At 39.5% G+C, this 123,334-nt stretch overlaps 1 protein-coding gene across 13 annotated transcripts; it reads right to left on the reverse strand.

Moving 5' to 3' along the window:
- Positions 1 to 33,506: 33,506 nt before the first annotated feature.
- KLHL13 (kelch like family member 13) lies at positions 33,507 to 121,541 on the reverse strand. Of its 13 annotated transcripts, XM_026848256.1 has the most exons (10): positions 121,430 to 121,541; positions 112,969 to 113,033; positions 104,403 to 104,461; positions 94,600 to 94,671; positions 60,333 to 60,474; positions 58,303 to 58,435; positions 57,958 to 58,154; positions 49,787 to 50,582; positions 42,170 to 42,283; positions 33,507 to 40,268 (listed from the first exon to the last, which is right to left on the reverse strand). In XM_026848256.1, the coding sequence occupies exons 3-10, from the start codon at positions 104,420 to 104,422 to the stop codon at positions 39,781 to 39,783; spliced, it is 1,962 nt and encodes a 653-aa protein (XP_026704057.1). In that variant the 5' UTR covers positions 104,423 to 104,461; positions 112,969 to 113,033; positions 121,430 to 121,541; the 3' UTR covers positions 33,507 to 39,780. The 13 variants fall into 13 exon arrangements, with proteins under 13 accessions (XP_026704057.1, XP_026704059.1, XP_026704054.1 ...); XM_026848258.1 differs by lacking the exon at positions 94,600 to 94,671 and having other exon boundaries at positions 112,946 to 113,033; XM_026848253.1 differs by lacking the exons at positions 112,969 to 113,033; positions 121,430 to 121,541 and adding an exon at positions 112,946 to 112,963.
- Between the last annotated feature and the right edge of the window lie 1,793 nt (positions 121,542 to 123,334).

Here is a 123,334-nt window from a genome sequence, read left to right on the forward strand (position 1 = left end):
TTCCCCTGTACAGCCCCCACGTGTAGCACAGCTTTTTACAGATTCCTGCCTGATCTATATTGCAACAGAGGAGCCCCAGCCATGTCCAAGCAGTTTTCCCAGCTCACCCTCTGCAGGAGATACGAAGAGGGATGGCAGGAAGGCAGCATCCCCCATAGGGCATGAGAAAAGGAATACATTTGCCAGATGAACTTTCTTCAGAGAGGGTCAGACGATGCTGCTGGTAGCTCAGAGGAGGGCTACACAACAGTCTGTGCAGATACAGAGACAGAAGTACTCAGACGAATGTTAATTTACCATCAGGCAGAGGCAAAACCCACTACAGAGGAGACAATGATTATCTCTGCATGAAAAGGCGAGTTTGGAGACTGTACATGTCTAGAACACACTTTAGCAAACTCTCAGGACATGCCACCCGTGGCAAATTATTTGCCACGAGCTCTGGTGCATGTTGTAGCCCAGCACTGGGTGCTGAGCCCACCCAGACCCCTTGGGTCCACATCCCAGTTCCGTGCTGCTGCTTTTGTGCTGAGATGTATGTGAAAGCAAACCCACCTGGAGCAGATGCCTTTCCCAGGCCACAACGCTCAAAACCCAGACCTATTCACTATCTCTCCAAGGGGTTACTGCAAAACAAAATCAAGCAGCAATTCGGTTTGGTGGAAAGCGAACTGTATTTTACTGCAACATCAGAAAGCATTGACTTCTGCATAGATGAAAAAGCACCAGCCTAACAGAAACCGATGCTGAAACTTCCTGAGCTTCTCTAATGTTTGTGATTGCTCTTGTAGAACCTGGTGAGGCAGCAAAGATTTGACATTATGCAGGCCATATTCTTTAATGAATACATCTCATTCAAAGGGAAATTGATGTACTTCTAAATATTTTGAAGATATTTCTATATCCACACTTGCATTATTGTGCATCCTTCTCCTCCTTACAAACATAATAGTGCCAACTAAGTTTAAAAAGCTGTGCAAGCTGGATCGGTGAGGCTTAAAAATATTTTGGTTGATTAGGTTTGTAAAGACACTTGTTTTAAAAACATTTTCCTTGTCCCTGTGCTTAGAGCCAAAGGTGACTCTGCTTGGCAGCATATGCCAGCTGAGCTCCAGATAAGTGGGCTGCTGGTACAATAGGAGCTCCTAGAGAAGATGTGCATTCACATACGGCATCGCTTCCTTTCCTCCCAGACCCCATTTCATGATCCTCACACATGCCAAGTCATGTTTGTGCATGCACAAAGTCCCACAGAGGGACTTTTCGGCACAAGGTTTGCAGAATTTGCCCTTTACCATCTGCTCCATATGTTTAAAAGGATACATGCAAGCCAGGATTCCAAGGAAAGTGGGTAAAGAAACAAGACTCTCAGCATGCCAACTGGCAAAGCAACAAGGAAGGGTCATAGATCTTGGCAAATTTCTGTGAAACATTTCATTTTCAATGAATCAGCATTTTCAGAGGAGAAAGTGCTTCATCAGGACATTCCCCTTTAGCTCTGATGTGAAGATACACCACAATAGTTTGATTTGCAACAAATCCCTCAATAAAAAGTGCTGAGCTAGCAGAGCTGTTTGACTGAAAGGTTATAAGAAAGATTTGTACAAACACCATCAAGGATGAAATGACATGTTAACTTCTGGATTATAACTAATCCCTCTGGATATAATCATTTATTCAGTCAACAAAATACGATCAGTTACATTAACCTTGAAAGATCTAACAACTGCTCTCCAAGCTTCACATACACAGACGATGAGGTTTAGCACTGACAGTTCCCAAAAATCTGTTTCCTCACTCTATTTTCAATTTAAAACAGTGAAAAATATCCTCAGGCCTTTTTACTGTTTTGGTTACATGGAATGAAATAATATGGAAGCTAATTTTTTTCTCGCATGCCCATGTTTATCTCAGGCTCGATTTAGCAAAGTTGCTGTACTTCATGTAAATGTAAGTAGGAAAGCACACAGGGATGCAGTTTTTCCATACAGCACTATGGATTATTGGAAAACCTAATTCAAAGTGTGTACTGGAATTGGGTCCTGGTCTGAGACACATGTACACTTTTTACAGGTATTCAGATCCTCCCAAACTCACGCACCACCAGGTATCTCTGGTCAGACAAGCGACACAGGTTTTGAACTCCTTATGCCCCAAAAACCACGATGGGTGAGGGACTCACACTGTTTCCAGCATGTGTTGCTGAGCTGTAGGGCAGGTGAACAGAAGGCTGGGAGAGGGGCTTTTTAAATTTTCCTTTATTCTCCCTATCATCCATAATTTCATTGCACCACCCAGTGCGGTGTGTTTTTGTCTCAAGAATAATTCTAGCCAGAGATAGCTTCCTATGGAAGGTGTCACGCTGTGGTGTCCTTTGATTCATGTTGTGCTGCTGCTCCCATGCAGGCAATGCTGTACCTTCCCACACTGCACCACACGCCTGCAAAGTGAGAGGCTTTGCAGCAATCCGCAGCTCAGCATGACTGTTTCTGGAGTGTGGCCATTCCTGCTGCTGGAGCACTCCATGAGCACTGAATGGAAGAGCACTGAGATCCTGGATATAACCCATCTTCATGTGAGCCCCATACACAGCTCAGTGAGGTGACCAGTGGGAGAGGCAAGGATGTTCCCTCAGCCATCTCCTATTTCCGAGTCCTTGATTTTTTTTCTCAGAAGGCAAATTCAGAACAAATGAAACAGGAAAGGTGATTCAGAGTCCCTGGCAGGTAAAACCTACAGGAACACCAGAGCTTTTTTGCAAAGCCATGTCTGTGCCCTGCCAGACCTCCACAAGCTCTCAGAACCAACAACAGGAATTGCCAAGAAAGGATGGTTCAAGAAGAGCCAATGACCAACTGGAAGGCAGCACAAAGCTGTGGTGTACTGCAGCCAACCTTCAGCTACACTCACAAAAATTGCAAGAAGTCAACTTTTGTTCAGTATTCCTGTAAAGCAATGACATTCAGCTAGCAGCTATGAATAGGCACCAGGATGGCAAGATTTCCTGGAGAACTGGAATTACCTGGGAAATGGTCCCCAAAGTCCAGATGTGCAGAAGGGTTTGAGTGCTGGACTCCATTTTAAGCACGGTACCTGGGGAGAGCAGGTTGCCCCAGGATGGTTTCCGCAGGTGCTGCGTGGTTACATACAGGAGCTGCCTGCAACGGTGTGGAAGAAAAGCAGCTATCTCCTGTTGGCCAAGACTTGGCCGCAGCATTCACGTGTCCGAGTGCAAACTGTAAATATTGAAAAAATGCTGTATCTACAGACTGGCAGTACCCTTGGAGACAGGCAGCAGCTGAGCAGAGAGCTGAGCTTCAGCACTTAAATCCAAGCCCAAAAGCTCAGCTCTTGGGTCCTCATTCCAGTTCTGACTGAAGCTAAAAGGAAAGTTCATTCCAAGGCACTAAGGAGCAAACTTTACTGGTGTTTATATTTATAAATATATAAATATTTATAAAAGATACATTCTAGGAGCTCTGGAGAACAGCAACATCAGAAGAAAGCAGACTTAAAAAGAGAAAGGAGAGACTGAGTCAATAACAGAGTGTCTTTATCATCCATATATTTAACAACTGCACCTCTCTGTGCTGTTTTTAGAAGAAATCACCCTCATTTGCAAAACACTTTTACCCTGCAACCCTCTAGGAAAATAATTAAATTTGATAGAATCCACCCACGTTCTAAAGCTGAGGTGGAAAGTACTTATATTTAATAGAAACTAGAGCATCTAAATGATTATGGTATTTAATTGGCATTCTCTTTGCTATTTTAACTGCAGCTTTATTAGAACAGCATTGTTGGCTGCAGTGTTTATCTTTTACCACCATTGTCATGATAAGAAAAACATGGAAAGCAGATGAAAAACAGGGAAAATATAAAAAGACAGAGCACAAGCAGAGTAGGCTGAATATTTGTGTTTGGGGAAAAAAATATCTCAGATCTCTGCAAAGCTCAAATTCCCATTCACCCTCCCTGCGAGCTTCCAGGGAGAGGAAAGATGTAGGTTGTTGCTGGCTCATTTCCATACCAATTAAACATCCTTTGCCTCAGCAGAGAGGGGCAGATAGTCAGCAGGTGAAAACTCAACCCTCCAGCAAGCTGTGCCCATTGCCACTGGCAGAGGAGGCTGCTCACAGCCTGTTCATTTCCTCCATCCTTAGATAGTGGGACCAGCAATTCCCTTTTCTTTCTCCGCTCTCTCCCTCTCAGGAACAGTTAAGCTTTGTGGGTTGGACCCGGTGCCAGATGTCTGTGTTTCTCCAGTTCAAATCCCCAGCCAGTAGATTACGCACGTCTGCACCAACAAGATCATCTTGAATTTCTGTCAATGGAATCATCACAAACATCAAGAGACAAGGTTGCAAGGCTGGGTCCAGCGCACCCAGAGCATTTGGCAGAGGTGGGTGAACGGGTGAGAAGGGAGGTGAGATGGGGTGGGTGACCCAGGACCAGGTGGGCACCCAGAGGCCTCCCCACCCTCCTGAACCCACAGTCCTGCTCCAGCCCCACCAGGTTCAGCCCCAGGGGTACGAGGAGTCAGAGGATAAATTGCAGAGGGGAAAAGGTGAGCAGGAAAGACAACTTGATCACAAACCCCAGTAATCACTTTCTGAACTGGAACCGAAAGGGTATCCACCACTGAAGTGAATGCAGGGTGATAATGATGCTCTCCAAACCGAGCTGCAGTCTCCGCAGCCACATTCCCCCTCACTACTCGTTCTGTACCACTCCCCAAATATTTTTTAGAGCGGCTCTGCCAGATCCCCAGAACGTTCTTCCTCCCTGCTCCATTGCAGATGCGCCTCTGCCTGCTTCTGGCAGCTAGGAGCACCAGCCCTGTGCAATGCTTGTGGAGCTGCGAAGTGAGGAATACGGATCAGGCCAATTGTCTAGAAATCAGCACAGCTCAGTGCTAGGGGAAGGCCCATCGTTGGTTGGCACCCCCAAGCCTTCCCCAGGCAGAGAGCAAGGAAGGGCTTTAAAGAGGGAAGTTGGGAAGACTCCAGCACTCACAGCAGCATGAGACCGGTGAAACACAGTAATTTTAAGAACCTGGAGCACCCCAATAGCATTCACAACTCAGTTGTGCAGGATGACCCTCGCACATGCAGCAAAAAGGTGGTCCCTGCCTTGAATCCCAGTAGAGAAGTCTGGTTAAAAAAGGAGAGACAGGAAGAAGAACTTGAGTTACTCAGCTCCTTGAATTTGAAGGAAATGTGATAGTGGACAAGTGAAATATCATACAGGAGGCTTATCTCTGCTGATTCTGCAAAATTACTCCTTAAATTCTCCTTCAACTTTGTCCATAAGGGTGGGGATTTGCTCAGTTTCATTTAGTCATCTTTGTCACTTGCTGGATGGAGCAGGGAACTCCAGCTCACCTTTCTATAGTGGTCACTGAGTTTATGCCCCCATTAAACCATGCTAAGCAGGCAAGGCAAATGGAGCAAATATTGTCTCCATTTGCTAAGAAATCAGATTCACACTAAAAATGAATAAATCTATCATGAATTTTTTACTGGTTCTCTTTTTAATAGAAAGAGTTGCTGCAGTAAACTTTGCTTCTGACGAATGACAGACTTATTAGGAGAATAACATGTCCACTGATAAGATTTTAAGAAAAGGGACATGTTGGGGGTTTTATTTGTTAACTGATGCTTTTGAAAGTGTCAAGCTTTTGCTCTCTTGGCTCATGACTTTAGGCAGATTCCCAACAAAATGCAAACTTTGATCCAGCATTAATACTCACCAAACCTGGAGCAGGGCCAGGGATGCCTGCAGTTACAGGACAGCAGTAAGCCTCTGTCCTGGGGTTCCTGCACTGCAATACATACAAAACGTTTCAGATACCATAATTCAGGTATTTCGCATAGCATAATTAATAACAATTGTTTTAACGAGCCCTTGTCAAACAACACAGAGCAAAGTCCCATAACACCAACACACCAGGGCTGGTGCAGATTTTTAAAGATTTGTTCAAGAAGGTTGTCATCAACAGCTCTGTCCTGGCAGAAAATTCAAAAAGAGGGTAACTGGAACATTTATGCAGAGACACGAGCTTACAGCTATAAAATACAAACCTAGCAAAGAGCTTACTAGAAGGGGCAGCAGAACTTCAAACCAGAATTAGCCCTTATTGCCAACTGAGAACAGTTCTTTAATGGTTTCTCTGTGCCTATTGAACGTCTGTCTTCAGCCCTTCTCTAAATATATTCCATGTCATCTTGGCAGAAATATTAGAAAGGAAAACACACCTTCAGTACTTTTACTCTTTCTTGTGAAAGGGCTGCTACCACCTTTCCCCCCTTCTTAGATCTGCTACACAAATTGGGTCTGCTGAGGGGTTTTACATAGCAAAACTTCTTAAGGTGATGATGCCAGAGCACAGCAGGCACACCCCTGGCCTCACTTGGTAGCAAGAGAAAACGAGGTGCCTTCAGCTTTTGAAGTCAGCCAGTTACTTTTTTTAAGCAGGTTGGTTCATCTGATCAGAGGCAGGCTGGCTACTCAGACGTAGATTTTGTAGATAATAACGGCAGAGAAATAAAATTTAAACACCTTGTTCCGATTTAATTAATTGCCTTGCAGCTATCCAGCGTAATTCATCTGCAGTTTGCCAGGATGGGACAGAGCATACATAGGCACAGAGACAGACACGTGTCACCTCAGGAGTGCCCACACTGGCCCCAGTCAACCCCAGCAACCGAACTGGGACCCTGTCCTGTCAGAACACAAACCTTGGGGAAATGCAGAAGGGTTCAAATCCTCATTGTGGCTCCTTTCCAGCATGTGGTTTGAACACCGCGAGCCATTCACAAGGGGCGTGTGTGGCGAGGTCAGGTCCTACAGCCATCTCCGACCTCTGGCAATACACCAAATCACTCCATTGGCACAGATGAATGAGCCAAGCCATATGTGAAGATGATGTCTGGAAGGTACCTTTGATCCAGAAAAGGTGTTAGAATGAAAAAAGACCACGTCCCGTTGCACACCATTGCCCCAGTCCCCTGTCGAGTCCTCGAATCACGGCTGTATCTATCAGGCTCCAGCTGTACTTTGTTCTTTTCTCGCAGCGGCTCAACAGTTTGTGTTGCGTTCAAGGTGAGCTCTTCCTTCAGTTTTAATTTGACTGTGTCGGCATGTTTTTGTGCTCACATTCAAGTGAAGCTAATTTTACATGGCAATATGCCAGTTCAGGAAACCAATACGCAAATTCATAATTATTCATGCATAATTCAGGAATTATTTGCATACAGTAAACAGGCCATCATCCTGATGAAGTGTCAAATGATATAAAGTGCTAATGAAAGAAAAGGAGAATAGACAAGAAGAGATCATGAGACCGAGAGAGGGAGAAAGTGGGAGAGGAAATATATCCTCTAATGAACATTTGAAAGTCTCTCCAGGCTCTTGTGCATGACAAGAGATACCAAAACACCTTTAAGCACAGCCCCAGGAGCCATCTCCTCTCCCACATCTGTGTCCAGGACAGTACAAATGTTCCCAGCAAGCAAAGATACATTTTCAGTCTGGCCCGGGGTTATCTGGGTATAAATTAGATCTTTCCAATCAAACCAGAAATTATTTCTTCCAAGACCTAGTCATTCAAAAGACCCATTGTTGTCAAAGGTGAAGTGTTTCATTATTAAAGGGTTCCTCAGCTGTTTCAGGAGGGCACCTACACTGCTATTACGTATGGTGAGACTATTTTAGTCATTTCACTGCAAGAGCAAATATTTCTCAGCCTCATTCAAGTCTCTTGCTCTTATCATGGGGTCTATGAGTGAGAGAGTCCCCACCTCCAGCAACTGCAAAAATACTCTGTATTACTAAGAGTGCTTGTTAGGGACATGTTATCCACTGAGGGGAAAAGGGAGAAATGGATTCACACTCTGATACTCCAGCCTTGGATTCATTCACATTGTTTTACAGTGAGTGTTACATCCAGCAGAGAGATCCAACTCGTATGGTTGTTCTCAAGGAAAAACAATCAAAGGGTTTTGCTGACAGTAAATTCTTCCTTTTTAAATATGCAGACTTCACTAGTATTACCTTGAGTTTTAAAATGTAAATATTTCAGAAAAAGGCTTTTAGCTTTCAAGATTCAGAATAAATGTGCCTCCTTTTTTTTTAATGTGTTTTTATGTAGATTAATATTTCTCCCAAGCCATAGGGATAAGTAGTTTCAGTATTCATCTTCAGAAAAATCTCAGAGAAAAATGTTGGAAGCTATTATGAGAAGTATGCTTTTTAAGGTAATTTTTCAGTGTTTAATTTAAAAAACCCATTTTTTTAATCACGACTGATAATGAACAATTTGACAGAGCAACGCACAGTGCGAAAGCAAATTAGAAAGCACAGTCGCCGTCCTGGTTTACAGTGTATGACCCTGTTGCTTTGTGCATATTATAATTGGCATAAAATTAAATAGAAGTGATAGTGTATTACACCTAGTAGTAACTCCTGCTAGACTGAACCAAGTCCAACCAGACAGTTTTAGGCTCACAGGGGCTATTGCGGTTTTTAGCCCTTTTTGGTGCGTATGCGTTATTGGGTGCTTTGCCATTGATTAGGTGTCATAAAAGACCTGACTTTGCTATCTGCTTCCATTGAAGTGGAAATCGGTGGCATCTACCCAGACTTACTATAGATTTATTATACTTCCACTGCACTGAAAACATACCTATTATTAACAGAGGGGCAGTTGACATTGTCACTAAATACAGGTACCAAAACATTCATTATCTCTAAGCATTTTGATTATATTACAGTTTGCCCATTTCTTCTCTCACATCAAGAGCATCCAGGCTGCATTCAGAGGACAAAAGGAGAGACAGGCTTTCTTCGTGTGCATTTTTGCTTGTTTACTTGCTTTTTTAAGCAGATAATATTGCCTCTCTGCAAAACCTATTTACAATCAAGGCTTCAGTCTTGCTTTCTTCTTGTTTTTTTTTCCCACATGAATGGACTGCCAGGGGAAGCTGAGATTGGGAGATAAATACATTGGCTGCAGTAACTCTTGAGAAGAGCTGACAATCGGTGCAGGTCTTTCTTTCACGCTGCTGTATGCATGATAAAAAGAATCTTTTCTGGTGAAGATGATCTAGGAGAATATGTTCTAAGCATGGTGCACAGCAGAAAGAGAAAGGAGGGAGACAAAGTCTGGAAAAGAAGGCAGGAGCACTTTGTGCTGCAAGAAAAGATTTAAGCTTGTCAGAATGAAAGACAGGCATTTTCAAAGAGCATAATTTCCAGAGAATTACATGGGATGTGGGTGGCTTCAAGGCTACAGCTTCGGCTCCACCACAGATAGGTTTCAAGGTCAGAGTCTAATTTTATCCTGTGATATAACAGTTCGTATTACGAAGCTGCTGAGGCATGCCTGAACGCCTGTTACCCAAAGTGATTAGTGCCTCGGTTTTCTTGTTTCTCTGAAGCTGCAGCCAGCACCAGAATGGGGCAATTTGGGATCGCTCCATGACTTTTTGCATGTCGGCCTCATGGCATGTGTGAGTGACGTACGTGGCTGTAGCCACAAACACCGCTCCAAGCAGCAGCACAACCACCATTGCTGGCTTTTATCATGAGCTAAAGGTGATGAAGGGGAAGGAATGAAAGCAGAAATTCCTGCAGTGGGCACAAGCTATGGAAGATGTCAATTTTTTTTCCAGTTATCCCACAGAAGCCTCAGCTGGAAACTTAACCACTTCAGTGCAGGAACTAGAAGTGCAAGGCGAGGAGGTAACATTAGCAGTGATTTTGTGCTCATGAATTCAAGAGGTAGTATCAAATGAACTTGCCATTGCCCTGGGAGAAGCACTGGGATGAAATTTAATTTCAAGCAAACTTAACCAAAAAAAAAAGCAAAGAAAAAGCAAATTAAATGCCAACGAGACAGACCTTGGGGAAGCTGACAAGGATGAACAATTTTTAATGTCTGTTCCTCATAGAGGAAAGGAGGGTTTGACAGGACCACAGGGCTGGATGATGTGACCTGTGGAAACTGGTCCATCAGGATTCCTGGGATGGGGTTCCTGAGATCAGGGCAGGCAGAGATCTTCACTTCAGTGGTTCCTGCCTTGGAGCAAGCACGAGACAAAATTACTTTCTCATTTCCTGCCAGCCCTACTATTCAATCGTTCCTTAATACCCACGAATTCCCTCTAATTTTTATGTTGGCATCTGCAATGCACACCAATGAGACACAAGGAGCCTTGTGAAAGAAACTCTGGTAGTGTTTTTTGGTGCTTGGAATGTTTTGTCTGATTCTCTGGAGTATCTTATGAGATAAATCATGTTATTGTTAGTATGGTTTCTAACAGCGCATCGACAATTCCTTGTGAGAAACTAGTCCTGTCAGTCCTCAGAATTTTAAAAACAACAAACACAAAAATATCTTGATTCTGGGAGACTTCCTGAACACCAACAGAGGTATCAGCAAGGGGCTTGTGTTCACACACATTATGGATAGACCTAAATGAAAAGAAACAATCAATAATCCCCTTTACTCACATAAAAATGAGTGCTGTCAACACATGAGCCAGGAGAGCTGTGTGGAGCAATTAGAAAAAAAAAAAAAAAGAAAAGAAAAAACTTCTCCCTTTGTTACTGTTCCTATAAATAACAGACACACATGCCAAAAAAGAACACGATTCTTTTTTCTTTTCTTTTTTTTCCCACAAAAATAAACCTACAGACTGCAGGGCTGTGCAGAAAACACTGGAGATCTGAACGCATCCCAGCAGCCCAGGGCTGCTGCTCTGCAATTACCAGACAGAAAACATCAGATTTTGCTGTCACCACCACATTCCAGGACCAGCTCAAAATATGGTTAAACAGAGAGACAAATTCTGGAAGGGTGGTCCCTTCCCAGTGAAACGCAGCCCATCAGGTGTGTGGGCACTCTCGGAGGGGTCGGATCTGAGCGCAGCCCTGCACTCGCACCCTTCAGACACGTGCAGGTTTTTTCATACCTTTCAAGCCCTTTGTCTCCTGTGAACTTACCCGTAACAATATTAAGGCAGTCTCCTAATGACAGGCTCAGAGCCAGATTTTTTCCTTGCCTATGTAAGATTGCTGCCGATTCCACCCACCAAAAGTATTGACCGCCACTGGGATGGGGTCATGCCTGGATCAGTGAGACAACACAGAGCTGCAAAGTGTAAAAGACAAATTAAGTCTCCATTGACAGTTCGGAGCACTAACACAAAGAGAGCTTTTCCCCCCAGCATAAGGCTTTGTAAGACTTTGCTAGATTGAAAAGAAAAACAACACGTGGTGACAACAACTTCTGGGCAAAGGAAGAGCTGAGGATGAATCTGTTGCATCCATAAGGGTGCAGGATGATGCTGTGGGAGCACCAACGGTGCTGTGAGCTGTGCAGCCACCTCTCACTTCTGCAACACGGACGTCGTAGATCAGCTCAGGGTTTTTTGGCTTTAACCAAGCTGACACCAGCCACCAGCCCCCCAGGTTAGAGACCCAGGACCATTTCAAACACCAAAGCATCTGGCCATTGTAAACCATAAAATCTCCTCTGAAACACTCAAAGTGAAAACTTCACTCTATAATACAGCCTACACATTTTGCCTTGTACCTCACATTGTATTTAGATGTATAAAAATTATCTTATTCTACACCAGTCTAGTGCTGACTATAAATTATGCTGCTGAGGATTATGAATTCTTCATGTTATTTTCAAAGTAGGAAAGATTCACAAGGTGGGATAGTCTCTCCTATAATCCTTTTACCTTAATCAACCAAGCTTGTAAACTTATTATAAAAAAACAATCAGAAAACCAGTATCAAATTTGTCTGACAAGGTTATCTTGCCCTCCTTTAATATTTTACTAGTTATGAAGTAGAATTTAAAATAAAGATGCCTTCAAGGTACCTTCACCCCTAGCAGATGGCAGAAGTCGCATGGCAAAAGCTGTAATTGAAAAAATCAATAGGAGTCTCATCATTTACTGCCTCCTACATCAGTGCTGAAAAGAAAAAGAGAAGTGTCCCCTTGCTGATGTTGAGGGTACTTGTTTTCCAGTTTGATGCTCCTTGCCCATGGCCTCTGTGGAGGATGCCCACATCCCACTAAGTTGTTTTGGAAAGCTCCGAGATGCTCAGTTGTTTCCAGGACTGAAGCCAGAGGAAGATATGTCACTTGCCCTGCTAATAAGTCCACAATCTCTTTTCTTTGATGCCTTTGGAGCTGATTCATGAGGAAGGGCACTTATGCTGGGACTGTGCCTTTTGCATCCCCCTGACAAGTGACCAGGCTCAGCCCAGAATTTCCCTAACACTAAGGTGAGTGCATGTAGAAAACATGAGTTCCAAGAAATGTTCCACATGCATATGGGTTAAACCAATTTTATTTACATGCTGTCACACTATTTTTCTCCCCCAGATTCATGCAGGACATGCCACAGGGCTGGTTCATGAACTGCACATTTAGGAGCTGTATATGTAAACCATAAGGATAAGGTCAGACCTGCATCTTCCAGGACTCCTTCCTAAAGTATTAGCAGCAATGTGGGAAGCTAAATAATGGGTAGCATCTTGCCAAGCTTTTCAGCAAGGCCTGAGACCAGCTGGCCTGGCTCAAAAAAGATGCAAAATTACCCAAAGCACTGGCTGCCCTTTGGCTGCAGCGTGACCCCCAGCCACGGGTTCCTGCTTTTTGCAAGCAAGTCCCACCCGCTGGCAGGCCTCTGGCACATTGCACAGCAAGCTGGAGGGGTGAGGAACCAGCCACAGAAAGGGGGTACCAGCAGCAAACAGAGGATCATGTGGAAGGTAACAGGGCAAATGGTGCCAGGGTGCAGGCTGCGTTCACTCAGGAGCAATTCTGGAAACATCCTACAGAGTAGATAAATGCCAGGGAAGAGCATTTGCCTTTAATGGCTCCTTCATTTCTCTTTTGTTGCATCTGAAGTATAAAATATGCAATAAAAGGAAAAACATTTGAAGCCATAAACAGCCACAAAGACACAGCCTGGCATTTGCTGAAATACTGTGCAGGCTTGGGCCCATGCAATTTCAGGAGGGAGCAAGGTGTTGGTACAAAAGAAGAGTATCGATGGGCCCATGCTGTAGGAAACCCCATCCCCACTCCGCCCCGCCCCCCCAAGATGTCCATCTGAATGAAAATTCCCACACAGTCTACTCCACATCACTTGTTCTGCTCCAGAACACTTGCTCACAGGCTTCATGGTCATCACTGGGGACCAAGATGCTACCTGGGGAAGTGGAGCATAGACACAGGGGTGCCTGCAGTGGGACAGCCCCGCAGCAGCACCGTGTGCTGCAGGTACCAGACGTGCGCCAAGAGGAGATGGTCCAGGACAAGGTCTGTGCCACGGCACCACAGGATAAGGAATCAAAACAGCAAAATTCCACCCCCATGAACAGTAACAATACAGTAATGTCAGAGCATCCCTAACTGAACTGCACCTCAGTGAAAAAATCTTGGCCCTGTATCTGAAATACCAAGGAAAATGTTGTTGTTTGGGTTTTTTTTTTGTTTGTTTTTGTTTGTTTGTTTGTTTTGTTTTTTGTTTTTGTTTTGGTTTGTTTGGGTTTTTTTTTTAGAAACTAATAAGGTATCAAAAGCCCAGACTGTGTGGGATGCTACGGAGCCCATCCAGAGGGTTAGGATACCTGTTCCAAGCAGAACGCGGAGCAGAGCTGCAGGATGGGAGCACTCTGTGCTGCAGATACTACAGCACAGCATCACTAAGGCTCAGTGGGACCAGAAATCTCCAAAGAGACAGGGGCACTGGGGCAGCAGGAGAGGTGTGAGAGCAGATGGGGGGGAGCTGACAACATAATTAGCAAGCATATTACACATTGCAACATGATGGAGAGTGAATAGGGGAGAGGTAACTCGTTGAGATCTGTCTGCAAAGAAGTCTCCCATTGGAGCAGCCTACATAAACAATTTCTCAGAAACTTATTACATCTGCATGAGTCAGAATGGGCTTGAAAGCAGGAAAAAAGGTGAAAGTTCACCAAATCCTAATTAGCAACAACCTTTTGATCAGTCTCAAAACTAGGATCATAACTACAGTGATATAGACAATGCTGGCTTTCCTATAAAGTGTGTAGAAAGATGTTAAGTAACATCTACTGCTGTTTTTAATTTAGCTGGATGCTGTAAAAGAATGCCGAAGTAGAAAAAAACAAAACAAAACAAAACCAAAACACAACACAAAACCCAAACAACCCAGAAGACCAATTTCCAGTACCCAAGTGCTAGTAACGAAGGACATGAAAGAGTTTAAAAATAAGGTAGACAGGAATTATGCTATTGGTTGTCCAGCCACCAACACCTAATTGAACTAAAATTATTCACTCGGCATATCTAATCAGGAGGCACAATCTCAAGGCTGTGATACGATCAGTCACTCAGTGTCAGGCCTTTCTATGAGACACAGCTGATGACATCGACTTGTGCATGGCACGGAGGAAACGCCAGTGCTGGAATCACAGCTTTCATTTCCAGGAGATATTACTGTTTATGATAGCCTTGATCTTTTTGTCATAAATTTAGAGATCCTACCGCTGTGCACAGATAGCACACACTAAATCTATCAGAAAACATTACCCAGTATAACTCTTGGCAACACCAACTCTGCTATGTCGACCAGCCAAAACAGGGCTCTAAATGAGAACAACTTGGATCATATGTTTTGCTAATTATGCACAAGAAGACGACGTAAACAAGCTCCATTAAGATTATTATGCATGAGTTCATGTTTTTGCACAATTCACAAATTACCTATAACTGCTCTTCTCAGATAAATAATGTTGGAACAATAAAGCTGACATTTTGTGCCAAAGACTATGACTTCATTGTGGCTTTCAGAGAAATTACCCTTAGATTTACGGTCTTATTAACCCATGACCCTGAAAAATGTCTGATGAGACATGTTTATCAACCTAGTCTGGTGGCTAAAAACAGTCCTTTTCTTGATCCAGATGACTCAGTGCAGAAGCAATATGGCTCTGAGCTGAATCCTTAACAAAGTAGTCTGAAAAAAACAGCCCCAACTGCGTACAAGCACGGATGTTCCTGTTTTGCCTAGGAGAAAAGCTGTCTCGGGAGGATGAACGCGTAGGATATCTTTCCTTCTCTGATTAAAATCAATCTTACACAAAATGGGAATGCTGAAAAAGAAAAGGACAAAACTTCCAGAAAGCATTTGTCTAGCAGTATTTCTGGATCACACCAAGCTGGCGATGCTCCTGCAGAGCAATGTGTGGAGTGTCTGCGGGTCAGGACGAAGACAGAGGGCTCCTGCAAACAGCATCTTCATGTCCTGGGCAAACACAGCTCCAGATGCATAAAGCCATGGCCTTTCCTTGGAGCTTAGATCACAAGCAGCATGTTGCTTTGCAAAATCATCTCCTTTTAAAGCCCTTCATCCTCGGCATTTCTGGCTTCACACGTAACGGCACGCTTCTTTGGGGGTTTCTGTTGGAAAATGTTGGGAAGCAACTGCACTCAATTTTTCAGTGACTTTGTATTTTTTAACAGTGCATAATCAGATCAGGGCAGACTTGTGACTTTTTAAATTAAACATATTATTATTATTTTGATACTGTTTTCTTTTGGATTGTTAGAGAACAGGAATGCCTTTCTAAACACATTACTCTGAAAATTGCTTTAATTTGTACCTACTAAGCACTGTCCCACTATTGGACACTAGAAAGAATAAATTTGATCTGAAGAGATTGCCTGTTTTTCTCCAGTATCTCCTGGCAGAGATAGGAGAAAAGTATCTCCCTGAGATGAGAGTAACACGGGACAAGTGTGCCATTACAGCCGGCACGGCAGACAGCTTTGTTGGAGGAGAGCAGTTGTCAGCAGGCTTCTTCCCGTGACTGGGCTTGTACACGTGTAAGGAAGCCTTAGCTAACATTTGTTAGATTTGTAAATCCCTAAATGACTTTCATGTGTCTCTAAAATGGTTTTGAAGCACTGCCAGGTTCACCAACCTTGCATCATTTCCAAAATGATACTGAGAACCTTTGTTTAAGCTGGTGGTGGGGTAAGAACACCTTGTCCCAGCTGCTCTCATCACACCTGAAGGACTTTAAAAACATAATGTGAGGATTTCCACAGAAATCTCATCCATCTTCCAGAACTGCCCATCACAAGGCACACAACTGCTGTAATACTGAGTGCCCAGTGGACTGGAAAGCAGAGCAAAAGTCCAGATGGACCCAAGAATACCTGGGTGTTAACCAGGAGCTGTCGCTATCATCAAGTCAGAATGAGCACGTGCTCTACGGATGTGTTCCAGCATTCAACTTTCAGCTTGCTCAGGGGCTCCTGCTCTACGTAAAACTGCGCCCAGACCCTGAACATAATGTTTGCTAGTGGCATCTGTGCTCTCCTTGACTATGACATTCATAGCATTTAACTACAGGTATTTTAGAAATATATTAATGTCTCCTATATTATGTAAGGCAGATTAGAGTTCTGTTCCATTTAATCTTGCTCATCCATCTTTTATTTAACTTTGCACATTGTCATTCAAAGCAAGTATTTTAAAATCAAGGCCCCATTAAACCTATTCAATTATCTGTTGTTCTGGGTAACTGTTATCACGGGGTGCAATAGCTTTTAATAACTGAAATAGAACACTATGAAAATAAAAATATGATTGTTAACCTTGGAGCATCCCCAGGTCCTCATTTTAAAGCAGCTCAGGCATTAATCCTACAGCTTATAAATAAATGATTATTATAAAAAAGACTAGAAAAAGTTGTAGAAACAGACAACTAAGTGATGTCTTCCATCATTGATTTTGCTTTTTTAAGCAGGTAGTCCTTTTTTCCATGCAGCACACAGGATGGTTTTGATGTTTTATGTAATGCTGTCGCTCACTGAAAGGCAACTTGGAGTTCAGCATAAAATTCAGACCGCACGGAGAGTGCAGCTCCTGCACTCCTATTTATGAAATGTTTTATATTTAAAAGTATTAATATTGCTTGAAAACTATGTTCAGAAGAGACCCAATTGTGGTGACTCAGTCTTAATCACTTTGTAATTAGATGTGGGTTTGGCACCTTCAAAGTAAGGAGAAATACTGGTCTATTTCTGTACTATTCTTACAATAAGTCATGCTTGTAAAAACTTCAAAGTGTTTAAAAAACCAGTCTGATTTCATACATAATTAGTTATGGAACCAATACTTCCAAACAGAAGCCTAAAACAATAGCAACCCACTTTTTAGCATTTGGCAAGGAACAAAAGGCAGAGACAACAGCAAGAATTAACTGATACCAGCAGTCACATCCCTGTTTTCCAGAGTGGGAAAGCTTGGGATCAGACAAACCACATGGGTCTTTAGATTTTTCATCGTTCCAGGAAGTTAACAAGGAAATTTTATGGACTGAAACATGTGAAATGGTCAGAGGTAGGTGGCTAGATCTAGAAACATGTTTGAAACATGGCAGCAAAGTAACATGCTCTAAGGGAAGATGCTCTCAGTCCAGCTCTCCGGAGGCCAGGGGTACCCGGTACAGCATCACACAAACTAGCTAATAACAAGGCAGAATTGCAAGACTGACTGTGAAATTTCACGATGCTTAGAAACAGTCATCAGCTTTATCTGGACAGAATTGTTAGCCCAGGCCTTCTTGTTATCCTTCCTTTTCTTAACACTGGCCAATCACCCAAATAGCCCAGACCACGCTTCCATGGACAGCAGTGCTTGCACAGCACTGCCTACCATCACTCCAGCAGTTCTCTGGTGCAAGAGCCAATGCAAACTGCTATTAAGGCTTTTTTTTTTTTTTTTCTGTGGTTCCTCCATCATAGTGCCGAGAATCAAAATATTTGGAACAATGTACGTATGAGATTAGATGAATTACAGGCAATATGAACAAGAGACATACAGAGTATTGACTAACCTTCTTGCCCAAAGTAATTATTGCAGGCTACAGCAAGGAAGCTGCAGTCTCCCAAATACATGCAATGATATCTCACTGGCCTCCTGCCAGATCAGCCTGCAAGAATCTTTTCAATCACACGACCCTATAAAAAACAATTTTGTTTCATGATGGTGATAAATCTGCCCTCTGACTAACCTTATTATCCACTTGCATCTTTTGAGAAGGCCCAGATCAGACAGCTTCAGATTTATCCACACATTTCTGGTATTTTGTTAATCAGTCTATTGCTTTATCGATGTTTCCATATTGGGCAATTACCTCCATTTGAAGAACACTTGTTAATTGTCAATACTTGGGAGGCTGGGCATTTGTGATAAATCTAATTAGGGGGACAGCATTTCTGTTGTTCTATCAGAATAGAATAATCAGCTGTAATATAACAGGCTAAAGACAAGTAGAAAACAGAATAAAACACCATGTGTTTTCATCCATGGGAAATCATGCTAGACCAATAGCACATCATTCTTTATAAGAAACCCACCTTGCTGGACTGGAGAAACAAACTTGTCCTCATCTATTCAGAGCATGGCAGTCAGCGAAATCTCCCTGTGTGAGTTACTGGTGGGTGGTGGAAACATTGGAATTAGCAGGAACCAGCCCCGTGGGGATTGCCAGCAAGCTGTGCTAAAATGGGACTTCTCAGAGCAAGGACATTATCAGTTGGACAGTCATGTTCATGGTGGCTGTTAAGGAACCTGGTCCCTGAAGCAGCTGTAACATTCAAGGGATGTGCCAGGCTCACGTTCAAGGCAATAGCAGTCTAACAGTGGAAGAGGTAACACCAAACCCGTGTAAAACTACACTGTACTACCAGGCTTCTCTTCTTTTTTTTTAAGCCTTGAAACGGTCAGTCTGAGAGTCAGAGAAAAGGTCGTGATATCAGAGGGACTCACACAGCTAAAGAGCAGAATGAGCTGCAGAGAGACACGGCTCGCCTCTGCTCTGCATCGGGCTGGTAATTACTGCCCCAGGCCCCTGGGAAAGGAAGCAATAAGAAACGTGTTTCATCTCCTGGAGAATCAAGATCTGGAAAAAAAAAAAAAAACCAAACCCAAAACCAGCCCATGTAATCAACGGTGCAATTTGCTTCTAATCCAGAAACTTTCGAGGTCTGCTGCTGAGAAATAGTTTATAATGAAGCAATTTCTACCACCACGCTGAAGAGGAGAGACATACGGGCCAGGAACAAATCGAAAGCCACTCCACCAGCATCATCCCTCTTGAAGAGCCATCAGTATTGCTACTGAAGTGTCTTCAGTGCATGTGACTGAGCATTTATTACCCACGCTGATGCTGTGCTAACCAGCCCTGTACAGGTCGGGATATCGCTGGCTCACCTCTCCTGTCCGTGCTGCGCTGAGCCGGGGGGTCCAGGCAGCATTGGAGCTCCTCTGTGCAAGGAGACATGCAGGACATGGAGTATGAGATGCTCCCATTTGTCTCCCAGTTAGCGGGATTTCCTCAGCTCAGCAGGGACCATCAGGGCACAGGGACACGCAGGAGCAGCAGCACATCCAGCTGCCAGGGCGGGTACCCGGGACTGAGGCTGCCAGTCCTGCCCCAGCACTGGGGAGGCTCAGCCGGGGCAGCTCCCTGACCACAGCATGGTGCTGAGGCAAGCTTAGCACTCACACTAATGAGCTCCTAACTACATCAACAAACTGCATTAATTTCAGTGCTCTCCCATTTATGCCAGAGTCATTATGCTTTCACACTCCATTTACCTGACAGCGTCTGCTTATTATTAAAGCAGTAGCATCTCCGTACCCCCATGAGCCTCAGGTTGGAGGACCAAAGCTCAGCCAGGAGCTCACTGAGAGTTGCAACACGGGATACAGTGGAGGCTGGACAGACACCCTGCTCACTGCCAGATTTCCCCAGGCCAGGATCAGTGTTTGGCTGAGGGGAGGCAACATTTTTGCATCCAACACCATCCCAATCCCTCCCCAACGGCAAGGCTGCGGATGGACCTGAGCAGGATCCCAAGTGGCAGTGTGCTGGGGCAGGGCACAGAGGCAGCCCTGGGCTCTGCCATGGGCAGACACAGTCGCCCAGCCCCTCTCATCAAAGCACATGTCTGGTAGAGGTCATCTGCTCATCAAAAACTGCAGGTTTCACAGGAAAAAAAACAAAACAGGTGGCATTTTTCACTGTTTCCCACTGAATTTTTAAACTGAAAATACCACAATTTTCAAAGAAGACCAAAAAGAAAAAAAAATATTACAAGACAGTGCATAAACAGAAATTAGTAGAAGTGTTTCCACAGGATTTTTAAGCATAAAAAAGCTTTTATAAATATCTATGGAAAAAATTACTGCTATTTTGGATCAGCTGTAGAGTCAGCATCAAGCAACAGATTTTGCTGAGCATCCGCTCCTCTAGAAACACTTCCCAGGATAGAAAGCAAAACTCCCGGACTTCTCAGCACACTCGTTTTTCTAATTTTGTTCAAGGAAATCTACCCACCAAACTAGTCCCTTCGTGTTTTAGAGGGAGCAGCCCCAAGGAAGGCCAGCAGGATGGCAGACACTTTGGTCACCAGTCAGCCCCTCCAGAGTCTGCACCACAGTGAACATGACCTGATCAGGGTCTGCCAGAGCCTTTCCTTTGCCAAATACACATTTTTAACCATTTTAATGCTGATTGTCCCTGCAGCCCCTGAGCAGTAATAAGGGGCTGCAACACCAGCAGAGCATAGAGGCAGCGATGAAGCTGTTCACAAGGTGTTGGGGAGCACTGAACCCTCCCCAAGAGCCCTGGTGGGAACCGAGCTCCTCCTTGGAACAAGAAACAAGAGTCAAACAGAGCGGGAGAAGCTTGGGGAACTTCTTCCAACTGCCCAGGGGTGTTCAGCATCGCAGGCAGCTACGCTGAACTGCAGCTATCCTTAAAGAAAATCCAGCAGAGAGCAGGGAGAACAAGACAGTTGGGAGAGGGTGGAACAAACTGTACGGCCACGGCTGCTGACTGATGAACAGTGGCTTATTATCTAACTAATGATAAATCAGTGTTAAAGGACAAGGCCTGTCCATTCCATGAGCGGCAGCAGCATCTTCCTTCAGAACCTGCAGCACCTGGGTGCACATGGAAGGGCCTTTCTTCATGGGATTTCCTAGCAAAACCAGCAACCTCTCCTATGCAGACAGAATAATAATTTTAAATAGTGGAACTAATGTGATTCGACCACATGTTTGGGTTTTTCCCCTCCCCTGGATAGAGCCGTTATATTATCTTCTATTTATTAACATAAGCCCTTAATGTAACTGGGACTAAATTCCTGCTTTGCGCTGCTGAGAACTGAACAGAGACAGGGGACATGAGTGCAGCACAGGGGACCCATCCAAAGGTACCCAGGGTTTTGTGCAAGCTTCGGGGACTGGAAGCATTACCAAAATGGCACTGCCAGTCACTGAGAGAAAAACAGCATCAGCAGCATCCATGGATGGTGCTGGAGAGGTGCTGCCAGCTGCAGTTTGATCCCCAGGCTGTTGTTGCACCTTCTAGCAGAAGACCTGTGATGCTCTTCCGAGCAGGGCATGATGCACCGGGATCAGCTGGTATTTGTCCCAGGCACCTACTCCAGGCTCGTCGTCGCCAACACATTCACCCATGTTTTCTGTCTGTACCACAGGTGAAAACAACTGCACTGCTAAGAACCATCACCGCATTGTCCACGTTCAGATGTGAACATGGGGGAGAGAGCAGCTTCCAAAACCCCTGCAGATTTTGGGCATAAAAACATTTTTGGGGATAGACTACATCAGCATACAGAGACAAATCTCCCCAGCTACTGATAAAGTTTCTTTCCTGACAACATGTAGTACAGCAGAGCAGCATTCACTCTGGGAAATTCCAGTTAAATCAGTGGGAAAACCCAGAAGATAATTTAGTCCCAACAGTTAGTTCATATTTAGCCAGACGGGATGAATGACAGTGTGGTTCCTCACTTGTTTGGTTGGTTTTACAACAAATCTGGGCTTGAGTAATAGTCTACCACCTGGATTCTTACTAGAGTATTGATGCATTTTTGGTCCAACCGTAAATCTGCTCAAGACAGAAGGACCATTTTTCTGACTTTGGAAGGTGCTGGTCAGGGCTCACCTCCTGGAGGCTGTGCTGCCCCAGGGACAAGGTGCAGGGTAGGGGCTTCGGTGCTCATCCACACACCTGCCTGGACCAAACCCAGCACCCACCAGTCCCAGCTATTGCTCTGCAGAGCAGGAGCTCCATTAAAAATAATCATTAGTTAAGGATTACACAAGCATATTTTTTGTGTGTGTGTGTGTGTTTGCCAAAATTAACTCTGTAAACTGTCCATATCGCAGCTGAGGTCTGCAGGCAGGATATCTGTAAAGCTATTTTAAAGATTTTAAAAATTCTGAAAGTGAGTTAAAAGAAAATTTCCAGATGAAAACTTTAAATTCAGTTCACCAGCTAAATAATGCAAGGAAAACAAACAAATAATTAAAAATAAAGTTAGCAGGCCTTTAATACTACATTTACCAGACAAGCTAAATATAGCAGTTAAATATAGCAACATTTGACTAAACCACTGTTTTTAGCAGGCTTAAGTTTCAACAATTTGCTATTTAACATCTACACAAACTCACTCAGTGCCTTGATTTTTTTGAAACAGACAAACAGTAAATTTTTATCCATTTAAAGAAGCCCAAATCATGGTGGGCTAAACATAGAAAAGGAGAGCGATACTGGAGAATGATGTAAAACCTAATTAAAGACCTTTGGCTGCCGCAGAATTAAAAACCAATTAAAAATGTCTTTTTGCCTAGAAAAGTCCCAGAAGACATTCCTAAATCTTAATTTGCTTCTGTCCTTATCTCCGTTGTGACAGGTCTCTAAAGCCTCCTCTGCCAAGTCAGGAAGATGAGAAAAGTGAACAGTGGTGCACAGGGTCTGCCTCCCCCTCCACGGGCAGAGCCGGCTGGACCACGATCTTTAATTATGGAGCACAATTGGATGCTCCATTAGAGAAAAGGCTTTTAAAAGCCTATTTAAAATTTGATATGTAAGCCTCAATACCTTGCTGCTAAGTATAGCCCTCACAGACAATGAATGATGATGCTCAGCCCAGGCCATGCCTCGAACCTCCCTGCTCCTGCCAGGAGTTTCAACTGCTCTCAGCTCAAGCCATTCTGGGTACATCAAGGAGGCAAACTGAAATTTTCAAGTTTATTCCAAAAAAAATGACAGAAGGATCAGCACACTTCTGTCCTGCTGCCTGGGAGTAGTGCCTCTGCATTTTGTCAGACACATGATATCTTTTTGTTTTATTACTGCAGAGGATTATCAAGGTGACAGGCTGGGAACACTCAGAAAGCCTTTTTACAGGTTTATATTTAATTTAAGAATTTAATTTAATTCCTTAGTAGCCTTTCCTTTTTGTTAAATTAGCACTTAATTCCTTTCTTGCTATTTGAATGAATTCATATCTGTGGTCAGCCAGAGGATGAAATTGGAAATTACAATTCTAGGGGTATCATGCTGCATATGAGTAATGAGAACTATGGGGTTTTTACATGGATTTTGACATTTATTAATTTTCTTTAATACCACTTTTTGTTCTGTATGACAATCTCATTACAACCTGAAGTTTGAGATTCACAGCCATGGCAAGTGCAGAGACCAGAGGGCTCAGCTCTGCTCCCAGTTCCACCACTGGGAAGACGCAGCCTGCCCACTCAGTGCCCACTGTGCACAGCAGTTGCCCTCCTCAGCATCACCAACACAAGAATTAGAGATCCCAGCCCTCGAGGTCCTCCAAAACATGATCTGGGAGCTGGTGCCATGCCAGAGCGGGAGCAGCCAAGGGCACAGAGGGCACGGTGCTGGAGGTGCCAGGGACCTGATGCGCCCTTGGAGTGATACAACAGCACCTTTTCTCCTGTGCATCTTCCCCTTTTGTTGAATGCTCCCTTACTCCTGTTATTGCACTCCTTTTTTCTTCTCTTTTTTTGACTTTTAACATATTCTGTGTTTTTCCTCCCACCAAACAGCCTCAGTCTTCCCTACATCTGCTGAGCCAGGCAGCTGTGTCAGCTCTCCCCACCGCCGGCAGCCGGTGCCCCCGCTCACACCATCCCTCTCATGAGCTCTAGTCTCACCTGGAGAAGGGAAATAAAAATTTGCTTAGCAAAACCCTACAAGATGACAGATGACTGACCACCAGACTTTCCCCCTGGAGATCCCACAGGCATTGCTTGAGCTGGCAGCTTGCTGGGATTTTCTTGTTTTAGTGTGTATCCACGAGCTTCCCAAAGAGCAGACTGGGCAGTGCAGGTCCTTACATTATTTTTCCTGCTGAAGCCCCAGGCTCCATCCAAGTCACCATCTGCAGAGAAGCAACCTGCACCTGTTCAGACACAAGGAAATGTCACAGTGTTGGTATTTACCAGCAATTACATAAGGCAAGCTTTCACCTTGGGAACACATTGACATTTAAAACTTGTGCCCCCAGCGACTTTGCTCCCTTTGACCCCTTTGCTTGTGCAGATCACGATGGCAGCTGCAGCGGGTTGCCATGCCCATGGGGCTCCATTTTCTTCTCATTCCCAACTCCGGAGCTCTTGCTCCCCATGGATAGGGCTGGGAGCTCTCCCCTCCACCCTTTAGGACTGCAGCTTCCAAAATGACTTACGGATTTGGTCACTCAGCTTGAAACCCTCAAAAAGAGCTGCTTTCTCCCATATGGGTACAATCTGCCAGGCCACACCGCAGGAAAAACAGCCCTTTTGCCCAGGTGCCTTCCTCACACCCAGGCTTCGCAGTGCAGGGAGTCATCAGGGACTGCAACACCTGCACAGCCTCAGTGTGGAGTAAATGGCCCCCAGGTTTCCTGCAAACTGCCACCCAGAGAAGCGAAACCTCCTCCAGCAGAAGGGGGCAGCTGCTGTAACATAGCAGGGTGTGGGGAAAACGAGCAGCAGTGCCCAAAGTCCAGAGAGACATGTATCCCATCTTGAGCAGCTAAAAGTCTCTGCAGAGAACTGAGTACCAGCCTGGGCTCTTCACTTGCACAAAAGGAAGAGGTTTTTCTGCTCACACAGAAGTTCATAGTCCCTGCCATCATCAGGGACATGCAGAGAGGGCTCACTGTGCATACGTGAGCTCAGGGACATGGAGCCACTGCTGCAGATGTTCACGTGCAAGCGGGTGCAGGCTGAGGCCCCTCCCCACACAGGCCAGGCAGCTGCAAATATTTACTGGGCAGGTGCTGCTGTCTCAGAGCCCAGTTACTGAGCCAGAGGCAGTGATGTGTTGGCCATCAGCAACTCTCTTGCTCACTTATAGGTGATATACACCAAGATGAGTGATGAGAGCTGGAAAAATTGCACCATCTTACCCCAAGGACACAGGGCTCAGAGAGCAAAGATATTCCTTCACCTGAGACCAGCTGTGATCCTGAGCTCTCACCCTCTAGCCTGCTGGGCAACATGTTCCAGGGCTCCGGTGGTCCTTTTGCTTCAGGTGGGTGTGCTTGGCATCACTTAGCATTTGCAAACAGCCCTCGAGAATCATTTCCATGAACCAGGGCAATGAGTCATCTGATCAGTTTGCTTACCATGCCAGTGAGTTTTGCTGCTGCACTCCTTACATGAAAAAGGCATCTTTAATTTGAGGAAGGCAGTTTTAATTCTGCTGGAGGAGAAAAGCCATCAGGAGTTCATTTAGTGCAGTTCAGCGGGAGCTCTGCATGTTGGCTCTCACGCCATCAGATGCTTAGCAAGAGGAAACTCCAGTTGGGAATTGACCCATTTTGCAGTTACTGCTAAACCTCTGGGTTTAATTATTTTAAATAAGGTATTTTAATCCCCACTGCTGGTCTTTCCCAGAGATCTCAGCCTCAAAGCAGCTTCCTTTCTACAACAGCAACTTCAGGACCTTCTCTACGGTAGGTTAGATCGAGAGCTCAAGGGACCCCAGGACATCAGACCCATCCAGGTATCCCAAGACCATCAGCCTCAAGGTCTCTTCTACACATAAAAATAAGCTTTGTTTTTTCCTCCCTCCATTGGTACAGCTAAACTTTATTTTCCTTTATGCCAAGCCTTTATGCCTTCCTGAACAGACTGCCCTGAGAGAAGGATGGAAAGGGACTGTCTAGAGGTTTGTGTATTGTAAGGTCACAGCAGGCCCCCCCTGACGTAATTCACTAATAGCATGGCTAGACACACTAAATGACATAAAAGTCTAGAGTGGACAATTAAATATAATTTCAAAGTGATACTTATCCTACTTGGAAAAAGCACTGGATTTACAATGTCTAATCCTTTGCAAAATGTCTGTATATTAAATAGCAATATTTAATATGACCACGCATCCTCTTGGTGATCTCGTTAGTCTATCCCCTTGCTAAAAATACTCTTGGGAGTACTGGGAATACAGTAATTCTCATTAGCAAATCATGGTTAGTCTTATCTAATACAACAGCACAGACTAATATACATGGAGAATACATCAAAGAAACTAAGTGATGGCTTTACGCCTTTCTGAGTGGTAAAAATAGTCAAAGCAATCAGTTATTTTCTTGTGAGGATATAACAGAAAAAACCCTCAAACCACTAAATGCAGAAGCAAGCAATAATTTCGTGCATGTATAAATCAGATAATACCCCTCATTATGCTCAGACCATGCATCGTACCTACAGCAATGTTCTTCCCTTTATGGCACTTTTTGGAGGTCCTTGACACAAACCGTACCAACCTCGCAGGGTTATGTGCCAGCTGGAAACACCACCTCACCAAAGAGCTCTACATCTATGCCAGGCTCATTTTGCTTTCTTAAGTCATAGCTTTCCATCATCATTACAAGAACTTGGCCCCTGAATTACAGGCAGTTGCTTGCTGAATTTCTCCCAAGTGGGTGTTGCTTTCACATCATCCCTGCAGAAGTACTCCAGCCTGTGGGACGCAGCATGAGACCTGCGTTGCCCTTTCACACAAAGAACCAATTTAGAAAAAAAAGAAAAAAAGAAAAAAAATTATCGAAGTGTTAAAGCAAGAAAGTGGGAATTCTTAAGACTATACAAAGCACCTCCCACAAGTGTGCTTGGTCATGAGACTGGTTTGGGCTCAGCCATGGCACAAATCTAGATGTCCCTTTCTCCCTCCCTGCTCCTCAAAGTCAGTTCCCTTATTTATCAGCAGCTAAGCCATTTGTTTAGATGGCTTATAGGTGAGAGAAAGCTCCTAGTTACCTTGCAAAGTAGCATCAGAAAGACAAAAACAATCACACTAACATGTTTTATTTTTATTATTGTAACAAATAGTATCCATCAGTGAAGAAACGTAATGAAGCTTTTTGAAATACAGGACAACTCTCTGGGGGGTTAAAACAACACAAGTAATAATCCCCAAACCCCAGACTTACAGATTTTGTCTGGCAGTAGGACCCTCGTGGGATCTGGTTGGGCAGCAAATACCACTGTGCATGCAAGAGCTTGTTTGCCTTCTCTGCTTCATTTAGCTTCTATATTGAGGATGTGAAGTGACCAAAGTAATTCTCATATTCTCCAGAAGGCATCCAGTTTGGAGATCACCCACTCAAACAGCACTGCTGAGTGAGGAGCAGCCAGTAACAACAGAGGCAGCCCCAAACACGCTGGCAAGATGAGTGCTGGATCCAGCCCCCCTCACAAATGGAAACAGGCTGCCAGAGATGAGGCTGTGCACCCCTGCAGCGAGCCTGGCTGCAGGAGAGATGCCACCCTGCCTGGAGGGAGCGGTGCCCCGGGAGGGTGTGGAAGCTCTTGGGTACCAGGCAGCCTGGCCAAAGGGCATACACGAGGCCTGAATGCTTCCCTGGCCTCCACCACCTTTAGGCTGCAAAACCCTAAGAACCTATCAAACAGGCCGAAAGGTAAGCAGTATTTTTACTAAAATTGCTTTAAAAATCACTGTAGCTTTCATAAAACTCATTTTATCGGTAATTTTATCACATGTTGGTAAAAAAAAAAAAAAAAAAAAGCTCCCTGACTGCTTGGTGACAGCTGTGAACAAAACTCATACCGCCCTGTGCCTGCAGTAATGAAAGGAATATGCTCCAGGGTTTTTTCTGAGCCTAAAATTACTTGAAATAGCTTTCATCAAGACATGTAAATCTGATCTGTGACCCACAGACAAACATCTCACCGTCTTTCACACTGGAGCTGGAAGGAAAATGGACCTTAAATGAACATAAAAACATTGCATCTGATTTAACACTGCATCTTTTTCAATTGAGGGAAACCAGTTCCTCTGTTACATCCTTCCTGTTTAACTTTATTCAGCTATGAACACACAATTATTGGTGACAGATATTCTAATAAGTAACCAAAATTACTATTAACTAGTAACTAAAGTTACTTTTACTGAGGAAGTAAACTGTAAAGCTTCCTTGTGTGCCTAAAGAGTGTATTTTCTCTTATATTCTCTGCAATCATAATGTCTTAGTCCTCCTATTATGCAAACCTGCTAAATGAAGCACAAAAATATCAGGCAACTTAAAAGGTCTGAATAGGACAAATGTTGCTGGCAAAATTGCTGGTAGGGCTGCACTGTTTCTAAGAACAAGTTGCCACTGCACTACTGCACCTCTTTCCTGTGTCTTAATGATGGAAAGCAAAGGTGGGAGCTTGTTGAGAAGTGGTGAAGCATTTCCTACAGGCAACGAGAAGGGACGAAACTGTCATATTTGCCACTGTCGTGCACATTTTTACAACCAAATGTTGATATATAAACCATCATCTATGATGGAGCAAACACTAAAAATGGAAGAAAGAACATTTAGCTGCTATTTAGCTACTCAAGTTTTTTATTTAGTCATTCACAGTGGTTTGATTTTTTGCCTTTTTTTTTAGAAAATTCATCCCACTCCACCTTGACAGCTTGTTTACAATTTGTTTCTAGCCACAGACAGCTGACAGATGTGATGTGATTAGCAAGACAAGACAGCCTAAATACAGAGCAGACAGCACAGCAGAAGACAGCAAGGGGACTGCAAGATACTTTGCATGAATCCACATACCTGCCAGTCTCGAAGCTTTCACCTGAAAGTAGAGATGGGCATTAACCCCTGCAACTCCAGGCAAGGTTAGGTTTCAAACCTGACTGCATTTAGGAGCAGGCTCAGTTTCCATTGAATTATAGAGAAAAAGTAGGTGGCTTTCTGCAGCTCGACTCTTTCAGATGGGAACATTTTCAGCTCAGTTCCACTATTGTTAGCAGAGTTACTAAAATAATTGTGGTACCTTCAGCTCATGCACTGGTGACCTTCTCCTTGATGCCACCTCTGCAGTACTATGGTAACAAGAGCCCATGCAACTGGCACTATGGAGTGCCACAACTGCTCTGATCTGCAGGAGCAGAGATGTCTATGAGGAAATACTCCCCTCCGATATTCTGAACTGTCAGACATGAAATCGTCTGTGTATTTTCCAAGCAAAAGGTTAGGGACCAGGAGGAAGAGGTATAACAAAGAAATTACCTAACAAACTCAAACAAGTATCTCTACTGTCAGCAAATTCCATACCTGGGGTCTCCCTTACTAGGGTCTTGAAATCACTTTCAAGCTCAAGAAGCTTTGGCTTCTCAAAAAGAAAAAAAATAAAATAAAAAATCAACAAGTAACACATCCAGAGAAAAAGCCACTTTGCTCTCTTTTGACCGGGCGCTTCCAAAACATTACTCTCCAGTTCTGAAAGGCACATGAGACTATGTGATATTCATACCTCAGCGAAATGCATCTGAGAACACGCTGGCCAGGATCTGCAGAGAATGAGGTCACAGGCCTGGTCAGCCTGCTTTACTTACTAGTCTGGTTGAGTATTTTTACTGAAGGCTGTCAAGACAGATGAATAAAGCCCACAGTTAGTGACTAGACACCAACGACTGAGCGAGGGGCATACCGCCTTCTGCAAGAGCAGCACAGGTAGTTCAGGGGCTGGTGGTTCTCAGCAGCGATGTGCAGCATCTTGGCAGAGGCACTAACCAACAGGGACGAGCATCGCTTGGCTCAGAACGCAGCTAGCAGAGATGCCACCACACTTCGAGTGGTTACTCATCTGGAAGGTGGGGAAGCCCTCTCACCCCACAAGTGGCAGTGCTATTTCAGCGTGGCAGAAACTCAGCCCCAGCCAAACGGGACACCTAGTCATGCTGCAGCTCAGGAGGGGCAGCCCGTACTGTGTTAGACATTTAATCTGTCCCACACCAGACTTCCAATCACTTACTCCTGCAACGAGCCCAGTTACTTGCAGCAATTCAAGAACTGTTTCATAAAGCAAACAGTGCTTCCTCAGAACATTCTCCTATGCCTTCCACATGTGGTCAAAACAGCTGCTTAACAGCATAGTCTTTGCTGCTGACAATCAGAAAAGTCTGAACCTGATTCATCATCTACCTTCAGGCAGATCACAAGCCATTAGGGCTTTTAAGAAAAAACAAATAAAAAAATCAATAAACAGTCAGAGAAAACAAGTTCAAACCTTAAGATGATAACCAGCATCAGAAGAGTGTCATAGATTATTTGCTCCCATTTCATGCATAATGGAACAGAGACTTTTCAGGTGGCTTTGAATAGAAATAGGAAAGGTCTTCCTTTAGCAAACAGAAGAATTGGGAAAATAAATATGTATCGCACCCTTCTACCACAACCCAGTCCCTGAAGTCAGCTCATGGGCAGCCAGGGCCAAGGGTGCCCCTCCAAGGCTCTGGCCCTGCTCTCCCCCGATCTCCATCCAGAACCTGCCTGCAGAACTCAGACAAGCAGCAGCACTCCTTACTGTGAAGCTGGAGATCCTCGCTGTCAGGAGGTCACATACCACTGGAAGTTCATGATGCTCCTGATCTCAGGGCACTGGCTTTGCCCACCAGTTGCAACATTTGGGGTTTCCTCCGGCAGGTCCCTCTCTCCACTCAGTGACCATTGTGCCAGTAAGGTTTAGCAATATAGAGGTTTTGCTTGCTGATTAGCTTTTGTATTTGCATCTTACACACTGAGCACTCCTCCGCTTAATTCTAACCCACTTCCAATGGCCAAGTAGCAAGATGAACACAGGGTTTAACAGCTTGAAACTGCAAAGTCAGCTCTGTGTGGGGCATGGGGAGAAGACTCAGAGCAGGGGCTTCTGTAAAAAGAAACTCCTGTAATCTTTAACTTGTTTGCCAATCAATAGGCTGATTTTGTACTGCTCAAAATAGTAACTGCTATTTCCCTTTAGTCGGTGGACTCGTAATGAAGCTGGAATTTGTCCCAGCAACCATATGGCACATGTCATCTCTATCAACTTATCTAAATTCCAGAAAGTCCACATTTATAAGTTTATAAATATGGAAGAGGAAAATGAAATGTGATTCCTTAAGTAGTACATTTTTTGGAGTAACCCTAAGCTGCAAGATGCAGCTGTTTATTGAATGGCATGGTTTCTCATGCCACATGGTGTTAACGGAAGACTAAAAAAAATTCATCTTAATTTAGAATAGACAGCAAAAATGAGGAGTGAGATGGAAAATATAAGAGATCTTTTTAAAACTCCCAGATCCAATGCCTGCACTAATGAAAAATATGTTTACAAATAGGATGGGTTTTCTTTGGGGAGAAAGGGGTGGGGGGAGAGCAAAAGGACTGCAGCTTTTTTCTCATCAGCATCCTTAAGTACAGGACATAGGCTTGGTGACACGAGGAGGTCTCAGTCATGTTCCCAACTACTTCGCCTCTGCATGCCCCAACCTGCCTGGAATCAGACACACAAAATGTGTGAGAAATATTTAAGGACTTTGCAGAAAATGGGGGAAAACCCCCTGACCCCTTCATCTAGACACGCTCTTACCTCCACACGCAGTGACTGCAGCTCATTTGCCTTAAGATTTGGAGAGACAAGATTCAAACTATGCCTCTGAATAATCAAGGATTAAAAAAACCCAAACCAACCAACCAACCAACCACAAGCTTTCTTCCATGCTGTCAGACGAAGAGATTTTCAGGGCTCCGCTGTGCACAGGAGCCTTCACCAACTCCGAGGGGCACAGCCAGCCCCTGCCTTCCCAAACTCCCTCCGCTGACCTTCAGCTTCCCAGTGCCGCGGGCTCCAGCGCCCGCCGGGGCAGAGGCAGCTGCTCTCGCTGTGGGGAGCGGACCTGTCCCCCAGGCGGGTGCACAGAAATGGGATTTCAGGCTTGGGGCCTCGGTGCAGACGGGCATGCATTGTTATTCCACGGCATATGACAAAAGTCACAGCTCGGGGAATAACGCAAAGATGTTTGATTTTTTCCTTTCCCAGCACTGTGTCACTGCAGGCCAAATGCAAACCTCCTGAGTTATTAAACAAGATAAATTTGTCAGGATTGTAAATCATAAAATTGTCCCAAATTGCAGAGGTGCTGACAGCATCATCTGTCTGGCATCTGATGTTTCCTTTTCTTTGCTGCTTCTTGCCACAGGACGAAACATCCCCTCCTTAAATCTCTACAGTGAAAAGCAGCAGCAGCAACGCCAAGAAACCGGAACGATGAACCAAAACCTGGCATTTCATGTTGCATCTGCCAGGTTCAAGTAAATGCAATAATGCTATAATAGTTAGATACAGAAAAGCGCTTTAAAATGGTTTTAAAATACCCCAAAAGCATATTCTCTAATATTCTATATAATTTTAAAACATCACTCAGAATTGACTATAAAGAACACACATGACTCATGGGAACTAGGGCATCACTCGTGATTACAGCAGGAGAGCGAGGCATTTGTTATACATGAGCACTTGAGACATCCCATATATACACAGTCAAATGTTAATAGTGTTGCATATCAACAGAAGCAATCTGTCTCTGTTTCGGGGACAGACTGGGGGATTTACTTAATTGTCTTTATTTACAGCAACAATCCATTCATTGTTAATACCCTGAACTCCAGACAAAACATGCCTATGGGACAGCAACTCTCCCTCCCCTTTCGAGAAACACAGGCTTTCAAACTGAGATGTTGACTTTTCTTTCTTAACTGCAATTAAGCTGCTGCTTTGATTTTCCATCCAAGTTCAGTTCTCCTGTCCCCGGTGCAGGTTCTTTAGTTACACAAGATTGTTCCTTTGAAGATGGGAGAGCATCACTCCGAAGGAGCCTTTGTGGGCAGAACTGGAGCCTTGCAGGCAGACACTGAGTAAACGTCAAAGCCAGTGCTCTACTACTCACCTATTAGCAAGGAACACACACTCTCTGTAAAAAAGCTACATAGGTACTATTTGCAAAAACGTATCTGAAAGAATAAAATATTCAAAACTAAAGTTAACAAGCACAGGCCAAAATAATCTAAATTTAAATGTCTGATCCAGGTCAGGTCTCCAAAGCAAATGATTTTTTCAGCTGTATTCTACTGTTAAGAAAAGGGGTGATGCCTCTTTCCCATACCTAGTGATGCAGCACAGGAGCCTGTGCCCATTAGCAGGAGTTACACGACTCTGTAATATTTATTGGCAGCTATCAAAGGTTTGGGTAAAAATATGGAAAGATACACTGTCAAGCACTGTGTAAGAAAGATGGGGAGGGGACTCAGGTGATCAGTGGTGTGTTTATTTCGGTGCATAAAACACGTAAGGAAAATTATTTCCACACTTCTAAGGAAAGGTTACAAGCAATGAAAAACAATGGAAAAAAACAAGCAATTTTTTACAGTGATGTTGAACAAGAGAGGTAAAGGCAAAACTGTTAATTCAACAGAGGGCAAGTATTTTGGAACAATCCTGGATATGGGGAACACGTGTTAAAATGGAACAATTTTATTTTTTTGCTTCATTAATTGATACTGTTCTGTGAGTTAATGTTTTAAAATCTGAAGCATTCCTACAGGTCTTTTTTCCCCCCAGTCCTGTGCAGACAGATGAGAGTAAACAAGCTTGCTCTCTACTGGGATCTGGAAAGCATGACCAAACCCTGACCCTCCCTCCTGCAATTTCCACACGGGCACATAAGGGCAGAATCAATGGCCAGGAAAGAAGTATTGCATGCCAAAGAGTTACTGTATTTGCCCCTTTCCAGAAGACTCAGCAGCTCTGGTACACAATCCTCCTTGAAAAGAGGACAAAGGAGATTCTGGTGGTCTTTAAATGCCAGGGTAATTAAAATTTTAGGTCAGACTTAACAGATTTCCCTCCTGCACATGGATTTTAGCTGGGTTTGGGAATATTTGCCTGCAGGGCAGCGAAGGGCTATGGGTAATTAGATGTCAAAGCTACGGTCCTCATTCCCCAGCTCCACATGATCTTTAGCAGGCCAGAGCCACAACGTACTTTAGAAAGAAGAATCAAAAGGTCAGATTTATTTTGGAACTCAATCAACAAGCAATACGGAAGCCAAGAGAGGTGCTTTCACACTTGCCCAGAGAAAACAGACTGCAGCCAATGCAGAATGTTGTGATCTAAAGGGAGATACAGCGACAGGTCAGCCAAGAGTGCAAGCAGGTATGAACAACAGAGCTCAGATTCACCTAAACCAACTACAAGTTATTAAATAAATATATATATATATATATATATATCTCACTCCAGACAGTCTGTGGGAGCTCAATGTCCAAATGAATCTCTGAACCATGCCAACATTCTCCAAAAAGTGATTTTTTTTTTTCTGCCTAGAACTGTAATTTTACTCAGCAAATTTACAAGCTTTGCATGTTTCCAGTCCCAAAGACATTTTCATCTGAGGTCTTTTCACACTGTAAACTGAATTCTTCTAAATGTTAGGAAACAGCCCCAAATAGAAAACTTTTTAATGAATATGTGGATACCCTGACAGCATGTAGCTAGCTTAGAAAGAACTGAACCTTTCACTCCCACTACAGACTCAGAGAGACATTAGTCATTACATGAATAAAAAGTGAAAAACCCAAATAGCAGCAATAAACACTCCCAGAGATGGGGGAAAAAAACCCAGCATTCAAGATCCAAAATAATACATGGAGGAGGCAGTAATTCCCATTTGATATCATCCCTTCTAGAATGTCAACCATGCAGGGCTCCTGCTGTAGCACCACCCCCCGGTTATCTGGGCTGCACCTTCTACAAATCGGATAGTCATTAAATAAACTCCCAGAGGACTCCTGTGTATCACTAATGCTGGAATTCCTGACAAAAAACTAGCCATGTTGTTTTAGGGTCAGATATGTTGTGGAACAAATCCCACCACGTTTTCCCCAGAATAGGTAATCAGAAGATCCAGCAGAGCTGTACATCAAAAGACAGAGCCTACGGACTGAGAAAAGTTCACTTGGCCATCTGCAAAAGACTGTCTGTCAACAAGAACATGTGAACTGGTGCCAGTCAGTAAAGTCATCCTAATCCCCTAGCTTGTTCTCAAAATTGTGATCACCTTTTCATAGTTGAATGGGTCCTGCAATACTCATGGGACCAAACCCTTTATCATTAAGCAAATCATATGTAACTCTGCATTTTAAGACTTTTTTTTTTTAATCACATCTGTATCAAAGAACTATCATTCACATTTTAACTGAAATATAAAAGAAAAAAATACCTGATAAGCTACATACGCTGTGCAAGTAAAGAACACTTTCGCAGAGCATGGAAAGCATAAAGTGCTACACAAGAGAGCTTGGACTCACCCTCCAGACCTCTGGGTAATCTATCACTACGCACAAACTAAAACACCACGTAAGGTGTAAGCCAGGAGGAAATAGGACGCACATTACTCCTTCAACACACACACACACAATTTTTACTAGGTTAAAACTGCTTATATATTTCCAAATATGCGCAAGCTGAATTAAGATTACATTTCTCAAAGTATGTTATATAGGAGAAATGGGCTATTTTCTCCCTTGACATGAGGGCCATGCCACTAGAAAAGCTTCAGCTGTATCAATTCTAATTAGGAGCTGAGCAAGTAACAAATAGGTCAGCTATAAAAGGAAAAATTAAAAAACCTAGCAACTGGCAGAGTCAGACACCAATGCAAAGATGAGGTAATTACCAGCTGGAGGATAATTTAAAACGGAACAACAATTCTAGTAAGCAGAGTGAACTCTGCAAAATAAGTGCCCTGAACCTTCCAGATCAGGTAATCACCAAATCTTTGGCTATAAACTCCTCCAGACACTTTTACTGCACTTATTGCTGCGGCACCAAATTATCTTTGGATGTCCAACCAGCCCATCAGATTAAGACTGTAAACCTTTGGGGACAATTTTATTTGTACACAAACTGCCCTAATCCAAGGTTTCCATTATTCTGCTAAATAATCAGGCTATTGGTTTGAGCTTTCTGACTAAAATACTACTCCTTGAAGACTCCCCCCGCTCAGAAACAGAATGGGCAATTTAAAAATAGCATCGGTATGAGAAAACAACTCATTGTTGTCCTGGGAAAGATTAAGACTCACAGTGATTCTTCAGAACAAGGGAACTCTAGAGCTGCAGGCCAGGCCGTCAGACAGATGCCTTCTGCTGCTCCAGTTCTCACCCCTTCATGACAACTCCATTATCCCAACAATGCCAAGCCTACAAGTGCCCCAAGACAGGTTGGGTCCTGCCATGAATCGCTTTCCCTTGGCCCAGACTCTTAATACTTTATACAACTTTCTAAAGGAAGTGGAACCACAGAAAACTGGACATCTGCAAGTGATCAGCTCTTACGTGAATAGGGCAAAAACCCTTCAAATAATTTGGGTTTTCCAAGGTTTTCTTCCCCATCATTCTTGTCCAGTTTCAAAACACAGCACAAGGAAATGTCACCCCAGATGTACTGAGTCAGAGCGCTGTGTCTCTTTGCAGGGATATCAGCCATGAAAAGTTCCATATAGAAGTGAGCACTTTTGTTGCTAACTGGGCACGGAGAAAAAAAAAAAAAGCAAAGTCCAAATGAATTCTGAGATTGCGGTGTGAGTCTGCCATCATCAGGAGAGGGCAGACAGCTCACGCAGCTCTGCCTGCTAGCACATTAATGTAGTCTTACTCACATTCAGGTCAAATATCTACTAATTGCTTTTTATCCAGATGCTTTTCTAATTTACATACAACTGCAAAAATGAAAGCACTCAAAACTTATGAAAGAAAGAAGCAGCTGCTTATCAGGTGGACACTGTTGGCTCTAGATACTATGACGTGTTTACTTTTCATAAAAGCAGCCTTACTGAAAATGGAGATTGAGTATCTGCTGTATCTATATGTACAGCTGTGGATTCAGAGATGGAAAGGGTTTGTTATGCTATGGTTAAGAAAGATGTAATGAGCATCAAGTCATTTTACACTGCATTACAGAAGAAAACAGCTTGCAGGTTTTGGCAAATCTTTGATGTTTGCTTTTCAATCCTGGTGAGTAGATACTAACTGTCATTATGAACACTTTAATCCAGAGGGAGATACAAGAAAAAACCTCAAAGATTAATTTGATTGAAGCACTACATTTAATCCACTATGCTATGTCCAACACTGATGACAAAATGACATTCAAAAAGAATTCTTCCACTTTAAGCAGAATAGATAATGAGTCACTAAAAAAAAGAAACAAACCACCATTGTGGCCATACACCAACTCCTGAGCTATTCACAAGGCTCAGACAAATCTTTGACATCTTAGCTTATAACCATCTCACAAGGGTTAGAACCCACCCAAAGCTGCTTCTGAATGAGAATACCAGTGAAGATATCCACTTTTAAACAGAGCATCTCCTCATCCCCAGCATACAGACAGCAGCAGGATATATTTACATTACCCAAAAGAAGTTGCAACTACTTTATCTACTTTTTAGTTTAATTAATAAAATGGAAACGTAATACGGATTTCAGGGGATTTCAACTCAAGCAGGCTCTAGAATCTGGTCTTTGAGCTGGAAAAAAAATTAGTAGCATGTGACACAAATGACTGACACATACTTAAATTACAGAGCAACATTCTCCTATTTGGTGCTTTGCACAGCATTAGAAATGTATTTTTAAGGTAATGAGTCAATTCATCTTGACTGGCTACTTTCCAAGAGTATCCACTGGTGCCACTATTAACACCTGTAACAACCTTGCACAGCTACGCAGAATTATTTTTTAAAGAGGAAGAATTGCTTTTGATTTTACCCAAAACAATTATAAAACCTAAAGCTTACACATACATTTTGGTAGTGATCATTACTAGTAAACTGCATAAAGAATAAATACTAGTACTTCCAAAATTGACACCATAGTAATACTGCTGCTTGATGCATCAAGCAGGTACAAAATACAAATAGCATACTCCCCAAAAAAGTCTATTAAGCTTTACAAGGTTATTAGTAATAGGCAGCACAATAAAAGAAGCTGAAGCTAACTGATTTAAAACAGTTTCCCTCAGATGATGCCCCTCTGACTGCTCAGCAGCAAAACCACTTGTAACATACGATGGGAAGTTCAGAACAAGCACGATGGTATCAGCCTTCTAGAAGCACTCAGAGCTGCAATTTGTCAGCAGTGCACTGTACTTTGGAGCAGATAAAGGTTTCTGTAAGTTTGCATGGCTGCACACATAAGCAGTAGTTCTCCAAGGAAAAAAAAAAAAAAATTAAGACAGTTTGTTCTTTCGTCAGTCCTTAACAATAAAATGAACACATCAGGCCAAAACAGTTTCTTAAAAGTAGGTCAAAAATACCCATTCATGATCACTTCTGCATTGGTTTCCTAGCAAATTAATCTACCTACACAGATATACATGTGTATCCTGGAAACAGTGAGGCAGAGGAAGAAAACCAAATACATTAATGAGGTAGCTTAGACTGAATAACTGCAGTTAAAAGTTTTATTGAACAAAAGAAGGTAAAATGTGGTAGTCCAAGTTCACTGAGCAAAAGCAGCTCTCTCGCTGAAGCTGCACTTTGTGCTAAATAACCTTATTAACTGAGACTATACAGAGGACACATTATGCAAGTTATCTCAACAGTAAAGGAGAAAGGTAGATTAAATTTGATCTGATGGAACGATTTTGTCAAATTCAGTGGCTTAAGTTAATGTTTCTAGCCCTTATCTACCTATATTCAGTGCAGGCATATAACAGAATATACAACTGTACTGAATTCCCATGTGTTAGTAGTGTGTGCTCCCATGCAAGCGGAAGCCAACTCCTGAAAAAAACCCAAATTAAAAAACCCAAACGTTTAAATCTTTTGTTTGAAGCATCACTCAACCGACTCAGGAAAAACACTCAAAACACATTATAAAAAAACTCCTGGCCTCTACAAGGTCCGCTTCCCGTATAGTGCTAGTATTTTAAAATTATGTTATTTCTCCCCTCTGCCTAAGAAACTTCATATGCTCTGAAAGCACCCACAAAGTCAGGTGGGTAAACAGATTTTTCAAAAATACTCTGAAAATAGGGAGGTAGCTCAGGCCCCTTGGCAACCTTCTGTCATAGTTCACATTGATATAGTCTACCTCCCCTTGTAATCGACAGTCAAAAATGAAAGGAAAAAGGATTTCAACTATGAAATTTAGTGAAAGAATGTGTTCAATACAAAGTCTTCAAATTTGACTCGTTGGGCTCCCAAATGTAAGCTAAAAGGTACCTCACACCCAATACACAACATTAATAACGTACCTAGTTCATACATTTTATAGACAATATCTTCTCATTTGTTAAACATTTGGCTTGGGCAAGTACATCTTGTTTTGTTAACCACTTGACAAACATTCTAGGCCAAACAAACAGCACAAATAATGTCAAAGTCTTTTTTTTTTTTTTTCCAGTAATCGTATGAAATGCTGTAGGCTAAGCCTAACAGAAACTACTGAAGAAAAATAACAGACTCCATGATGCAGTGCAAAGGTGTTACTACAACATCATAAGTCAAGGGATGTTTCTAAGGTGCTGAAAGAGGAGATTCTCTAGACGGCGACCCTGTATTGTCCTCCGGTGGGAAAACAGTAAGAGTGCAGGCTCGAATGCCACCAAGTGATTCTGGAAGGTCAAATACTTTATGCCACTCATCTTTTTCTGGATCATATTTCTGAACAATTTCCACCATACACCGATTATTCCAAGAATATCCTCCAACAACATAGATTTTATTTTCAAAGACAGCAACCCCAACATCACTTTGCCCACGTAACATGGCAGCAATTGGAGTCCACTGGTCTAGAGTTGGTGAGTAATATTCACAGCTTAGGACATCATCATAATCACTCGTTCCTCTAAAGTGATTTCCACCAATAACATATAGCTTGTCTCCTACAGTACACATGCAATGCAGACCTCTGACTGTCGTCATCGGAGCTTTCTGAGTCCATTTGTCTGTGTCAGGGTCAAAACACATAAGTTCTTTTTGGAAAGTATCATGGGTAATTCCCCCTAGAGAAATAAAACACATGTTAGAGCAGTGCTCACCCTAGTAAGAAATAAACAGCAGAAACACACATTTTCATGAATTAGTTCAACCTTTCCTAAAAACTTTTCACATTAGCATAGATTACTACCACATATGTGCTCCACTTCAAACTACTTTTTTTTATGTACCGTGTTCCTTTAAATGTGAATATGGAAAGAAGCCAAGTCTCATACAGGACTTCATTACTTAAGATGGTGCTGTCAGATTAAAAGAACAAAAAATTGTTACCTATGCTTCATTTTGGCAAAATTATTTCTTTGCTTACATTTGTTCAGTTTGCCAGCTTTGTTTCCCATGATCAAGAAAACAGGAATCCATTTCCCTTTCAAATTTTGATACTACGCTATTGTGTTTTAAGTGGTTCTATCACATAGCATCATTTTCTTCAGAAAACTTTGAGGGACAGAGAGAGAACACAGATTTCAAAGATTCTTCTGTTAATAGATGCCTGTGGTGTTCTCTATGTTTACATTCTCCACAGTGTCCTGCAAAAGCAGTTGGAGAGGCTTCAGGGGAAATCACAGGATGATTTCCCATCAGTGGATGAATGTTCCACCTTTCTGCAAGGTCACTAGACAGGTCAGAAAGCAGTCACACCAATTTCAGACACTGTAGGCTTAGTAGCTATGGTTTAAGATCACAACGCAACTATATTTGAGGTGCTAGAATATATGAGGAGAACACACTGCTACTAAACAATCTCCTGCTGGGCTAATCATTCAACACTGAATTGTCACGCTTGGCTTATTAGCAGACAGAGATGGCATGATGTTGACAGGAGTTATGCAAGAAAGTACTTAATTCTTCAGTTGGACAGTAAGAATTAAATACAGAAAAAACAGGAGGACTGTCCAACCCTGACACTTAATGACAGCCATAGTAGTGACAGTGCTTGGGATTCTGTCAGAGAGAAGAGGCTTTAAATGACAAAGGAACCAATCTTCACATTTTCAACCCCAAACGCATCTAGAGTCATGGGAGGAGGAAAAAAAGCAGCTGTGGGAAATACACAGCATCTGTATGAAAAAACACATTAGGGAGCATATACATGTGCCACCTGCAGTAAAACCAGCAGAGTGGGCAAAAAAGTACAAATAGTAGCACAATGATCAGAAGCTAGCTTAATGAACTCATTCATAGAAAAGTAAACTGTATTTTATGGTAAATTTTAAAATAAATCCCTCTTTACAGCTAAGCAACCTTGTCCCACTTCCCGCCCTGAAAGTCAGATAAGTTCTTAGAAAATATCCCTTAAAAATCGCAGTAGAACATACACAGGTATGTGATCTCTGGAGATCACTCACAGAAACTGAATCTTCTTTCAAAATTGAGCAGACACCAGATTTTCAGAAAACTTATTGCCCCCAGTTTGGAAAAAAATGGAATGCAACTATGACCTTGGTGACATATGGGACTGAGCATATTACAAATGAAAGACCAGTGAAAGTACAGAAATAATTCATATATCGTGTTTAACATGAACACTTATCCCTAATGAAGGCAGATATTCTTCACTAAAATTTCCAGTGCTTTCCAAAATGTATCAGAGAGGATGTGTATTAACAATTATTGCTATATAAATGTTTATATGTGCTGTTGCCACAAAAAAAAAAATCTATTCTGACAGTTAAATGTTTTGGAGTTCAGAACTGTCTTTTATTATGCAAATTATTATGTAAATGATATAAAAATTTTCTCAGCCTCTGCAGTATATATGCTATTTGAATGGCTTCATATGAATTTGTATCACTGCTTATACCTTGGCAAACTCATTGCAACCAGAGACTAATTTTTATTGTCTCCCCATGAAATAGAAAAAATTAGGTAAGAAATTGCTTCATAAAGATATCAATGAATTATTTACCTGAAATATACATCAATCCCCCATACACGGTTCCAGCATGACCATAGTGGGGTTCATTCATCTTTGCGACATAGCTCCATTCATTCATTCTGGGATTGTAACATTCCACAGTGGCTGTTTAAAACAAATAAGAATATAAAGTGTTGAAGCTAGCATGGCAGTTTGGTTTTGAGTACAGTCACAGTGGCAGTAATATATTCATAAACAGAGGAAGTATCAATGAGAAACATTGTTCAGCTGAGAAAGCGACAAGGGAATTATTGAGCATTATGTCTACAGACAATACAGAAAAACCTCAAGTGCCATCCCAAAGGAACAGAAAGGAAGAAAAAAACCTTCCTGCATTCTTGCCTTCCACCTGTCTCATTCCCATTCCTGCCTGGCACACAACCTGCCCCAGCTCATGAACCCTGCCCAAGGTACAGCTACAGAACATCAGAGAAAATAAAAAGCTGGATGAATTCAGCTTTCTACCATTTTCTCTTGTGCAAGTATCTTCAGTGTCTGCCACAGAGAGACAGGGTATAAACTTAAAACCTGTCTCAAAGACAGTCAGTGTTTCTGGATACCAAATCATTTTTCTCAGGTCCATGACCTCAGCTAAGTCCCACCTATGCAGAAAACCAGGCTAGATTTTCTTGGTATTCTGCACTGAAATGGTCCTATGCCCTCCGAAAAGGGGCAGCAATTGTTCACTAATTTTCTCTTGTCTTGCAATCTTTTAAGTACTTGCACAGCAACATACAGCACAGCATATGCAAGTCACTAATTCAAACAGTTTACAAAAGCCAAGCTTTAAAAAAATACAAGATGAATCCCAAATGGAAAGAAGCAGCACCTGTGTCGATACACCACTCCATTTGTGCACTTTTCTTTGTGAATTCTAATGTTAAAATGATCAAAGGACTTATCAAATCAGAAATTGCAGAGGTTAGTACTAAGGTTAAAAAGAAACCCAGAGCACAGATGTCCCTGCAGAAAGCACTTCTGAAGAGGAATCCTCTATTCAAAGTGGGATGGAAGTGACATGGGTTTGCAGGAAAAGGGGTACGCAGTAAGCTCAGAGAATAAAAACAGAAAACAGAATAATAATAATAATGGACCTGAGCAAACTGTAGAGATTGACAGCTTGAATAGTACAATATGACCAGAGGGACAAGAAATCCTGAAAAACCCTGTAATATAGTGACCTTATGACACACAAAGCAATCATCAATAACTGTGTTATCTTAAAGACAAATTAAAACTCATTTTAAGTAATTAAAATTAAGAATCAGATTCTGTTATACAATGCTTTGTCTCTGAAGAGAGATTTTATGAATTACATGTACAAAATTAAATCTGTTTTTGAAAGTGATATTTTACTTGCTCCAGAACAAGCTTTTTATTCAATCAAGGGTAGAAAATCTGAGCCAACTCTATGGGATCAGTGATGGTGACTTACAGTCCAGCATTATATATCAAACAAAAGAATTAAAAAAAAAAAAATTAGAAGTTGAGAAACCTGACATTTTAAAGACAGAAACTAGTTAGTGCTAGTACAAGCCTGTAGAACTAGCAGTACTGGCCAGGCTAGTAAAGTGTATCAATCACTAATATTCATACAGTGATTAAAAGGTACCTCACCCTAAACTCCAAATCTGTCTTTAAAAAAAAAAAAAAAAATCCCTTGGAGCATTTTGGAAGAGTAAGTCTGAGACCACCGATACACCTATCTCCAAAAGATCTCTAGTGTCAAGCCAAAATTTAGCAAAGAGTGCATTACATTGACCTTCTGAATTATCTTTTAGCTGCTGTAAAACACACAACCTCCTTATTGTTGCATAACAGGATGGTATTTCATGATTCCATGCAATTAGTATCTCAAATAGACACACTCAAAATAGAAGCTTCCAGTGTCACAAATACTGTTTTTGACCACCAGTTCAGCATCATGTAAGGTTAAAATAATATTTAAAAAAAAATAAAAATCTATATTGCACATGAGAATCACTAAACTGTTAAGAGCACACTGGATTATCTTCAGCTTTTCCCCAGCCAAGAACTGAAACTTAAATTTATAAAATACAGAAAAGAGCTGGTCCAGAACATACGGTTCAAGATATAAGGCAAAATCTACTAAATTCCTACTTATTTCAAAACAAATTATATACATTGATTCATAAATATAAAATTATTAATTTCACATTCTTGAAGCTGTTTAAAAATAGTAATGAGAGCCTGAAATGCCTCTAGTTTGGTAAGAGTGCCTTGCACACCAACTCCCAGTTATGCCAGCCATCCCAGGGCTTTGATGGACAAAAAATAAAAAACTGATGCAAAGTAACTGAAGTTAAGTGTCTTTACACACTACTGTTAATATGCCAAGTCTGTGATTTAAAAAAACTACCCAATATGGGTAAATTCCAAAGTTTACTCTAGGAGAACAATCCTTTACTAAACACTTCCCTACAATCCAGCTTTCCTGTTACTGCAATCTCCTCCCCCAGCCCTTCGAAATAAGTCTCGAGCTGCCTTTCACATTAAACACATGTACAGGTAGATAAAAGCCCATATAAAAAAAGGTACGAAAAGGCATTCAAGCATCCTTCTACAACAAAAATTTTGGTATTTCTTCAATTTGACATGCTGCAGACTTTGTATATCCACCAAGGACTTATACAATCTTAAAGCCAGTGAATGCTGGAGACATCCTCTTGCCCAAACAAAGGTATAGGCACAAAGAATTGATTCCACAAATTACACCTAAAATTAAATCTGTGAGTTGTATTTCTGTGTACTGTCATCTTGACACCACATGCAGTATTTGTCTAATCCCCAAATAAACCTGTGCTCACTCTTGTATAAATGTATTCATCCATTCCAATATTCTTTTCTAAAAAAGAAAGCCCCTTTCTACTCCGCTCTATTTAGCAATCAGAAGAAAACAAAGATGTGCAGAAATTTCAAGAACAGAGAAAAACAGATTTGACATGCGAGTAATTATAGCTGTCCCAGTTCTACCCTGACAGCAGACCCTTCCGACCTGCTGTTTACTGCTATGCTGCACTGAAATCATCATTCTACTTGCTTACACAAAAACAAAGGCATCCTCTTCACCACAACGCTTCTACTCCTTGCTAAGGAACTTAAATTTCTAATACACTATAAGGACAGGAAGAGCAGAATATGTACAAACCAATTGCAAAGCCAGCAGCAACCAGATTAAGATGACATTCAACACTGGACAACTGTCTACCTCACTCTGCACTACAGACTGAATTTAAGAGAGAAACCATCGCCAAAAGATCGCTTTAGCAAGAAAAGATAAAACATCACTATCACACATTGTGAAGGCATTAGTTATCTGAGAAAGGATGATGTTGAGTCCAAGATCCCTCACCTTCTGACGTGGCTTCAAAATTCTCTCCAACATTACCAATACAGCTGAAGTACTGTTTGACAGTATTTCAGAGGAACCATCCCAACTCAAGTCTCAAATCTATCATCCTCTAAAACAAAGCTAATCACTTCCCAGCTGAAAAAACCTACTCTTTTGTTTGGTTGTTCTGCATAGCTGTTGCCCTGTTACCTTGCAAGATCATTCCATTTCTCTTTCAACAAGATCTCCTCTGCACTGAAAAGGAAAAAATACTGAAAATTCCAGCTACTGAAAGTGTCGGCCAATTTGAGGCAGGCATCAGGATGCCTTATTTGGAGATGATGTATCATCTCCAGACAGAGCACAGTTCACAAAACACTCAAAAGAACTGCTACTGTACTGAGCCTAAGTATATATCCTATATAGCATGAGACTGCTGGATTCATTCTCCCAACAGCATGAACAATTCAAATCAGGCGTTATTTATGTTTAACAGTGGAACTTGTGATCTGTTCATTACCATAATCCAGGGAAGACAGGCCTCATTTTAATAGAATTAAGCAATCTCAAAAAGACACAAAGCTTTGGCAGTCCCAAGGGATGCTCAGTCTGCACTCATTTTATAGTGCCATCTGTGATGCTATTTGAGGAGTATACAGATATTTACCACTTCTCTGTCAGTAGCTTCTAATGTGTCTTGAGGTTTATTACAGCAGCACTTGGCAACTGTGTGTGATGGTTGTCCCAAAACACGGGATCTTAATTTTGTTGTAGTATTTCTATAACACAGCTTGCTTATGCACAACTCAAAACTGACTTGGTTAAATTAAACAAAGCCCTGAGTAATTCTGTCCCTAGCATAGCAAGGAGCCACTTCAAAGTAAGTTCCTATGCAAGAGGTCCTCCAGTTCACACTTCAGTTTGATATTCACAGTATTACACAGACAGCAAACAGCCCAACTGGGTAATGATGCTTAATTTTCTTCTTAACCGTTAAAAATATATATATATATATATATATATATATATGTGTATATATATAACATAGACTAACAAGAGAAGTTTTTACATAAACAAGAAGTTGTTTGAATTGAGGGTTAAACATCATGGAGAGGGCACCTGGAAAATAAATGCCTTCCTGCTTGTTGGGCAGGGGCTCAGAAGAATATCTAACTGTCCTGCCCTGGGCTAGGAGTCTTCTCTTTCTGTCTTTACTGCAGCATGATGATGAAGGTATCAATGGATCTGTGGTTTAGCTGCAATCCAACATCCCCTAAAGTGCTTAGGAAAAGCCCATATATAAAAATCTCGAACTCCACTCAAGCCTATCAACATCAGAGCTTGAAATATCTGGAAAGTACCTAACTGCACAGGCTTTCTAATACCTAAAGGCACAGCTACTGCCATCATCATCAAGAACCACAACTGAACTCCTTTAAAAAGAGCTATAAAAAGCTAGTTGTCTGAGAAAACTCTGCACAACAGCACAGCTGGAGATTGCCAATGAACTCTGCTTCACGAGTATCTCTGTGAACTGCACCTGGTTTTTGCTTTGTCTCCTTTTCCAAAAAGTCTTGGCTTTTGCACACCTGCCTTCTCCAGGCTGGTCTCCTCCTTGTGCCAGAGTGCTGCTGCATCTGCCTTCTGGGAATATCTTTGGCAGGTGCCTGATTTGACATTTAAGAACAACCACCCAAAATTATAAACAATCCCTTCTAGGGGTGGTATATGGTTCTACAAGCCTTAAATTGTCACAGGGTTGAAAAAAATCTGTATTCTAATTCCATAATTCAGTACATTTCAAAGATACATTTACCACATACATGCAAATTCACTCATCCATACCAATGAACCAAACTTTTCTCAGTGGCATGTACTGTTAAAACAGCAGCTGTTTATTACTGCTAAAAGCACATACTACTGAGGTAGAAAGTGGCATTTACAAAGTTCTCAGATGATTAAACATTTCAAAACTGTTTTGGAAAGGCTTGATAGAGCACCTCAGAAGGGTGTATTTTTTATTCCAGTGAATGTCAGTAGAAAAAAATAATAAAGAAAATAATTTCAGTAGCTTTAATCCTTTGGTCCTTTTCTGTAAGAGCTGATCTTCTGGAAAGCTGAATTCAGGTTTGGGGAATTTCTCCTCTCCAACAACTGATTGAAATTAGTTTGAACCCAGAGGCAACTTCTTTAATACTTGTCCAACACACATTTGACCTGCTCTTCTATGAAAAGCTTGAGAGTTTTTCTCATCTGAAGAGAATGGGAAGTTTAAGCAGGATTTCATCTTTCAGCTGTCAAGGTTTATGAAAGAAACATGAAAATGAAAAGTGACTTGCCTTGCAATTAACAAGAAACGAAACTGAAGCCCCAAATCAAAGCATCAGACAGCTACAATATTTAGCATTTATAGAGTACTCTTTCCACAGAATGATCCAATGACATTTTTCAGGTCCATGTGGAAATCGTTTCAGCATTTTAATGATACCTTTACAGAGAATTTTAGACAGGTAATAGATTTTGTATTTTAATTAAAGCTGCAGAATTGTTGAGGTCAGCAGAACGATACTGCCTGCATCTAATTGAAGAAAAACACTGCACTTAAGCCTGCTGTACACACAGGTTGCACTGGCTTAGTGACAGTATTATTTCACATTGATTTTGTTAGACTTGGAACTTTTCACTGGCATTCTTATAACCCTACTCTGTTTCACTGGTAAAGTACATAAGGACAGCAATCTGATAATCTGCTATTAATTCATACCATTAGGAAAGCTCAGTGAAAGTCAGGTTTTCTGATACTCAAAGATCAATTCACATTAGTTTGTACAATCTGTTTTTTGCAGGGTATTAAGCTTGCTTTTAGTGTGTATTTTCAGGTACATAAAGTGTCATGTAAGAAAAACACTGAAAACCTCTGGATCAGGAAGAACTAAGGAAAACAAGCTATTGCCAAACAGTTTCACCATGTTGTTTGGAAACAGGTGGCATTTTTAAATATCTCATGTCATCAAATATTAGAATGAAAAAGCAAAACCAGTCCAGTCTTGTGTAGTAGAAGCAACGTGCTATGTTTCCTATGAAAGTGTGATAATGAAACAAAAGTGTATATGTGAATGATGAAGATGCACTAGTAAAAAAAAAAAGTGTCACAGATGCTGCAGTACAAATTAGATTGTGTAGTGTTTCAATTAAACATGTTTCTCACTGCACCTAAAGATATCAGTGCATTTCTAAAAAGCAAATCTTAGCAGCAAGAGCTACTGCCACAAAGACTTGACAAGACCCGGTTAAGTACTGGGCTGAAAGCAGCAAGCAAAATAATGAAATATTATATCTAAACCAGATGCAACATTATGCTAAAATTCCAAGCATAACAACACTTCAATTTTAAAGCACAGACAAATTTACAATTGAGTGTACAGTTCCAGACTCGACTGCAAATGCCAACCACTGTGTCTTTGGAAAATGCAGTGGATTAATACAGGCCATACTCTACTGCCTTTTGTTAAATGAAAAGTTGCCATGTATTTCTTCTTTGTTTCCAACCATCTTATGTCCCTGAAATTGATTTTTTAATTTCTTTTTGGTGAAGTAAAATGAATCATCATTTGCAATGAAGAAAAAAGGAGGCAGCAGCACAGTTATTCATATAAGTTAACTGTGTAGTCACAAGATCACAGGCAAAAATCTAACATTTTAATAATTTGAAAGACCAGAATATCAGAACATCTGGATCTCACTGATCTGTGAGTGAAACAAATAACTACCCTTTAATAAAAATTACCAGCATTTCAAATTGATTATTCCAGAAAGTTTGCATCTTTTAAAATGCAACCTTCATTGAACAGGGCGTTTCAGTTAGAAAGTCATGTATCCCTTAAGAGTGAAAAGAGTGGGTTTGGTTTCTCAGCTTAAGTAATGATATTTTTTTCTGACAGTTGTGTGATTTCTTTTTCTATACAGTTGTGTTTATATACATACACATGGTTACTTCATGTCTGATGATAAAGGTGAAGACATCAGATATTATGCATCAATACACAAGATCTATGTGTCTGGCAATTTTTTTTGTGGAAGCCTTTTAACTGCTAATACCATCCAGACAAGTTTCTCTATGGATCTGCAGTACTTCCAGAAAGAAGCTGCATACCAACAGCTTTATCTTGTTTCCTCTCCACCCATTCACAGGGCAGCACAATATTTCAAGGGCTCAAAAGCAAGGCAAGAAGCCACGCTTCAGGAGGAACACTCACCTAGCTCACCCGCTGCATTTCGACCACCGACTGCATACAAATGTCCTTTGAGGGCACTTAGGTGGAAGAAGGTGCGCTTCTCATTTAAAGATGCAACTTGCATCCACTTGTTGTAGCGAGGATCAAACCTAAAGACCGTGTCAACTGCTGTCTTTCCCTTCGTGTCGTAATTGCTCTGGCCCCCAACTACGTAAAGAAAGTTTCCAATCACGGCGATGCCGTGCTGGTACCTTGGTGCATCCATGGGAGCTAAGGACTTCCATTCGTGAGCTTTTTCGTCATACATCCGTAACTCCTTGCTGACAACCAGCTGCTGCCTCAGCACTCCCCCCAACGTCACCAAGTGAGTACTGTCCGACCGAATGGCAGTTCTCTCCGACTGCATAACCGGTTGCATGTATGGCATCATTTGGTAATTGCTGGCTTCCAAAAGCAAGTTTACACAGGTATTGTCAGTTCTCATGAAGTCCACTGTTTGAACATAGTTAATAAGATCCTGGGGCGTCATCAGCGGAAACCTGATGTTCTTCATTAGCTTTGCAGCATACTCCATCCGAGGCTCCTCGTACCTTAGCCAGCGACAAGCCGCCTTGAAGAGTTCAAGTTCAGTGCAGTGCTTAAGGCTATTACTTGAAAGCACAAAGGCAAGACGTTCAAAGGGGAGTTTCACAAATTCACCAGTACTTAATAATGCAGGGAAGTTCTTCAGGATGAAATTATTAACGTATTTATCCACTTCTGTGAGATTGTATGTGTTGGCAATTCGCCCAACCTCAACACAGTTTTCCAATGAAACCTATTAAGTAAACAGAAAGAGGAATCAACACACTTTCTTAATTTGGTGTTTACATAATGCAGAATTTAATTAATATTACAGAACCAGCAATATTTCATCGTTTTACAATGCTCAAGGTGATTTACGTGAGCAAATAAATATTCAATATGATGCATATATTCATGAGTGCAGGGGGAGACCCAATGTATTCCTTATTTTGAAAAAATGAGACAAGTAACAAGCAGATGGCATATATTATGTCAAAAACATTATAGAATGATGATACATAGCAATTATACAACACTTCATCTTTGAAAAGTTCTGCAAACATTTTTGTAAGACACATGGAAAGTACAATTAAGGGAGAGGTGATCAGCCCACGGTTACAGAGAATAGTGTCAACATAAGTCTCACCATTAGACATTTTCTAACATTATTAAAATTTTATTGTCATAATGCAGCCGAAGAGAATGGCACAGCTACCTCTCCAATGGCACAAATTAGACAACTTACAGTGTTCACTCCCATGAATACATTTCTCAGAAACAAACAAAATTGAATCTTTAGTAAATCAACGTGTTGCTCTTACAGAATATGTTCAAAATTAAGTACACGTCAAAAATAAGACAAGGACAGTGTATTATGTAGTATATCATTGTGGTTTTGGGTTTTTTTAAATAACAAACCAAGGAGGATTACCCCTAGAAATACCCAGCCCATGAAATGCTTTAGCAGCATGGTTCATAATTTAATTCAATACTTGAATGAGCGTATCTTGGTAACCATCTCTTTTATACTGTTGCTGCATCTACCTTTCTTATATCTTCAGTTCCTAAATTTCTGAATTCACTTGGGATCCAAGGCAGATAGAGGAAGAGAGATGGGAGGGACAGGACGTAACTTAAAGTGGGTGGCCAGTGGACCCAGCCAATTCATTTCAGCAATCTCTATGGTATATGCGCAAAACAAGTCAGTTTTCAAACACTTCTTGCTGAGAATTGCAGCCTTTTTGAGTTCAGTCATTATTCTAACCCAAGCTTCATTTACACATGCTTTCTAGTTTCTATGCATGTCAGTCCTACTCATTGTCAACAAACTCCACAACTTTGTGATTCTCATTACATTTGTAATGTCAAAAGAATTTAAGCTTCCAAATCTCATGGTTATTTTTAAAAAGATTATAAAGATTGAGGACTATGACCTGATTGCAGCCTAAGAATACAAAAACCTTCAAATGACCTTCTGGTCATGACAGAGATTACAAGATTTTAATGCTGTATAATTCAATCTGATCATCGCCCTTTAATCCTAGACAACTCAAAAGTCTAATGAGTATGGGAATGGATGTTTTTAATTCACTATAAACCGATCTAACTTGCCCTAGAGTTAAGATTGGCAGTCATCAAAAGTCTTCATTCACACCTCCTGAAACACCTTGGTACAGTCAAATGTTCCAAATCTTGTTATTCATCTCCAGGAACACTAACCCTGTAATCAGGTTCTATCTAGAAGATGAATGTGTGGCAAACTGTCAGGCATTCTGTCATTAAAAAAATCCATGCAATATACATGAAAATTATTTTTGCATTAGAAGTCAGACCACACAGTTCTATAGGTCTATTGCTACCTGATGTGATTATATTTTGATATAAACCTATGATACTTACGAAACATTTTTTCTTCTTTTGACTGTTGAGTCAGTATCAACCTAATTTCTCCACATTTCCTTTTAGGATTTTAAATTTACACAAGTGAACTCATAATAGAAGTATCAGCATACCTCAAATTAAGTAAATGAAACAGGACATTCTTACTTCTAAAATGTCTTTCAAGCTGTATAATAAAACTAAAACAATGGGAAAAAATCACCCCTTAAACAGCTGGCAGTATACCACAAATCTTAACTCTTGCAATACAGTTATTGTATTTAAAAACTACTTTGGAATACATTTACTGGCATTAAACTACAGAGATGCAGCAATTTCTCCACATCAAGATAAGCAATCAGAAAGATATTGCATACAGAAAAGGCATACTTAAAAGATCAAAGTAAAAAAAAAAATGTATTGATTACATACCATTGGTACATGGTATTCAGGTTGCAATGAAGTATTTAGAGCTACTGCAGAATACATGCCAGTTATCAAGTACCCTGCATGTGTCCAGCTGATACATTATCATAACTATGTTATACCGTAAATCTATGCAATTGAATATATTCCTGGTATACATATATTTGAAAAATATATTGACACTTTACACACTGTTAGTGACTGATGAATATGACATCAGAAGTTTCCAGTCACCCTCTAGTTCTCAGAAAATTTACCCTTTACTTCCTTAATTAATCTCCTGGAATCGTACTGCACTCAGGACTGATTTTTTTTATACTATGATTGTCAGTACTCCCCATTATGCTTATGAAATGGTGCACTTTGGCTCACTAACAAATTCCACCCCTCACCTCAAGTCAGTGTAACATATTAAATGTTTTCTTAAAGGTTACTTTCCTTGGCAAAAGCACTATTACCCATTTTACTGTTCTTTAAGACAACAATCAAAGTACCAGGCTAAATTATATTGCTAAGATTTCACAGTTATAAAAATATATACTCTAGAGATTCTTAAGTCCTGAGACAAAAAGTAATCCTTCAACAGAATGAAATGCAATAGTCAACTCCACTTTTAATATTAAAAATTGGACAGTGTTACAAGTACAATAATGCTATTTAAACACTTAAGCACTTATGTTACTCAAGTGTTGACTTTCTAAATAACAGTTTGACTTATGCTACGGTACTTATGAGAGTTGTGGAAATCGTTCTCTATGAAGTCAGTCCATCAGGAGTTCATCAACAGAAGGGACTGCTACATCTGGAAATCCCACTGAAGCTAATAGGAGGAATGGAAATATCAGACAAAAAAATGAGACTGGCTATACGGTGAATCCAGTAACTAGTAGACATACACAGAACCGGCCAAAAGCCATAACTGGTCAAGCAGCTAAGCAACTTCTTAAGAAGTCAAGAATTTAAAATAAACCCTATTTTACTTGGGCTTTGACTTACTGCACAGAGCTGCTCATTCACACTACTCATTGTAAGTGCTCATTACAAAGCAGAAGTTGCAGACAATACTAAAAAGCTTTTCAAAAAAGGTCGGTCAAGCACAACACAGTATTGTTACGACCTGAAAAATCAAATGCAAAAGCCAAAGTACTTTCTTGAGAAAGCAGTTGACTTAATTCTTTGAACTTCTGAAGCAATCATTTCCCAAGCTCTGGTAAAAACTTAATTGACTATAAAACACTAGAAAACTGGACACAGAACAAAATGATTGCAAGTATGAGAATGCTGGAGAAAAACTCAGAAGAAATCATATGCACAGGAAATCAAGTCCTCAAGCTCAGTACCAGAAAATAGGCATCGAACTTTCTTTTGTTTTAATGACTGTTAAGACATGGAAGCACTTAACATGGTGTTTCAAAGAGTCTAAGTTTAAAAGAGCTTACATTCCCCTGAAAGCCTCAATTTTTCTGTGGGCTCCCATATATAGAAGTCCAGAAATAACAGCACAGAAATTTGACCAGGTCAGGAAACAAAAATCAATCATACCCCCAAATTAGAAAAGGTGGATTTCTGGTGGCTGGCAGAGCTGGCCCCAGCGTTAGACCGCACGCTCCCACAAAACTGAGACTTATCTTGCTCCATCCTCAGTTAACCAAGGTCTTGTGGTGAGACAGACTTCCAAATATTGAGACCTCAATATCTGACAATATTCTAGTTGTTATGAAAGTGTAAAGCACAATTATAGTAGGAATAAAATATTCTTATGCAGCTATATGAAAGGTACAGCCAAGACATTAATTTTCAGTGTTTTGGAACGTTTTGTTTAATCACAGTATAACATCCCCTTCCCCATTACACTGCGATTTTCCCGAGTGCTGTAATTTACTTGGATAGGTTTCGCATCTTTCTCAATTTTGTACACTGCTGCTACTTTTGCAAAACCAGCATTGGGTGCTCTCTAGCACTCCCTACTCTGAAAACATTTCCAAGGCATTTTTATTAATTTTAATTACATTATGGCTCATTTAAACGTGAACCTGGGAGTAGACCTAGTGTATCATATAAATATTTAAAACTAATACTAAAATTAAGACTAAAAATATCTTAGGAATTATTCCAGTGTTTCTCTGGGAGTTTGTTCGGCTGCAGAACAAAGATTATCAGTGCAATGGGCTACTTGACAGGAGGAGTGTAAATGCAAAACAAATAAAAGAACACTTGTAAGACAGCTACAACATACACCATTCTTTTAAGATCTTACTATTTTTTACACAAATTAAGCTGTTATCTTAAGCTTATGTTTTTTGTAAATATTTCCAATACCCTCTTATGAAGTAATACAATTACATTATGCTTTACATAAACTCACTTCCATAATCTCTTTAATAACGAACTCCCTAGACAATTCAGAGACAATTAAGTATGTGTCTGGGAATGGTTACATCAGCTTTCAGATGCTGCTCTCAGCTAATTTCAATAGAAATAAGCTCAAGACTTGCTCAGAAAACTAATTTAAATTACAGAAATGTTCCTTCAATAACAGAGTGAAACTAGTATAATGGGGAGTAACCTTTGTAAAGCTAAGATATGGTAATTAAAGCAAAAAACTCAACCCATATCCCCACCAAGTCTTGTTTCTGCTCCAACAAATTAGGAAGTAAGTTAATTCAAAAATTCTTTACACAAGGATGTTGACAACATAACTAGGCTAACAGCACAAACTTAGTTTTGTACTTCCTGTACAGTTACACAATGAATAAGATTATGTTCCCTTAGATACCGGTATAAAAGAGAATCAATAAAATTAAGAAGATTAGTACATCTTCCTGATTCTTTCAAAATGTAGTCTCAAACAAGATGATTCTTGCTTCAACCAACACAGTGACTGAGACAACACTGTCAATGAAGGAACCTTCAGAAAACAAGAATTTAAGCATTTTAAACAGTGAAAAAATTCTTCCAAATAACACAATCTAAAACGGAAAGAAGCCGTTTCCCCCAAAAAAGCAAAATAAGCAAACAGCTGCCCTATCCAGAAAGTAGAAAGGGCAACATCAGAGGCAGGCAGCCCCAAATCCCCGATTCAAAAGAACACCAAGGCCTTATTCCAAGCTGGTATTCATAGGAACATCAACCCCAGAGAGGCAGACTGCATCATTCTGAAGGTAAAAAAACCCCTGAGCAACATAAAATAGGTTGTGTAGGATTTAAGTGTACAAGATTAATGAAGCATTACCACAAGATTTTCAGAGAACTGGCCAATTAGAAAATATGGCAAATTTAAAATAAAAACAGTAGCATTATAGAGCCTAAATGCATCTAACACGTTTCTTCTGAAACAGATAGCTGCTATTAGCAGCTCGGAGTCCTCTTGTTTGCATAAATCCCAGTACATGTCTTCACTGGGGAGGTCACATTTCTGAGCCTGTATTCTGAAGAGCAATGAGAATCCCTGCTTCTTTATTTCTCAGTACAGATTATCAGAAAGCTGAATTCCAAATAATACTATAATTCATGTAGAACACATCAGTTTCCCTGTCACAGGTAAAGTGACATTTCTAGTTTGAGATATAAGCAATTAATATTAACTTCAGAAAACCTCCAGGTAACTTCAAAATAATGCCAGTGTCTCTCTAGGTAGAACTGCTTTGACAGCACAGCTCTTACAGCTCTCTCGTTCGGCAGCCCCACAAAGTAGCTGTTCCTTATTGCTGACAAGACAAGGAGTTATATTAATACAAGACAGCAGGGCAAGAACTAGGAAAAGTACTGATACATCCTATGTTAGCATTGCTTATATACTGTGTTTAAGTTAGAAAACAGGTAACAGTACCCGTATTCTGAGATTGCACTGTTTTAACTCTAGAAATAAAGTGAGCATAACTAAAGCATACAAAATGTATGCAGTGAGTAGACTGTAACACTAGAATAAGTGCAGTCGTACACTGAGACCCTGAAACCTCTGATATCTCAGATTTAAGTAAAAGATGTCCAAAAAATAAAATGTCTGAAAATTCCCCCAAAACTTATCAAGTGCGTGAGTTCTGCTTAATAAACAGTAAGATTAAACAGAGGAGTATAAATTCAATGCTTTTAACAAGAGGTTGGAGCTGGATAAATGGGAGAATTTTCATGTCACATCTCTTCCCTTACATGCCTTTTCCCACCCATGAAGACAGAACTTAGGAAAAGGCTTACACAAGAAGCCAGTTACCACTTGACAAGCTGAATCTTTTAACAGCTTTCCTGCTTTTACAGAAAAACAAGTTTGCTTTTAATACACAGAAAACTGCACAACTGTTTGACATTCAACTTGAAGGGAGCGTGGCATTCATCTCCAAAGCACAGCCTCAAAACAAGACAGGACACCAAGTCTAAAATAGGGAAGGAAAGGAGGAAGAAAAAAAGGTTATCATCAAAGTTACCCCTTCCCCAAGAGCAGGTTCAGGACCTGAGATAAATAAAAATCAGTAAGGCAACTCTAAATGATAAATCAACTGTACCACATTGGAACTACAGTACACTGCCTCGCAGGGCAAACTTTTTATTTGCTCCAAACGCACAAAAGCAAAAGTGCTCCATAAGTATTATTATTTTAATTAACCATTATTGGTAGAAGAGGAGAGGGTTGCTAATGTGGGGCTGTCCCCTCCTTACAAAAGCACTTATTTTGGTGATTGTGAAAAAATATTTCCTAGCAGGCATTCAAAGTCATTTTTAGTTGCGCAAACTATGGCAATCAACATAAAATCGTTGTAGCTACTCTTCTCATATAACAAACATTTCTGTAACACCCCTGACTAGTAATTCCTTTAGAGAATGTATTATTCTGAAGGACTGTGACCAACTTCACTGGTTTATAAAGATGACGTAATGGTCTCTAATGTTCACTACAATTGTGGGCTTCATTCCTCAAAACAAAAAGGTTTCAAGAAAGTGACAGACAGCAACAGCAGCTCACTCTTTTATTATTTTTTCAGTTTAACTCACCAAGTAGCTTTCTTATGGAAGGATACAGAGTCTATGGGCATGAACTAAGAAATGTAGTAAGGAATCTGGGAACTATGAATATTATTGGTGCTACATCACTGCAATACACTTGTGGGATAAAATTTATATCAAACTCACACTGTACATAATACTAAGAAAAAAGAAAACTACAAAGCAAACTTGTTCTCTGTGAATCTGAATTATAAATAATGACAGCTTTTAGAAGTAACTTTGACTATTACGTAGTCATTGTTCCTATACCAAAAAAAGGGAAAAAAAAAAAAAAATCACACCAAGGCCTTAATCATTGTAAATGTGAAACAAATAGAAAGTCTTACCCCAGAGATAAGAAACACTTTACAGAAGTCCAAAACAGGTAAAATCTGCAAAAAACTGGCAGCTTCCAGGGTGTCCTGAAGGTTGTCCATGTTAAGGGAAAGTTTTGCAGTATAAATGAAATCAATGATCTTCTTTAGGCCTATTTTGTTCACACCATGAAGCTTAATGCACATTAAATCCTGTTCCTTCATTCCTCCTAAAAAAAGACATGTAGGTAAGTTTATATGATCATTTTTATTGGGTTGAAATAATTTCATGATTCACACAAACCCTGAATGTGTCTGAGTGTACGAAGGATGACAATTTGGAGACAGCAGTATGCATTACTTTAACAAAAACACTACCTGTGAACATAGCCTTGAAGTAATCACTTGCAGAAGCCATCATTGCTCTGTGAACAGGAAACACTTCATCACCATCTCCTGGAACAAGCGTCACATCACAAAGCAAACCTTCCACTCGCAGTTGGTCAAAACCCTGCAAGAAGAGCATAACATGAAGCATCCATATGATTTGGGAGTAGGAATCTCTTTCATTTCCCTTATGTAAATACTTCCTTTTATGTACATATGTACAGTAGTTCCAAAAAGTCACTAAGAAATAATTTTGTCATTTTACAGCCATTATCTCTAATGTATTCAATGATAATTACTCACTGGAAAACAAGCAGAATAATTTTTGTTGTCCAGAAATGGTTGAAGAATGCAAAGTACCCCAGGCCTTAGAAAATAGCTTTATTCCACTAATTCCACTAAATAAATTACTTCCAAGTAGTGACTGACACCTTTTTTTTTGACCTACTCTTTCTGGACACATATGCATTCTAGATATATTTCTGTTCCGTATCAGTTTAAGTGCTTTGCAAGCTGAAAGGAAATCTGTCACCTGGTTACATGATTATCAAATTTATTACCAAAGTTTACATGGAAAAAGCTCCAAAACAAGCTCATATTATGTATCTGATCTTTTCTGAATTACTTATAATGGCTAAATGTAATAAAAAAGAAAGTCATCTACAACAGCACCCTAGAGTAAGATTTTCCTCTAAAGGTATGCCTGGTTGGGGCTAATGGAGGATGGGTGGAATACTCGCCTCCTTCACACACTGAAGAATAGAAGCTCAAACATAAAACCAGACATGTCTGGCATTTTTCTAGCACTAACAAGAATGTAAATATTTCTTTATAGATTTAACACTTTGAGAAGTCTTGGCATCAGCCAAATATCATTTAAAATTTAAGATACCTTAAAGCAAGGCTGTATATTTAGAACCACAAAGGTAAGTAGAAATTAATATTCAAATGTGTCACACAGAAAAGAACATAGTGCAAATTTAAAAATGAGCTATTAACTCCAATAAATCAGAAGTCAACACACAGGATTATATAAAACTAATGTATTTCAATGACTGGACTTGCCTGTAGTTCCTACAAATAAGGCTTTACAACTACCGGTTCTCCATTCACTCAAATTTTGGAAAAAAAAAAAAATTGAATGAGGAAGAAATAAGCTGAACACTTTGCCTAGTGTTCAAACAAGGGAGAGCTATGCGCAGGCACCCAAGCCTTAGAAACTAAAAGAATCACTAGCTTCTCTGAATTTAAAAAAAAAACTTAAAAACAACAGCAAAAAATCACCATCACATTGTCCCAAAACTTAAGCAATTCATTTAGGCAGCAAATCAAAAAAATAAGTGGCAGTTCTCCAAGCAATCATGTCATACAAGTCATCTGCACTCCTGAGAAAGACTGCACTGGAAAACCCTAAGAGCTACGCAAGCTTGACTCTGTATGGTATGTAAAAGCTCCAGCAGAAACGAGAAGAGAAAATGACTTTACTTTTAAATTCTTAAGGCTTCAGAGAGCATAACATTTTTATTCATTAAAGAAATGTTCTACCATATGGTAGCACCATATAGTCAGACCCAGCACAAGGCGTTACAACAAACCTGGCACAGTTCTGTCACCTTAGGGATGTGAAGGAGCATGGAGCTCCCCCCATCACATCCCTAGGGCAGCTTTCACACAGGAGATGGTACAAGTGTTTGCCTAACGTAACTACATTATTATATTCAAGTGAGCTTCTTTGATACAGCTGTCACTTCACAGTTTATATGATATTACCCCTTAAAAATTGAGAGTGGACAGGGATACAACCTGAAGAAAAGGCCAGGGTTTTTCTCCAAGCTGTTGCTACACGTCAAACCTTTAACTAGCAGGAAATTACAAATACTGGTTGCTTGTTGTCATTGTCAGTACAGCACACTAACATGGGGGTTTTCTGAGGCTTTTTAGGAATTATTGAGTGGAGACATTGCTTAGAGTAGCCAAAATTCTCAGTACAGATCAACAATGACACAAAAATTTTTAATTACCTGTAATACCACAGAACTGTGAGTATTGCTGGTGAAAAATCTTGTGGTCCCTGTCTTAGAAGACTGTAGATGGGCAGAGATGCCCATATCGCTGCTACCAAGAGATACTTTCATATGAGGATCCTCCTCTTCCACCAGAGATCTAAGAAGATTAGAATAAAGAAACCTTAAGACCAAACTCATTTTCTTTCAGTGCTCTTGTGTATTAAAACGAGAGTCTTCTGGGATGAAACATAACAGCATAGAGGCTATAGGTTCAAAATCAGCAGGTGACAAGAGTAGTCCTTAGTGGTCCCCTTCAGCTAATGTAAAAGATTGAAGTGTTAATAGTCCCTAAAACAGCGTAACTTTAAAAAAAATTATTTTCAGCTAATGAATTTTTCCTTTTCCTTCCACCCCCACCTCTCCAAGTAAGACACTTCCACATTATCTTATTTCTAAATGTGCTTCCAGTATCGTAGGATGCTTGCAGGGGTTTCATCCATTTTTTTCAAAATCAACTATTTTACCAGATTGCCAAGGAAAAGCTGAGAGACTAAAACTCTTAAGTGTAATGTTAAAGTTCAGTAATTTTATTCTTACAGCTTCCACTATCTTGCTCAAGTATGAACTAATAATAGAAAATATACATAGTGGGGTTTCAAGCTGTAACTATAAGCTACCTTTAGAAACTCACAACTAGAACAACTCCTTTAGGACATCATATGCAGTATTTTGCAACTGCAGGCAACCACTTCATAATCTTAATTTAAGATTTGTTAGTGTGAAGTCAATACTTATGTTTGTGATTCCAAACAATTACTGTCCAAATCTAGATAGGAAGGGCTAATTTTAGGTAGAATTGTTAAAGTATTATTAGCCTTCCATTTTAATCTTGAGATGTAAATTAAGTTTACATAGAGAGATATGCATACAAAATTCCAACTAACCTAACCTGTAATTATTATAAAATGTAAATAAATTTCATCTCCAGAAATATTAACAATAACTAGTTCCTATAATTTCCGTGATCTAATGTACTACCTATTAGCATGCATAGCACTATAATGCATATATATATGTAATATTAATTAGCAAACATAAGCTGTTAATTCATAGATGAAGACATCTTCATTATTAATAAAGACTCCATGCTTCACAAAAAGATTTGCAGCACTGACATAATTGCTGCTAATCTCAGACACAGGAAGTTTTTCAAATTTTAAACATGCAGGTAAAAACACTGGCCTCCAAGCTAGTTTCAGAAATTACTTTAAGTGACCAGAACGTGCTTAAACTCCACCACCCCATTTCACCCTCTCCCAGTTTTGACTGTGATCACTATGTAAAGACAAATTTGGAGTTTGTGGATGAAAAATAATTTTCATAAAATTCTTGTTAAAAAAAAAAGTTTTGTTTCTTTTATAAAAAAAAAATTTACCCCCACCTTCTTTGGTACATAGACTATGTAGAGCAGTTTCTGAAACTCACACATTACTCAGACAGCACTGAGGTGCTTTGTTCAAACCCATGGGCACAGAAGGTCAGCTATGAAAACATATTCAAAACAAATTCACCATTCAACAGCATACATGGGTTTGAAACCATGAGATTTTATGTACACAGACATAACAACAGATTGTAGGAACAACAGTACATCTAAACAGCTTTGGCTTCTAAGGTAGCAACCCAATACTCAGACATCTGAAAAAATTAAATGCGGATGTACTGCAGCATGAGAGATTTGTGTCATTTTTGAACCAGAATTATCTCTAGTTCATAAAAGAAATGCAGAGTGTAATTTAAATAAAGTTTTACAGGGTGTACATTCGAAAAGTGCTCTCCAAACTATCTTTGGAATCCAACAATGTTACACAGAACCAAAGTAGTTGCTAGCTCATGACCTAAACCATTTTTATTCACCTTCTTCTGGGGTGTTGTAGGTTTGGGTTTATTTAATGCGATTTAGTTTTAATACAAACACATCAAGGAAAATCTAACACAATTTCAAAGAACACCCAGTCTCTAAATTTGCACACGTCTTTCTAAGAACAAATGTAAAATAGTGGGTAGAACTTGTAAGTATGACTGGAAAGGAACTGCAGACTCAACTGGTATGAATCTCCCTACTTGCTCTTGAAAGGTCTTCCTGAAATGTCAGATCAGATAGCCATTTTACAAAGATGCTTTTAAATTACTTTCTCTAAACTCTAAAGAAAATAGAAGATGTAAACATCAGTTAAAATCATTAGGAAAAGAAACATACAAGTAAACCAACATTCTTGGCTGTTTGGAGTGGGCTTTTTACCATGTTTGCCACATGCACCATGCTACCTTATTTCTCTACAGTCAGCATACTTCATAAGTTTTACAAATGAAGGCAAAGACCTTGACCGCGATTCATTTATTCCATGAATGGCAGTGATACTGTAAGCATTTTCCTGAACAGGCCATCTTACATACAACTTCCCAAGCTTTGTCCTAAGAGGTCCTCTATAGCACAAGATCCCTTGTTACAACTGCACACCCAATACAGAGGATACAATATATTTCAATATATTCAATGCAATACTTAAAATCATGCCAGGTGTGGCTATAAGCAGTTATTTCTCCTACCTGATTTTCAATACATAATGGACAGTTGTCCAATACCTATATCACACATATAAGCACAACAGCTCACAACCTGCTGCTCTTCTGCAGAAAAGATTTTCACTATTTCTCCTCCACATTTGCCGTTACGTATGCGCAGGAACTTCATATGTGAATCAGATATTAAAAATGCCAAACCTCCACAGTATAAAAATCCACAAGAAAATAAACTGTTTATGTTACTGTTCTAGTCTCAAACAATAACTCGGCTATGTATTACTCCACGAGAATAAACATAACTAGATATTATTCATATACTGGTTATTGCTTTATATCTAAGCAACTATGACATTTTTTTTCTAAATATGGTTGTGTTTGGAGGGTTGATTTTTTGTTTTTTTTTTTTTCTTTTGTTTTTAAATCCATCACCTTTTTTTTACCTACAGCTTATTAGTGTATATGTAGGAAGGCAGAATACCTCTCCCATCATGCAGAAAGTGACATTCAGGAGCTGTTTTGACAAAAGTTACAATGCAAGTCAGCAATAAGACCTGGCAACTGCACGCTGATCCCTGAATCCCAGCCTTGTGGCATTCACCAAGAGGGAAAGAGCACTCCTGGAGCAACCAGAAGTTATAAGTTTGTCATTGGTTTTGCACCAGTTTCAGCATTTATCTTCACGTAACAAGATAAAGACATCTTTCTAAGACAAAGTAAAAACTGCAACAGCTTCTACGCACTGTGTTCATCGCATTACACAAAAAACCAGCAAAACCCCAAGCACTGTATCATATACAACGAGAGTGATTTAAAAGTGTTCTGCAAAGAAATTTTAAACATTCAGAATATAACTTTTGTCTGGGGGGCCGTAAAGGGAATATTCAGAAATAACTCTGCCATTCACACCCAGAACAGACGGGTAACAAGCTTTATATCCCACCAAATTCCCAGCAAAAACACAGGACATACATCTGTCTTGTTTGGACACTTACCAAAGGCGTTATTTACATTCATTAACACAGGTCTGCTGAGCACTATAATTAATTAGATAATAATGAATGTAAACATATCGATTTTTTTTTTTAACTTTAAGTATAGTGCATCACAATTAAGCATACTACCAAAGAAGAAAGCTAATACATTTTCTAATTAATTTTACTGTTCTGATCAATAGAAATCATTAAACAAGAAGTGCAGAAGTAGCATTTTTAAGCAGAGTTAAACAAAAAAGTTGGAGGAGACGGCTAAAACTACAATAATATGTAGCGATAATTCACAAGCTGCTCTAAATATGGATGATAACACCACGGTGTGTTGAACATTATAGCGTTAAGAACAAGAGGATGCTGGAGTTTAATGTGAAATGAATATTAACATTGCAATCGCAAGGCAGAGGAACTGCCTCACTCTTTCTGCAGCCTCTGGGAAGCAGTGGCTCACAGTTCAGAGAAAGGCACCGGAGGTTAATTAGTTGCTATCACAGAATAAGCTGTCAGTCAGAATTTTCTTTCTAACCTTATGTTGATTCTTTCAAGTACAGCATATTTTTTTCCCCAGCTATAAACGTGCTTTTCTCATGACTCCAAGTTAATCCTCCAAGTACTTCCAAGTGGTATTTTTATACTGATGAAATATGGAGTGTGCGTTACACGGAGATTAATGATATATCTTTATTTCCTAACTTCCTGACAATTTTCGATTAAGACAGATTTCTTGGCTTGTTACCGTTACAAAAAAAAAGATGTAAGTTTTCTTTCTGTAGATGACTGCCCACTAGATTATTTTCCATTTGTTTTCTCTCTACAGATAATTTTAAAAATCTTGTTCACCTACTAAAAGGTACCTGGACACCCTCTTTAACAATGTGTACAATTAGTAATTGCTTTAGAACTAGAAAGACCACCTTAAGACAAATGTTGAGCTATACAAAAAAGAATGCAACAATAGTTCAACAGTCTTGCAAAGCTAGCAGAAAGCTACAGTGACTTTTTGGGGTCTGATTTTGGAGAATTTGTTTGGGTTTTAAGGGGTTTTTTGTATCACAGGCAGAGGAAAACCATAGCTAAACATCACCCTAGTGGAGAAAATAGAGTTCAGATTGGAAAAATCCAGTAGTATTATTTAATATTTCAAGGATTTGAAAGATACAAGTTCAGTGGCTTTTAAATACTAACAGGTATATAACCCCCTAAATCTTGTCACAACACAGGACAAAATATGGTGGGGTAACAACAAGAATGTTTAACTTCTGTTAATGAAAAAAAGACTGGAAATCATCTCAATAGGTCTTCATGAGTTTCTAGGGTTAATTGCTAGCCCCAGCACATAAAGAAGTAGCACAAGTAAATATCTAGACTGGCTCAAACATTAAGGAGCTTAGTATTCTAGGAGAATACTAAAAAAGTAATTTGAAAACACACAGACTGACCAAAGTATTTACAGCACTTCTGTCCACTACTGCTCCCAATTTTGTCTCAAATCTCTACAGATTACTTGCAGTAAATTATGGAAACTCTGAACTGACTTTAAAGGTGAAACTGAAATATGCAAACAGCAGGAGAGCCACTAAACCTGTGACCAGGATGGGATGCAAGACCCTGTAGTTTGACTCACAATCTGAACCTTACTCAATCCTTAGCTGAAGGCTTATTGACAAACACAGGTGCCCACACAGAATCATGGAATGGTTTGGGTTGGAATGGACCTTAAAGATCACCTAGTTCCACATCACCTGCCATGGGCAGGGACACCTTCCACTAGCTTGGATTGCTCCAAGCCCCGTCCAGCCTGGCCTTGAACCCTGCCAGGGAGGGGGCAGCCACAGCTTCTCTGGGCAGCCTGTGCCAGGGCCTCACCATATCTACCATAATTGCTATTTATATGTTCCTCTAAAATATGCTTTAAGCACTGGAACTTTCCAGTAAACACCGATATTTAATATTTTTTAAAAATATTTTTTTAACTGGATGGAGTTACAATATGATTCACAGAGGCAAACTGCTTTATAAAGCACTTAGCAAATATTAACCTGTTAAAACAGTTCAGAGGCATCCAGGTGACCCATGATAAGCAAGGATCTGAAGAAACAATGACAAGTTTTATTCTCAACTAAAACAGTCAAATTATGGAGCTGCCATTTTGTACAGAGCTCAGTGGCAGGAATGAACTAAAACAATATTCTGTTATGATGTTTTCTTCAGAAGTAGGTGAACTCACTCCCGTGCAACAAGGCAACTATGAATATTACCGGGGATTTGTTCATTTATATCAGTAAACCATTGATCTGTTTGAAACTGTCAGAGCATAGTGTGCACTCTTTGAAAACAAAGTAAGGAGATCAGCCTACAGCTACAGATATTTTAGAGTGCATGTTCTCTGATTTATTTAAAACCCACAGTCTTTACATAACTTAGTAAAAGCTTGCCAAAGCCATATTGGCCAGACAGCGAATTCTTAATTTGGTGAAGCTCAATAGCTTGTTTTTGAAAGGATTATAACCTTATTTTCTCTGTCAAATTACTGTTCAATGAACCATGACTCCAAGTGTTCTGGTCACTGGTAAATGGCATCTTCAGCAATCACTCCTGGCATGTGCCAGTGCTCTGGTATTTATAAGCAAACAAAGAACCAGATTTCAATTTTTTATTAAGATATTCTTACTATAAGATAAACCTTCACTATTTTATAATCTATCAAAAATTCTGGTATATTACAGGGCCATCCTATTTTTGTGGCTATAGATGTAGTTTGCTGATGAACCTCTTAATGAAAAGGCCAGTGAAATACAGTGAAACTTTCATTTACGCTTAGATATAGAGTAATTCTTTACTTTGTATGCATAATCTGCCTACAAGTATTTTAGTATGCTTAGTCTGCCAAAAAATAATTTAAGTATTGACTAACTTACTGTCTTCCTATTATGAACAGATGTTCCAGCTTTGTGAGTAATGAATTTAGGAATTCCCCAACAAATTACATGGCCACCTAGGAGCTCAATAAGCATAACTGATATGGCAGCACTGTATGAAAGAAAATCTTATAATGCTTCTATTAAGAAATTAAAATATTAATATCATGCAGATGAACAAGTTACACAATCATGGTATTTCTTCCATTCCGTATCTCTACCCATACAATTTCAAAAAATCCTTTTTTTCTAGCAAAAGTTACTTTTCCATGTCCTTCCCTAAAATAACATCTCATCTTTTTATTACTATTTTTTAGCAGGAGTTTCTAACAAATCCTTGTGGTATCCATAACTCAGTAAAACTAGACATTTAGAGTTTCTTAATTTTTTATTACAAAAAAACCCCAAAATTTTCTATAGGAAATGCAACTTTACATTTTAAAATAGACATATGATTCCAGCCAGAAGAAAAAAATAAAACCAGAAGGTAATTTTTGTTCCAACAGATTGACAGAGAAAGTTAACTCCACCCCTCTTAACAGACTAATCAACATGTTTAGCAAACATCAGTTCTTGCTTTGGGGGCATACAGGGACTGACAGAGGCTGCTGCTAAAGATCTGAAATTAGGATGAACATGAGAACAGCACTAAAAGGCAGGACCTAAAATCACTTTGTGTGTATATCATAAAGGTGATACTCACAAGGTGATACTCACGTCTTTTTTTCCTTTATTATGGCTGATAGCCCCATGCTATCAGCTTCAGATGTCACTGTTTTTACCAGTTTACAGGCTGTATTTTTAACAGATGAACTAGAGGCTGATAACGTAACTAGAAGCACTTTGCATTTATCAGGTTACTTCATTTCTATAAAATGCTGTTCTCGTGAAAGGAGCCAGAAGTTTGCAAACCTTTACCTCAAGTGATTTAACACTGCATTTTAACTGCTCACCTTGGGCAATGCTCTGATGTTTATATTTGAATATCTCACTTTTTACACCTAACCTTTTTTATAGATTAGAAAGATAGCAGTAGCAGCAGAACATCTAAACATTTGTTTAGTAACTTGATACTGAGCTCTTCTAAATCTCTACTTCAGGAGAAAAGCATAAAATAAAGCTTACTGTTTCTTAAGTTATAAACCAAATGGTGTTCCTATATCCATTTTTCACCTTTCCTCTAAACTAAGAGTGTTCTGTAGGAATAGAGAAAACCAGTGAGAAGTAGCATTTTGCTTTCACAAGGCTCTGGCCAAGGGCAGCAAGAGAGCAAGATACAAGCCTTCCAAGCCCCCACAATCAGAGAAGGACAAATACCATTTCTGTACACGTGTAGATGAGCAGCAAGCAGAGGCAGGTAGCTTGCCAGATTTAACTGCTGTTCAGACACAGTTACAGCATGAGATGCTCATTGCAGTGACCAGCTTAAGAAGGTGACTAAAGGGGAAATAAGTCCTGAAGCAATGTAGCCTGAGCACCTCTGCAAGCACAATCACCAAAGGTAGCAAGGCCACGAGGTGAACAACACGCACAAACTGACTCAAAGGACAGGGACACTGAACATTGTTCAACCATGGACAGGCTCAAGGTAAGCTGCTTAAGCTACTTGAGAAGCAAAGTTCTGGAGACTAGTGCATAAACGTTAAGCCTTTAATGTTTGGGTTTTTTTTTTTTAAATCTGGTCATGTCTCATTGGACTTCAACACACAATCACCATCTTGACAAAAAGTTTCTGCCCAGGCAAGCCCACGATGTCAACAGAATGATGACTACTACTAGAAACACTCAAATGATTGAACACACAATCACTGTTCCAAAGGCCAGTGGACCTGTGTGGAACGAAGGACAACACAGATGTGAGGATATTCCCAGCATCACTTGAACCTTTTTGTACCACTTCCTAGCAAGGCGAAACTATGAGCAAAGCCAGCACGAAATTAGGTCCCACAAAGCCAGCAGAAGGGGACCGAACAACACCATCAACTGTTTCGGTACGGTTTCCCAAGGATACACACAGAGAAAACATTCTCCTCAAAATTTCTTTCTTAAACAACTAAACTATCAGAGGTCTCAAGCTGTTTGCAGCTTAATTACAGCCCGCTGGTTAATTCAAATTTGTTTTTCACAGAAACAAAGCAATATTTGGCTCAGTCATTGCTATAAAGCTTTTGTTCCTAACAGTATTTAGTCTCTCTGGGAGCCTTAGTATCACATCCACATTTATCTATTTGACAAAGGGTTTACATTCATCGAGCCATTTGTAGCTTAAATTTGCAGACTCAGATTGTTTAATGATGCTAAATTAGAAACAGTTCTCTGATGACTTTTTGCCAAAGTTGTTGTTCATCTATGGATTTCTACTATTAAAAACAGAAAAAGCAAAGCAAATACACATGATTTGTATTCCTTCTACAGAACCAGAACTACTTTATTTCCTTGACGAGAAAAAAGGTAAAATACAACAGTCACTCAGAGGTTTCACAGTTTAGGCTGGACTGGCACTGTACATCCTATTCCCTAACCTTCATATTTGGTCTTTTCAAAAGGCAAGTCATAATTTTTGCTAGGCAGCTTAGTACTTCCTATGCATTACTGAGCACTTAAAAATATTTTGCACGCACCAGCAGATTACAGTTTTACCTCATCTGTCTTTAAAGTTACTTTTCATACATATAGAAACTGTTAAATTTGCAGAATGGTTCTTTAAAGACAAAAATCTATATATGTCTCAGGTGACACCTGCACGTTCAAGATTTGGTCATAGAATATATATTGCGCTGTATTCCTCTTAACAGATTTAGGCCCCCCCCCCCCAAGTAGCATACAGAATAATTTTGATAGCTTAAAAGCCAGCAAAGGAAGGAAACGAGATTCTGACTTTAGGGTTTGGTAATTAACTCCTGCTCTTTCTGCTGCCTAGGTCTTGTTCTACCATTCCTCTTGCTTTGTCACTTCTCACAGTTGTTTTAGCATTCCTTTATTACAGTTTCCTGGGGGAGAATGTAGGGGGGCATTAATTACTTCAAATAATTTTTCCCCTACATAATAAAGAGTTTAAATCTAAACATGTCAGGTCACAGGTGTGGGTGATTTGTCCATCCCATGAAAAAAAATACATTTTTGCAACTTAGATATTGCAACAATATCAGTCACTGCTGGACAAAATATTACAGCAATAATATAGATGTGTGCTTCTACTTTAATGTTATAGCTACACATTATTACACTACAATTCCCACTATTACCATTTAGAACAAGTGACTATTATTTTAAAACACCAATATTCACCAAGTACTTTATGAAAATCCATAGGTATCCCCATCCAAGCTTCAACAGAAAATACTGCATAACACTAGAAAAAGCCAGTGGGTAGAAAGTGATTGCACAACAAGAATTTTCCACAATAACAAGGAAATAATGGCAAAAATGACAAACTGGCAGAACTGACATTCTGACAGAATAGGCTGAGTAACATATTCAAGACAATTCAATAAAGATGCTTTAGCATGTCACAGCATAATGTCAATACTGCAATATCATGCTACATAAGGAGGAGAATGTAATTTTGAGGACCTGTAAACCACAGCATCACCTATAAAGGGTTGCCTAGAAAAAACACTAGCACTGAGAAACTTCATGACAGCCAGGTTTCGATTTTTTTCCTCGTTTTTGCCAGTTTATTACTGCAATGAAATGTCACAATTTAAACAGAACAAGCTACTGAAGTGCCTATTATTTTAAAAGCAAAAGTAAAATCAACAACACCAAGTGAGAACTCCACATACAAAATTGCAGGGATTAAAAGCAGTCTTCTATTTATAATACATAAACCCCTTCTATTCCCCACCCACTCAATTCATCTGTTTGCATGGATGGTCAGATTACTTTGGGGGTGACCTGCACGTTAATTTTCAACATGTTGAAACTGGAAATATCTAGGAAGTAATTAAAATGGAAATGTTGCCAAAGACAGGCAAGTCTGTTTTGGTGTGAATACCCTGCAGTCTGTCAAACGCTCAAGAGCCCAACAAAAGTCTTTATTAACTAGAAATGGCCAATAGAGACAGTAGACACATACAGGGTGGTCTCACAAAAGAGAACTAATACAGATGGTGTGATGAATTAAGCATACACACCTTTTCTCATTTAAGTATATATCGCTGTATAGCATAAATTCAAAGAGCTCATTGTAGAGCAAATCAGAGATCTTAAATAAGACACAAAAGCATTAACTATATAGCCTATATAAGCAGCTAAAACTAATGCTGATTACTCCAGAGTATTAAGAATTTATTCTACTCTTCTCCATTTCCATTACCACAAAGCATTTCTCATCAGAAAAATTTCACAACTACACGAGTCAGGATATACAGAGTGTGTTGCAAACCCTTTGATAGCAATACATTTGGAATATCACATTCGTTTATTTCTCCTTAGTTATTTATGAACACACATGAAAAGGATAGTTTCATTTAAAGTATCAACACACTATTCCATGTAAAAGGATAGAAGGCACTAACTTTACAAGCAGATTATTCTGCATTAAGAATTTTTTAAATTTTGTTCTTTTTAACCATGACATGTTGGAGACTAAACACATTTAATTGCACATTTAGCTTTACAGAAACAGCTAACTCACTCTCACATGACATAGGCTTATAGAATAATCCTTTATCATAGTATTTTTGAAAATAGTATTTTTCCATTATTGAATACTTTGTAGATGTCCACCATAGTACTTCAATCTCCAGAGTTTCCACAAACATTTCATCTGTTCATGTTAACGGAAGACATGCACAACTTTGGAAAAAATATGAATGACGTTGCTAGTGTGAATAAGAAAGAATTCTCCTCTTAGTTCTTAATGTATGAGATGTGACCCATGAACAATCATTGAGATGTATATTCCTTTACACTTCAAAGCTGTTCTGTACAACCAAATTCTGAACTGTTCCTCACTCTCTCTGAAGCAGTGCTTCAATTCTTCTGCTTATGTTAGTCACTGGGGTTTTTTTTTGTTTTTATCATGTGGCCATCAATAGCTACGATGCCAAAGAATACCACTTTTCCAAGGCAGTATTATTCATTTTGTCCTCTCCTCTGATGCACTTGCTGAAACTGCTCACCTGCCCACATAATGTATTAAATCACCCAGGTCTGTCCCCACAGTCAACATAATCGCAAATATTGATATGATTTCACTAGTGGAGCATAAACTTGCTGTAACAGCTTTCATACTCATTTTGACAAAAGGAATTCATATTCTAAACCCAACACCATAAGTTTTCATGAAAGAAAATGTAAAAGCAGCTTGACAAAGGCATGTGCATGCACACATACTTGCACATTCCTAACTCCTGCACTAAGCCAGGCTGTGTTACACCTACATATATTGATCACACATCAGTGCTCCAATTCTAACACTATCTAATTTTCCCTGTGCAATGTCACTGAACCTCTCCACCGACCAGTTCCACCAGAAGCCAGAGGATGTCTGCACTCCCCTTCAGAGGGACCCTTCACCTTCCGTGTAACATGAAAAATTACCTCTTGCAGATGGGATATCCTGAAAATATCCCTAAAAAATAACTGGTGGTAAACAAAACCACTAGCTAAGAGGCAGCAATTCACTGCTGCTCGTTCCCATTGACAGGAAAGTGGTACCACACCCAGCAAAACCAGCTGTAACAGAACCACACCCTCACCTACAAAGTCATCAGCTCAAGTTCAGCCAGTCCTTTACTTCCTATTTTAACCAGCCACAAGTTTCTCACAGCAGAGAATGCTCTGGGACAAGCTCTTTATACTCATTCCCTTGGACCTTGGGAACTGCCACAAACTTTTCAAGGACTAAACCGCCCCAGCTGAGCAGCCTGCAGTAAATTGTTTTACAGTGGTACTTCGTATGTTGATGCCCGCTTCATTCAAGAAGCAAACATGCTCGTAATCACCAGTCTCGGCATTCTAATACAAGGAAACAAAGCAGACTTCAGGTATTGGGTAGACAGACAAAAAAAACCCTATTAATAAAATCTGTGTGTCCTGACAATCAGTTTAATCTCTGGATAAGTTGCTTCTGAATCATAAGCAGGATGAAGCTTTTAAAGTTAAGGTCAACTTTACCTGAAAAACTGGAATTTCAAGTACAAAAAACCCCATTCACCTTTAAGACCTCTCTACATTACAAATTATACTACAAACCTATTTTGTAAGATTAATATGTCAAGTATTAAAGGGATTAAAAGCTCAATTACACCCTTGTATAGTCTAGATTCAAAATAACAGCTACAGAAGTGTTCATCTGTGAATCAAAGTTTTATGGTCATTTATTTTACATCAATATATGTTCCATTTCACATGCCACTTATTACTGAATCTTTTACTCAAAACATAAGCTTTTTGCCACTGTGCAGAGTACTACTTATGAAAGAAAACTTATAAATATGAATGTGAAAAATATCAGATTGTAACACATCAGCAAATTTACTGTAATCTCTGCAATGAAGATAAGGAATACCATCACTTATTTTATTGGTCAACCTAAATTACAAGGTTGGTTTTATCAGTTAATATACACTGCCTAATCAAATAGGTGCCATTTTGTCATGTTTCTCATTTTTTATTATAAAGTATATGAATAATTTAACCTTACATTTAAGAGTCCTGCTAATGTCAGGACTGTGTGCCAGTGAAGAAACATCTCCATAAACACCGGGACACACTGACTCATAAAAAGATGATTAAGGCTGCTGATCACATATTTCTCATGCTCTAGATAAGGTTAGCATCACATAGTTAAGCATGATCACTAAACCTGTTCACATACATTCAACACAGTGAGATAATCACCTACATGATCTCCATCATAAAAGCCAGAGCATACACAGAGCTAGATTAGCAATTTAAAAGCAACATACAAGAGAAATGCTCAGTTTCAGCAGCTGATAGATCAGACTAGACTGCTTCTGATTTTTCTTGCATTTAGTAAGTACTACAGTTTAAAAAACAAAAGCATAACATAGAACGCTAAGGACAGTTTCCCTGAAATAGGTTCAAAAGCCTCACAACTCTTTTTTTTCATCTTTGTATTTAGTCATGTTTTTTAAAAACTCAGAATAAGTAGCAATTTATTGGAAATAGCTTATCTTCTGGTAACCTTAAGCACATTTGATGCATCGAGTGAGTGAAAAAGATGAACCACTTCCATGAAAATTAACCTTAAATTGGAACATGCACAGCATTGGTTCTACACAGCCAGGTTAGCTCCTTAAACCCCAGCCTTTCTGACTGAGAACAATAGTGACCATGCATACAGTGTTGTATTGTTTCAGCTCCACTGCTTCTCAAGGCAATTTCAGCAACAACCAAAAAATACGATGTTTAGAGGACCTGTAAATACCTATTTGTTACAGCATATCCTCCCTACAGTAGCCAAAGCAAAAACCTATCTGCAAGAAAACAATACAAGCTTAAAAGTACTAATATTGTAGGTATTAGGCTGGAATACTACTGTAAAGTAATAGTCTTTAGAGTAATTTTCAGATAGGGAAATCATCTACATTGGTACTTGGGCATTTTAAAGCAACTCTTACTCATTTTGAAGGAGCTGCTTCCTTAAATAAAGGCAGAAGCAATTCAGTACCCTATGCTCAGTTTTATTTCACAGAAGGAAAAAAGCCACCTGTATATGCTAACACAGAACTCACAGCAACAAAAGGTGAACAAAAGCTCCATCAAGATTTGGCAAGACAAAGGCATGTTATTTCCATGTGTATTAAAATACTCTTTTATGTGAAGCTACTTCACATGGACAAATTGCGTAACTGTATAAGTATTCAGATATGAACAATTTATATTTATGTTTTAAGCTCTTACTGTAACTTTGTAAAAAGACATTCAATCTGTGTTAAGGCTAAGACTTAAGAATAAACCAAGACCAAAGCAGGATGATTTCTTATATGAGAAGTTACACGAACAGAAGTGCAGTACAATACAGCAGGTGATTTCATATTTAATTTCAAAGTGTAATAGTCAGGGGGTGGAAATGTTAGCATATACATTAAAAAGAAAACCTGTCTCAAAGCTTAATTTGTCAATTCAAGATCATCTCTACAAATTAACAGTAACACGAACTTTTCAAAAGAACATATACAGTATTAATACGAACATGGCTTATTCTGCACAATTTCTCTACATTTCAACAAAGAGGGAAAGACTCGACACAACATCCATCATGAAACATCCAGGATAAAATCTGGGGGGTCTACATAGAAAACAAGGTAAAATTCTGAGTGCCAATGTCATTTCATATATAACAGGGTATTTTGCCACAGGGTAGTCTCACAAAAGCAATCCCACCTTATTATCCTCATTTCTCTCACTTACATGTATGCTGGAGAAAGTGGCGATGACCTGGATGTTTTAAGCACAGGAACTGGGAATTTCCAGATAGCAGGAGAGCTCGTTTTCCATTTCAATGGCATGTTGTCACCACGGTACTACAATAACAGTAAACAGCGTTTCCATAACAGACTACCAACTAGGACTTCCATTCCACACACTACTGACACAGCAGTGGCTGCTGCTAAGAACGAGGAAATGATTCTGCCAATGCCCTTAAACCGATGCTTCCAATCTGTAAAACAGGGCTGCAAGGCATCTCCTTTTAAATCCTGCTGTCCCCTAAAGCAATATGATGATTCTATCCTTCTAACTCAACAATAGTGCCACCTCGTTAGGGAAGCGCTGACTGCAGTATATGTTTTAAAAAAAAAAAAAAGAGAGACTGCACTGTGCACACCAGCACAATGCAGCTTTATTTAATAAAAGCAGCTAATTTTTAAAGAACTGTTTCTGATGCTATTGTTCTACCTTAACAGGGACACTGCAGCACTGTACTATATTCTCTTCCTATTAACCTCATTTCTGACCAATGGAAGCAGAAAAAAATGGGTTTCATATGAAAGTGAAACAACATACCTACTCAGAATACACTTGTCATCCTCTGAACATTCTTCTTTTGAGCTGCAACAATACAAATGGGATATAAATCTCAGCATAGCCTTAGGCCACGGCTAATAAAGATCAGTGACTAAATTCAGCAGCCTGTTTTCTTCCTGTGCAAGCTCTGACCAAACAATACAAGAATGCCATTATGGAAAAAGCCCATTGCAAAAATCAGTCCTTCTAATCCATAGCTAGGAAAACAAAATAAAGCACAAATCACTGCAGGTTTCTGCATGCTCTTCTAATAGCTTCTGGTTCAGGATGCTCTCATTTTCCTATTCTCATTTCCAGGGAGGATGAGCAAAATCTCATGCATTTTACAACATGCTATGGGAACACAAATATCACTCTGTCTTCTGCAGTAGAGAAGCAGAGAGTAGCACGCTGTTAATAGCAGTCTTTGTAGGGACGCTATCAACAATCTAATTCTCAACGCCCCCCCCAGCAGCTCACAAATTGCCTGAAGAACTGACGAAGCAGACGGTCACGCAGGTGTCCGTCAGGGACCACTCTGCAACTCTGTGCTCTGCTTGGTGACCTCCTGGGGCTGATGACAGTGGGGAGCATAGAAGGCAAGCTATTAAAAAGGGAAAGGAGAATTTAAAAGCATATTGTGCATAAGCACAGCAGGTTCCTACAGAAAAGAAGGTAGAGCTTCAACTATATTGACTCCCTTAGGAAATTTTTAAAAAAAGACTTTTAATGTACTGCCACAGTAGACCAAATCAACACTTAAGATGCTTAATCTAGAGAATTCAGAAGTCTTTGTACTGCATGACAATTTTTCTGTTCATCAGGACAGCTTAATCTTATCACAAAAAAAGCCAACACCCTGACACTCTACTCAGCAATAAAGAACAGAACCAGGAACAGAATTTCTATAAATTTAAACGTTTTAGTAACATTTAGTAACACTGATAGGTTTTTCATAATGGTGAAACCTACATTGTTAAGTTTATTTTGGGGATGAAAACACTGGGGAATAACTGCTGCTTGTGATCACTATTATTGAAAATGTTTGCCCAAAATAGTTTTGGGCATTTGAAGCTGTTACCATAACCACAGGCAAGGAACTAAAATAACCCAGGATGATCAGAGCCAAGGACTAATTCAAAACCTGATGCACCTATCTGACAAACAAGTGAGGAGCTCTTTCCCACTTTGACTAAGTTTTAAATTACACATGAGCAGCATTAACACGGGCAACAAATTTCACAAAAACTGATACCTGAATGCTGAACAGACATTTGCTGTGTAGGACAACAGCGTTTATATGCTATTAAGAAACACTAGCCCTGCAGAAAGCAAGTATGCAGTTTTAGCATAAAGAAGCCTTACTTTTATTAAAAGAACTCATGCATTTACATGCCAACAGCCATGCTTGTCTGCACGCACTGTAAATACTGCGTGCAACAGCCTCATACATAAACATAACACCAGACTACAAGATCATGCCTTAACTTTTAGGCCTTCGGTGCAGAGAAGTTGAAAGAGATGTTAGATAGCAGCTATTATAACCACAAAGAAAACTATCACAATTTTGAATTCATACACTCAATTGTGCTTTTGCATTTGCCATCATACGGAAACTGTCTTAAAAAAATAACAAGCAAATGCTGTTACTCCCTTCCTCATGTTGAGTGCACGGTCAGTACAACCAACTGGTACTGCAATTCTCTATATCCCTGCTCTGCCAACCCCAAAGAGCTGATAACCATTTTCTTTACTAACAGCAGCATTACTAACATAAAAAATAAAAGGCTAAGGACAATCAGTGGGTCACTTTTCAAAAAGTAATTCTTGAATACCCTTCTGACCAGTAAAATACAAGCCACCTCAAGCCACACAGTCATTCCAAGCACTGACTGGTATTTAAAACAATCAACACACACCCAGACATCAGTTACTTTTCACTTCTGACCCCAACAAGATCATTCACCCTAGTCCTCAAATACCTACTTCTCCTTTGGGTGCTTCTGTGACCATTTATTTTTCCATTTAATTTACAAGCAACCTAATTAAAACCATTACAGAATGAACAGTAACAGTAAATGTTTTTTTAAAGCATGAGTCCCAAGCACTGCCCAACTTAATCTCGTCCTACTGTCCGGCACATGCAACTTGATCAAACGGCCAATGTACAAAATGCAGAACTGAGGGAAGTAGCAGAGCCAGGTACTCTAAAAATAGGCAAACACTTTTCACTTGCAAAAGAAACGCCACGTGAGAAATGAATCACCTATCTGCACGTAAGGAAAAAGAAAATACATCAAATACCATTTTCTTCCTGACATCACAAATTGATTGTGTTTTACCAGGGAAAAGACTATCTAAATGCATTCTACACTTTATATAAACTATTCCTAAGACAACAGAAAACCCAGTATATTGTTCTGTTATTTTAATTAAGACTTCAAAATAACAGTTTAGTTATACATTTAAAAATATGGGATAAATAGTTGGATCTCCTGGAGTGCACTGCACCCACTGAATACACTACATTTTCTGTTCTCATAATACATTGCTTTGCCACTCATCCCCAAATTAACTGGTATTGAAGGCCAATGGTACACAGCCCAGTATGCTTACATTTCTAGTCAGCATATATATATGATGGCATGTATACTTCCACCAAAGTTTTGAAACCATCTCTGCATTTCCCGTAAGACTTCGCATCACAGCTGTTCAAAGCAGGAATCACAGGCAGAAAGATGTATCAGAACCCAGTGGCAATGTAAAACTATACTAGTCTGAAAATATTTATTCTTAGCCTTGGAATGCCACCTGAATTTTTGCAGAAAAACTAAGCAGAGTAAACGTTAACTCCTTGACACGCCGCTGGATTTCCATCAGTTTGCACAGAATGAGTTTAACTTCTTTTGCAGTCCTTAAACTGTTAAATCAAAACCAAAAAATATTTGGTCATTCAAGTGATTTGCTGTGGTTAAAAGATTTGCTGTCACACTCCAACAAGCTGCTTACCTCTCTCTTTCATTCCTCTACTAAGTATCAAAGGAACCAAAAGCACTAGGTGGAAATAGGGTTAAGCTATATGGAAACTTTCTCAAGTCTTGCAAACCCTTTCTAGTGTGACCTGCAAAGTCTTCTCCACTTCCAGAACCCCAGGCTTTTTTTTTAGCTTTACAGAAAGAAAAATGTTCAAAGTTCCAGTGATAGTGTGATTTACATCTCCCATTTTCATCTAGAAATGTAAACAGAAAGGTCTAAATATCCATGTCACAGATACCTTTGCTAACATTAGATTATCTCCTATTGATAAAGTGTTTGTTCATATAAGATACCTGACTCAGCAACACAGAGAAAGAGGTTAAAATGGTGGTGGTAAGACCAGTGAACATCTTCAGACTTTTGAGATTCTTTTCCCCAACACCTATGCTTTAAAATGGATACAAAGCCACGTTTCCATTTTAAAACAGATATATGTTGCTATATTAAACCCATTTTATGATATTAGCTCTAGCAAAGCTCACTCCAAGCTGAAGGCAAAAAACTCAGTTTCACACTGGAAGAACTACTTCTGATCTTCTGCTTATCTTAGAATTACCATCCCGCTGAGCTGATGCATACTACTACACAAGACCATTTTGATAGAGAAGAAAAAAGAGAAACCCTAAAATCCAGAAAAATATTCAAAGCCATGGAGCTCAAATGCAATAATCATTTCAATATCAAATAATTTCAGCATTTTAAATATGGCTGTAAAGGCATAAATCTAGAAACTAAATAGGAGCAAATACGGATGCATAACATATCTTTTCAGGATCCCTAAAAAAATGACAGTGTGATCATTTAATTGGCTTCCTTATTCAGTTCTTTCCCCTTCTCATGGATGCTCTTCATACCTTCATGCCCTTACCTCTGGCTCTTCAATCTATTAAACTACAGCTGTTCCAATTACTGTAAGAGAATAATTAAAAATGGTGTTGACAGTACTGCCCTATATACAAGTCATTTAGTTAATACAATTCCTTTGAACACATATAATGAAAATACTCATACCAAAATTCATACGAAAGAAAAGCAAATCTCTGCCTAAAGAGGAATCCAAAGGAAACCAGTGCAATTCTGTTTGCAGTCCCCTCACAGCAACACAGTAACATTGCCCAAATATTGACATACAGAAAAAAATTGGCAATATGCACCTGGCAATATTTTTATTGAAACTACCAGTTTTCTAGAAACCTCAAAGATCTATCTTACAAAGAAACACTTTCAAATTAATTTTTAAATATATTAAGATAGAAGCTTTAAAATAGCTGAACACAGTTCTAAGAATTACACATGTACTTTGACTTACTATCTGCTATGTTGTCGCTAAGAATTTTTTTTTTTATTTATTTTTTTTTTTTAATAACTGGAGGGGAAAAAAGCCCTCAGACACCAAATCTAAGTTACAGCATCTTTTGGAAGCAATTGCACCATAGACATTAAGATGCACACAGACTCATAAATGGAGTGGAGTTGCTATCAAATACATTTAATTCTTTTAAATTGGGCTGACTGCTCAACAAACAAGGAATAATCATAAATTGTAAAGCATAAATTAGTGAGAAACTAGGTTTGTAGCCAACCCCTCCTGCTGTCAAAATGCTGTAAGCAGTACAGGTTCCTGTCTCTATAGCAATATGTGTAAGGCCATTTCTAAAACAGGAAAAAAAACCACACCCTAATCTTTAAACATTAAGTTAAGCAGTCAGGGCATGTTTAATAAGAAGTACTGCAGTTCGCCATCCACCCACTCAGCATTTTTTCCTGTATAAATGAGGAAATTGCTGCAGTAACATTTTAGGATGCATCATTTCAGTGAAAAGTATTTTTATACATAAATATACATATGCGTTCTATATATGTGTGTGTTCATATATATAGGTTGTGTATATATGTACACAGGCTATATACACACACACTTTTTAATATATATATAAACGACAAATATATGTATTGCCCTGCCCCTGACACAGCTACTTCCCCTTCCTTCCCAGACACCTCAGTTAGGGAAGACTTCAGCTCTCACATGATTTTGAGATTACCAAAATCTACATTCTTCATCAAGTCAAAGATGCAGCAGCTGGCTGATGGAGAATTAACAATGAGTAATGAGTTTCTCCATTTCATACGTTCTTCAAAAACTCACAACCCTGGCCCTTGTATCATTCATTAACGAGAAAAATCTTGCGTCTAAGTATGAAATTTCTGAAATTATTCAGCACAGTAAAGAGTTAAAAAACCCCACATCATTTCTTATCAGGTCACTATCAAATACTTTGAAAGCAATTAAAATTTAACCTATGTTATGTTTTTTTGAACTCAGCTTCCCACAAACTCACAGGAAAAGGGAGACACGCAAGCAGGGAACAAACCCAATCCCTGTATTATTCACACGTTTAATATCTAGAAAGGTTAATTTATTAAAATATTAAATTCAGTTCTGGGTATATTTTGTAACTACACAGAGTCTCAGAAATACCTCAAAACTATTCCTAACTATGTTTGTGGACATGAAAGTAGTTTTCATTTTGTCACTTTAGATGCCTTGCATTTTACTGTGTGTATTATTGAAGGAGGCTTTGCTCTAAAAGTGAATTAAGATTTCTAGCAAAAAAAACCCACACTTCCAAGAGTCAAGATGCACTGTTAAATTAATGACAAGCTACAGGTTATAACAGGCAAAAAAAATAAAAATTGAGCTTTGTTTGGGCAAACTACCCTTAGGTAAAAGGCATTAGGTAAAATAAGGTCTTAAAACACTCAGTAGGAGACAAAACCAGAAAGAGTTAATGAAGGTTTCCAACTTGCAATCTAAGTCCATGTACTCTGCTGACAACATACCACTAGGAAGAAATGCTTTTGAATTAACACCAATTTATTCAGAGAACTGTGCTCATCTTCCCCAGGTGGTTGTATTTAATAAATCACCATAGAAATATGAACACACAGCCACAGCAGCCAGTCTGACCCTGCTGAAAATAACTAGTCTGAAGCAACAGTTATTTTTATTAGGGCAAACTGAACTACAAAGAATTTATTTCTAAACAACTACTCCACGGCTGTTATGGTCTGTTGGCTGCACAATTTAAGTATGCCTAAACACATTTACACATCTGACTCATATAATGCAAATATATTAAACAATTTACTAATTAAAAGCCTAGGATTGAGCACCAGCCACTAACAACTTCAGTATTTCTTGCACCACAGACACCAAACTGCAAATTACATTAGTCATGTGTTGATTGAAGTATTTTGAAAATACTCTTAAAATAAAAGTTTGTAGGCTTTTTCTTTCATTCTTCCATTATTTACATAGATTCTGTTAGTCATTTCGCACTCCCTAAGCCTTACTGCTTTTATTCAGAGTGAATTTTTGTGGTCCTGCACACCTACTCAAAGCAGTCCCTACTGAAAAGAGCAGGCATGAGGAGGCAAGAATAAAGCCCATTGATTACTGCTCCTACTGTGTGTTTCTGTAATGATTCAACTTCTTTAAAAGACAACAAGATGAACTTTTCCTGAGCATAGGAATTCCCACTGCATTGTCATCTCTGATGGATCCAGTCTGCTAACTCAGAAGCCACAAGATCTCCAATGTGTGCAGTTTGACATCTTTATCTGAAGGCCAGAGTCCCTTGGGGAAGGCTGACAGAACAAGACTGAAAAGTTTTCAAGATAGATCCTGATGGTTTAATTCCAGGTTGTCGGAAACTGCTGTGTGCAATCTGGGAGCCAACAAACAGCAGGAATGTGTCTTCCAGGAGAAGATTTGAAGCTGCTGCACCATGCTGTCCATGGTCATGGCACTGCTGCTGGCTGGATTCCTTTGAGTTACAAAAAATTTGACACATATCCAATCAATTATTTGCCATCAGGTTAGATATAAATTTTTAAGTTCAAATTGCTATTTCATTAAGTTCAGCTTGCCTTCACACACAACGGCATATGAAAAGTTTATGCAGTTATGCAAAAAAGTGCAGTTATAAATTTATCACTAATATTAGTATTTCCCCCATTCAGTGTAAAAAAAAAAAAGTACAATTTCTCTACACTAGAAAAGGAGTTTCAAGTCCACCAATCATTCCAAATAAATGCCATGAGAACAGGTGGAATTCGTATTGAAACTGAACAGCTGAATGGGCCACATGGGACAAAGGGAGTCTTGTACTAAACCCCCATACTTTAAATTTCTTCCCTTTTTTTTTTTTTTTTTTTCCTCTAAGCCGGGGGCAAACAGGAATCAACTCCTCCCATTTGACAAAGGTTGGTATAGTCCAAAGACTCCATCACAAAAGACAACATGGAGGAGTTCACTGGTTTGTTTGCTCAGGGTCCTTCCTCAGCAAATCAAGCCGGTGACAACATCCACACTACCTGTTCCCAAAAGGAAAGCAAAACCAAGTAACTGGGTCTCTTATTGTGATACTCTTCCATTCCCAACAGCAGCAGTGAATATCGGCACAAATGGATAGTTTCCACAGGCTCCGTCACTTGGGAGTGGGCCAGGAGCAAAGACAGTCAAGATGCATGTTTGCAGCTGAAAGCAGATTTACACCTCAGTGAAACCTGTAAACATCCTTGCAGTCCTAAGTGCATGGTACAGCTTTAATTGCAGGATTTCTGCCGAGTTAGATACTACCTCTTCAGAAAACATCTAGTCATCTTCTATAGCAAAAAGATAAATCTTCCATAAATTCCCACTGTTGGTGTTATACAGAGGACTCGAGACGCACAGCCTTTAACTTTCAGCTGAATGGGGTGTAGGGAGAGTGTACAATCAATAACTATGTTCATGCTGCAATTAACAGATCTTCGCCATTGTTAACATTAAAAAAAAAAAAGACATTCAAAATGTATACCTTATATTTAGATTTTTTTCCAGAGGATAAAAAAGGCATGATCAGAAAAATGACACTTCACATTAAACAGTTCCATTTCTCTGAAATACACCGTTATATTCTATTTTTAATTCACCAAATGTCAAAAATCCCACATAATAATTATAGAAAGAAAATTACTAACTGCTTTCTTCTCTAGCATCTATGAGCATATAAATTTAAAGAAAAATGTATGTTTCCTAGGCAGAGTTTCAAAGACACATTACTTCTTTCATTCAAGTTTGTTATGGTGGGCGAATGTACAAGCTATGAATTCATTTCCAAAAGCAGATTTAAAGTGACAGTTTTAAGATATTCACTTAGCACACTGGAACAACTTCACAGTTACAACATCCCTATTTAGTGACAACATAACTATCTGGATAATTTAGGATCAAATAAGGATATAAATAAATTGCCTAAAATAATTGTACATAGCAAGAAAAGTCTAAGCACAAGCTGGTTTTAGAAAGGCCCACAGAAAAATGCTAATCTTACTCAGATTTTTTAAAACTGTGAAATATTTAAATCAAATAGTTTAAAGATTCCTGTTTATAAACCTTTATTTCATAAAACTTTAAACATCTGACTCCTAATAAAAATTGAAATTTAGTGCTTTCAGAAGTGTCCATGTAGCAGCTTCTACAGGTCCCACTGCTGAGCCATTTTACCAGCACTACCGCACACTATAGGCAGTTTTCTACAGCTTTATACTGTTGTACATGTGACCACATCACTCTGGCAAACTGTCCTTCAGAAACACAAAACTGAGGAAAAAAAGGTAAAATCAGCAAAGCTCTGAGGAGAGGACTGCACAGAGGTGGGTCAAAGGGCTCAGCCCAGGTGACAGCTATCAAGAGCAGCGCTGTACCACTTCCCTTCTACCCGCCCTCACAGCAGTTAAGTCAGCAAAAAATAGAGTAACCATTCTGCAAATAGCACTAGACTTCTACACAAAACAGTCACATCGCTCTCATCTGTGCTGCTCTAGTGAATCGCAGCAGGCTCAGGAGAAACCACATTACCAAAAAAAAAAAAAAAAATCAATAGATAAATAGAGGTCCTTGGGGTGAAATGGCACTGCACAGCTGTGATGCACAAAAACACTGTACAAGAGTCAGCTAAAGAAATATCTGTATTTCAGCACCTTCTGCAGCTGCAGTCATCTTCTACAGCTGAAAATATCTTTTGGATGCATACATATGCAACACCAAACAACTGTGATAACTGAGTTGGGACAAGACTTTTTCTGAAGTAGTTTAAAATAAAACAGTTGTAATTCAGGTGTTTGCCTGCCAGAGGGAGCTAAAGGAAAGAAAAAAATTCCGTATGTCTCAGCAGTGCAAAAGTTTTGGTTTTGTCCTACACGAATTAATTTAACTATTTGGACAAAACCAAGGTTTTAATGCAAAAAATCAACCCCAGAGGTGTCTGACACAGGGCACCCTGCACCAACACCCCCATTTCCAAAACCTTGTCAATTGTGCCCAATGCACTCTCTCTACAAATAACTTCCCCTGGATCTCTGAATGGAAACAATACCCGCTTTTAAGGTATGTTTAAGTACCTTTTAATCCACACCATAGTGGAAATGACTGTGCCAGAGACAGGCTTCTCAAAGAAAGAATCATGTGAAATGGTACCTAATGCCTTATTACACCAACTTGCCACTAAATGCATGGCAACACTGCATAGATTGCATTCAGTTTGCCAGAACAAAATATATATTATGCTGAAAACAGATTTTCATTTAAATGTTTATTGGTCTTTCTTGCACTCTTTCCACTTATTGCTTCTAACACTTAATGTTGGTACACCTATAAATCTGCATGTGGTTAGAGTTGCTACAGCATAAACCTGTAAATTACCATATTAATAATTTCTTCTTGCATAGCACCAGCTAACCTGAAAACCTTAAAAAAGGCAGGAATTGGTCTCATTTTGCAAACTAGTAAAGCAAAATATCAAAATGTTCATGGGAAACCATTATTGTGTAAAACAGTTCAGGAAAGAATTCCACTGCACACAAGGTGGACAACCCCTTCTTTCCATCCTGCACTTAAGCTAAACTACTTCCAATTTCAAGTTATAAAAGCAAGCATGAATCCCACCAGAGTTTTCACATTTTGTAAGGCAGCAGAACGCATATTACATTAAATAGCTCCCTTTAAATAAGTGCTAAATTGATACAACTTTCCTTAGATCAACCTTTGACAAACAGCTTTATAATAAGCTTAGTAGTATTCTGTGTATTTCTTGCAATCAAAACACTTTTAGGAAAATCAGTTATGCCACCTTCTGGTATTCACATGAACTGCTCTACAAGACAAATACTCATTTTCATAAATTCTATTTTAAATGGGAAAAACACAGCATAATCAGAAAACCCACTTACGTAAGACACTGAAGCAAAATACGAATTTTTAAGCTTTGGTTGATTGATACAACATCAGTAACTTGGACTACCTGCTGACAAACACAGGATCATTCCCCAAGATTACCTGGTTTGAGATATGAGCTATTCTGCTCCTTGCCCTATCTTATCAGCTGAAAAGACAGAGAGAGTGAAAACAACGAACAAACTTGTGAAATGGCTTCTGTACAAGGAAAAACTTGTAGATTAAACTTAACAGCATTGAAGGAAGATAGGCACGAAGAAATACATTGTCTACAGTGTGACAAAAAGCACAGTAAAGGTGTACAGGGCATCTTTATTCACCAACTCTCCAACACAATAAAGAAAAAGCTTCAAATGAAACTAGCAGATGTCTGGTGACAAAAAACAGAGGAAACTTCTTCACATAACATGCTTCAGCTATCACACCATCAGCTTTTCAGTAACCACTTCTTCTCACGACAGATTCACAGAAGCAACTGTGAAAAGTAATAAAAAAAGTGGTTTGTACCAATAGACACAGTAGGTGACTCAGAGTCACATGCAAGATCAGCAGTCAAACTTCCCCACCCTATCTCCCGCTATCAAAGCATTGTTAATACTATAATAGAACAAACGTATGGATACGTAAGAAATACTACAAACACCCTTCCTTCTGTATTACACCCAGATCTATGCAAAAAATTCTGTACTGGTAAGCACACAAGGAAGGATGAATTTAAGCGACGACTTCAAGAAATTATTGATCATTTGCAACCTAAGCCTTCAATATAAAACCATTTATAGATGTCAAATTTCCACCAACAGTTTCTCAAGCAGAAAAAGCAGTGCATCTTCAGTGAAAGAAGGCCTAGAATTAGGTATGAAAGAACATTAATAAATTATGTGGATAACCGACTTCAAGTGTGTGAACTCTGATGTACCACTGCTCCTCACGAGACAAGCATCTAGCAATTCTCCAACATTAGACAATCTTTGATCCACAAATTAGATATCTCTGGCTATAATTTTCCACTGTCACTGTGAATTTACAATATTATTAGGGAGTTTGGTGTAGATATCATACAAACGCAAGACCATGCTCGGATACTTGTATATAAGCAGAAGAAACATAAGACAGCTGAACTACAGACATATCTATAAGCATCTCTACTTGCTCATCACACCTTCCCCACAAGCTTTTGCATATTCTTTCAGCTATATATATATATTCAGCTCTTAGCAGTATGCATCCCATTGTATAATCATTTTCTGGATCTCTAAACAAAGCAAAATTTGCGTTAAGCAAAGCTTTGCTCTAACGTGTTCTTACACACACGTTCTATACACACATCACACAAAGTACAAAACATTACTTTCATCACAGACAACACTAGAAGTCATGCTGCAACACCACTTTATTTGCCTGAAAGGTTTTCCAAGAACCTCAGAAATAACTAATATAACACCAAAGTTACACAGAAGAACTTCAGAAGAATCACGATTGTAACTCAGACCACGCGTTATGTCCCTGTAGCCACCTGAACAAAGTCTTGCTGCATATTGCACAGTGTTACCTGGAAAATGCGATGCTATAATCCCACCTGATGAAGTGCTGTAAAATAATCAAATTTTTAAAAAAATAAGAGAGTAACGAACTGACATCACTCATGCCTGAACTGTTGCTGCCTGCCCATGTATTTACAGACATTTATAACTGCCACTGAACAGATTTTTACAGTTTAGAAAAACATTTCTTCACTCACTTGGAACACAGATTCTAAATTTCCAGCGTTAAACTGAAAACAGTGTTGGTGTCTAGCAATTCAAAGGCAATCTCAAACTCAGTACTTTCATGACACTAAAATCCTTGAAAGCTGAAGCTTTTGAGGCCTTTGAATAGCAAACATGAGAAGGAGGCAAGAATAATTCTGGGGGCACCTGGGAAATCTGTGCTGAGACAGTCATGCATTACTCCAAATCCAGCATACAGCAGTCACATTAGGAAGGGACGAAGGCAGGGCAATAAACCAGGTATTTATTCAATAGGTTCAGTACTGAAGTTTTAAACAAAATGCAGTTAGTAGCCTGAGATAAAATGAACATTTGTCGTAAGTCTCTGTAAACACTGTAATAAAAACTGCCCGGCGAATAATAAACCTATGCATGGAAACCAAGTTACAGCAACTACTGGACCAGAGCAGTTTGACATAAACAGTACTACAGAACAGTGTTTTCTTGAGTGCTTCTCAAACTTCTGCAAATTTATGTTCTGGCTCATATCCTTAATCAAGCAACAACATGCACAAAAATACCTCTTCGATTCTTTCACTGAACTAGAAACATTAGCAGATTACCAACACCCTGCTGCACAAAAAGCAGCTGCTGAGAATAAAGGTTTGGGGTTTTTTTTAAACATGATAAAACTTTGCTGAGTCCTGAAATGGACTTTGAGGAATTTGGGAGCAGGGGGAACAATAGCAATACTCAATTTAAGGACAAAATACTAATTTATTAAAAAGAAAAGATCTATTTGAAGACTACTAGAGATGTTAAATTATTAAGTTTAACAAACAGTTAAGAAGTTGTTCAGGATTCTGAGCCATCATATCAAGCACCTCGATGTAAAATAACTAAATCTAGTACTTGCAGATAAGCAGTCTATTATTATCTTTTATCAACACCCTAGAACAATGCACAAGGCACAGTGTGACTAAGCTTTTACTTCATCGCTCTAATCTGATGAAAGCATACAGAATCCAAAGGTCAAAAGTAAAATTAAGTAAAATTATTGAGCATTAGCTTTCTGGTGCTGAATGCACATAATAAAATCTTTTTAAAAGCAGATTCCAGTAATGTGATTCAGTTCATTTACCCTCCTTCTCCCTCCCTTTGCTCCCAAGTTCTGCATTGCAAATGGTCTTATAACCCATAACTGTCCAGAGAACAAGGCCATTCCTGTTCTAAAACAACACTCCTCATTACTCCTAAACCATGCATAGCAGAGAGATGGCTAGTCCAACTTCAGATCAAGCCAGCCTGCATCACGTAATTACTCCTCATCAGCCAAGGTCTTTGTCACACCCCACTAAACAGCAGCAATGAAAAGGATTTCCGGTTTACAATGACAGACCAGTGATGTCCTTGCAAAGCCCCTGAAGCAAAACCCAAGACAGACTACTATGTATTTTACTATATGGGCCCAGCTCTAATTATCTGAAAACAGAACTGAGCAGAGTCACATTGGTGGGCTAATTACCGGGGAGACAGAACAAGAAAGGAGAAAACCTCACTGTGAGAGCAAAAAAGAACCCAGACAACGACTAAAGATGTAGCTTTAGCCAGGAGAAAACAGCTTTACAAAGCCTGCAAACTCCTCTGCTTCAGTTCTCATGTTCTGCTTTACTCCCACACCGCTCTGACTCACTCAAGGCACATCGATCCACATTTAAGCAACTGCAAACATGGCTTTGCTATCCTTGTCCAGCTGAGGTTCTGAGGAACTTGCTGACGTTGATACATGACCTCTATGCTTTTTGGAAGAACAGAAGTAAATTGAGAGCATCTGAAAACTTAACACATTCACTTCAAATTAAGTTTCCTTTCAGATCCTTGGCTGATACACCTCCACTCACCTGGCTGTCAGCTCTGATTCTACTAGCCTGTAACTGGTGAGCTGGAGCAGAAGAATGAAACTAGAAGTCTGGAATATGGAACAGAACAGCTGCATGCTGAAAACGTTTGGACTCCAACATGATGAACTTGGATGTGATAACACAGCTTGGGAAGACAGAAGGAGATTATCAAAATGTTCAGGTTTCAGGCATGTCATGGGAAGGTCAGGAATAAATATACACATAATATTGTAAGAAGACAGAATAGTAGTTGTTACTGCTGCAAGTTTTCTGTGACAGACATACATTGCATTTTAACAGTAGACTGTTATTTTCCATTCTTAAATTTCCTGTAACCCACAGGAATCATACCGATATCTGGATTTCAGATTTCAGTGTGCGTCTGTTTATGTGATTGGTACTCATCAGGCTATAGAAGAACATACTGACAAACTGCGTTGTTTCCCCTCAGTCTTCACTGGTCCTTCAGGATGCTTCAAGACCATGTGAAAACTTCATAGTTGCTCCAACTTTCACTGTCCAGGGCAGAGCACTAATGCAAATAACCTGGCACTTCCCATTTTTACAATATATTCTTAACAACGTTAGAAAGCTTGAAGTGCAGCTCATTAAAACAAATCAGTTTAAGATGCAAAACCTACTGGTCTCCTCATACAGTGAACACCCAAGCAAGATTGGTTATCCTGTTTTTCCAGCATAGTTTCCACCACAGTGCAATTATTTTGTGAGAAATGCCTTATTTTGCATCCAAGTGAACTAAAACCTGAATCAGACACATCCCATATGTCCAAAGACCATGGCATCATCTGAAGAAATATATTACCAAGCTGCACACATTAACATACATACAGAACACTGGCATTAAAAAAATAATTGAATATACAAGTGGGCTCTCGATTGGTTGGGTTTTATAATGCAAGGTTTTTTTGTGTTCAGGTGGCTTTTTCCTCCTCAAGTAAGGCAAAAGTATTATGCACACCCTTCAGTTGTTTTTTTTTGGGGGGGGGGGGGATTTTTGTTCGTTTGTTTTCAAATGTAGGAAGTACCAATGAACTATTTAACATCCACAAAGGTATACTTCCCTTTTCAAAATTAGGTGACTTATTTCTTATCAGCAAAATGAAATAAAATCAGATGCATCAACAGAAAAGTTTTGTTTTCTTCCCTTTCCCTTTATAAATAAATAACAGTGTAATTCCTCCATATTTGGCTATACCACAGGATGTGGATTACAGCTGAAAGTTAGCACCAAAAAGTATGTTCTGGGAGTATGGAATTTAAAGATACTATTGTTGCTTTTCAAGATGACAACTTATTTCAAAAGTGTTTATTTATACAATCAGCTGCTGGCAAAAGCAGATTAAACTGCCTATTAAAACAATTCATTTTTGAAAGAGCAGGAGTTATTTAAGTGTTTGACTCTTCTATGCATTATCAATTTAAGAATTATGCCAGTCAGTACCCAAAAGTGATATGCCCAGTTTAGCTATAGGATCACAATTCACGAATTCATTATGTGCAGAAAAAAAAAAAAATCCCATTCTCCCTTAAAGGGAGAATGGTATACATGTACCCCGAGTAGCTTATTTTAGATTTAGGACTCTAAAGCGCCTTATAAGCCTAACATCACTTTGAATAAAGACTCCCTTTTTTAACTTGATGCACTCAAACACCAAACTGAGCAGGGAAGCAATTACTCATAACACTACACCCACCACTTGCTATCAAGAGAAAAGTTACAACCAACATATATCCACCCAAATGACAGAAGACAGAGATATGAAAATAAAAGGGAAAATGACAATCAGCATGATTACATTCCACTAAGAGCATGTCACCAGCTGGAGAACTTTCCAGAGCTGTACCTTTTCAGCAAAAACTGCTCATGCAGTATTGAACACAGTACAAACCATCCAGATTTTCCAAGCAGCTAGTTTGCAAACTTACCCATTCCATTAAAAGCAGTAGCCTTGCTTCCTTCAGAAAGAAAATAACTTTTAGATCCAAACCTATTTGTTGCCCACATCAAGATCAAGTTGCAAACATTTCATGTGTCAAAAGCACTATTACAAACACTACACTAAAAGTAAGTTTGGACAGATGTTAGGATCCAGAAAGCATGTACAGAGGAAGTTTAATTAATTGCAACTAACCCAGAAATGCACCAAAACCAAAACTGGAAACAAGCTTTAAATACGCAAGAGGGTGTTAATACTTTGAACCACCATTCCTTTCTTCATGCAAAAAAATATTTTAACATAGTTCAATGTTACCAATTTATTCATCAAGCCTGCACATAAATTGGTAGTCATACAAGATCAACTTCTGGGTTTTTATCAAATACTCCATCACCACAAAGAAAACATTACTTTTACCTAGTCAATATAGAAAAAAAAAACTCCAGAGATTTTATTTAAATTTAAGTCAACACTAAAGCTGGGAGTTTTTACTTTATTAAACCTTAAGTCATTTGGAGTAGTAGGTTAAAAGAAGTTAATTTAGAAAGCTTAAAAGCATTTATTGGTGAAAAACCTTATATTGAAGAGGTTAATTCTTTCACTGAGGTTAAGAAATCATTTCCTCCTAAACAAGCACAAACACTGTCATACACACCATACTGAGACCAGATGTGACCAACACAAGTGTCCAATAAATAAGAAACCTCTCATCTCCTCAAAAAAATCCACTGGATTTTTTCCAATTCTTTACTTTCTAACTTTAGCTCTTACATTAATATATTCAAAAGGCTTCATATGAAAATACCAACATTCACGTTTCAAATAAAAACATACTACTTCTAAAATATTCAAGTGTGCATGCCTCAGAACAAAGGACATAAGTGAATTCATGGACCTAATGAGAAGGAGAGAAAATGTAAGTAACATCACTGCTACAGAGAGAGGCATGACATACAAAATCAAGTACAACAGATTAATTAGAGGGAGACTGGATGGAGTAAAGAAGTGCTGTTTGGGTTTATAGAGACTGGAAGATTTTAAAGATGCAGAGAACACATACATAACAACTCTGCTCTAGGGAAAGTTTTTATAATTTTTTCTTCAAGTTTTAAGCAGAATTCATTGAACTGCCACTTTTATGCTAAGCAGAAATGTGACTGACTAAAAGGCTGTACGTATTCACTGAGAGACAACAGTATACAAGAATTTCACTCATATGGAAGCCTGAAAAGTGAAACTTGAGACTGAACATGTTCAAGTCACCATAAATGCATCCAGCAGACAAAAGGCACTTGTGTGCCTGTAAAAAAAAAAAACAAAACAAACAAACACAAACCCAGAAAGTCTATTGCTTTTAATTCAAGATCAAACAACTAGTGAAAAATCCCCTCCGAAGCAGAAATCAGCATACTGATAAACTGGATCATTCTTCAAGAATGATTTAGCTACTGCCAAAACATAACTTCAATAATTTAAACTGTTGTCCCATGAATTATCTGTTTAGACTGAGATCAAAGTACACAAGATCAGTCAATGAAACTACAGAAACAGCTCTATTAGATTTCTTTAGACTAAACTTGCTAAAAAATAAAGGTGCTTAATGTCAATTCAACCTTTGGAACAGAAATAATTGAACATTTATGCTTACAAAGAATGCTCAAAACAGTTCTTTAATACATTAACCTAGTTAAATGAGAGGTTTAAATGTTAACTATCAAAATGAAGAATGTGGAAGTCTTTAATGGCATTAACAGAAAATTGCTAGTCATGAACAATTCTATTTGATACAGCAATATTTTCAACCACCTACAAGGGAAAACAAATCCTACCAGTGTTGTTTTCCTACTGAAACACCCTTATTCTTGCTGCTATAGTTCATATAGCAGTGCAGAAAAACACCCTTTCTGTCCCATTCTCAAGAGAAAAAAAATCAAATCAAAACTAACATTCTTGGTATGATGAAGCTTCTTCACAATATCGAGTGCCAAACACTTTTGTACCAGCAGCTATTTCATTATAAACTTAAGGCATCTAAGCTTAAATGAAAAATAATCATCAAGTTCCTAATTAAACTAAAAAAGCATGAAAACTAACAAAGGCATACAGCACATCTTCAAAGATTTTCTACAGAAAGATATTGCACTAGAAACATACTGATTTTTTTAGTTTCTTTGAAAAAATGAGATGAGTCACTTACTAATCAGATCAGAAAACACTACCATTACAGGTGTGCAGAGTACAGCACAAGATAAAACTGTAAACAATTTTATAGCTTCCTGAAATCTGGTTCAGTTAGTTAAAACATAACTGTTCTTTTATTAAGAACTTTATTTCAAGAAATAAGGAAAATCTTAATCTTCTTCTAGAGTTTCTTCCAGGACAAGGTGATCGTCTCTACTCTTGCCCTAAATTTGTGAGTTTGTTTTCTAATAAAAGAATAAGCACAAAAAGATGAAGTAGCAGGTAAAGTGTAATCAAGAAAGACCGAATGGCTGATTTCAGTATATTTCAAGACAGAAGTCCCTCTCCAGTCATACTGGGAATGTTCTTAGCAGCACACTAAAAGATTTGATAAGTAACTATTCCTGCCTTGTTGTTCTGTAATTGGTCTTTGGATACCTAAAAGCAGTTGCAAGTGCAGCTGTATCAACTAAATCAGAAAAATCCACAGAAATCTTGGACCATTAAGATTAAAGCTTTGTTTGAAAAAAAAAAAAAAATTTCACATATTTGAAGAAAAACACATTATTTGAGGAACAACTTAGCTTACAACTCATTAACTAGGTCCTTTTGTATTTTAAAGTCATTTGCTACTTAGCTCTTCCAGAATTCCTCAATTTTCCATATGGGGAGAAAGGGCTTCCAGGCTGCCATCCTGAAAAAACCCCACTGATGCCTCTGCAGGAATTCAGACACTTGCAACATACCTGTCATGAAGCACTGCTGACACCTCCCCTCTGAGCACAGAATGATCCATGCCACCCAGGTTAGTAACTCCCCTGTTGACCAAAGGATATAAAATGTAATATGTCATTTTAGATTAAGATAGCCACACCGAAGTGTGCTTAACATGGTAGAATGCATGAAGTTGCAGCAAATAGCTGCCAAAGATATGTGGAGTCTATCTTTTGTTTTTGATAAGAAAATTAGGGGGGTGGTTTGAAGAAATAAAAATGAGTCACAAAGCCAACGAGGCACATCCTAAAATCTATTCAGGCACAACAGTATCTGCATGCTGACCATCTCCATACTACCTTTTGAGGTTTTTAAAGAAATTTGTCAAGGCTATCAACAACAGAAGAAAGAAAACTGACTCGAGAATAAATTGCATCAACTGAAAAATCTGATGTTAAAAGAAAAAAATTGTGACAGCATAAAAAGTGCCAATCTCAATGAAAAGCCTTTACCCCAATCCTCCCCAAACCTAGTGCACAGAAATTTCTGCATGAATCTCTACTGCTCAGCTGTGTTGCCTGTATTTCTGCTACTCCCTTGACTACCATAAGCTTCAATTAGTCTTCTTTTGGCTTGCAAAGACAGGATCTAATCTAGGATGCTAATTTCTAATTAACTTGTCTTGTATTCATGTGTGCTTTATAAACCAAGGAGAACATCTAGGAGGAAATAGAATCATAGTATTCCATTTCAAAGCAAGGAACTAAAGCTTCAGTGCACCAAAACTTCGCAGCTCTTCAACTGTTAGAAGACTGAACAGAAATGATAGCAGACTTGGGCCTAATTTGAAGCACAAACAGTGAATTAAATGAGAAAATTGAATTGACCTCTTATTTAATTACTCATCTTTGTTCAACTTAGAGAAGAAAAGGTTGAGAAGGATCTCACCACAGGTTTCAAATACCTCAAATGTAGTTGTAGAGAAGTCAGAGGTACTCAGTTTTTCTTTATTATAAATCTCTCTTGAAAATGTGTTATGAACTGAAATACCTTCAAATCAATATTAAGTCACTGTTTTCACTACAAAGCATTCCAGACAATGAAAATATTCTGTATTTTAACAAAATCAGAATCGCTTAATATTACTCGTTGCTCTCTTTGCCAACAAAGCATCAAGAATGAAAATGAAATTCAGAAGGTGAACTAGGTCTTCACATTTTAATACTACAAACCGTTGGGTGAACGTGACAATATTTATATCAAATTCTTCTTTTCTACCCACATTGGATAAATCTACGTTTATGCTTTTCATCTTGCCTGCAGTACTACATCATTAGGCATGTGCAATTGCGCCTGACTGGTAATTTGTTTGCTGGGGGGAGTAAAGAAAGAGTGTTTTGTTTTCAAGACCTCTTCCCTTGGCAAGAGACTGAAGATATAGGAAACACAAAGGGTGCTGTTTCTCTAAAGAACTTACACATTCAGGCTAGCAAGAGCCTTAAACAAATGAGGTTACATCGATCAATTGCTTTTATGAATTTCTGTCATCAAATCAATTTGCATAAACTGCAAAAAAAACCCCACCATCTTTCACAGTGTGTGCTGCCTGTCTTAGTCTCAAAAATAAAACAAAATTTTCCAGAACTATTTCTCCAATATCTTCAAGATGCAACCTTTTCTCCCTTGTTACCTACTCAGGTAAATCCATCTTTCATAAAATTGGAGCTTGTCAGAAACCAGAATAATTCACATCTCTTAAACCTTTCTAACTTCTGAAATGTCTTCCTGTCTTACCTCTTCAGTCTCTTTATTACAGCTTATCCATCCAATACTCACGCTTCTCTCACTAAATTGAGCATGAGAAGCTTTTTAATGCCCTTCAGGGCTCAGCTTTGCTGTTTTTGCAACATTTATTCTGCTTAATTAGATCAACCTTTGCCAAAGCATCCAACAAGCACCTCTGTTTTCTTCCATGTAACCCATTATGCACAAAGGTGACTTAAAAAAAAAGCAGCAATAATTTCTCCCTCAAAATAACCATCAAGTCAGCAAGGACACATGACACTGACCATCAGAGTGCTGATATACAGCAAGTATTTCTTCTTAGTCACTCAGTTTGATTTTTCCATAGATCCTCATCTGCACCTGCTCTCTCATTTTGCACTCCAAGTTATAAGCACCTTGGATGAAAGATATTCTGTTTTACCTTTGTATATACTAGCACTGCTTGTCAGGTAAGTATTCAAATAACATTACCTAAGGAAAGTTTCAGCATACTAGATAGAGCTGTACTTTTCACAGCATTTTCACGTACCCACAAAATTAAGTAAAAGCATAGCATCTTTAAATTCAAAAGAATAAAAGATCTAAACTTGTCACAGGGTCAGTTTTTCATATGAATTAAGAAAAAATGAGAAATCTGCTTCATAAGAAAGTTCATCACTTTACGTAATTTTTAATTATATTTTTTTAAAAAACACAAGACTGCCTCCAGTAAGGGAGTCTATCTGTGAGCCTCAGCAGCATGAACCAGGAGCTTGAGGTTGACTTAGTGCAGCTGACAAGACTGCAGTGACAAGTGGCATTCCTCAGGGATTGGTATTGGGACCAGCACTGTTTAACATCTTTGTTGGTGACATGGACAGTGGGATCGAGGCACCCTCAGCCAGTTTGCCAACAACACCAAGCCGTGTGGTACAGTCGACATGCTGGAGGGAAGGGATGTGCCATCCAGGGGGACCTGGACAGGCTGGAGAGGTGGGCCTGTGCAAACCTCATGGAGTTCAACAAGGGCAAGGGCAAGGTCCTGCACATGGGTCGGGGCAATCCCAAGCACAAATCCAGGCTGGGTGATGAGTGGATTGAGAGTAGCCCTGTGGAGACAGAGTTAGGGGTGGTTGACAAGAAGCTCAACATTACTCAGCAGTGTGTGCTCACAGCCCAGAAAACCAGCTGTATCCTGGGCTGCATCAAGAGAAGCATGGCCAGCAGGTAAAGGGGAGGGGATTCTTGTGGGACCCACCTGCAGTGATGTGTCCAGCTCTGGGACCCCCAACATAAGAAGGGCATGAATCTGTTGGAGCAAGTTCCGAAGAGTCCATGAAGATGATCAGAGGCTTAAGTCCAGGCTTAAGTACCTCTCCTATGAGGACAGGCTGAGAGTTGGGGTTGTTCAGCCTGGAGAAGGAAAGGCTCCAGGAAGACCTTATTAGCAGCCACCCACTACCTAAAGGGGTCTACATGAAAGCTGGGGACGGACTCTTTACAAGGACATGTAGTGACAGGACAAGGGGTATTGGCTTTAAACTGAAAGAGGGTGGATTTAGATTAGATGTAAAGAAGAAATTCTTTACTGTGAGTCATGAGGCACTGGCACAGGTTGTCCAGAGAAGCTGTGGCTGCCCCCTCCCTGGAAGGGTTCAAGGCCAGGTTGGACGGGGCTTTGGGCAACCTGGGCTAGTGGAAGGTGTCCCTGCCAATTGCAGGGGGGTTGGAACTACGTGATCTTTAAGGTCCCTTTCAACCCAAACCATTCCAGCATTCTAGAATAGCACAGGTACGCATTACAAGTGCAAGTAAGCAGTGACTGTTAAGGTGGCACTTTGCCTCTTGCAAACCCAGTACAAAAAGTTGATTATCTCTGATCAAAAGCCACCAAAACTAAACGATGACAAGAAATGAAAGCACTCTGCTAGCATGATAACAGCAGAGACTCAGGCCTTTCCATCAGAGGCTATTCTGATCCAGCTGCAAACACCCAGATGCAACATCTGTTGAGAAAGGGTTGCTTAGGAGCAAGCATTAAAGAGGGCATCAGACAAACTTAAAAAAACAATATTCCCCATGGATTTTTCTCTTTAATGAAAAAGACTATGATAATATTCCTTACTACATTTTAAAAAATAAATAAAAAACAACATACTGTTTCCAAAGTTATTCACATTTGGGTCCTTGAAGCAAAAGCAAGAGATCATAATTAAAAACAAAAGTTGTGTGACCAAACTCTAAAATTTAAGGAAGCTTTGATACTAAAAAACCAACACACTTCATATTACACACAGGAGTTCATTAAAATTCTGCAGTAGGCATATGCTGGATCAGTTCAGACTTCCTGAAATGCCATTTACAAGCAATGCAGTTTCAGGTAAGCCACATACACTAAAAAGGAAGTTAGTTTAATAGAACAGGATCCACTACACTGAACTCCATAATATAAATCTATATTTAAAATCAGTGCAAGTAATTCCTGTTTTATGTAAAACATTCTTCTGCAAAACTAGTTTCTACAGCACACAGAGCACTATTAAAAAAGGTGAACATCTGGCTTGTGAAAAATACACTCTAACCTGCAGGATGCAAGCTGGCAATGGAAACATTACCAATGTGCAGAGTACAATGCTACAAGAGATCTACTGCCATGCCCTCATCATTCTAAAACGTGTCCCAAAACGGACCAAATCAGAATAGACAAACTGTTTCTGCATATAGCAACCTCTAACAAGACATTACAGAGACAGCAAAATAAACCTCTAGAGCTGTAACATGGGGAGAGAAAAACCTTTGCGTAGTCTCAATGCAATCAAACCTATAATCTCAAAATCATTCAGCAATTTCAACCTCTGCATAACACTTGCAGGAACACAATCATGCTTCTGTGCTCCTGAGCTAAAACGGGATTATTTCACTGCCTAAGTACACCAGCATCTGTGCCACAACAGATCTCAGCTCTCAAGTCAATCTGTGCTTTGGCAGTTATGGGCTTCTTCATTTGAACTCGAAGAGTGACAAATCTGACAATGCCAGAGTCATTATTAAATTTCAAAGTAAATGCAGTGTCATTTTATATAAAGAGTTATGTAACTAAAGTTTAAAACCAGACCTGTCTAATACACTCGTTAAGCGACACGTAGGACAACACAGAGAACACTTTTACCGAAACCCTAAGCCACTAGTTTGTGTCTGCCCCATCAGAGGTCTCTCCTCTCTTTGTACATCATTTCTCAAGTTTATACATTTCAAATGAGTCTCTCTTTCCACACCAATGACCTTGATGACACTGCCTCTGACCTCTACTTGTGTCTAAACTAACAACCACCTCTGCCTGCTTGCTACAGCTTTGTAGCCAACAGCCTCATCAAGAGCAGAGCCTGACAGCTCCTCCCTACCAATTCTTCACATCCAGCAGACCCGAGAGACATGTCCCTCCAGACTGTAGTGGAAGTGGCACCTCTTGCCACATCCACTATTTCAGGCTGTATTTCAGGTTTAAGACAGTAAACTGGAAAGAACCAGGCTGTTGAGTCCCATGCACCTAATGTGTTACAGCTGGCAGAAGGGTTCTCCCTTGCCCCCTTCCCTCCCATTCTTCAATGCTCTTATTTTACTGCCAAAATTAGCTTTTACCTGAAGATTTCCAAGGACAAAAAAACTACCTTGTTACACAGCATCACATCTTTCCCACAAATGAGGCAGGGACCTGAAACTCACCCATTTCCACAAGCAGCTGCATGTGACACCAGATCAGGGCACTATGCAACAACAGTCTCAACCCACTACACTGAAAGTAAAGTAGCAGAAAGCAGAATTTTTGCAATGCTGAGGTGTGTGTAAAAAAACATTGTCTCAAATGAAATATTCTTTTGGAATTTTAAGTCAGCTGATCAACTGTTTCATGCCTGGATTTGCACAACAGACCACATATTTATGGCAAGATGAATCAAAATATTATGAAGCTTATTAGCTAGCCCCAAAACATCTAATCAATTTGATGAACAAGTGTTCTTAAAATATTTGAGTCCTTACAGATTTACCATATCTTCAGTGTTCTGTAAAGGACTTGCATTTCACCTGCATTTTCCATCCCTCATAAAGCCTTTATCACCTGTGGCTACAACTTCAGCATAAAGCTCATTCATCATCACCTATAGTTAATAAATCCACAGTGGTGAAATAGACTCCACTGATAAAAGTTTGATTAGATAAGCATTCCATTTAAAAAAAAAAAAAAAAAAAGCACACAGAAGCAATCCAGAAAATACAAGAAAAACCTGTACTATCTCCAGGAAGAACACAGGACTTGACATTCGTATCCCACTTTCTCTTCTCTAGGAGTGAAAAAAGCCCTGGTAAGAAACCAGCTGCTGACTGTCGGTTATTTTAAGAGCATAAAGCTTTAGGTGGTTACTAAGATCAGGGAAGGCCAACAGAACATATTAGTCCATTCACAAGGAAACTGAATAGCTTAGATACAACATGTCCCTTTGGTGTCCAACTTGTCACATACACCCCTAATCTACTGATTAATGAGGGCACAGCTCAAGTACCTATTACTATTGTACAAATTAGACTTACTCAGACACAAGCAGATGTCAAATAGAACAAGGCACCCTCATTCAGCCTGTCAGGAAAAAAATCAGCATAGGGAATGGGTGTGCACCTCTGTTTCGGTTGAAGTGGTTTATTTCTATAATTTTAAGTTAAATATTGTTCAGTGTACATAGAAATTAATATTTCTAAAGCACATTAAAGTAAAAGTCAATATTACTAAAATGAAAAACTTTTATTGTATGTTCTCACTTTATTAGCAAAGCCACTTTTTAACTTAATGGACTAAGTTGCTGTATATATTTTAAGCCCTGTAAAGCTTGCTGCTTGAGCATTCAAAAGGCAAAAACATTTTTCCACTTTTAACCAGTAATACAACACATTCATACGTGCACAGTAATAATCATGATAAAAACAACAGTAACGGGTAAATACCAATTTCCATTATCCATCCCACAAGCTGAATATAACTGTATAAATGCCACCCACAGAAAGACATATTACAGCACAGAGGTTGAAGCCCAGGTTATGATCATGTAGAACTGGGAAAACAAACCAGCTCCTGCAGCTCCATCCTACAACAAGGACTAAACTATTCAATTCACAAGCTATCCCATTATATTTTACACACATTCACCCTTGCAGTAATCACATAAGAACTAATGAAACCAGCAGACAGATATTACCTGTTATTGCAGCTACTAATGCTGACACAGAGGAGTCTTAATGTAGGCAAATCCAGAAACACTGTTCACAGTGGGTGTCATTGGCTGTAAGCCTTATCCTCTTCTTCTAAGTATCAGAACACAACCTGATGCAGCCATATGCCGAGGACCATGAAAAGCTGACTGCTATGCAACTAAAAAGGTCCTTAACAGCAACCGTCTGTAAGAATTAAATGCTAGACCCACAGACTGTTGCCTATTTTTCAGAGCCTTTTCTGACACTTACCACTCTAAAATATAGTCATGATCTGTAAACATACTCAAAAGAAAAATGTACACATTGTCAGGGACTGTGGCATCACTATGAAAATATGTTAAGGTATGTAGACTGATACTTGGAACATTTATACCTGAACATTTTTTTAACAAGAAATGTGATCAATCAAGTTCAAATTTTACTAAGACTTTTTTTTTAAAATGAAGTTATTTCTCAACTGCAAATTTTTCCAAGCTCTGTAGAGTGATACCCAACTGGCAAGTAAGTACAACTGCCTGTCTAAAGCACATTAAACTTATGCAAGCCTGTATAGATCAGATGACCACGCAACTTCTACTTCCTTTGTTCACCCTTCTAGAAAGCTACAGCAAGAGTTTAAAGATTTTATTTTTTTTAAAGGGTAAAGATTTTTTAGTTATGAAAAAGCTCCTTTGTCCTAAGGAAGCAGCTTAGAAAGTTGAAACAGAAGAATCTGAACCAAACCAAGTCTTTGGTCACATCCCCTCACCTCATTACTAACAGCAATTTCTGTTGTTGAGTTTGAAGAATTTAAACAGGAACACTTTTAAGGCCATCTATGAAGCAAGCAGCCTAAGGAAGTAGCAGACCCCTGAGCCACCCCTACCTGATGTACTGGGTCAGAAGTGGGACTGCCAAAGACTGTCTCAGGGCAGACCAGAGCAGTTTGAGGAGCTGCAGAAGGAAGATCTCTGCCCACAAGATCTAATCCAGGGACTCTGCTTGAGCCCTGACCAGAATCTGAAAACAAGGAAAACAACGCATGCCATAACCAAGGAATCAAATAATCCACTACTCTGGTTACTCACAAAATGTATCTCAAAGTAATATTTTTATTAAAAGTATTAATTATTATTCTTAAAAGTTAAATTATTATTAAATAATATTAATATTATCACTGCTACTCAGCCAACTGTGTCAAATTCTTCATGGACTTTGGCCACAAGAGAGTGATTTCAAGGTCACAGAGTACATCAAATCAACACTATCTCCTGGGCAAGTCAGCTGGATCAGACAAAGGATTTCTCCTACTGCTTCATAAAGCATCCAGCACCTGGCCAGAACACTTATAAAAGAAATCCTCCCGCAGCCATCCTGAACTGGCAAGCAGTGCCTGGAAGAAGCCAAGGGAAAGATGACTGCAAGCCAGTATTATCTTGAAACAGACTGAAAGCAAGACAGACTACCAGCCTCTATTTGCAGATGCCAAACCTTATCCCAGAAGGAAAAAATTAAGCATTAATAACAATTTTTTTTAAAAGTAGTTACTAAAATACAAATCAAAAAACCCTATCTATGAAAATACACAAAGAAGTCCAGGACAAGGGAAGCCTAAAGATCATTTTAAAATCTTTTCCTTACATCTAGGTAACACAAAAGGCAAATTCCATATAAGAACCCAAACTGGTTCCTAGCTATGAGTTTAAGCAATTACTAGTCTATTATAATAAAAGGATATTTTGCAATTTAGGAACAAAATTTTCATGGTGTAGCATTAATACTACAAATGCAAAAATATTTCGAAATTAAGATGCTTGAGGTAACAGTTCTTCTAATGTGAGCTATTCAGTGACAAGAAAAGCACTGAAGTTGTCCACAATGTTGTGACACCATTCTCCTAGAGAATTATCATTTGAATACAGCAGTAGCTCCAGAGTATGGTTTAAAAGAAAGCTCTCAAGACCACATTATCATATTACACTTAAAACAAAACAAAAAGCATGAAGACTATAATGGAAAATCCTAAAATAACGTGCTGCTTTACTTCTCAACTGTTACTGGAAATTTGGCAAAAAAAAGGAAACACTGGGACTAATTGCCCCAAAGGAAAGAGCTGGCTGATGAGTCTACAGTGCTAGAAACAGTGTATTTATGGAGTCCATCTGACAAATAAGATCACTGCATCACCTAATTGTGCTCAGAAAAAGTGACCTTATTTGCACAAAAGTAAATCTTCTAAATACTTATTTAGGTACAGTTATATTGAGTCATAGAGGTTCTTCCTCTCCTCTAATATTTTGGGAGCATAGTTAAGCTGCATGCTCCCAGAACATCGTTGCAGTCCAGCAGACAGGAACTGAAAACTTTCAGAAAAGCTGCTACTGACTGCTACTGTTCCCATCTTCTTTATGGCAAATATATCAGACTTCCAAACAAAATTAGACACGTACAATAGGTAGCACCTGTAAGCTTGACAGAAGACCTCCTGTAAGTACCAAGTTAACCCTACTACAGGTTCCAATGTCAGGGATTTTTACTGGTGTCTAGAACACATTTCAGCAGTCAACAGTAAAAGCCACTCTAAAAAAGTTAGATAACATTGTTAATCATTTATGAAACTATACATATTCTACTGCTCTGTCTTCCAGCTCTTTATCTCAATGATCAGCTTTGTCTATGGCTTCCATGAAAGGCTCTATAGTCACAGCTTTCCAGAACCAAATGAAATTGCTAGGCAAATGGCACAGTTAGAAATTCTAAGTTAGGAAAAAAGAAAGATTCCCACATTAGGATTTTGGCCTTTTTCAAAAAACACACATCAGTTACTCACAAAGTGTCTCTCCACATCATCTCTGATAAGCAGAAATATCTCCTCTGTTCTTCATGCACCTGTAGTCAAACAAAAAAGAATTGAAGCAGAGTTACAGACAGACATCCCATAATAGCACCTGCCTCTCAGATCCCATGGATTTTTACAAAACAAACAAACATTTATTCTAAACATTCACACACAATATGACTTTTTCCCCATTTCACTAACTTTCTCCAGTAAAATTACAGAGATAAAGGAGCACAAAGGGAAGAAAACTGCTTCTTGTTTGCATGTATTACACTGCTCTTTGCTGTGGAAACAAGGATGAATTATGAAAACTAATCAACTGAACCAAGAGAGCACATGCCCTAGATTTTTCAAATAATCTCTTGGTTTAACCCAGTTGTTCCTGAGCCTGCCTATCCCATGAACAATTTACTATAATGGAAGCTGTGACTCATTAAAGTCACCTTTTATTTTAAGAGAGAAACAGCTCGAATTATTTATGTGCAAGATGTAATCACATTAATTTGTACCGTAGGCCAAAATTTTAATGAGTTCCATTTTTAAGATCTAATATAGTTGATAAAAAAATCCTTGTTTAATTTTTTTATGTCTCAAGAGTATATCTTGCAGCCATTAACCAAAATGAAAGACTACAGACTATATTAAAGATTGTAAACTCAGAGTTCCACTTAAAGGGACAGTGAAACAGTTGTAATATTTCAATTTGCTGACATCATTTAGCAGCAAGCATTGCAAAATATAAACTATGCAATACCCCTGAAAAAAGCCACTTTTCTGATTTTTTGTCTGTTATATTTTCAATTGTTAAACATAAGTGAATGAAAAAAATAGTAGCTGTATGAATTAAATATTACTTTAAAGCAGTTTACTATTAATTTACAGCCCAAAGTAGAAATTCCTATTTTTAATACTTTTAACATACAAAACTAAATTAGTATTTTTAGATATGGTCACAAAACAGTAAATCTGTAACAGATTTGAAATACCAGGTCAGTTATATATAAAAACAGAAAACAAACTTCTGCAAATTATCCTCTCCTCTTTAATTGCACCACTACAAATACAATTCTGACTTCAGAGAGCAAGTTACAAGCAATGCTAATTTAGGAGCCTGTCTCAAATTTTATTTTGTTAAAGCAGATTTAGACATTTAGTGGAAGGAAATCACATAGTATTTGCAAGCATGAATTTTAAGTTCGGTGTGTGCTTTGCAATACTTCAAATATGTCATAATGGAAGCAGCAAACAGAACTGCTTAACAGCATCTAGCTTGCCCCCTCCCTTCCACTGATGCTAGAGCAGCCGGTAGAATAAGGTGGTTCTTAACTCCTGGTGTTGCTGCACCTTGGGGACATCCTCTTGTTTCAGGTAAACTTCAGGTTCTCCTCTCTTAAAGAAGTCTGCTGAGTAAATAGAATATGTTTTATCTGTTGTCCATCATAAAACATGTTCAAAGAGTACACATACATGTGAACTGCTTTCCTACCATCATACTCAGAAATAGTTATTTGCAAAGTCCTACGTGATGAGCAGTGTGATTAATGTAATTAGGATGGATACTACAACCTCATTCCTTGTTTTATCATCCTGTGGACATTCCACAAGCTCCTCTGATGAGGCAAATACACTACATAACAGTATGAAGGGATCAAAAGACGGGTGGTCCTTAACTTCACAAAACCCTAAGGTTGGGATTAAATTAATGCTAAGAAATAAATGAAGTTGGCCTCCTCTTGGGCAAGCATACACTACAGATGGGTTTGCATATCTAGTTAAGCATCTTCTTTCCATACACCTGCTCACTGAGGTCAAAACCACATTCCTTTGATGTGGTCTTTAATAGGGTTGCTTATCTGTATGTATCAACTATACTGTTCACTACAGCTTACTTAAAAATTGGGAAGAAAAACCTTTCAATTACTGACTACAAATAAAAATACTTTTTTTTTTTAATTCTTCCATTTTACATAATTTCCCTAAACACGTCACTCAAGGTCAACCTAGCCACAAGTTTCTTAAAGTTTTTGAAGAAAAAAGCATTAGTAGCATACAGTAAATTTTTGCTGTTCCTGACTAAACTAGACCTGAATTCCTGAAAAGATCAGTTTTAACTTCTCCCAGAGACTGTTTAACACATTAGACTGGCCAAACTGTTTACATACAGTCAGTACTACTTTTAATAACTTTAACCTTGCTGCCTGGCTTCAAATAAAAAGCTATTAGAGTGACTTCAAAAATTAAATCCCTTCTATCTGTATAACTCCTCCCTGCAGGTTTCTCTGGGACAGGGTTTTAGCAAAACAGCTTATGTTATCCGCTCACATTACTCTGCTTCCGAAAGGAAGCTGAGCCAATTATACTGCAAGGTGAAAGCTGAATTTTTCTTTTTATTAAATTTGAGACTTTTTTTTTTTTTTAAACCACTGCTGATGGAACAAAAGAAACTACCTCTGAGGAGCTGCATGGCTGGCTTGCAGTAAAGAATCATGAGAAATGCTACAGGTATTTTTTTTTCCTGTAAACAGGAGAAAACTAAAGGTTATAAATACAAATAGTAAAGGATGGGCGAGCTGATGAACACAAGTTCTAAAACAACTGATGGATTTTCTTCCAATAAACTACAAAACTCAGTAAGTGTATGAGGAATACTTATCAAATCTCAATACCACAGAAATTCAGATAGTTCAAATTCCATGTTAAAAATAAAATTTTTTCATACTCAGAGTTTTAGTTAACTTCCAACTGTAACAACAGAGCTGCTATAACTTTTCCATTCTCACTTTACATGCTCAACACACAAATATGAGAAATTCACACCACCACTTACGACTCTGCAGCTACTAACTACATCCACAGAAAGGACAAATCTCATCACCAGCACTAACTTGTCTCCCCCTGGCAGCTGAATTTCTCACTGGTGTGCAAGTTTCCCAGATCTCTGCTTTGTGGCAGTTGCTCTTGTTGCTGCTGTTATATTTTGCAGTCGTTATTGCAGATACGCAAAAGCAAGTACATATATTTATGAATAACGATTCATTTCCTTTACAACCTATTATATTTGTTTTAACAACCTTCAGGATGAATTTAGGAAGACAATTTAAAAGGGGCGTGGTTCAGACTCATGTAAAATTGATTAGCATATCAGAGAAATTAAACTATTTCTAATTCCAACTCCATAAAATAAATAGAAACATTACATGTGTTGGTCATATGCCAGTGCACACAACTCACTTAGCGGATACCCTGTGACAGTAACTTGTTTGTTTTTATACCCGTATTTCATCTTTTATCAGAACACTCCAGATTTTTCCGAGTTGACAGACTATGCACATGGCTTATGTACGTTATTTGTATCAGTTACAGTCAGGTCTTCAGGAACAACAGCAAGTAAGTGACACATGACATGTCAAAGACAATAAAGTGTGTGGTGCACAGTCTAGGAAGCCATTAAATGAACAAGCCCACTCATCCTCTGTGGCGAACATATGAGCGTGCAGTGAACATGAAAAATACACTCATCAGATCAGATGACAGACCTCAGCAAACACACCGTTCCTACAGGAAGCAATTTGTTTTCAAATGATGCTCAGAAATCACAAAGCCAGATGATGCTGTGATTTAGCCTGACCTACAACATTAATGCAGTCCTTTCTCCAGCACAGTAGCCAATGAAAATTAAAATCATAACAAAACAGAAGTGCTGAAAAACAGACTGATGACTAAATCCACAGGGATCAAGAGGCTAAATTCTAGACTGAGAACATTAATGAAGGATACAGTTCCACATTACACTTAGTTCAACCTAACTACTACTTGCCTACCTAACAAACCAACCAGCTGCACAATTCAACAGAAAATGGTTGTTGGAGGGCAAGCAGCACCCAGCACAGCTACCACTGCCTCTCATCAGACAAGCAAGGTGATCCCACTCACCTGGTGGCAGCCGCACGTCCCTGGCACCCACTGAGCAGTCCCTGGCACCCACTGAGCAACCGTGCAAAGAGAAGAAGGAAGCAGCATTGTTCCTTTTAGCAGCAGCTGATTAAATCTGACATTGAACTGTACTCTTCAAAGAGCTGCTTTAACGTCTAAATAAGAATAATAAGAGAATCTCTCTCCAAATACAGAGAAATATATGCCTAAAAATTAGTTCCTATCTTAAAAGTAAGATGTAGAATAGCTTGATGTAGGCAGTTTTCAGTGTGAACTTTGTACGTGTTTCTAGACATTAGCATAGCTTCCCAGCTTTTATAACAGGCACCCGTGTTGCATTACCTGAGAGCATTAACACATATCAAATATCACCTGATAATCAATAATTAACAAGTAGAATCATTAATATTTTCCACCTACAAACTAGTATTATATAAGTAAACATTTTCAATAAAGATCAAGTCCCTGCACAAAAGAAACCCTGTATCTTAGACTACAGAAGATACAAAGCTACCAATTTGCTTCAGTCAGGTGAGATACTGCATTTTGAGAAACCTAGTGTCATAAAGGAAGCAAATAAACTGTTGAAATACAACTCCAGGTAGCAGAACAGATCTTATCCTAACGGAAATTTAGTAATTGTATTAAGTAAAGAAGTTTTACCCACCAAAAACAATGCTACCATGCTCATTAACTGCAATTACATAATGTCCTTTGTAAATGTACCTTAAAAACGTTAAATGAAAATTTTATTCAACCTGCTTTAAGTACACAAAATAAACCAAGCTTCAGCATGTTCACACAAGCTTAGAAGTCTTCAGTAAAATTTCACATATAAAAATGAAGCTTCTCAGTATAGTATTTCAATCATATAGCAAGAGAAAACAGTTCTCAAGAAGATCAAACCATTAATAAATCACATCCAAGTAAAACACCTGCAGTTTAAAGTGGCACCATAGGCAACTGGAAGATGCTATGCCATATTGGATGCCCCTGTGTTATGCTCTCAAAATCAGCAGCTTCAGCAATCCAACTCCCAGAAAAGAACAAACTTTTCTCCCACTAGGTTGAACCCTAACAAGACCAGCTTCCACACATAGCGATCCCAGCCTGAGACCAAAGGAGAAGTGGATAAGGTGGAGGCTGCAGAAAACACACTGCAGTGACAGTGAGTTTAAGGTGCCAGCACAGGGAGAGGACAAGGAGGCTGCAGGGACCAGTGTTCCAAAACACAGGAAAGCACAGGTATGACAAGCCAGCTCCCTAGCATAGCCATGCAGACCTGACAGGTTAGTAACCCTCCTGGCTTCACATCGGCAGCCCCAGCTGCTCTGTCTCCTCTGCCCTTGGCCCAAACATCTGCACTACCTCTTCTTCATCCACAGCTGCAGCTCCAAGCATCCTTCAGAGCTGTGCACAGGACCCAGATGGTCTGGCAGTGGCAGCTGCTTAAAATGCTGTTGCCTTCCTATGCTATCCCCACACCCACAATCCAGAGCAGGTCCCCACAGATGACGATGCCCACACTCCTGTTTGTCCGTGTCAGACTACAAGCATCTTCCAAGCCACTCCTCTGTTAAAGTCAATGTGCGCTTCTGCCTCTGTGGTTACGACTGGAGGAAGGTTTTTAATCACTATCTCTCAAGAGCTCTGAAAGTACAGAATTACAACTCTTACCCTACATGGATTGCTTTCATTTGTCAGGAGCTCCATTGTGGGGAGTGTATGTCACAGATTTAGAGGCATCAACTAAATACTGCTCTAGAAAGGTTAATGAAAAGGCCAGTTCACATCACACTGAAAACAAGGGATAACAATAGGAGGTAAAATCCTGTGGAGCTTCCCAGTAATATAATGCACAGTTCAGTAGACTGAAATGTTCCAGCCTTCAAAAGTGACTTTTGGACAGACAGCCTTTATTATCTGACCATAATAGCAAAAAAAGCCCACAACACTAAAGCCTACTTCCCCGTTTCCTGCTATAAAATCTTTAGGTATCCCTCTCCTATATCACACCCCACAGGATCAGAGCCACCTCCTTCACTGAGAAAATAAACCTCTGGTATTTCTTAAGCCACCATTCAAGCATCCATGTGACAAGCCACCTTGGAACCACTTTCCACTAAACTCTGAGCCTTCACACCTGCTGTTACTTTTGTCAGCCACATCCTTTACCAGGCTTCATCTAAACAGGGAAAAAAAAAAACCAACATCTACATATGTAAATAAAGGCCTGGGAACAATGCTTCTGTATCAAGTTAGTCAGCATGATTTCAAACACCAATCACTATCGGCAAGTTTACTAATTTTGGAGTGCTGTTAATGGGTGAAGGTGGAATCTAAGGAAGACCAGATTGCAGATCAACTTAAAGGCATTAGTTTTCCTTTGTTTTCTAACAGCTATTTTGAGCATACCTTAAAAAGACACAACCACTGAACTGATAATTGAGGGAACACTAGGTCATAAGGCTAGCCAGAGCACAACATAGCACACACCACTCAGCAGCTTATCATAAGCCAAACAAATGACATGAGTTGAATAAGATGAGTTTCACATGTTGGTAATTTAGCTTATTACTTAGTAGCATGTGGACATTTTCTAACACTGTAGGATTAATAGTCAAGATGAGATTTGGATTTCTAATGCTACTTGTCCTAGAAATGGACATTAAGAACCTCCCAAACACAAGGACCTTGAACACCAGTACAACAGTCCAGCTCTTTTGGCTCCAATAATCACCTCAAAAGAAGAGCTAGAGAAGCCACACAACTTTTAGATAACTGTTTAGCACAGAACAAAAAACCCAAGGTCATTCTAGATGTCCCAACTTGCATCAAGAATCATTTCCATCCTTAAAATTCCTCTTAACTACACTGTTCGTGCATTTTGATATTACATACATTTGCTCTCAACTCCACAAAAAATCATAAGGTTTTGTCAGAGCAAACCTGTGAACAGAAAAGTTTCCTGCCTTACCTTTCAAACAGAGAAGCTTGTTAAATAGCACAGTTTAAAATGAATGAAAACTTTACTTCCAAGCAGCACAGCTTAAATTGTTGGCTCAGTCTATCCATGATCAGAAAAAGTAAGCTGAAGCTTTAGCTGCATTCTGCTAAAATGTCAAAATTATTTCATAATCTACAAATATATACATACATTCATCTCTTTCAGCTAAGCTGAAAGCAATCAGTCTTAACAGTATCTCCTTGTGTTACATACACTGTTTTTTACAAAGAACTAAACAGCTTCCTGTGTCTTTATCAATTGTTCTAATAAATGACCTAAGGCTACTACATAATTTGTCCACAACAATTTAATAATTACAGTATTTCCTTCAAAGGAGAGTTCTAAGATTTTCAAGATATAAACAGTGCCTAACATTTCAAGCATATCAACCAGCTTTTGAAAGCCCTAGGTAAAACACTGCTCCCATGGAAGAATTAAACGTGACATGGTCAGAGTTCTACAAAAGAAAATGAAATATTTTTCATTTGAATATTTGCATGTTAAACATTTAAACTGCTGTGAAGAATTTAGATACAAGAGTTTCCAAGAGCCGTTCATTTCCAATTGACTATATCCAAATCATGATATTTAACAATACAAAAGCCTTCTAATTTCTGTCCCAGTGAAGGCTGACAAATAGCATCAATAGCGTCTGCTGAAAATTTACAATTTACAAGCATGCTACTCACCCACACAGTCTCTCATATGTCATCTATTTTGTACTAGGAAAATTCATCAGAATAATTTTCAATGCATCAATTTAAGGATGTCTACTGCAACATCTGGAAAAAGCTATGTAAAGAATACAGAGCATGTACATACACAAATATTTATGTATCCTTCAAATTAGAAAGTTTCAGGCTACCAACACCACAAAAATATCTGAGTAGTTTGATCAGCACAAGAGTATCTTTAAAGGTGCCTGCTTTCTCGGATGCATAAACCATTTAATCAACATCTATTAAATGCTAAGTTTCATATAAGGAAAACACGACACACGAGCCAGATATGAAAGGTCAGACTGAAGACCTATTTAGCCCAGATACCTGTCTAACAGCAGTCAATTCAGGAGTGATGCCAGTAACACGACACTGCACTCCAGCAGCGTTCCTCAGCCAGCGTTTTAGTGCCTTCCCACAAACTGCATTCAGAACATAGTCTTTACCACTCTGCAATTCACTTTTTTTTCTCCTTCCACTAATTTGTCTAACCACATTTCAAAATAATTTGTGCTTAAGATACCCTGTGACAATAGTCTCGATATAATTACACACTAGATAACAATGGAGTCTCACAGTATAATTTCACATTGCAGGAAAGCATCCTTCAGCCACCACCTCAATAATTTCATAACGCACCACCCCAGTAGCCTTCCCACCTCCAGTGTCATACTGGCTGCAGACTTCCCCAGAGCCGTTTCCCAAAGTGCTTCCCTACTGAGCCACCCCTCTGACTTACTGTACTGTCTCTTTAACTGCACGAAAAGCTGGCAGCACATCCATACTGAACTACACAGTGTGTTGCCTAGTTATGTTAATTGAACAGGAACAGTTTCACTGGGGTTTAGCCGTTAAAAAAATAATTATTTGCATACACGAAGCATCTCAACTTTCTTACTGTTCATGGCAGGATCCCAGGGCTATGTTTCGCCATTCCCAAGTAGTCCAGGTTAATTTTGACATCTAGAACAAGGTTCAGGAAGAGAAAAAAAATTGTCATACACGTTTGCACACTATTATTCACTGTAGATGTTATTTTTAAAACTGAAGGGTACAGCATCTCCAACAGAGTTAACTATTGGCTTCTGCAGATCTTTTAGCTCTATCTCCACTGTGAGTGGAAAATTGGATAGTCCCACTTCTTGCCTGGAGCGAAAGTTCACATCGCTCACTACAAATCTGCGGCATCCTAGTCTTTTTCAATGTATACAGAGTATTTCACACTGCAAGACTGCAGCTTCAAATAAAAATCAATTTCAACAATAGTGTGGAAGAAAAAGAGCCAGAGTTAATTTTTGCTTTTAAACTAGTCAGACAGCCTCTCTATCTCAGCAGCAGAGTCACCATTTTATATAAATCACTAAATGCATACAAGTCACAGGAGGGACAGAAGTCATAAGTAACACCTTGCATCATGATACTAAGTCGAGCATGCTTTTCATAAATTCACCCCACACTTACTATCACATTAGGAAATTATCTGGCTGGGCTGGCAAAAAGAACACCAGTCATAATGGGGTTGAAATACCACAAAATTGCAGCAAAAAGTTTCATAGCCATTTGGAAGTCACTTCACTGGCCAAAATGAACAACTGAAGAGCAGGAGTTGGAGACACTGCTTTTCTTTTTAATCCTGCAAAGATAGCATGTCCAACTGAAAAGGAAAAAAGCAGCAAGTTCCCCAAAAATGCAAAGAGCAATTAGCAGTATTATCATTGGCAGTCATTTTTTTTTTAATTCATCCTAGCGTAAAACGGAGTAAGGAAACGTCAGCAACAACACTGCCAGCTTTTGCTTCCTCTGCATTTCCTCTCAGGAAAGAAAAAAAATTAAACATTACACTTGGCAACTTGTATTCTCACATTCAGTTAGCACCAATAAGTGAGGGTCACTTCTACAATTCAGTGAAGGAATACTTTTTTTCAATTACAAGCCCTTACCGACCTGAAGTTATTCATCCAGTTAAAACAATGAAACAATACTAGCAACAAAATCACATAGCAAACCACAAGTTAACCAATAGTAACATATAAGAAATTAAACACTATGAGACATTCAAACTTCTTAATCAAAACAAAGGAGTTACCTGAAAATTATAGAGGTTATTGCAATCTTATTTCATGAAGCTTGACTTCTTTTGATATTCCTCCTTAAAATGGGTCAAAATATCTTGCTTTTTACAGATGCATATCTATGTATGCCAGCCATCAGCAAGACTCATGTTCCAGAATTACAATAATATTAATGTGTGAGGGATGACACAGACATCAGGAAGCCTCTTAAGACATTTTGGTGAAGAAAGCCAGAAAACAGTAAGTTAGAAAGTAGTTTGTGGGGGCAAGAAGCACTCTAAAACTGGATCCGGGCTTCCCAGCATCCCCTATCAGAGCATTTTGCATAACCTGCATCTCTGCAAAGCCGTGTCAGGCTACTTCAGTGACACACAAGCATTACAGCAGAGAGCTTCATGAAAGGCTCTCAGTAACGAAAACCTCAAACAATGTCAGACTTGTTAGACACATCTGGGATGGCAATGAAACAATAAAGTCAATACAAAGATAGTGTTTTTCCTCCAACCCACTCATTTTTTCCTCCTCCATTTTCTTTTTCCACCATTATTTATTCTTGACTCCGTGTTTGGGACTGTAAAGTGTTGCCACGCAACCTCTTCTCTTGCACATTCGCATTTCCAGCCCAACTCCCTCCTACTATTAATTTTATTAATGAATAAACAATCTGAACTAGTAATGAGAGCTGGTTAAAACCACAGGTTGGACTTTTCTGTATGTTCATGGCAAAGACAGGACCCTACTGCAGAGCAGCCCCACACCACATCCCACAGCACCCACCAGTCTGGCAGCAGTGGCAGAACAGGGACAGCACTACAGCCAGCCCCTGCATCCCCATAAACCATTTCTAAATTTAACGACTACTTCTTTCACTCCACACCAGCAGATCACTGTGGCCTAACCAGAAAACACAATTCTTCCCTATAAGGACAACAAACTGGAACTCTCCAACTTCACTTGTAATCGCGGGATTACTTGCAGGGGAGAAGCTGCATTTCTGCCTGTCAAGCAGCCTTTTAGCTTGTGAACCTCTGCCCTGGGTTTGGATCTCCTCTAGATACAGCTGTGCTGTGGAAGAACTCAGCACCCTCAGCTGCTTGTCCCTGCTCTCTGCCAGAAGGCTACCAAGTGAGCTGCTCTTAAGTATTTTCTAACCTATTTACTCAGGATCAACTGATACAAAGCGATTATTTAGGCTGTTTAAACCACCCCAGCTTATTTTGGCTGGCACTCTGCAGAAGAGCTCACATAATTGTCTCAGCTGTCAGAGGTACAGGTTTACAGCCCCTTCACTGAAATACTTAGTCTTTCTACAAGCCAGGAATGATGGCCAAAAGCAAATCCGGACAAGAAACCCCTGTTGGCATCCCAAAAGAAACTAGGGCTCTTGGCACCCTATCACCCTTATCACCCAAGTGTGAGGGCAAGTTTTGCTTTTATTTTTTCAGCCCTTTCCAGGGAAGTAAGTTCCCCTAGCTTTCAGTGAAGATACAACTCAGAGCTCCACAAGCCGAGTCAGCCAGGTGAGCACTGACAGTAACACTGCATGCAAGTCTCTGCCCTTGAACAAAGCCAAGAGATGCTGGTAAAATCTATCAAGTTGACTCAGGGCTACAAGTTTTGAAAGCAAAAAATGCTAAAATGCTAAATGTTAAAAAAGCTAAAGTTAGACTACATGCATGCTAAGACGTTGCCTACCATGTTTTGTTATTCTGCTGTACTCACCCCACCCACCACACCAAAATCCCATGAAAATAACAGGTGAAAGAGTACAGCAGTGTAACAAGTTTTGGGAACAGAAACCGCCTAGTTGGTCTGTGCATGCGAAGCACTACCACACCAAGATCTTGGTCCATTACTGTGGCTCTTAAATAATACCATCAATTTTAGAGGGGAAAAAATTTAATAGACTAGATAGGATAGTATTAACATAAGTTAGATGCACTCATTAAAGGCTATACAGTATACTTTCTTACTAATGATTAAAATTTTCTTTTAAAAAGGGAGTTAAGTATGAAATTCTAAAATTTAATACCAGCTAAAAATAGCAAACTCTCTATAAGTCCATGCCATCAGGTATATAGATCAGCAAGACCATTTCATTAATAAAGAAAAAAATAAAATTAAGGAATTATGGTAGGGAAAAAAGATCTAAACACAAACAATCTCTAGGTCTCTGGTTAAAAGAAGATGCTAGGGGAGTTGTATCATGGCCCATTTAGAGCTCCACTACAAAGTCTGCCATATATTCAGCGTTACATTAAGATAAACTACTAAGCCATTCCCGAAAAAGATTAGCCAATTTGCAAAGACATGGGCCAGGCTGTCTCATAGCAAGTGATACCACCACCATCACTAAGGCAGCTAGTTGCGTTACTGACACTTCCATCAACTCCAAGATGGCCAATAACATAATCATTCCATTACTGCTCTCCTTTAAGTAACAAAACTCCCTGTTTGGACATTAAGGACAAAATTTTCACTCAGGTATAGTACCAAGTCTCACTTGGATTACAAAACTCCCCACATTAGCCCTTCTACCATTAAAGATGTCAGTGTTTTATACTGCCCAAGTCTAATGAAGAACAGAGAGCGAATGCTTATGCATTTACCGTTACTCCTCCGTGACAAATGTAAGCAGCCACAAGAGACTCGTCTGATTTGCATAGCCACTGAGGGAGCAACTCAGTGTAAGGCAACTCGAGCAATCTAGTTAATTCAGATTCAACATTACCAAATTATCTAGATTGATTCTTTGATTCTTTTGTAGCTCAAGTGTTTAATTCATGATTTCCAATTTGAAGGTATAAGCTTGTGAAGGCTTTAGTTTATATCTCTCACAGGGCATATACCCTGATGGAAATACTTGAATTCCACTGTATAAAAATAAGCTTAGAAAAGCCAACACAAGAGCCCAGCTTAAATTTCTAGATATAACAACATCACTGCTAAATTACAAATTCAACATTAAATAGAACAAAACTGGTTACATTCTGTTCCTGTTAAAAGCTTCCAACATAAACAGGCAATAAAATATAGCTGTTAAGTGACAGCAATACAACCACATACGTATTTTGTAACTTTAGTTGCTGATACTTAAAGTTACCCGCTAGCAGTGAGCAGAAGGATGATCAGGGAGGGAGGGTGGGGGGGATAAACTATTAATACAAGTCTTCTATGACTCTGGCCCCTGTGGTGGATAATCAGCTTCTAAAAAAATACATATATACAGAATACATGCCAACGTCTGTAGGATTCTAGTGCCACTCATGGCTTTCTTTAAATAACAGATGTGCTACTCACTTCCTCTGTTCTATTCAAAATCTGTGGGCGGCCATAAACTTGCCCAGAACCATGACTGTTTCGTAACACTGAAGCTACTTGAGAGTCAGGCACTGAGAAACCAAAGTTGACATGGCAGAAGAGCAGCCCACTTCTCCCTCTTGACTTCCTCCAAAAGCCAAATAACATCTGTGACCAGGATGTACACCGGTGCTTTGATTCCTCCAGAGCTGAGACAAAAGATTTCCCCCTACCTTACTGTAGTGCAGAATTCATGTTTTCATGTAAAGATTTTACTGAAAGCATGAACTTACATGGATCATTCAGCTCCTACACAGGTGGAAAGCTAGTAGAACAACAACAGTCCCAAGAACACATCTTTAAAGGCATCTGGAAACGTGACTAATCTCAAGTGAGAGCAGTGCCCCGATCCTGCAGTGTTGAGTTTGATGCTACATTCCCGGCATCTGCTGGGAGAAGCAGTCCTGCTTTCCCTCCACTCACCTCCAGCCACATCATTCCTGTCTCCACCTGTGAGAGCAATAGCAAGGTGTAGCCACAGGGTGAGTTTGCAAACTGATAAAAACATTACTGAGTGGGTTAGTTTCCCATGAGATAAGCAGCATGAAAGTAGCAACACAAGCGTTGGCTCTGCCAAGGGAGCTGCAGCAGGAAATCAGGGCACAAGGCAGGACCACCCAGAGATGCATCAGATGAGGTACCTGCAGCATCAAACTGCCTCCAAAGCCTCTAGCATCAGATCTTGTCCTCCAAGTGCAAATCTTCTGGTTAATGTTCAATCCATAATAGGTTTATGAATAAGTTTAAATTTAAAGAGAAATGTTTTGCATTTCTTACAGAATTATCTAAATACATAGAAAACGTTCTACAACAATGTATATAACACAAGCAGAGCTTCAACTTTAGAGAGCTGGGGTTTGTGCCAGTACAGCTAAAAGCTGCTGGATATTTCAGATCATCATCTTCACCTACTGATGGTTAATTCACATTAGCATTATCTGATAAGGTCAGTTATTCAAAAGAATCGAAGTTCCCACGATGCTAAATTAAATGTGCATGGAACACATTCAACTTGACACTTAGAACAGACCACTCACATGGAAGTCCCAAAAAATAATCAGGAAAAAGGAACTGGTTGAAATTCACATGTTTATCCTTGCTTTCTCCAACCTACACAATTCCCTAATATTTAATCATTATCACTTGTACATCTCATTCTGCTTTATTATTTTTTTGTGACATGGAATCTCACCTTCCTCATAAGAACAGTTTGCACTTGACCAGATGGATGTGTAATCAAGCTCGATTACAACGCGTCACTTTTCATTTGTCATATTGCTAAAAGCTGGTCTGCAATTTCTGAATGATACAGACTGATAAAACTACCCTTTCAGTTTATTTTTCTCACCAAGAATCAAGGAACAAAGTTCTTCCCTCACTTCCCTGCAAAGCTGGAAATTTTCATTCATAACAAGACTAACACATCGAGATGCTGAGCACTGCAATATCTGTTCAAACATTTACTGATAAGTCCTCAAAGTTAGGACAGGCACTAAAATCATTCCATTCCTGGTTTTAACCAGGAAGCCTGTGCAACACATTCCCACACGCTTTGCACCGACTGTTTTTTTACTAGCAAGGTGGAACAGCCTGGACAGGACCTCCATCCTAAAGCAGCTTATACTTCCCACCTTAGGGCAAATGAAGAGACTTCTGAGAAGCAGGACAAACAAGTACATATATCAGTAGGCAGGAGCCAAAGGAAGGTGTCTGACATCATGCATAAATAGTCCTCCTACTTTGACTACCGACACTCAGTTCCGCTGCTGGTCCCATCCACACATGCACAAAACCGGGTCAGCAGTTTTGCCCTGTCGATAGCCTTCCATGTGCACCTTGCCTGGGTACTCCGCCAGAGCAGGGTCCCTCAGAAAGGAACAGCAGAACACATAACCTGATAGTTCAAGTAGACATGGAGCACCTGGTAAGAATGATGCTCTTTAATATGGAAACGGAAAAAGGTTTTAAGTTTTTTTCCCGAAATTTAAGCAACTGCAAGTCAGGGCAAAAGCTCTGAGAACTTCTTTGAAAGCAAAACTTCTGTTCACAATCTATTTTCATTTCTACTTTCACCTGTACATAAGCTCTCATATTATAAATATTTTGTACTAAAGAAACCAAGCAGAATTGCTTTAAAAATGGAGAGTCTGTTGGCATTGCCAAACAAGTCTCACACATTTCACCACCAAGCAGCTGCATCAGTCACAAAGACATTAAAACAAAAGCCCCAAGAAATCATATGACCAGTGTCATTATTATTTACAACAAAGCACTGTTTCCACAAAAGGAAGCAAAACGATGTATTTCCCACACCAAGTCGAAAGCAAAAACATTGACAACATAAATCAGTAGCTGGTGTATTCTTCAAAAAATGATTACACCTGATTCACCTGAAAACAGCTTCTCAAAAAAGGCATGGAAGACATCAAATTCACTACAGGACACTGAACGTGGAAAATTTTTGAATTTTTTAGTGTTAGTCTTCTGAAACACACAGGCCAATTAAAGGAATCAGACTTCAATTCTGTCCCAGCTTGCAAGCTCCTCTTGGGTTCAAACAGATCCCATCTTACCTCATAATCCTAAAGATATCTTCAAGAAATCCACTTCCGAAACACTCATGTCACGAACACCAAGTCACACATTTCAATTCCCTGTATCTCTCATCTCAAGGCTCTTACAGCTTGATTCCCTTGCTGGATCTTTCTGACACATGACACGGGCTATCTGCACTATATAGCAGAGTTGTGCTTTCACCCCAAAACGCTTACTACTGTGTGAACACCTTAGAGACAAATTTCTATGAAAATAATTCAGATTAAACCAGCAAATTTACCAATTGCCCTAAATTACTACTGAAAGTGTGCCTTTTCTTCCAGGGACTACTATCTAACACTGAAAAACTAGGAAGTAATTAAGCAAAGACACTTTGCCTAGGGATAGCAAATACACTAAGAAAAGTTTCTTCTACACTAGCATTTTTAATTTATCCATAAAGCTCTAACCTCTCAATTTTAAGAAACCTGTTGCATCACAAACAGTTAAAAAGAAAACCATAAAAATGTTTCCATCCAGTACTCTGACAATGCAATACAGCTGTGAGAATTTAAAAAAGCTCAAAGCAGAGAACCTTGAAAGGAAAGCAGAACATATGTTGCCCCATTTATTTAAGCTTTTACCTCCCACTCACACTGACATCCATATACACAATGCCAGATCTGTGATAAAGGCATCTATCCATCCCTGTGAACCTAGCCCAAGGCCATCGAAGTCAGCTTTCATCAGCTATTGAGTCATTAGCGAAGTTTTACTATTGATACAGTGAAACAGCCGAACACAGAATACTCTGAGGCTGCTAGCTCCTACAACAAATGCTTCATTATTGTTCCATTTTTTCCATAGTGTAGTTTCTCAGAAAGTTTTTAAAAAAAAAAAAAAAAAAAAAAGACATGTGCTAAGCCTCACAGCTACTTCAGCATGATAACAACCACGAAACAGCAGAGCATTTTTGACAGCTTTACTTGTGGTGTTTGTGGAGGTGATATAGTAGTGTCAGAAGAAACACTCCTAGCAGAACACATTACAAATTAATTTGGAGTCTCTACCAAGATGTTTCTTTGTATTGGGACCGAATTGCCCCTTTCTAATAGAACGTATAGCCCCTGAGGTAACATTATTAGAACTTTTAATTCAGACACTGGAGGTTAAGCCTTTAAATCCAGACATCCTGGCCTTGATCGCCACAGTCAAAGAAATATACAAGTAGCATGCTACACCAAGATACACTCAACTTAAGATAGTTTGTTGATTTTTAAATTTCAACATTTCTCTCAGCTTGTTGCAAAACAAAATAAAAACACATTTAAGGTTACTACTACAATTCAGGGGAGGGGTAAGCAAGGTTTTACTTTGTATACTCAATCTCACCCTGCTTCTAGCCAGTTCATGTGCCAGCACAGGAGCCCTTTCTGCAGCAGCTGTATTTCACTTCCCCTCTGAGCCCCCTTAGAGCTTAATGAAGGATTCATCATCAATCTCACACACTGCCTCTGTAGTGATATCAGCTGGACATACTCCCTTCTCTGCTTCACCCCGCTCAGCCCTGCCTTGAGCGAGCCAAATCCTCAAAGGCTGTTTAAGATGATCCCAGAGCTCATCATCTCCCCAGACATGCCCTGCTATCATTTGCAGGACTGCACTGCAAACTGGATCTGGGAGTCTGTGCATGACCCTTTTTTTTTCTGGCTAGGTAAGTTACCTGATCTGCTTCATGCCTGGCATCGCCAGAAGTTGCACCTGTGATACCACAAGTTGCAGAAGTCCCCAAGCCACTATTGCTGCCACAGATTAGGTACAGTTGAACTACAGCCTCAGATGACTTCCAGTTTAGTCAATCTTTTACAGAAGAGAAGAAACTCTTTAAAATAAGGTAAAAAATTCTGGCTGGGGTAAAGTCACTTTAATTCATTTTTGACACCTGGTGTCAAGCCAAAGCTCACTAGAAACAGTCTTGCTTCTTTGAAGCAGAGCAGCATGTTAATTCGTGCTGGCAGCTCACTACAATTTTTTGAACTTCAGAAGCAGAAGAAAACGTTTAAAAGCTCAATTTTGAAAATCACAGAATAACAGTGCATTCAGGATAGGATTTAATCCTAGTTACTACGCAAACTTTTTTTACTATCGACACTATGCAGCGTATTCTAGTATTAAACGGGATTGTAGAACAGGCTTTACGATGAAATCAGAGAAGTGGGGAGAGTGCCCTGAAGGTTCGTCATTAGCATTATCTCTATGCGTAGCTCACTGGGGAAAGAATAAGGAAGACTCCTCTGTGGCATTCTATTCAAATGTATGAGCCATATTTAAATGGGTAAGGAACATATTTCTGCTGCAGACTCCACAGCAGGTCCAAGTCAGCATCAGTTTCATTAACGCTCAGAACATCCAAGGTAAAAAGCCCTTTGCTGTACAAAACCGAAACAGAAGTGCACCTTGTATACCCTGAATTATGCAAAGGACCCGAGCAAAGACTCCAAGGGCTCTCAAGCTAATATCGCACTTTTCATACAGAGGCGAAAAGTCCTCAACAGCACCTAGTAAAACAGAACTTGGCCTAAATTTTATGCAGGAGGAACAGGGATAAGAGGAAACCGTCAAGTTAATTACAACCTACAGGTACATCCCCATTTCTAATGGCTGCATCTCAGAACTAAGCTCCAAAACCCCTTCCTGCACCCAGACCTCATCCAGCCTATTTAAAGACCAGGGAACAATAAACACTGATGAGCAGAAAGGGTCGGGGGAAGGAAAAAAACGAATACAATGACTGCAAAACAATGCCTGGAAAAGGAGAGTTGAAGACACTTTTTCAGAAAGGCAGCAAGCACACCAGCCCCGTCCCGGAGCAAGCCGCCAGCTGTGACCCCCAGCCGGGTCAGGCCCTGCTTTGTTCCTGCCATTCCTGCCCAGGATCCCCGTCCCGCAAGACCCCCGTGCCTGTCCTCGCTAACCTCCTCCTCCCCAACCACCTGACACCCCCAGAGGCACCGCACACTTTTGCTCTCCCCCTGCACACAGAGCACCCCTCCTTCTTCCCCCTCGTCCCGACTGCAAAGAGGGCTCCCCCTCTTTTCCTCCCTCACAAACCGGGTCTCCCTCCATGGCCACACGCTGGCTCTCCCCTTGCACTGAGGTTACACCCCCCACACCCCCCCCAAGCGCAACCGGGACACCCCCGAACCCTCCCGCACGCCGGGAGCCCCCCGCTGCAAACAGCGCTGCCTCCTCTCTGCCCTCAGGGCAGCACCCCCCTCAGAAAGGGAGCCCCGGGCC

This window comes from Athene cunicularia (genome assembly GCF_003259725.1).
Source record: "Athene cunicularia isolate RWA chromosome 4 unlocalized genomic scaffold, athCun1 chr4_part3, whole genome shotgun sequence".
Taxonomy (NCBI): Eukaryota; Metazoa; Chordata; class Aves; order Strigiformes; family Strigidae; genus Athene; species Athene cunicularia.

Excerpts from the sequence above, each read along its gene's own strand:
- KLHL13 (XM_026848253.1), bottom strand. Across the intron at positions 60,475-94,599 it reads TCAGCAGTGCTTCATGACAG|ATCTCTGGTGGAAGAGGAGG; the intron begins GTATGTTGCAAG and ends TAATCTTCTTAG. Across the intron at positions 50,583-57,957 it reads AAGTGTTTCTTATCTCTGGG|GTTTCATTGGAAAACTGTGT; the intron begins GTAAGACTTTCT and ends TTTACTTAATAG.